The 122,570-nt window shown below is 35.4% G+C and overlaps 9 protein-coding genes, 1 long non-coding RNA gene and 2 pseudogenes across 12 annotated transcripts; 4 read left to right on the forward strand and 8 right to left on the reverse strand.

The window, feature by feature from the left end:
* The first annotated feature begins 23,173 nt into the window (after positions 1 to 23,173).
* LOC112093161 lies at positions 23,174 to 23,764 on the forward strand. Its single transcript, XM_024171076.1, has one exon. It carries the CDS (start codon positions 23,174 to 23,176, stop codon positions 23,762 to 23,764), a length of 591 nt encoding a protein of 196 aa, XP_024026844.1.
* Positions 23,765 to 32,719: 8,955 nt separating this feature from the next.
* Positions 32,720 to 34,786, reverse strand: LOC21401816. Its single transcript, XM_010106501.2, has 3 exons — positions 34,585 to 34,786; positions 33,812 to 33,996; positions 32,720 to 33,209 (listed from the first exon to the last, which is right to left on the reverse strand). The coding sequence occupies exons 2-3, from the start codon at positions 33,968 to 33,970 to the stop codon at positions 33,042 to 33,044; spliced, it is 327 nt and encodes a 108-aa protein (XP_010104803.1). The 5' UTR covers positions 33,971 to 33,996; positions 34,585 to 34,786; the 3' UTR covers positions 32,720 to 33,041.
* A 3,387-nt stretch (positions 34,787 to 38,173) lies between these two features.
* Positions 38,174 to 58,243, forward strand: LOC21401817 (TLD domain-containing protein 1). Its single transcript, XM_010106502.2, has 8 exons — positions 38,174 to 38,279; positions 38,372 to 38,474; positions 38,606 to 38,710; positions 38,853 to 38,938; positions 39,785 to 40,005; positions 55,889 to 56,078; positions 57,108 to 57,291; positions 57,415 to 58,243. Exons 1-8 carry the CDS (start codon positions 38,221 to 38,223, stop codon positions 57,718 to 57,720), a joined length of 1,254 nt encoding a protein of 417 aa, XP_010104804.2. The 5' UTR covers positions 38,174 to 38,220; the 3' UTR covers positions 57,721 to 58,243.
* Positions 58,244 to 62,490: 4,247 nt separating this feature from the next.
* LOC21401819 lies at positions 62,491 to 63,443 on the reverse strand (annotated as a pseudogene).
* A 4,234-nt stretch (positions 63,444 to 67,677) lies between these two features.
* Positions 67,678 to 69,288, forward strand: LOC21401820 (tropinone reductase-like 2). The gene is made up of 2 exons (XM_010106505.2): positions 67,678 to 67,790; positions 68,493 to 69,288. The coding sequence occupies exons 1-2, from the start codon at positions 67,756 to 67,758 to the stop codon at positions 69,286 to 69,288; spliced, it is 831 nt and encodes a 276-aa protein (XP_010104807.1). The 5' UTR covers positions 67,678 to 67,755.
* A 3,640-nt stretch (positions 69,289 to 72,928) lies between these two features.
* Positions 72,929 to 74,191, reverse strand: LOC21401821 (secoisolariciresinol dehydrogenase). Its single transcript, XM_024171065.1, has 2 exons — positions 73,980 to 74,191; positions 72,929 to 73,860 (listed from the first exon to the last, which is right to left on the reverse strand). The coding sequence occupies exons 1-2, from the start codon at positions 74,015 to 74,017 to the stop codon at positions 73,041 to 73,043; spliced, it is 858 nt and encodes a 285-aa protein (XP_024026833.1). The 5' UTR covers positions 74,018 to 74,191; the 3' UTR covers positions 72,929 to 73,040.
* A 9,827-nt stretch (positions 74,192 to 84,018) lies between these two features.
* LOC112093162 lies at positions 84,019 to 86,892 on the reverse strand (annotated as a pseudogene).
* Positions 86,893 to 94,547: 7,655 nt separating this feature from the next.
* LOC21401822 (secoisolariciresinol dehydrogenase) lies at positions 94,548 to 95,744 on the reverse strand. The gene is made up of 2 exons (XM_010106507.2): positions 95,663 to 95,744; positions 94,548 to 95,512 (listed from the first exon to the last, which is right to left on the reverse strand). The coding sequence occupies exons 1-2, from the start codon at positions 95,698 to 95,700 to the stop codon at positions 94,717 to 94,719; spliced, it is 834 nt and encodes a 277-aa protein (XP_010104809.1). The 5' UTR covers positions 95,701 to 95,744; the 3' UTR covers positions 94,548 to 94,716.
* Positions 95,745 to 98,797: 3,053 nt separating this feature from the next.
* LOC21401823 (secoisolariciresinol dehydrogenase) lies at positions 98,798 to 101,013 on the reverse strand. Its single transcript, XM_010106508.2, has 2 exons — positions 100,965 to 101,013; positions 98,798 to 99,602 (listed from the first exon to the last, which is right to left on the reverse strand). The coding sequence occupies exons 1-2, from the start codon at positions 101,000 to 101,002 to the stop codon at positions 98,813 to 98,815; spliced, it is 828 nt and encodes a 275-aa protein (XP_010104810.1). The 5' UTR covers positions 101,003 to 101,013; the 3' UTR covers positions 98,798 to 98,812.
* A 923-nt stretch (positions 101,014 to 101,936) lies between these two features.
* LOC21401824 (secoisolariciresinol dehydrogenase) lies at positions 101,937 to 103,741 on the reverse strand. Its single transcript, XM_010106509.2, has 2 exons — positions 103,639 to 103,741; positions 101,937 to 103,013 (listed from the first exon to the last, which is right to left on the reverse strand). Exons 1-2 carry the CDS (start codon positions 103,674 to 103,676, stop codon positions 102,233 to 102,235), a joined length of 819 nt encoding a protein of 272 aa, XP_010104811.1. The 5' UTR covers positions 103,677 to 103,741; the 3' UTR covers positions 101,937 to 102,232.
* A 3,163-nt stretch (positions 103,742 to 106,904) lies between these two features.
* On the forward strand, positions 106,905 to 108,652 carry LOC112093156. The gene is made up of 3 exons (XR_002902931.1): positions 106,905 to 107,057; positions 107,812 to 107,872; positions 108,463 to 108,652. It is a non-coding gene; the product is annotated as an uncharacterized LOC112093156 (long non-coding RNA).
* Positions 108,653 to 110,087: 1,435 nt separating this feature from the next.
* On the reverse strand, positions 110,088 to 116,018 carry LOC112093152 (secoisolariciresinol dehydrogenase-like). 3 transcript variants are annotated; one of them, XM_024171064.1, is made up of 3 exons: positions 115,966 to 116,018; positions 111,546 to 111,610; positions 110,088 to 110,945 (listed from the first exon to the last, which is right to left on the reverse strand). In XM_024171064.1, the coding sequence occupies exons 2-3, from the start codon at positions 111,581 to 111,583 to the stop codon at positions 110,153 to 110,155; spliced, it is 831 nt and encodes a 276-aa protein (XP_024026832.1). In that variant the 5' UTR covers positions 111,584 to 111,610; positions 115,966 to 116,018; the 3' UTR covers positions 110,088 to 110,152. The 3 variants fall into 3 exon arrangements, with proteins under 3 accessions (XP_024026832.1, XP_024026830.1, XP_024026831.1); XM_024171062.1 differs by lacking the exon at positions 115,966 to 116,018 and adding an exon at positions 112,378 to 112,719; XM_024171063.1 differs by lacking the exon at positions 115,966 to 116,018 and adding an exon at positions 112,297 to 112,719.
* Positions 116,019 to 122,570: the final 6,552 nt, after the last annotated feature.

Genomic DNA, 122,570 nt, shown 5'->3' on the forward strand with positions numbered 1-122,570 from the left:
GTTTGTTACATTGTTTGAACTGAAGTCTTGGAAATTAAGCAAGTTATATGTGTTATTTATATATATAGCAGCCTTCGTTTTGGTGTCCAAAAGTAATAGATATATATATATATATATATCAGCCTTCGTTCTTTTGGCGTCCAAAAGTAATTAAATTAAAGAGAGAATGTTATTGCGATCAAACCACACAGGTAATGTTACAAAATACAGATAAAAAAAATGCCCTTTTTGAACGAAAAAGCCGAGTATTAATTCTAGTTTCTTTAGAGATTGACAGACATAGAGGGCTTCAAGTTTAGAAGTTGTTTTCATACAAAATCAGCCTTCAAAACCATTGTCAATGATCAAAATTAACTATATATCTGAAAGAAAAAAATGGTCAAATCATGACAAATTTAGTTGGAATAATATTAATATTTTATGTTACAGAAAGGGAATAAATCCCCCAACATTAAGAGAAGGGGTTGTAGGAATTCAAGTTGAAAATTAACAAAATAGTCCTATTTTTTATTTTTATTTTTTCAATCCAAGTCATAATATATAATTTCGTGTGAAACGTTAACTTCATAGTCTTGATACGAACCTGTCGACCTTAATTAATTTCAGTTACTCATCACCATGTGTGATGGTTTTCATTTTAAACTGTTCAAATAAAACTTAATTATTTGGTTTGATTTGAATTGATTTTTTGCCACAAAATTGTACTTTTGATATCATGCATTTGCGGTTTTTAGTTAATTATGTGTCAAACCGTGGAGACCAAATTAAATCAAACCGAACATATTTGTAATTGTAAAAGCTTAATTATATTTATGAATACTTCTGAAAATGTACCTCATAATTTATTTTTATTGGTTTGAGTGTAGAGGTTGTTATGCACCCCACCTCACCATTTATTACTCAATCAATTAGAAAAATTGTCGTGTTTTTAAGTGATCAGTCGGTTGTTTTTTCACCTCAATTCAACTTTGTATTAGGATTCAACTAGATGGTAATAACTTTATTATACTTTATTTCATTGGTTTTTTTATTGTCGTTTCATTTTAACTTTTTTTATTTCATGAAATAAACAAGAGCATTTAAAAAAAAAAAATTCCCAAATGCACAATGGTTTAGTTTTAAGGATCATTTTTTTTTTTTTTTTTTGAAAGGAGGATCATTTTAGTTTGACTTGGTTTACATAAATCATAAACCTCTCTCTCTTTTCTTTTTCTTTCTTTTTAGGTAAATTGCATTCAACTTTATTAAGGAACCTTTTAAATTAGTTCTTACAATAGGTCTAAAAGTCGGAATAAAAACATTCCAAATAGAATTAACAAAGCAGATAAAGCACAATTAGCGACGAAGTGTACTACAATATTCTTAGATCGTGGAGTGTAGCAAACATAGCCACTGTCCATACCAATCTCAAATTAATACCCCTGCTTATTTCTTTTGTTTTTCTTTTTTGTTTCCCCTTTTGCCCTTGAGATAATAATTTATGTAATTTACTATAAGTTAAACACTCCAAATAATATATGTCATGAAAAGACAAGTTAAAGGGCCATAAACCACACAAGAAATATGCAATGTAGAGAAGAACACATCCACATGGGCAGGTAAATGTTTTCCACTTATGGAGTCTTAGCATTATTGACTTGACAAAAATTCACTGACCATGTCATCAATTGGCCTCTTAATGACAGGTTTCCGCATACCATATTTGGGAAATACTATCTCTAAGAATATCACACCATTTTATTTTAAAGGGTTTCACCCGTAAGATCAGAAAAATGAAACGAACGGTAATTTTATTTTTTTTATCTATTTTTAATCGTTAAATATGTATAAAAAATTGTCTGTTTTGCATATTTTTTCAATCTCATTTGATTTTGACAAGATCTAACGGTCAGAAAACTGATCATACCGGTAGGACGGCCTTTATTTTAGTTACAAAGAAAAAAAAAAAAAAAGCCAACATCTCCTAATTGGGGAGTTTCTCCCGTAGGACTAGAAAAATAGAACTACTGGTAGTTCTATTTTTTTAGCTGCTTTCCGCCTGTCAGATCTGTATTAGAAACTGTCTGTTCTATATATTTTTTTAATCTCATTTGATTTTAACTAAATTTAACGGTTTAAAAACTGATCCTACCGATAGAATGACCTACTAGAAACAGTACCCTTCTAATTGTAAGAAATTGTAAGCTATACAAAGTTCATGAAAAAAAAGAAAAGAAAAGAGGAAGCTCATGAAGCTTTTTGTACGTAGACCTGAGTCATTAATTAACTTTCTATCCGCGATGCTAAGCAAATGAAGAAAATTGTATGTATATACGTATATATATAGATGTATATGTGTATATATATATATATGCTTATATAGTGTTATGTTTATATGTGCATAAATATTAGATTAGATGTCCTTTTCAACTTGTTTTGATACCTACCTGACCTTCTATTGAATCATCCCCTTGTGTTCTGTTAGATACAAGGTATTTCTGGAAAAGAAATCTAGTGTTAAGGTACTAGCCCTTGGCGTTAGATTTCCTAAACATATATATATATATATATATATTGGGTTTGGAATAATCAAATCATTTATGTCCGGTTTAAGATTGTTGTGATTCATGCCATATCATCTCCCATCATCTTTGTCACCTTAATTAGAAGTTTTAGGATCTACTAATTGAAACGAAAAGAACTTGATTAACTTAATTTTACTTTAAAGAACGAGTCCAATTTTCAGTCATAGTATCACATAGTTAATGCCGCATAAACAAATGCCGGAGTATGGATTATCGAACTTGGTGCAGAAAAAAACAACTTTACTGTTACGTAATTATTGTGCTTTTTTTACTTGTTTCATTTTTTTTTTCCTCTTATTCTTCTAATTTAAGCTTAAAGAAAAAAAAAACTTAATATATATAAGAATCACTTTTTTAGTCTTCCACATTAAAATGTATGTCCCCAATTATCTAATTTTTCCTTTTTTTTTAATGTAAAATCGTGTAAAGCGTGGAAATATCTAATAACTTTCTAATTTAGCTGGTTATAACCAAATAAAAAAAGACTGGCCCCGTTCATTTCGCTGATTCGAGTTTTTAATTCGAGTTGAGATGTGATTTTATGTGAGAGTTTTTTACTGTAGCAAAAAAGTTAGATGTGATTGTTTGTGAGAGCTTTTTACTGTAGCAAAACTCGAATCAGCGAAATGAACAAAGCCTTAATATACCTTCCTCACTATTCCCAATTACTATTCATCCATCGAAATTTTCTAGTTTTTATGTCATGTAAAATCGTGTACGTGTGCAGTAAATATGTAATAAGGTTCCACAATTAACCTCTATAAATGCTTAAACAAAAGTCAATTGCAATATTTACTGTTAGTGATGAGCAACATTAATACTCTATAATTTTCCCTCTTTAATGTATTAGGAGGCTAAACGGCCTTTAATTTTTTTTCCACTTTTCAGTCCAACTCAGTTCTATTGCATTAGTTTTGATATAAAGCACTTACGTGTTATAAAGGTGGTATTTTTTTTTCCCGGCATTGATATTAAATAATTACAAATGCAGAGTAATATGGTTGGTTACACTGTTGGGTGTATATAAGAAAAGATTTTTTATTAAAGGTTAGAGGCATATATCCACTCTTTAAGTGTTTCAGTCATATTTATCAGAGATTTTAATTTATTATCGGAATTGAGTCGCTAAATGCATGTTGTGTTCTGTCGTGTATGAATTAATGTTTGTTTTTTCTATTTGGAATGCGATTTTGTTTTTTGTTTTTTTAAAAGACATATATCCAATGCTTCAGAAATCTTTACCAGAATTCCTTTTCTATTGGGGGGAAAAAAATTTGTGACCATCCTCTAACAAGCAGTTGCCATGACAAGAAGGGCCTACTAACTAGCTACTAAAGCTAAACCCCACAAGTTTTCAATCCAATCATTTCCTCACCAAACACTACTGCTTTACATATGTAAAAGTCAGGTGCTAAACCCGGATACTTTTTTGTGTGTGTATGTATATATGTATGTATAGGTCTGATTATCTGGACCAAGGAAGGATTTTTTGTTCTGATCACATAAGAGAAAAAAAAAAAAATTAATCTTCATTGAGGAATTAAATTTTCCTACTTATAATAAAGCAAGTCCATCCAAGCTTAAACTGAATAGAGGGGGAGATTTTTTATTTTCTTTGGAAGGAAGTAAATTAAGAGGGATAATTATATGTATTGAATTAATGAAGAACTGACTATTTGGCTAATACAATAAATTAGAAGCTGAACCCAGTTAATGGATATTAAATTTAGGACTTTAATGAGAGCCACCAAATGCCAAAATTAGGTGGTTTAACTTCATTGTTGTTCTTCCCTCAACAAAAATAATAATAATAAAAAACCCATTATTGTTCTATTCTTTGAATTCTTGTTAACTAGTGCTTTAAGGCTGTTAGTTAAATAATATAGTTCCAATGCAGAAAATACATCACCAACCCAGTCCCATGCGTAACCAATGGCCCATCAACTAAGTAAATAAGTAAATTCTCATTGTTATCCTTCCTTCTTTTTCTTTTTTTTGAAAGGAATGTCCTTCCTTTTTCTTCAATAAAAATTCCTGAGCATTAATGTATATTTACACCAATATATATACCTTATGATATCATGAGACAGTCATGGATAAGAGCGTATTTATATCCACCATTCATATTATATATGCAACATGGATCACTTAAAGAATTCAATATTTTTTATTGCAATTTATGTTAAAGGAAGCGATTTCTTTTCTGGAATTATTTGATTTTTAATACAGCATTAATATTGGATCCGATAGTACGTACTAAGCATGAAAAAAGGTTTTCCTTCCATATTGTTCTTCCTCCAAAAATATTAAAAGCTTTTCTTTAAAAAGAAAGTTCAACTTATTGTAAAGGAATTTCTGAATGAGTGCACTAACTCATAATAATTACATGAGGTTGAGAAAAGTTCAAAATTGCAAACGTACATGTATATGCTTGAATAAATCACACACTCACTTTCACTATTCTTTTTTTTTTCTTTTTAAGTTTTTCTCTGGTAGGTCTTCTTATCGGTAGTGCTAGTTTTTGACAGTTAAATATTGCCAAAATTAAATCATATTAAAAAAATATACATAACAAATAATTTTTGATACAGATTTGATGACTAAAAAATAGAAAACTATCGATAGTTCATTTTTTTATCTTACCAGAGAATCTCTCTCTGTTTTTTTTTTGGGAACGATTTCTCTTTCTAGTAAAAAAACCACCGTGGTATATATAGTCGTGTAGAGAGTAAAAGATGTCTTGCAAAGAAAAGAATAAATTTTACCGCCTAGCAATAACACTCACAAGTACAAATATGGTTAAACTGTTTTTCTGTTTTAAAATTTTGTTTTGCGAATATGTTGAAATGTTATTTTTTTCTTTTTTTCCCCCGGTTGACTTGAGGTAGGGAATACGAGTTCTACATGTTAATATATAGAATAAGATGTAAATCAATGTCTACAACCACAGATGTTGAAACTGTTTAGAGCTTTGAAAAACCAACTCTGTTTATTCATGGACTTGCATTTACATACAAGAAATACATGTTCCTCAATTTTTCTTTGTTTTTTCTTTGGGTGTTTCTACTGAGCCGTTTCAGGAAAATTAACAAACATTAATGCTTTAGTCATTGAAAATTTTCTCACAAAAAGCTATTCAACATTCGAGAGGAGGATAAATTTTACGAATTCCCTCCCAATTACATCACTAGTGTTAGCGTGCCCCTTAAACTTTAAAATATACTTGTTACGTTTTCTGATCTAAAATACATCTATTTACCCTCAAACTTTGAAACACACAAATTTTTTATAGAAATGTTGAGTTTTCACTTAGTTTATTGTTTGATGCAAAATTTTGGGTCAATAAATGTCTTTTTATTCTAAATAAATTAGTTCGTCACTAAACCTCAGACATATTCTCTCCTTAAAGTAGTTGCTTGAAAGCAAGAAAATATGGGGAAAAGCAACTAACGAACCCGAATTCAATTAAGTTTTGGTTTATGATTTAAAGAAAAATGACAAATTTGACCAATTCATGCGTGTTGCACATTTGATAGTTTGTCCAAAAACTAACACGTCTTAAAGTTAGGAGGTGAATCTAGAGATGAGATATCACATGAAGGGAATCACAACATCATGTGTGTTTCAAAGTTCGGGGGTATATTGAGAAAAGTGACATAGTTTAGGAGAATTCGTAAGCTTTAATCATATTTCTTTAAAAAATTTAATCATATTTCTTTAAAAAATTTAATCATATTTCTTTAAAAAATTTATTGAACTTACTCTTAAGAGTGTATGAGTCTAGATTTTTACCCTATTACCCTTAATTTAATTAATACCTTTTAATTAATATAGTTTTTTTAATTAAAAAGTATTAATTAAGAGTGAAAGGTAAAAATCTAAGATCCTTAGACTCTAAAAAGTATGAGAGACTTACGTAGGCCTAACATTTGTAGATTGTGATATAAAGTTTTAAAATGCACATAATATATACCACGGATGCCCTCAATGCAATATTATATGTATAATATATATTTTATATATATGTATTTTTCTTGAAAAGTCCAGGGGGCTCTATATATGAGCATAGATGTTGGTCAATGCAAATTATAAAACCACAATAATTTCTTGCGGCGTTCATTTTCAAAAAGTTGAGTCTCTTCAGCCTTAATTTTCAATTGCTTGTTACAGCAGCATATATGCATGTTGTATTGTCCTGTATTGAGAAGCATACATATATATTTTCGCCCTCCAAAAAAAAAAAAAACCTTTGATATTTTTTTTTTTTTTTTTCTGGTTCTCTTCAATTTAAGAGTTGACCCTGCTTTTATGGATCTCAAAAATGGAATTAATTTCATCTTCTTTTATTTTCCTTATTTTTCCTAAGCTATTTCTGGTGAAATGCATGCATGCTTCTAGAGGGGTCACCAAAATATGTACAATGTTTCAAACGCAATATTCTTACACAAGGCATTTAAACCTATTTATATATAGCACGTCACACGTCATGATCATATAAATCATATAATTAAACAAGTCAAATATTGTATTTATTTTTTGCGTTTAGGAACCTGAACTTCTAGTCTTCATATACATGCATTTCAAGCTCAAATCTATTCAATCAAAAGTCAAATCAGTAATAAGTTTATGTTTATATATATATATATGTATGTTATGGAGATCTCATGTAATACTTATAGTATAAATGTATTGTCAATGCAACAAGAACACGGTTTCCATATCTTGAAGCATATAAATAAAATAGGAAAAAAAAAATTTCTCTCTTGGTTTTAATCATGAGACGCGTGGGACTAATAAAGATTTTGAGCAAGTTGTAGTAAATTAAAGGGTGGGATATATTTTTAATTATGTGGAGTCCAAATAATTATTTAAAGTCCTTGAAATGTAAAGTCAATGTTCGGACGTGAAGATATAATTCTGCATTATTTCTCAACTAATCCCTAGCTAGCCACGTCCCATGCATTACCCAATATATCGTTGCATTAGGAATATTAGTATCTTTCTCGAAATATTTATTGATTAGATATATATAAGTATTTGGCAGATCACATGCGAGAGAGTAATAGAGAGTCATGAGTTTTCAATGGCCAAGTCTCAAATTAGTTGCTCGGTTCTTAATATAAGTCCCGGTAGATTAGTGAAAATTAAGCTTCATAAATCTTTTCAACTGAATTAATTGGATTCGAATCACTTGTTCAACTTTTAATGTCTTAAATGATATCTAACTAATCATATCATGACAGATTATTTAAATATTATGGCATAATGTGATTGAGACATCATTTAAGATACTAACAATTAGAAAGATGTGAATATTAATTCGTTAAGGGTTTATGTGAGTGAGTACTTGTGAGGCAATTATAATTAGGGCCCTTGTGAGGGGGTATAAACTTTATTTTTTATATACTTTTTAATATGAAATATCAAAAAAAATATGCTTTTTAATATGAGTATATTAAATAACGCGTCGTGATTGGTTATAGACACTATTTCAAATAACAAAATTAGAATCCAAGCCCATATAATAACCTGTTTCACATATGTATTTTATATATCTGTAGATTAGAATTAATACTATAAAAATTTAAATATGTAGGAAACACAGATGACATTATAATACTTATATAATATTGCGCAGACACGTGATTGTTTCATAATTTACTCCTCTAGAGCATATATATTGTAACTTGTAAGTGTATAAAATGCAAGGGGATATACATATTCAAATCGATCCGACCTGTATGCATTTTAATATGCAATTTTCATGTTCAAGATCATTTAATGTCTCTAGAGCACCATAATTTGGATTTTCAATTCTCATTGATAACTCTATCAACGAGAATAAAGAGGTTATTATTTTGTCTTTATTATCTCTGACTTAAATTAATTTTGACATATTACAGTTTTGATTTCTAACACGAAAATTGATCAAATATTTTGAAAATTTAACATAGATGTGTCAATCGATGAAGGGTCAAAAAGACATAATACTTAATCCACGAGATTAACAGTGTTAATAATTAGAATAATTTACATGTGTAGAGTGCAATCTTCATTTGATTCATTTAGAAACCATATATATATATATATATTTGTGTGGTGTCATGATGAGAAGGGGAAGGGGAATGTGGAATGAAAAAAAAAAAAAAAAAAAGGAGGAGAAGGGGTATTAAGGTACCTGAACAAAAACTAGCAGCGATATCTTATAGAGCTATAAGTCTACAATATAGTTTACATTTTCGTCCATTTACGTGCATCGAGGGATCAAAAGGCAACATCTCTTTGAACATTTCGTTGTCATTATAAGCTAGTTATCTCTATGATAATTTTTGTAACACCTCAAACTTTAAATTTCAAAGATCTAAAGGATCGATAGGCCACACTTTCACAATTCGTGTTCGTACTGAAAATCGGAATCAAACGAATTTTTACTTTTCGTTAGAAACTAATTAATTAGTGTATTCGATTTTCATGAAGATTAATCTATAATAATTTGGCGCAAACAAGATAAATGTGTGCGTATACACAAATACACAAATAAGCTATATATATATATATATATATATATATATATTACAGATACAAGATAACATGTTGTGACGTACGTGTGATCTAATTGATCTGAATTTTCTCATGATATAAACGTCCAAAAACATTTATGGGCAAAAGTAAATTGGAGAGAGAAAAAAGAGGAGAAGAATTAAATCTCAATTTGTCTCTGAATTGACAAATCACAGCATTTAGTAGAGGATTTAATGAGTGAAAAGATCGATCTACAGGTACAAGATAACATGTTGTGACGTACGTGTGATCTAATTGATCTGAATTTTCTCATGATATAAACGTCCAAAAACATTTATGGGCAAAAGTAAATTGGAGAGAGAAAAAAGAGGAGAAGAATTAAATCTCAATTTGTCTCTGAATTGACAAATCACAGCATTTAGTAGAGGATTTAATGAGTGAAAAGATCGATCTGCGATTAGACCTACTAAATGGGGTAAAAATCTATCGTGAAGTTCTTAAGTTGCTGAACACGTTCACAGATATCACAATAATAGATTTTGGTACTCTCTTTGCTTCTGATCATTACTTAAATATTATTGGTACTTATATGCAGAAAAATTTTACAGATGGCACATCTTATCAATAATTGTAGATATAGGAAATCTTAAAAAATGAGCTTGAATGAATTACATTTATTAATTGGTATTAACTTTGAAAGAACCTAGCGACAGTTACAGCTGCCAACTTTTTGTATATAGTACATATATATGTATTTTTCCATCCCTGTTTACTTTTCCATTTTCTACATGATTATTAATTTTTCTTAATTGATAGTCTTAATCCACATTCATTCTCTAAAAACAAAGATATAATTGATAATAATGTGAATATACTTATTTTGGAATCGTAAGGTTACCCATTTTTTAAAACAAAATCTTGAATTCTAATTACCAATATTCCTATGGCCTACTCCACGGCTGGATATAAAGGTGGTTTACATTGTGAGGATCCATATCCCACAAATAAACATCATTTGTATTCAGTGGAGGAGTTATATGTAACAACATATTATGAAGTATGACGTCAAACATAAAATTTTAGAATTTCATGTGGGACAAATTACCAATTTCATCAAATTAATCCACATATAAAATCAAAAGAGAGAAAATTAAGATGGGGTATGTGGCTTTGTTTGTAGAAGTTGATCCTCTAAATTATACTTTGGTTCAAAAAAAAAAAAAAAATCCTGAAATTGATCTTGATCTATCTTAGTAATTTAATAAAGTTACTCTTTCTGTTACATCTGCGTTAAACATCTAGACGGAATAAACACCTTTGCGGTGAGAACAAGTTAGAGTTGGAAAACAGATTGTAGTAAACATATTCTGGAGATGATTATATATGACGATAGAGAGCGAATGTTATTAATTTTGTTTATGTAAAGTTAAGTTTGATCTGCTTTCAGCTACAAAAAATTAAGTTTTTGTGTCCGTACGTTTACAATTAATGTAGGGACACTTCGCTTTTCAGTTCTGAACCTACGGTGGTATCTACATAGGTAGATCTTTGCCATTTATTCCTCTATTAATTAGACAGATAAGGCCCTTTCAAATAGAAAATAAATAGATAAGGTTATATCATATGCGACCGATAATATTATAGAAAAATAAATACGAATGTTTATCTTTAGAAATAGTATATGCGTGTACATCTATGCATGCATATTATATAGACACGCGTAAGTATGTAGGTGAAGGACAAGATTATAGAGGGCTACAATTGGTATATATGAATATGGATCATTATATAGCTAGGTTGTTTACTTTTTATTTTTGTAAAAGTCATTTATCATTTTTTTTAGTGAATTAAAATCTAACTAAACGTATATAGTATACTAGTAAGAATAGGCACGTGCACGTGCTAGTTATAATAGGACATAAATTTGACTATCATATTTTTTTGAATAGAGAATTTCATTTAATAATCAAGTCAATACAAACTCTAACATAGTCACAAATGACTGCCAAATATAATGGTATTTGAACATGGACAGATACTAGATCCACCGGTAAAGACGAATGAAGCGCAAAGGTGAACATGAGTGTCGAGACCTTACATGGAAAGGCCCGCTCGACACATTAATAATAAAGCATGAGAAAAGCTCGTTTGACAAAACTACTACAATCAATGGATAAAATTAGTTGACCGAGACCAAAAGGGTCGCTCACAATACTGCATAGAATTAAACCTAACAGACTAGACCTACCACCATAAAAAGGTGAAGTGACACTTTTCGTTATTACACAACGAAAATATAAACTCTGAAATGACATAATTATTACATCAAAATAAAAAGAAAAAACAAGACAAAAGCCCCTATCCACACGGACAAGATTACCGATAATGAGATTACCACCAAGAATATAGAGGATAGATAAGTGAGGATCCACGAGATACCACCATCAGAAGACACCAATATAGCACTCGTGAAGACCGGCACAACAAAACCATCAGAGTAGAGCACCCATCCATGCATAACCCTCACCTCTATGACCACCGCGATGAGGAAAGAGAGATCCTGAGATTGTAGCAATGTCGAAGATTTGACACACACAATATGATCGGCCAAAAAGTTGACACCTCTCGTCCGTCCTCTCCGCCCACGAAGTCGCCACCACCACCATGATCATTGCCATGGGATTTAGAGCTCCTTCTCTAGGGCCAGGGGTTTAACTACCAGCCAAGGGGGTGGCGCCGGACTCTAGCCCTAAAGGAAAAAAGATAGTAGCACATAAGAAAATAAAGAAACCCTAGAGAGAGAGAAGGAGGGAGAGAGAGAGCGTCCCTCTGGTTTTTTTTACTATCATATGTTTTTTTATTAGAGAAATAATTTTATCATGCAGATAAATAAGTTCTTACTAATCGCCATACAATAGTAATAGCTTAAAAGATATAAAGAGTTGCAAAAAAGGAGTATAATAATTTTAACATGTTATAAATAATGATGAATATTCTATTTGTTATTTGAAGAATATATATAGTACAAAAAAAGGTAATTGATTTGCATGACAATGTTTTACATGAAATGCATCTACATTATTGGAAACGAGCTATGAAACAGAAACTCAATACAAACTAATTTTTAAATTTCCTGGTTAAGAGTGTTACTATACGAGTTTGTAGTCTAAATAAAATAATAAAATGATCATTTTTTTTCACATAATACAAACATTATTAATTAATTTGACTCTTTATTTTTAAGCCCAAAGTAAGAAAAAACAGTTGATGAAAATTTTCTTATCATATAGACTGCACTGCGTATTTTGATGAGGCGAGCCTTGTGGATTTAGAAGCCACCTTAAGCACATAATACAAAACCTTCAGCACATAATACAAACATTGTTTAATTTAACCATCTTTTCTTAAGGCCTAAGTAAGAGAAAATAGTAGATAATAAGTAAGTAAAAAATAATAAAAAAAGGGTATAAATAGAAATAAAAATGAAATAGCTTTTTCTTAAGCTCTAAATTAGATAAAATAGTAAATACCTAATCATATATGTTAGGAATCTCTTTCTTCACTTGACATAATTTCATCATTCTAATTTCTTCTTATTTCAGTATTTTAAGTTATCTATTGTTTAATGACTATATACCTAATGCATTATTCACGCATAACGAATTTCTTCTTCTAGTTGGTGTTATTAATGACTATATACGTGAATGCATTATTCTCGATAATCATTATTTTGTACACTATCAACTCGTTTTCAGTTTCTATTGAGTTCGTTTGATATATATATCTTAACATGTACATATTCTTGAAATTATTTAATTAAATTATATATGTGAATGCATTAATTTAACTAATCTCATCTTGTACATTTAATACTTGTTGTCAATTTCGGTAACTTTAATGAGTTTTGCAGTACCACGTAAATTCTTACTGCGGTCATTGAGTATATATTTAGGGAGAACGGAACAAACTGTTGCCTATCTCAAATTGTTAAGCGGGCTGCTATTTGGCACTTAAATATATGACGGCTCCGCAAAGTACTATCACTACCAAGTCCAACCATACTATTGAATATGGACCCAAGCCAAAAGAATTCCACAAGACTATAAAAGCTCTCGCTCAATTCAGATTTTGCTACTTCTTTCTCGCAATAGGTAATGAGAGTTAAAGCTGTTATAAGAGATTTCATTGGATTTATTATGACAGCTTTGCTTAAAAAGTTTGGATGGCGCTTTTGCTGCTCGTGAACGCTGAAGGTAAAGTTCTTACTTTAAGTTTGGTTTGGGTTAGGGACGTGAGACGGAGACGTTTGGTTCATAGATTAGAATCATGATATTATAACCATTTTCGATTTACGTGTATTTTTTTGTGAGAGGAAACACTGTAGCGAACCATGAATCATGATTCGAATCGGGGTACGAATCCCCCAACCAAACAACCCTGATGAAGTGGAGTCTGATGCATAGACAACGGTTCAAGCTCTGAAGACTAATAATTTTGGTTGTAATGAGTTTGATGTTTTATTGTAAGATGTATGTATTTAGCTTATTATTATTTTTTTTCCTGGAGTGAAGATAAGCCATATTTTTGGGAGGCAATTGTGCGACCCTTTTTTTTTTTTTTTGGCTTCTTTGGCTCTTAATATAGATGATGAGCTCATTTGGTTGGAGAAATCTACTCTGCCTATAGAAACTGTTATTGTACTTGATGATATTAATGATGAGGGTTTTTAATTTTCAAAATAAAAAAAGTACAAAAAATTAAAACAAAAATTAAATTGTTCTATCTTAAATTGTAAGTAAGAGAAAATAATATATAAAAAATAAATAAAAAATACGTAAGACCAATGACATAAATGGAAACACAAATTAAACCACTTTTTCTTAAGCTCTAAGCAAGAGAAAATAGTAGATAACAATTAAGTAAAAATTACAAAAGACGGAAGGACATAAATGAAAACACAAATTAAACCCCCTTTTCTTAAGCTCTAAGTAAGATAAAAGAGTAGATAATAAGTAAAAAAAAAAAAAATAAAGGATATAAACAATAAAAAAGAAATTGGTTGAGAGGTGCTTACTTCATCATATTTTTATTATATAGTAGATTCATAGTAAAGATAATAATTTTCGTTTCAAAATAATTCATAATTTTAATAATGAGGCAAATAAGGTTGTTGATTATACCTTTTATTTGATATTTAGATGAAAAATGCTAGCGTCACTTTTTCTGTCACTCTCTTAGTCATTCTTTATATTTATATTGTTTGACATGTGAACTCCATTAATATAATATATTATTATTTAAACAGAAAATGAGATAGTGGAGTCCACATATTAAACAGTAAATACAGACAGTAATAAAAAGAGTGATGCTAGTATTACTCATATCTAGACAATTAGATTCAACTAAAACGATATATTATTGTTATTAAGTTTTTGAACAGAAAACAATATGATAGGTTTTTTCTTTTCTCTTTTGCTTTTGTTTTTGTTTTGTTTTTTTTGTTTTTTTGTTTTGGGAACATTACCAGGGGTTGAATGCCAATATATCAAAATAACTGTATGCATAATCCTAATAAGCGTGTCACAATAAATTTTTATGCTCCATTGATAAAACTTTGTATTGAATTCTCAACCTCCTCTTCATTGAAATGCATGCAAAGCATTTAGTGTCATACCTACGGATTAGCCTCCAAAACTAGGAGAGGATATATATATATATATATAAATGTTTATAATTACTACTAATATTTGCAGATCACTGAAAAGCATTGAAACGACATTAACGGATCCATTTCATGTGCCAACCAAACTCCACCAAGAACCTCTAAGAAAATTCAAATGCATGTGGTGGCTATTAAGAACATTCAAGTTTCCTCTGCTTCAAAATAACCATTTCTTTATGTCGTAATTGAATGAAGTTTTCTTCTTGTAAGACGAAAGCAACTTTAATCTTGGGGGTGCTTTAAAGCAACCCATATTAAAGAAATCCAGTTGCATTTATAGTAAAAATTAAAAAGGAACTCATAATCTCGACTTTTTCTTTGAAAAAAAAAAAAAGCTTTAAGTTCTGCCGGTGTGATTTTGAAACAAAAATCTAAGCTAAAAAAAAATTAAATGGATTTGCCACATGACAAGCTTAATCTATCTCACGTGACATATATTGATCTTTCACGGGGTTCTTCACTTGTTCCATATACACGTGTAGCATATTATTTGCTCATTTATAACCATTCTTGGGTTTTTCTCATTTGCATGAAAAATATTCATGCAAGTTATGTTTGTATAGATGCAGAAGATTATGTTTGGTGGGTTGTATATAGCGTATTGCATAATGGATATTGTGTTGTGTTGTATTATGTCGAGTTTAGAACCGGTTCTTCTTTGAGGTCAATTAGGCAGGAGAAAATTGTTGAGCTTATTCTTACTCTTGATTAATATTCTTTTGATTAATATAGTTATTTGACTAAAAAAAATATTAATTAAAAATACGTGATAAAAATTTAGACCCATACACTCTAAAAGTATTTGTCTAATTTTTCCTATCACGAATAGAGAAGAAATCCTTAGGGTTATTACGGTCAATGTCCAGCTCAAGGTGGGTAGTCTTGATAAATACTCCTTAAAAGTGCATGAGTCATTATTTTTACTCTTTACTCTTGATTCATAACCTTTTTAGTCAAATAATTACACTAACAAAAGAGTATTTGTTAAGAGTAAGGGGTAAAGATCTAGACTCATACACTTTTAAGGGTAAATTCTCTATTTTTTTCTTGATCGGTTGTTTTGGGACTAAAGTTTGGGTTGAGGCCATGGTCGTGGTTGGGTGGGGGCTGGGGCTAGAAAATAAAAGGTAAGGTGAGTGAATGAGAGGAGAGATCTTTTTTTGTTTTTGTTTTTTGTTTGTTTGTTTATTTGTTTTTTTTAATGAATAGAGGAGGGAGAGGTTTAGAGAGAATGAGAAAAAAGAGAATGATGTTGGACAAAATTTAAGATAGATATTGAGGATAGGGCATTATGAAAGAGAAAGTGAATAATAACAAAGTCAAGAGAAATAATGACAGAGAAAAAGTAAAGAAAGATGGTAAGGGTTATTTCTCTATTCTCGATTAGAAAAATGAGTTAATTATTTTTTAAAGTGTATGGGTCTAAATTTTTACTTTTCATTTTTTATGAATATCCTTTTAGTTCAATAAACATATTAGTCAAAAGGGTATTAATTAAAAGGAAAAGGTAAAAATTTAAACTCATATACTTTAAAAGTAGGATTAATCTCACAAATAGTCCCTGACGTTTAGCATCAATCAAATTTTAGTCCATGACTTTTCAAACGTCGCACAGTTAGTCTCTGAAGTTTTATTCTGTTTAAGTTTCGTTTTTTCTATTAATTTGTTGTTAAATATTTGATGGAATTTGTATAAATTATTGACTAAATTAGAAACGTATTAACTTTATAGACTAAAATAATACAAAAAACTAAAAGTTAATTTCTACATATAGACTCAAAATTTTAGCTGTTTTTAAGTTTAGACTCTAATTTACACATATTCTATCAAATTTTAATGCTTAGTTGATGGATGGACCAACTGAAATAACATAAAACTTTAAAAACTATTTATGCAACGTTTAAAAAGTTAGTCTCTTAGAGACTAAAATGAGACGGAATATAAATCTCAAAAACTATTTGTAGAATTAAGCCTTGAAAATAAGTTCAGAGAAATTTTCTCATTCCTTCCCGATTGTTACATGTACAATCAACTTTGTGGACCCAAGCGAAAGAAGGAAAAAAAAAAAAAGAAATCAAGGATAAATAAGTAGATAATTTAGCACGCATAGAAAGCTTCATAAAATAACACTAAAACAGAAATATTCCTTCTGTGAAATTTTAAATTATTATGGGCCTGTTTAGCTCGTTGATTCGAATTGAGATATGATTTTATGTGAGAATTTTTTTTTTTACTGTAATAAAACTCAAATTTTAAACTTGAATCGGTAAAATGAACGAAGCCTTACTTTATAATCTTATTTTTAGATTGTGAGCCCAACCAACAAGCAGGTGAAGTTTGGTCGATTAAAATTTAAAATGTTTTAAGAAGGTTTATACCACAACCGTAACATTCAACAATTATTGCTTCAATTTTGTTGAGAATTTTTTCGCAGAAAATACCACGTAACATATTTGGAACACCAAAAATGCCGCCAACAGTGTCATATTAACAAAATGACAATATCCCACCACCACCAGTGACCGAGTGTATCCTACCGTTATATTGAAGGTAGTCCACTGTATACTAAACATTTTGGCCGCCATTATTAGCCTATCGCGCCACAGCCCCATGGAGAGGAGATCTCCATCGCAAAAGACTTGAAAGGCCACAACCAGGGGATGACGGCGGGAAAGGGACGGCAGGGGAGAGAATGCGATAGAAGATCGAGAAAGAAGAAGAAAAATATAAATAGATAATTGAAAAAACAAACAGAAATTTATGTCATGTAACATATTTTAGGATGGAAAAGTCAATCCAAAGGTTTGAAAGGTGGGATATAACCTAATTATCTCGTTCTTTTAATTTTTACCTTTGGGGGTGGGTGCCAATGCTTCTTAATTTTTGGCTGCAAAGACTCCAATGACATGTAATTAGATTGTAGTCTTCCTCTTTTAGCCGAAATGTAAATGCAAAGTTATGACGATCCATAAATGGTTTTCCATTACTGATGATGAAGACGGACAACAACAGATTAGCAAACAACACACGCACACACACACACACACATTCATCAATGTGATATTGGAGAGAGCAATTTCCCCTGCAAATTTGCATTTAATTTTGGAGCCAGGAGGGTGTGGAGCTTGGAATTGGAGCAACACTTAATAATCTTTGTAATGAGTAAGTAAATTTTTTGGAGAAAAACAGATAGGACCACTTATGAGAAATTTAATTGGCGTTTTTTTTTTTTCTTTTTTTGTAACTCATGAATTTTGGAGGCTCATTCATGGGGTTGGTAAAGTCACAATTATGACTTAAGTAACAAATCTACATGAGAATAGTTATAATTCTGAATAAGTTTGATGGGAGAGATTGATCAGTTAGTCTTAATCCAGAAGTCACAAGAATCTTTTCTTTTTTTCTGTTTTTTTTTTTTCTATAAGCAGGGACAATTATTTATTTATTTATGTCAGTGGATATGTCCTCGGCTAATATAATTAGAGATTGAAGCAAGAGACTGCAGATTTCAATTGCATAAGGGAACACAATAAACAAAAGGTTTAGAATTTTATGCTCTCTCCCATTTGGATCTTTTAAGGCAAGGCTGCTTTGAGAAATAACCCTTTATTTTAAACTGATAAATCAAAAGCTCTCATTTTTCACCTAAAAAATACATTATCGGCTCAGGTTCATCCGATAAAGCTACTGCTTCCGCCTCTCTAGGCTCCACCGTCTCTCATAATTGGTATCTCTCTATGCAGTGGTCGGCCTTCTAAAAGCTTTGCCATAAACGACTAGTCACTATGCCTCTTTACTTTAGGGTCCGTTTGGTTCACGCGTTTGAACCTATGACTTTGATTCTACTACAATACTTTTCTTTCATAAAAAAGTAGAATAAAAAAAAATCCTGTTAATCGATTCTCTCACAAAATTTGAATTCAGAATCAAAATTACTGACTTAAACGTGTGAACCAAACGAGCTATTAATATAGTATGGTCTTTCTATTGCCTCCTAATTCCTTGCCATCAACGTACCCTCTATTTATTTTCAAGAAATAGTACACGATAAAATAATATGCTAATAAAAATACAATTTTTCACAAGTAGAAGGGTCTATTTTTCAGTTTGGTAGGGATGACATGAATGGTTCATCTGTCTTAAAATACCGTTAGAAGCAAGTCCAACTAACCTTATGACTGACCTGATTCCTCTAGAAGTTGATTAGTTATGTACTTCAGCTTTTATCATACATCATTGCAGATTAACAATACAAATTTCGGTCCCATAACCTGCAAGCAAAGCTGCAAACTATAATGGCCGTAAGTTTATTCGACAGAACCAACCCCATTAACTACGCCGTAAGTTTTTGTTTAAGACTCCTACCAGATTCAACTTCCAGTGACCCGCCATTAAAGACAAGATGACAATCAAGCAGAAACAGGAATCGTTTTCCTCGGCCGCCATATGTAGATTTCGGGTCAATGGTACTTCTAAACAAAGTTGCAGACAAACAGTAAGAGTAATAGAAAAGATGTCATTGCTACATAAAATTTTCTTTACCAACTTTGTGGGACCTTCCTCCTAGAACTGCTAATAATGAAGATTTGGTTGCAACGTTAAAATTGGCTCATTCAAACCAAAGCAGTTGGATGAATAAATCTACATCAATTGTAAAGTTCCTAGAGTAGATACAGCCTAAAGGCAGCATATTATAGTATCAACCGTACGAAGATATGTAAAGGAGGTGGAATAAAGTGGTACCAGAACAAACATGACAAAAAATAGTATAAGAACAATTACCAAAAATAGCATCAGAATAACTCTTTGCAATCAAATACTTCTGCGGCTCCGCCTGAAGTAGTACATAAAGCTCTTTTTTTTAATTATTTTTTATAAATACAAAGTTAGGTGTGAAAATGAAGTTCTTGAATTTTACTACAAACTAGAGAACATTATACTCGACCACTAGGGATACAAGTTAGGTGGTTGTAACCGTCTATTTATCATAAATATCGAATTTTAAAGAAAATTGATGAAAGAAGTTTGAAGGGCTTCAAAGTATTGTGCGTGGCTGCCATTGAATAATCTTATGTTCATTTTTTATATATCCCTCTTCTGATCACTTATTTTGGCAGACAGAATATGAGCAGCACGTGTATGTGAATTGTGAAACCAAACCAAGAGTTCAGCAAGACTTCTGATACTCAAATACCAAAGGAATTAGTGCAAATGAACCATAAACTTTATGCCTCTAAATTATACAGAACGTTTTGCCAATACTAAATCAGTAGTGATAACTAATGGAATCCAACACAAGCTCTTTAGTCCAGTTAAGTTCTTTTAGGTAGCGACTTTGTTAGATCATTCATTGAGAACCATAGTTACAACTGACAAGGGCTAAGAGTTATAAAAAGGCCTTATTTCAAATCAATTTCTAGAAATCCGTGCAAGTAAAAATTAAAATCACTTGCAACTTGCAAGTTCAAATCCAAAGTCTCATACGAGAATATTGAAACAATGACACTCTGTTCTTGTGGTATGCCATTAACTTTCCTAGCATATATCTGAGGACGTTGCTTGGAATAGGTAGTAATAAAACCTCATAACCAAATCAAGCCCTGGATTGCCCACCTGGCTAGAACGAGCATCTGTATGATTTTTGAGATTATCACTTACTATGCCACCATTGTCTGATTAGATCTATACTAGTAGATTCTTACTTACGGATCATTTCTCTGTTTGGTTAATCTTAATCTACACAGCTATCTAACTACAACGGATTCTCAAAGGAAACTTAAAAGGAAGACATGTTTTTTTACAAAGGATTTTTTTGATTGCTTGTTTTGTTCCAAATACAAAGAGTAACGAAGATCCTTATATAGGCACACTACAGACTTAAGGAAAGGAGAACCTCCTTTTATAGAGCTATTGCAAAAGTAAAATAGACAAAGGAGAAAGAATCTACTTTTACAAAGCTAAAGCAAAAGTAAAACGGACAAAGGAGAAGGAATCTCCTTTTACAAAGCTAAAGAAAAATGGAAAAAGGAGAAGGAATATCCTTTTTACTTGTGGATGGGCTCGTGACTTGCACTGTGGTTCATGCATTCATACTCGTATGCATCCAAAGTTGTGAGAAAGTTCACAGTAGTAGTGATTCTCCTTTGGAAAAGCAGATGATGTACTAGGTTTGGACCATTCCTTCTGCTACGTGTCATGCTTTTTTCTGAGATCTGGGAAATGGACAAGCTTAAAAATGCGAGTGCGTCTTGAGAATCTTGGACACTGGATTGTCCATGTAGATGTCACTTGCTTGAGTGGATGATGAGTCATCCAGTCTTTCTACAGTGTCTTGGTGCAGATGATAGTAGTCTAGTTCTTGTTGAAGCTTCCTTGAGTATGCAGGTAATTGTTCCCATGGTGCATCTTCTTTTGTGCTTGGCCAAATCTCTTGTGGAATTATTTGGTTTTTGAAGAAGAGTGCCTTTTGCAGTTTTCTATAATCTGGATTACTGATTGGGTGGATTAGAAACTCACTGGAACCATAGACTTCAACAATTGGGTTAATGGTGACTGAGGCAGTGAGTTTATCATCGGCTAGGAAATGGTTAAGAGATTCCCTCAATCACCATTAACCCAATTGTCGAAGTGTATGGTTCCAACGAGTTTCTAATCAACCCAATCAGTTATCCAGATTATAGAGAACTGCAAAAAGCACTCTTTCTCGAAAGCCAGATTATCCCAACAGAGATTTGGCCAAGCCCAAAAGAAGATGCACCATGGGAACAATTCCCTCCAGAATACTCAAGGCATCTTAAACAAGAAACGAACTACTATCATCTGCACTAAGACACTATGATAAGCCACCGATCCATTTTACTTATGCTCGAAGGCGTATACAAGGGAAGGAACCAACAAGTGCAGGGGAGCAGCATGGGATTGGATGCAGTGGAATGGATACTCAAATGAGTGGAGAAGGAGCTACGCTGGAAATGGGGCGGGATAGGGCTATAATTAGTTAGTTAGTTAGTTAGTCTTCGAGATTGGTGTCGAGATCCGGAAGAATAGGCATTGGTAAGTTTAGGGAGAATAAAAGGGAAGAGAGGAGCGAAGGAGAGGCACTTTTGAATTGTGGAGAGAATTTCTGTAGAGAGACTTAGAGTGCAAGGGTCACTCGAACACCCCCATATATGCCATTTTTCTTATAATTGTTTGCCGCCATTAATTCCAGTATTGAGGTTTTCCTTTCATTCCCAGTGTGAATTACGTAGAATTCATTTCCGAACGTATCATTTGGTATCAGAGCCCACGTTCCGGGAATGACGAAGCGAACCGATGAAAGTGAGAAGGTCAGGGGTGAAGCAGTGAGAGAAGACTTCCAGAGGGAGTTTGAGCTCGTACGAGAGGATTTGAAGAAAATTTCGAGGCTCGAGCAGGGGATGGAGTTTTTGCTCACAAGATTTGATGAATTGCTGAGGCATCGGACGACGATGGAGCAGGAACCAGTAGATCAGCCGGCGCCGATGTACGAAGATAGGAGGGATGGTGGACCTCGGGCGGAGTTTCGCACGCGCCGGGTGGAGATGCCGACGTTCGACGGTGAGAATCCCGACGGATGGATTTTCCGAGCCGAGAGGTTCTTTACCTTAAACAGGCTGACAGAAAATGAAAAGCTGGAGGCGTTGGTTGTGAGTTTTGAGGGTGAGGCGTTGGCCTGGCTCTAATGGGAGGATCGGCGGCGCGCTGTTCGTGACTGGCCGGATCTAAAGAGGTTGTTGCTTGAGCGCTTCCGATCGACGCAAGAGGGGAGTTTCTGCGAGAAGTTTTTGTCGTTGCGTCAGGACACAACGGTCTGGGAATTCCGTAAACAATTCGAGATTCTGGCGGCGCCATTAACAGAGGTCTCAGAACAGGTGCTGGAGAGCACTTTTGTGAACGGGCTATGACCAGAGATCCGCGCAGAAATCAAGATGATGAGGCCCGCGGGATTGGGCCGAATCATGGAGCTCACCCAACGGGTGGAAGACCGTAACCTACAGGTTCGTGGCCCAAGGGCCCAATATGTGCAGGGTGGGTTGGGGGGTAGACAAACAGCCAGCAGCTCATGTGGGCCATCTGGAGGGTCAGGAACATCTGGGCTAGGGCTGGGCGTATCAAATACGCCTATGGGAAGGACAAACACCCTCGCCGAGAAGGATTTGGGAACGAGAGCACCCACAGCACAATTTAGGCGGCTGACCGACGCTAAGATTCAGATGAAGCGGGAAAGAAGGTTGTGCTACCGGTGTGACGGAAAGTATTCTGGGGCCACCGTTGCCCAAACCGGGAATTATAGGTGTTGATTGTCCAGGAGGAGGAAGAACGGGGGGAATGCCCGGAGGAAGGCATGTTCGCGGATGTGGAAGAAGAATTGGTTGAGCTTTCCCTCAATTCGGTGGTGGGTCTTACGGCACCTAAAACCATGAAACTCCAAGGGCAAGTCGGGGGATGTGAGGTAATTATTCTGATCGATAGTGGGGCGACCCACAATTTTATTGCATGTGACCTAGTTAAGGGGTTGGGGTTGGCGGTGGACCGGACCGGGGGATATGGCGTGGTTATAGGAACAGGGTTATCGGTTAAGGGAGAAGGAATATGTCGGTGGGTGGCTGTGTCGATGCAGGGAATTGAGGTTATAGAAGATTTTTTACCCTTGGAACTAGGGAGCTCTGATTTGATTTTGGGAGTCCAATGGTTAGAGACCCTGGGCGTAATGATGGTGAATTGGAAGACTCTGCTTATGAAATTTAGTTTAGGTGGATGTTCGGTGTCGTTGAAGGGGGACCCTGGATTGAATAAGGTTTCGGTCACCCTTAAAGCACCCATGAGGGCTCTCAAACATGATGGTCAGGGAATTTGGGTGGAACTGAATAATGTGGGAATGAGCACGCAGGAGGAGGTGCGCGGAGTGCCGGAAGGGCTACAGAGGGTGTTGTAGAAACACGCCGCGGTCTTTGAAATGCCGGTGGGATTATCGCCAGAGAGAACGAGGGACCATGCGATTGTGCTAAAGGCTGGAACTTCCCCAATCCGTGTGAGGCCTTATCGTTACCCTCGGGTATAGAAAGCAGAGATTGAAAAATTGGTAGGGGAAATGCTGGCAGCCGGCATCATCCAAGATAGTGTTAGTCCCTACTCTAGTCCAGTTTTGTTAGTTAAAAAAAAGATAGGAGTTGGCGATTCTGCGTGGACTACCGCGCATTGAACAAAGAAACGGTGCCGGATCGATTTCTGATTCCGGTGATAGATGAACTACTAGATGAGCTTCACGGTGCTACGATATTCTCCAAGATAGACCTTAAGTCTGGCTACCATCAAATCCGCGTGAGGCCGAAAGATGTGCCGAAGACAGCATTCCGCACCCACGACGGGCATTACGAGTTCCTCGTTATGCCCTTCGGGCTTACCAACGCACCGGCCACCTTCCAGTCCCTGATGAACGACGTGTTGCGAGCCTACCTCTGCAAATTCGTCTTGGTTTGTTTTTGACGACATACTCATCTACAGCCGGTCGAAAGAGGAGCACGCACATCACTTAGATCAAGTGTTGGCGGTGTTGCGGCAGCACTAACTCTTTGCTAATGCCAAGAAATGTAGCTTTGGATAGCGTTCACTGGAATACCTCGGCCACATTGTGTCTGGAGAAGGGGATAGCGGCCATGACCAGTTGGCCCACGCCAGAGAGCGTATGGGAGTTACGGGGTTTTCTGGGACTGACCGGATACTACCGGAAATTTGTGGCAGGATATGGCCGCATTGCAAGGCCGTTGACTGACTTGCTACAGAAGGACAGTTTCAGATGGTCTGAGGACGCCGGACGGGCTTTTGGTGCCTTACAGCATGCAATGACGAGTGTGCCCGTCCTCGCCCTGCCGGATTTCACCAAACCTTTTGTGCTGGAGGCGGACGCTTCCGGGTTTGGTGTGGGCGCGGTTTTGATGCAGGAGCACCGCCTGATTGCCTATTACAGCCAGGTGTTGTCGATGCAAGCACAAAGCAAGTCGGTGTACGAACAGGAGCTCATGGCCATTGTGCTAGCAGTACAGAAATAGCGCCCGTACCTGTTGGGACGTCGTTTTGTGATCCGGACTGATCAACGAAGTCTCAAGTACCTGCTGGAGCAGCGATTAGTAAGTCCTAAGTACCAAAAGTGGTTAACTAAGTTAATGGGGTATGATTTTGAGATCCAGTACTGCCCTGGGGCATACAACCGTGCTGCCAACGCCCTGTCTAGACTGCCCGCTAGTCCAGTTTTGCAAGCTTTAGCCGCTTCCTCCATTGTCAATACCGACGAAATACACCAGCAAGTGTTGCAAGACGAAAAATTAGCTAAAATTTGGTCGGATGTACAGCGTGATGCAACGACTCATCCGGGATTCTCGGTGGGCCAAGGTAGGTTGCTGCACAAGGGACGAATGGTGGTGCCGCGCGACTCCCTTGTGGTGCCAAGGCTTTTGCATGCTTACCATAATGGAGTGATTGGAGGACATTCTAGAGCTTTGAGAACATACCGCCGCTTGGCAGCAGATTGGTATTGGGTGGGCATGAAACGGGACGTCGCTGTACACGTCGCGGAGTGTGAAGTGTGCCAGCGTTGTAAGTCCTCCACACTTGCCCCTGGTGGACTGTTACAGCCCCTGCCCATTCCCGAACAGGTATGGGATGATGTGACTGGATTTTATTGAAGGCTTGCCACGGTCGGACGGGTTTGATACTATATTTGTTGTGGTGGACCGCCTCAGCAAATACGGCCACTTTGTTGCTCTTAAACACCCATTCTCGGCAGAGACGGTAGCCTCACATTTCATTCATGAGGTGGTCCGTTTACACGGTGTTCCGCGTACTATCGTTTCGGATAGGGATCGCATTTTCCTTAGCCGTTTTTTGTCAGAGTTGCATTTGTGAGGTGGCACCATTTTGTCACGTAGCACGGCATACCATCCCCAATCCGACGAGCAGTCCGAAGTGGTCAACTGCTGCATCGAAACTTATCTGCGCTGCTTTATCTACGATAAGCCGCGGCAGTGGCATAAGTGGCTGGCATAGTCGGAGTATTGGTACAACACATCTTTTCACTCAGCCATTCGCACTACCCCGTTCCAGGCATTTTATGGTCGCCCTCCCCCACCTTTGCTGCGTTATGGGGTGGGCGCTTCTTCGGTGGAATCGGTGGAACGCCAGTTAATGGACCGTGACGCCATGTTAGATTTGCTCAAGAGTCACCTTCTGCGCGCGCAGCAGCAAATGAAGGCGGTGGCAGATGGGAAACGGTGTGATGTACATTTCTCGGTGGGGGACTCCGTGTACCTTAAACTCCGGCCGTATCGCCAAGTCTCCTTAGCTCGACGCTGGAATGAGAAGTTGAGTCCCCACTTTTATGGACCTTATATAATGCTGGCGCGCGTCGAGCCCATGGCTTATCGCCTGGACCTGCCGCCCTGCTTCGGCCATACATCTTGTGTTCCATGTTTCCCAATTGCGCCGCGTGGTTGGGAAGGAGCATACTGTGTCCCCTCTTCCACCCCAACTCACGGATAATCTGGAGTTGCAGGTGGAGCTTGCAGCCTTGCTGAGGGTGCGACAAAGGGTGCAAGGGGGGCAGTTGATTCCCGAGGTCTTGATTCGTTGGGCTCATCTGCCGGACCATGACGCTACTTGGGAATCTTATGCAGCCATTGCTGCGCAGTACCCATCTTTTCACCTTGAGAACAAGGTGAGTCTTTGGGGCGGGGGTAATGATAAGCCACCGATCTGTTTTTACTTATGCTCAAAGGCGTATCCAAGGGAAGGAACCAGCAAGTGCAGGGGAGCAGCATGGGATTGGATGCAGTGGAATGGATACTCAAAAGAGTGGAGAAGTTGCTGCGCTGGAAATGGGGCGGGATAGGGCTATAATTAGTTAGTTAGTTAGTTAGTCTTCGGGATTGGTGTCGAGATCCGGAAGAATAGGCATTGGTAAGTTTAGGGAGAATAAAAGGGAAGAGAGGAGCGAAGGAGAGGCATTTTTGAATTGTGGAGAGAATTTCTGTAGAGAGACTTGGAGTGCAAGGGGTCACTCGAACACCCCCATATTTGCCATTTTTCTTATAATTGTTTGCCGCCATTAATTCCAGTATTGAGATTTCCCTTTCATTCCCAGTGTGAATTACGTAGAATTCGTTTCTGAACGTATCACACTACAAAAGGACTGGCTCACTCATCATCCACTCAAGCAAGTGGCATCTACACGGACAATCCACTGTCCTAAGATTCTCAAGACCCGTTCGCATTTTCAAGCTTATCTATCTCCTAGATCGAAAAACAAAAGCATGACACATGAAAGAAGGAATAGTCTAGACCTCGTACATCATCTGCTTCTCCAAAAGAGAATTACTACTACTATGCTGACTTTCTCACAACTTTGGATGAGTATGAGTATTAATGCATGAACGTCAATCCAAGCCACGAGCCCATCCACAAGTAAAAAAGAGATTCCTTCTCCTTTGTTCGTTTTATTTTTGCTTTAGCTTTATAAAAAGAGATTCCTTCTCCTTTGTCTATTTTATTTTTACTTTTACTTTGGCTTTGTAAAAGGAGATTCTCCTCTCCTTAGGTATGTGGTGTGCCTATATAAGGAAGTTTGCTACTCTTTGTATCTAGAACAAAACAAGCAATAAAATTATCCTTTGTAGAAAACATGTCTTCCTTTTAAGTTCCCTTTGAGAATCTTTACTGGTTAGTGTGGAAATTCGGTGTAAATAAGCTAAGTTTGTACAGCTGTTAGTTTCCTTATTTATAGGGGATTTAATTAGTTTCCTAATTTTTCTGACTACTAGATAAGTAGCTTCCTGATTTTGTTATCTAGTCTGCTAGAATAAAGGGATTCAACCGACTGTGGTTATCCCCTAAAGTGTATATATATATTTGGATGTATAGTGCATTTTTAATAAGAATAAGAATTAAATTCTTCCTCAAAACCCTATTCCGGTTCTCTGAAAATCTTCATGGTATTAAAGAAAGGTTGCTAATCCAATTTTAGGGTTTTCTTTTATTCAAGCCACAATCTTCTCTTAGTTATCGTCATGACTGCAAACCCTAAATCCACCTCATGGCATTAGAAACAAGCAATACCCTAGGAACCTCGGCTGTCAGGATTGCTTGAATGGAGGCAGATCAGAGGGCTTAATTCTTCTCATCACCCAACACAAGTTGAATGGTCAGAATTATCTTCAATAGGCCAAGTCTGTCATGATGTTCATCTTAGGCAAAGGGAAAGATGATTATCTCACGGGAGTGGCTGTTTCACCAAAACCGAATGACCCCAAGTACAAAATATGGAAAGCAGAAAATAATATGGTTATGCCTTGGCTAGTCAATACCATGGACACAAAAATTGGACATAATTTTTTGTTCTATGACACTGCACATGAAATATGGATGGCGGCTCAAGAGACCTACTCAGACAACGAGAACACTGCAGAATTATAGGGAGCACTTCACGACCTAAGACAAGGTAAGTTAAATGTGACTCAATACTATAATTGTCTACCACGTTTTTGGCGACAATTGGATATGTTTGATAGTCCGGCTTGGGAATGTCTTGGAGATGCAAACCTGCATAAGAAAATTATAGAAAAGGAGAGAGTTTTCAAGTTTCTGCTAGGGCTTAACAAATCCCTTGATGAAGTAAGGGGGAGAATTCTTGGAACCAAGACATTTCCATCCATTCGAGAGGCATTCTCGGAAGTCAAGAGAGAGGAAAGTAGGAAGAAACTTATGCTAGGAAGTCCACTACCTACAAGAACAGAAGGCTCAGCCCTTGCAGCAAGGGGAACTTATGCAGCTCATGACACAAAGCAGAAGAAGACTCGGCCCTGGTGTGATCACTGCCGGAAAACATGACACACTAAAGAAACCTACTGGAAAATCCATGGTAAGCCCGTTGATTGGAAGCCGAATCGAGAAGAGAAGCTCAAAGTTTTGTTGCTGCCCCTGAAGCCAAGGAAAGTCTATCAAACTCGGAACCTAGTCTCTTCAGCAATGAGCAACTTGAATGGCTACAGAAGATGTTCAACCAAAACTCAAACCTTGCCCCAACTATCTCCATGGGATCCACTGCAAAGAAAGGTATTTTTGCAGCCACTCATCATGTCAAAATCGAGGATTCCACAAACTGGATTGTTGATTCAGGAGCCTCAGACCACATGACTGGTGATGCTTCATTATTCCAAGAATGTTATCCTTGTCTTAAGGATTATAAAGTCTGGATTGCTGATGGATAAATTTCCTTAGTAACAGGAATTGGAAAAGTTGTCATATCTATTCTTTTGGTTCTGAAATTAACTTGCAATTTGCTGTCAGTAAATAAACTCACTACAGATTCTAAATGTGTTGCTCAGTTTTCTCCCACTTCATGTTTATTTCAGAATTTGGATTCGGGAAAGATGATTGGCAATGCTAAGCAAGACCGGGAACTCTACTAGATTAGGGACAAAGCCTATCCTTACTCTCGGGCTCATCACTCCACTGCCTCAACAGTTAAAGATTCGGACCATCGTATTTTGATTCCAATAAAGACAGTTCCATTAGGTTACTGCACTTTCGTTTAGGACATCCAAATTTCTTGTATTTGGCAAAGATGTTTCCTTCATTATTTATCAATAAAAATCTAAAATTTTTCCAATGTGAAGTTTGTCAATTTTTGAAACACTATCGTAGTATTTATCCTCTTCAAGGTTACAAACCCTCTCATCCTTTTTCAGTTATACACAGTGATATTTTGGGACCCTTTCGGATTCCAAATATAACTGGTGCAAGATGGTTTGTATCCTTTATCGATGATCACACTCGCGTTGCCTGGGTATTCCTTATGAAAGAAAAATCAGAGGTTGGATCCTTATTTAGAACATTTCTTTGTATGATTAAAAACCAGTTTCAAGCTTCAGTTCAGGTGTTTAGAACCGACAATGCTATGGAATATTTCAACTCAATCCTAGGACCCTATCTACTCGAGAATGGCATTATCCATCAGAGTTCTTGTACAGATACTCCCCAACAAAATGGAATAGCAGAAAGGAAAAACCGATACCTTCTTGAGGTAGCCCGTTCTATCCTATTTGCTAGCAATGTGCCAAAACACTTTTGAGAGGAAGCAGTTTTAATTGCCACCTATCTGATTAATAGGATGTCATCTCGAATCTTGGGATTTAATACACCATGCCAAATTCTTCTTAAACTCTTCCCACAAAGCAGGGTGGTGAATACTATACCTCTTAAAGTGTTTGGATGGTCAGCCTACGTCCATATTCCTTCTCATCAACGAAGCAAACTTGATCCCAAGTCTGTCAAGTGTTTGTTCCTAGGGTACTCACCTCATAAAAAAGGTTACAAGTGCTATTGCCCATCTACTAGGAAAACATATAACACTATGGATGTTACTTTCATGGAGAATATCCCATATTATTCCAAAACCTCTATTCAGGGGGAGAAACTACAAGAGGAATATCAGTTTTGGGATAGTATGATGTTAGAAGAGCCTGAGAAAGAACCCGTGAGTGATCTCCCTCCTGAACCCGTGGCTGAGAAGGAACTCCTAGTCTACACCAGACGTAAGAAGACCCCTGAACTAGTAGAGCATCTTAGACTCCTACGCCTTGCCAAGCAGACAACCTGAGTTCAACTCCAAATGAAGTGATACAAGGTAATACTGAACCCTATTCCTCTTCTAATGATGCATGCTTGCCTGATGATCTTAGCAAGCCAATTGCTCAAAAGAAAGGGATTAGATCGTGCACTCAACATCCTATCTCATACTTTGTGTCATATGAGAAGCTATCTCCGAGTTACAGGGCCTTCACCACAAATCTGGACAGTATCCAAATTCCAAGAGACACTACTACATCTAGAATGGAGAAAAGTAGTAAATGAAGAGCTAAGAGCCTTGCATAAGAATGACACGTGGGAACTCACTCAACTCCCTCAGGGAAAACATGCTGTAGGATGTTTGTGGGTTTTCAATGTTAAATACAAAGCAAATGGGAGCATTGACAGGTACAAGGCAAGACTTGTGGCAAAGCGCTTAACACAAACCTATGGGATTGACTGTCAGGAAACCTTTGCTCCGGTTGTAAAGATGAATACCATCCAAGTTCTACTTTCTTTAGCCATCAACCTTGACTGGAAGTTGCACCAATTTGATGTTAAAAATGCATTCCTCAATGGAAATCTGGAAGATGAAGTATATATGGAGATCCTACCCGGCCTCAAGAAGCCAAGTGATTGCAAGCAAGTTTGCAGGCTTCGGAAGTCACTGTATGGTCTCAAGCAATCTCCAAGAGCTTGGTTTGATTAGTTCAAAAGCAGGGTTATTTGCAGGGACAATCTGATCACACATTGTTCATCAAGAGAACTCCAAATTGTAAGATCCCAATCTTTATTGTCTATGTTGATGACATAATTGTCACAGTAGATAATGAGGTAGAGATTACTCGGCTAAAAGGGGTTATAAGTCGAGAATTTAAAATTAAAAATCTTTAAGTCCTAAGGTACTTTCTTGGAATGGAGGTAGCACGGTCTAGTAAAGGAATTTCAGTCTCGCAGAGGAAATATACACTGGACTTACTAAAGAAAACAGGCATGCTTGGCTGCAAACCTTCAGATACTCCCATGGATCCATTCAACAAAATTGGAACTAAAGGAGACTCAGGTCAAGTAAATAAAGGAAGATATCAAAGATTAGTGAGCAAATTGATCTACTTGTCTCACACAAGACCAAACATCAATTTTGCAGTCAGTAGAGTTAGTCAATTCATAAATAGTCCGAATGAAGAGCATCAAGAAGCAGTGTATAGAATTCTGAGGTACTTAAAGATGTTTCCCGGCAAAGGTATACTCTTCAAGAAAGGAATCAACAGGGGCGTAGAGATTCTGTCAGATGCAGATTGGGCAGGGTCTTTGACTGATAGATGATCAACTTCCGGATATTGTTCCTTTGTGTGGGGAAATTTGGTCAGCTGAAGGAGTAAAAAGCAATCAGTAGTTGCACGGAGTAGTGCTGAGTTGAGTTCAGGGCCCTAGCACATGGAATTTGTGAAGGGATGTGGCTAAAAAGACTCCTAGAGGAACTACAACTTCCAATTAAGACTCCTATGAAACTGTTGTGTGATAATCAGGCAACCATCATCATTTCGAAAAATCCAGTCCTTCATGATCGTACCAAGCATGTGGAAATAGACCGTCATTTTATCAAGGAAAAGATATATGATGGGATCGTTGAAGTTGTCTACATGCCCACGTGACAGCAAACGGCAGACATATTAACCAAAGCCATTGCAAGAACTCAATTTGACATTCTTCTATCCAAGCTGGGAATGATTGATATACATTCTCCAGCTTGAGGGGGAGTGTGAAAATCCAGTGTAAACAAGCTAAGTTTGTACAACTGTTAGTTTCCTTATTTATAGGGGATTTAATTAGTTTCCTGATTTTTCTAATTACTAGATAAGTAGCTTCTTGATTTTGTTATCTAGTCTGCTAGAATTAAGGGATTCAACCGGCTGTGGTTATCCCCTAAAGTATGTATATATATATTTGGCTGTATAGTGCGTTTTTGATAAGAATAAGAATTAAATTCTTCCTCAAAACCCTATTCCGGTTCTCTGAAAATCTTCAGTTAGATAACTGTGTAGATTCAAATCAACCAAACATAAAAATGATCCGTGAGGAAGAATCTACTAGTATAGATATGATCAGACAATGCTGGCATAGTAAGTGATAATCTCAAAAACCTTACAGATGCCGGTTCTAACCAAGTGGCAATCCAGGGCTTGATTTAGTTATGAGGTCATTACTTCCTACTCCAGACAGCATCCTCATGGTTATGCTAGGGTCCCTCATTAGTATCCCACAACACATATTTAATATTGCTCTTGCTATCATTCACCAATTGTAACAAAATATGAACAGATACATCAATTTGAGTTTGATACAACATTAGGAAAGAAAAGAAAAAAGAAAAGGAAAGAAGAGAAAAGAAAGGGGAAAAAACTGGGGTTCTCTCTTCGGTCATCCATAAATACATACAAATAGTACAATAGAGTAAATCTAATATTGTTTTCTCTTCAATTCGACTACAATTCGGATATAATCCAATGATGAAGCTAGATTCTTCTAAGGATGAGTAAGTTTTCCTACTTACAAGTTTAGAAATGCTGATGTTTAACATGTATAAGCCAGGACTAGTCCTCCAAGAGAGGCGGTTTCTCAAGCTCAGTTAGAAGTTCTGTCAAAGGGGTAGTAGTGCCATTGTCAACCTCATTCTCACCCCGGCACTGTAGTAACTGTTCTCTAAGACTACGTACAAGCTCGTTAAGTTTCTGTATGTTTGTCTCTTGGGAGAGGATAATCTGCAGCAGAAGTTAGAGCCAACAACATATGAACCAGGTCACAACCTTGGTTGAAATTCTGTTATATTAAGAAAAAGTGAGAAGAAAGGTTTAGACGCAAAAGAGTGTTCTACACAAGGCTGGATCGAACTCTCAACCTCCTCCAAAGCCTAACTCAATCCAAACCCCCCATGCCACTAGACAAAACAGTCTTAGGCAATGAAGTCATTTTTTCCGATATTCCATCTATGCCTAGCTTAATGCTTCGGTATATTAGCGAACAAAAAGAAAAGAGTGAAACAAGAAACCAGGTTCATTAAATCAGCATTTCTTTTCCATTCTCCTTCTTCAAAATTGTAGGATTCCGAGACTTCAGTTTTGTCCCTATGTTTCTTAATGAACCAAATGGAAACTGACATAATACCTTACCCAAAGCATAGAATACCAAGAAGGTATCAGATTCCAAAATGCATGTTATTTTTTTTCAACTAATACCCTTGACGTTTCAATCTCACTATTCTACCCCAAGAAACAGAAATACTGGGTTTAATATACGTTCACTAGAGAATACTAGTAAGTTAAACAGAAACAAAAAGACGGAAGATAATAATAATAAAGCTCACTTTTTCTTTCACAGATTCTTCTCTTTCGGATTGGTATTGCTGCCTCTTGGACGTATTGGGACTTGCTTCAATTTCATTTCCGTACTGTTGCTTCCATTCAAACTGTGATGTAAACACAATTAACAAGAGCAAACAAACGAGCACCCAAGGCCTTGACATCCCTCACAGACTCCTCTGAACTTAGCCTGTTTTACAATTATCCAAATAAATAAATAAATAAATGTCCATTTACTCATTTTTCATGAAAAATTGATGCTTTTCACAACCAAGAGCGATAATTTACTAAACTATTATGGTTGCTTTTGTATTTTACCTTTGGAAACGCTTAAACCAAACTAGATTATGCTTACAATAACAAAGTAAAAAAAGAAAAGAAAAAACAAAACAAAACTAAACTAAACCCTAGAAATTCAAACCTTGAGAATGTGAAAGGAGCAAAAAAAAAAAAATCCTTTGCTTTCTCAAATTCTCCTAATGTAATTATCAATTTCTCCTCTGTTTATTGCTGAGGATATAACAGGAAAAAATGGAGCACAAACAAATTGTTCAAATTCATTTCTTTCATGACCATTAACTCAATTTTCTCTGAGGTACTAAGAAAGTGAAAGTCTTTGAACAAAGAACGCCGAAATTCTAGGTTCTTTTACGTTTTCTCCATTTATTCCTCAACCAAAACAAGGTTTGACGGAGAAAGCGAAGAAGTATCGATAATGGAAAGGGAAAAAATCTAAAAAAAAATGGAAAGTAAGCGAAAATTAGAGAAGAAAACTTACAGATCGGAGCCGGAGAAGAAGAGGTAACTCAGCTCCGGCGGAATTTGATCGGAGAAGTTAGTTAAATTGTGATCTGAGACTTCTGAAAATGCCTTTTTCTTTTTTCTGAAAATTGCGAAGAAGTTGGTGAAAGCTTATTTTGATCTTCAAGGCTGAGGCAGAGGAGAGGTGTTTCTTCCCTCACAAATCCCAACGCCAAGTCCCATATTCTCAATTTACAGTTTCATTTTTCTTTTCTTTATTTTTTCCAACTTTCGATTTTTTTTAATTATTGTTTTTTTTATTTTTTTTTATGTTTTTTTATGAAAGCTTGTGAGTTGTTTGTAGTAATTAAAACCTAAAACCTTATTAAAAAAAACAGTAGTCAAAAGACTCAAAAGAGTCAAAACATAAAGGACAACAACGTCAAAAACGACAAGCAAATGAAAAAACGTGAACAGTTATAAAAACGATACGAAACATGAAAACAAGAACAACCCGAAAATATTGACGTACAACTTGAAAACGACAATAAATGATGCAAGGCCATTATAGATAAAACGACATGCTATTTTAATAGCAATGACTAGCTGAAACGACGTTGTTCCTTTAAACGACAATCAAAATGGAGAAACCATAAGAACCTGAAAAACGACAGCCACTCGAAAAATGAGAGCCATTAGAAAACGACTTAGGACCTTAAAAACGACGTAAAACATTAAAAAAACGAAATAAGGAAAAGTACGATTAAGTATTTGAAGCTTTCAAAAATAATAATTAAAAAAAAGAATTAAGGAGTAGGAATGATGTCTTCTCAAGAAACAAAGCAAAATTAAGATAATAAACGACATATCGAGTCTTCTAGTGAAGTAGTAAATGAGGATAGAGTTTCCCCACATAAAACTAGTCCTTTTAACTTCCTTACATAACAACACCCTAATCTGTCAACTTATTTGAAAATCTAAAAATAAGAAGCGACTTGTAATTTCCGTGTTAAAAAATAAAAAACTTTTATTCAACCAAGTTAAGAAAACGACATGTTAATTTTCAGTTAAAGGACCAACTATTTTAGATAAATATTTAATAGGCGAATTAACCTCTTTCATTTCACTTATTTAAGTTTTCAATTTCAGTTTTATTATAGTTAAAAACTCTCATAAAAAGTTACAACTAATTTTTTATGCTACAGTTAAAAACTCTTACATAAAGTCACATTTCAATTCAAATTAAAAACTTAAATGAGTAAACTAAACAAGAAATAAAACGTTTTGTAGTTCCTTATGGCATCCTCTGTTTCTACTTTCCACTGGGTCCTTTGCTGTTGAATAAAGTTCTTGGTTTTGCTGTTGAATAAAGTTTTCTCATTGGCAAAAGAAAATACGCAACACACCCTCCTCAAAATATCACTTTTGCCTTTTTTTTATTATGTAAATACTTAAAATATTCCCTATATTTATAGATACAGACCCAAAATAGCTCCAAAAAAAACTATTTTTTAAAATACCAATATTACTCTTCCTAATCTTTATTAAACTATTTAAAACATTATTAAACCAAAATGTTAAATAACATCAATCTTAAAAAATGAAAAACTCTCAAATTAATTGAAGTATTCTTTGATTAAAATATTTATTTGAGCCTTTTTTATTTTTTATTTAACTTTTTAGGCAAATCATATCTAAAATAACATTTAATATAGTTTGAGAAGAGTAATGATATTTTCAAAAATTTAATTACTCCAAGAGGAGTTTTGGATATGTTTTTATAACACATAAGATGTTTTGAGCATTTACATAAAAAAAGAGAAAAACTGCTATTTTAACCAAATACAATAGTGTTTTGGGTATTTTCTTTGGCAAATAAGTAAATAAATAAAATGACATGTAGCTTTTTCTACTTAACTGACAAAGATATTTTAGTCGCAACACAAATAGCATGTCTATCGAAATGCGGCATAAACAACATGAAAATGTGACTTTAAGAAGAAAACAATGAGCCCGTTTAGTAATGTTTTCAAAATAGTTTTATTTTTGGTACAAAAATGAAAATGAGTTTGTTTTGAAAATTATTTTAGAACTGATTCTGAAATTACGTTTGGTGGTCTATCAAGAGATTGATTTGAGTATGATAAAAAAGTAAAATCGTGTTTGGTTAAATTTATATTTGTTTTGAGTACATGTAATTAATAATCTTAAATTAATATATTAAGTAATTTATAATTGATAATTATTTAGCAAATAAAAATTAATATATTAATAATATAATAAAAATGGATAAATTATCGTTAATGAATACATTAGTAATTAAATTATAAGTAATTACTAACTTAGTAATGTACTCATGTTTATTAGATTATAAGTAATTAATTAGTCTATACATAATTTATGAATATTCCGTTTACTACTTAAATTATTAACTTTTAGTTATATAATTAAATAACTAGTTAATTAATTACTAATGTTTATTTAATAATCTATTATTTGATGTATCACATGACCAACTTTTAGTAATTATTCTTTTTATAATGATTAATTACTAATTATCAATTATTAAGTATTATTGATTAGTATATTACATATTGATAATTATAATTTAATATTAATTATTAATTAAGTAATTACTATTTATTTTTTATTTACAAACTATTTACTAATTAATAAATTATAATATGATTGATATATTAATTATTAATTAATCATTTAATAATCAATTATTACTTGTTTTATTGTTAATATGTTATATAATTAAAATTTTGACAATATATCTTTAACTAAATAATTAATTACTATATTATTTATTATTTTATTAATAATTAATTAATTATTAATTATTTAATATAATTTTATTGATAAATACTAGAAAATAAAAAAAAGGAGAAAATAACTTTCAATCGTTTTCTACTTTTTTCATAAAAATTATTCTCATTTGTTTTCATTTCCGTTTTCAAAATTTTTATTAAACAAACGCAATTTGAAAACTGTTTTCGTTTTTATGCCTCAAAAAACATTCATAAGCGTTTTTAAAAATAATTTAAAAGGCATCAATTATTTTTTATTTTCTTTTCCGTTTTTAAAAATTTTATTAAACAAAGACGATTTATAAATTATTTTTATTTTCGTATTTTAAATACGTACAAAAATATTTTTAAAAAGAATTAAAAAATAATTTCGAACGCACTACGTTGTATCATAACGATCAACAAGTTTTATCCACTGAAAATGAGGACTTTGTAAAAATAACTCAATAGAAAAGTTTTATTAGTAAAATAACTTTTTAAAAATTTTTATTTGTAAAATGATCATTTTTTATAAAAAATGATTAAGTGATGATTTTTTATAAAAAATGAAGAAAGTTATTTTATTAATTTTACTTTGTTAGTCATCCTAACGTATTGCCCATTGAAAATGCAGGTACTATTATTCTAGACCGGTATTATAACCGTTTGGTAAAGGGATTCGTTCCTTGATTTGAATCATGATTCATGGTTCGCTATAGTATTTTTTCTTATAAAAAATTCACGTAAATAAAAAATGATTCAAATCACATGATTTGAATCTTCCAACGTGATGTTTCCACATGTTTCTATTAATCATTTCAGTTTGGAGACGAAAGCTCAAATCAATGCATAACTGATCCAGGAAAGGGAAAATTAAGGAGATGGGCAATTCTCACTCACCTCGCACTTCCACCGATCCTCGCTTCACTACTGCTTCTAGGTCTCTCTCTCTATCTCTCTATCTCTCTCTATATATATGTATGTATTTATGGAATGTATAAGATAGTGATTGACTGATTAATCTTATTCAAGAGCTTTTACTCAAAAGGAACTGGAAGACCTCAAGTCCCTTTTCCAATCTCTATCTGCGCAATCGCAGAGCAATGGCAAAATCATATCTCCGTCGGTTTTCCAGGTCGGTTTCTTCCTCTCTCTTCGCTTTTTGTTATCAATTTTAATTTTTTTAAAATCTTTTTGTAATAATTCTCAACTCAATTATATTGAGCAAACGCACATTTTTATTTTATTATTGGTGGCCGCTTACAGGCGTATTTCGAAATTCATGGTCCTCTCGGAGAAAGGCTTTTCGATTTAGTTACCCAGCAACGCAAGGATCATCAACTCACCTTTGAAGACCTTGTTATTGCTAAGGTATTAGTCTGGCTTCAATAGGAAACCGGGGCTTTTTTTTTTTAATTTTTTTTTATTTTGACAAAGTTCTCGAAATGGGCATTTTTATTACAGAATAATATTTCAAATTTTGTTCTTTGTTCTTGGCTTTTCTTTATTGTAGGGGACTTATGAGAAGGGAACCAAAGATGAGATTGAAGAATTTATCTATCTGTTATTAGACGTAAATGGGGATGGCATTTTGGGAAGGTATTATACTGTTGTCTTCCTTGTAACTACAACTTTGGCCTATTACAACTACAGCTAATCTCTGTTGTTCTTATACCTGGTTGTATATATATTCCCTATATTTTGCTTGAGCACTTGAAATATTTTATGTGCGTTCAAGATTGTTCCTTTAAATTTTAAATTCATATGAATTTGTACCTTTGATGGGTTAGCAATTGAATTTGATCCATGAATTGATGAATATACTATTGGTAGCTTATGGATAAACCTGCAACTGAGCACTAATTGTTTGTTGCTGCTCTGTTGGTTTCAAATAGTGGAAAATATAGTAGAATTAGTCCATGGTGGTGGACTTATCCTGGTAATTTCTTTTGGGGTTAATCCCAAAAATGATCCTTAAACTTTAAACAAATTTTCACTTTGGTCCCTGACTCTTGAAAGTCTCAAAACTGACCTAAATCTATCTTCTTGTGGCAAAATTAGTCCTTTCCGGTGGCTTTCAGGGCAGGATTAACTGAATGTTCAGATTTCGTTCTTAATATAGAACATCCTGTAAATGTGTGTTATGATGTCTGATTGGGCTCCTAGGGCATTTACAACTCACTTTAGTAATCCAACTACCCTCCACACGTGACTCAGGTGTTCGTTTCCATCACTTTTTAACAGTTGGCTGACAAACGGACTAATTTTGTCATATTAAGTCAGATTAGTTTTAGGACATGGAGCAACGTGGATTTGGTTTAAAGTTCGGGGACCATGTATGAGAAACCTTTTCCTTTATTGTTTGTTGTTTGCTTAAACGATAGAGTACGCGGCTAATTTCTACTCTCTTTTTATGATTTATGTGCACTGGCTTTGGAATTTCAGGTCAGACCTGGAAGCTGTTTTGGTTGCAATCTTTGACCATATATTCAAAGGGGATAATTCATCCAAGGATAGTGTTGGCATATTTCTTGATTCTGCAGTTTTCACAAAGCATGATGAAGGTACCGAAGAATGTATGTCTTTTCAAGAGTTTAGAAGTTGGTGCACTATCCTCCCTTCAGTTAGGAAGTTCCTTGGAAGCTTATTGGTGCCACCGGATCCAGGTACTCTACTCTGCTCCATAGATTTTTGCTTCTGAGTCCTGACTTGCTGTTTGTTTTTCTTGTATGGTATACATGTTTGTCTTGTAAATATGTATTGAGGAAAGCCAAAGATAAGCAAATAATTCGTTGTGATATAATCAAGCAGCATAGAAGTTAGAACAAGTCAGTGTGGTGGGCTTTTTATCTCCTTAAGCCTCGTTCATTCTACCGATTCGAGTTTTCAGTTTTAGGTTTCTACAGTAAAAAGCTCTCAGAAAATGTCACATTAAAATTTTCTGCTATAGTAAAAAGCTCTCAGAAAGTATCACATCTCAACTCGAATTGAAAACTCGAATCCGCAAAGTGAACGAGGCCTTAATTATTAATTGAAGTGGTCCACATGTACAAACAAGCACATAACAGACTCTCTGAGCTCTCAAAGTTGTACTAATCTAAATGTAATTGCCGTAGGAAGTCTTAACAAGAAGTAGCCAAATCGATGGTCGATCAAAGAAAAATTCCCGAGATACCAAAACAGGACTACAATTCTATATTCAAATTCCCGAGATCCCAAAACAGGACTACAATTCTATATTCAATTTTCCAAAACTGCCTATTACAGATAGGTCACTTAGCTTATAAAGCTACCTAAAATGACACTAATCTTAGAACAAAATGTTGGGATTGTTTAAATATAATATATAAGAATTTGTTAAGTTTTATCACATATTAAAGCGCCTTGCATTCTGTGCATTTAAGAGATAGCAATTTCCAGCAAGCAGGGCGCCGCGGCACTGAGTTTGGACGCCGCGGCTTTGGAATGGGCGTATACAATTTCCAGCAAGTAGGGTGCCGCGGCGTTGAGTTTGGGCGCCGCGACACTAGAATGGGCGCTGCAGCTCCAGTGATGGGCACTGCAGCGTTCGGGCTTACGCGGACAGTTTCTGGGCGCTGCAGTGCCAGAAACTGCCGCTGCAGTGCCGTAACGATCAGACGCGTTTTTTGAAACTTGAATTGACACCAATTCAAATGGAAAAGGTGTCTTTTCAAGTTTGGTTGTGCCTGTACGTATTGGTATGATAAAAAACAATAAAAAGAACAAGAATTGCTGATAAATTATGAGAAATAATTTTCTACAATTCTTCTCTCTTCTTATTCAAAATTTCCAGAAATTCTAAGAGTTCTTGTGTTCTTAGTGTTGTCATTTTGCTTATGATTAACAACTTGAAGGCTTGTCATATCCTGCGAGTGATTTGACGAGAACCCGAAGCAATCTCTAACAAGAGGGGGCAAATTACGCTTTAAGGAAAGCATACGTTCTACGTGTTTCAAGTCTCCTTTCCCTCAAGATTTCTAACAATCTTAAAGCGTAATTTTTCTGTAATGGAGACCGAAACTACCGTTGTCACTATCAAATTGATGAACCAGGACTTGGTTAAATTGGATCGTTTTGATGGGACTAACTTTACAAGGTGGTAGGACAAATTGAAGTTTCTCTTGACTGCATTGAATATCTTCTACGTATTGAGTCCGGATTTGGAGCCTATTTCCAAACCAACCGATGATGACACTGAAACGTTGAAGGCGGAACGAAAGAAACGGGAGGAGGATGAGTTGATATGCCGTGGCCACATTCTCAATGCTCTCTCCGATCGTCTCTATGATCTCTGCACCAATACATCTTCTGCAAAAGAGATATGGAACGCATTGGAGTTCAAATACAAAGCGGAAGAGGAAGGTACCAAGAAATTCTTACTTTCAAAGTATTTTGATTTTAAATTTTTTGATGATAAACCAATTTTACTACAAGTGCATGAATTGCAAGTAATTGTCAATAAGTTGATGGCTGTGAAAATCGAACTTCCTGAATCATTTCAAATAGGAGCAATTATTGCTAAATTGTCTTCTACTTGGAAAGGATATATAAAGAAGATTTTGCATAGTTCCGAAGATTTTTCATTGGAGCACATACAAAAACATTTTCAGATCGAAGAGGAGTCAAGGGCAAGAGATAAGAATGAAAATTCTTATGAGGGTATTTCCAAAGCCAATGCCGTGACTAAGCCCTCACAAACCAACAAGAACAAGAATTTGAGTCCTAAAAAGAATCAAGACAAATTCAAAAAGACACAAGCCAACAAGAAACCCAAGGGAGCATGCTTTGTGTGTGACAAAGCGAGACACTATGCAAGAGATTGCCGCTACAAAAAGAAGCCTAGCGATTAAATCAATGCGATACAAGGCAAGGTTCCCGGATGGTAGTATGACGCTTGTGCTACCGTTCATGTTAACTATGATAGATCTATATTCAAAACTTTCCAAGAGGTGAGTGTCGGACGAGATTCAAATGGGGAATGAAGTCCGTTCCAAAGTGCTTGGCAAAGGGAGTGTGGAACTTGCATTTACTTCTAAGAAGAAAATCACTCTAGCCAATGTACTTTATGTACCCGATATGAATAGAAATCTAACTAGTGGGGATCTTTTGGGTAAACCTGGGATTAAGGCTGTGTATGAGTTGGGCAAGTTAATCTTGTCCCAAAATGGTTCTTTTGTTGAAAAATGCTATTCTAGTGAGGGAATGGTCAAATTATGTACTATTGACAATTCTATTAATAAAAATGTTGATTTCGCTTATATGGTTGATTCTGTTTCTTTGTGGCATGGTAGATTAGCACATATTGGTATATCAACTATGAAAAAGAATGATCAAGTGTGGATTATTCAATTGTGATGTTGATAATTTTAAAAAATGTGAAATATGTGTTAAATCTAAAATGATAAATAAACCGTTTCATAGTGTTGAAAGAAATTCACAATTATTAGAATTAATACATTCTGATATTTGTGAATAAATGGAATGATTACAAGAGGTGGTAATCGTTATTTCATTGAAACATAAAGATGAAGTTTTTAATGTATTTAAGGAAAATTAAAGCGGAAGTGGAAAATCAATTGAGAAGGAAAATTAAAATTCTTAGGAGTTATAGAAGATGTGAGTACTTTCCAAATGATTTTAATACATTTTGTGAAGAAAATGGCATTATACATGAATGTTCTGCACCTAGAACACCTGAACAAACTGGTTTAACTGAGAGGAAAAATCGAATTTTTCTTGAGATGATTAATGCTATGTTATTGCATTTTGAGTTGTCATTTAATTTGTGGGGTGAAGCCCTTCTTAGTGCATGTCATATTCTTAATAAAATTCATTTTAAGAAAAATAAAACATCTCCATATGAGTTATGGAGAGGAAGAAAACCCAATATATGGTATTTCAAAGTGTAGGGTGTCTTACTTATTACAAGAACACCGATTAGTGCTGAAATTTTGGACGGGCCACCCGCAACCAACGAAAATTCTGAATTTTTACCCATGACCGAGCCCACCCTGCCCGAATTTTCGGACTGCCCGACCCGACCTGACCTGAATAACTACTTGGATGGGCTTCGGGCAGCCTTTGGCTGCTCGTGTCCGGTCGGGCTGCCCAAGCCCGACCAAGTTGTCTGAATTTTTAAATAGTTTTTATATTATATATATATATATTACAATTTGAAATTCGAAATGAACACGAACTATATAAAAAATTTATTTATTTATTAATTTTTAAATTTATAATTCATGATTGTCTCGTTAAAAACTTTACCAAGAAAAATTCAGTTGGGATAAAATCTTGATAAGGAAAAAAGAGTAATCATTGTGGGACGAATTACAAATTTGACGAACTTATAAAATCTATATAAGATTACAATAATACTGTACAAAGTAAATAAATATTTACAAATTACAATAATAGAATTTAATTTGAAGCAGATGGATCGTTTTGAAAATTAAAAGTTAATCTATTAAAATCATCGATCCATTCTTGGTTTGCCGGTGAAATTGTATCGTGTAAGCATTGGTCGGAACGATCCCAATTCTTGATTCACACCAAAGCTTCAACAATATCTTGTTGCAATGTGTTTTTCCGTTCTTCAAGTATTCGGCAAGTTGTACTGAATGCTTGTTCGGCTGCAACAGTAGAGACTGAGATCGAAAAAATATCTATTGCCAATCGAGTTAGGATCGGCCAAGTTAATGCTCGTGCCCTCCACCACTAAACCAAATCAAACATTTCACTATTATCTATAATTAAGCCCTCACTCAGGTACGCCATTAACTCGTTGAAGCCGTCGCTGTTGCTGCCACCTCTTGATGAAGATCCACTCCCAGATTCTTCTTGACATTAAGTCATCATCGTCGTCTTCTTCTTTTTAGATAACTTGAAAATATTCAAGAATGAATGCAGATTGTCGTCTCGTTGTTGCGGTTGTTCTAGACGAGCTGTGTTTCTAAACCTACTTTCATAAGAGCTATAGAGAGATAATATTTTTTATTTTATAATAGGAAATTGGTCAATAGTGTCGATATCTAAAAAGTCACATAAATTATCTAATCCATTTTCTAAACTATCTAATTTTAATCTAAGATCGAAAATAACACTGAAACCATACAACATTGGTAATTTAGACCAATATTTTTTAAACTTATTTTTCATAGAAGCGATAGGAACTCTTAAAACCTCGTGTGTCCTAAATTCACTAAATAAAATAGACATTATTAAAAGTTCTCCTAACGCTAATGGTGACGTTAGGTAATGTTAGGATCCTGAAAATCTATGCTTTATTAACAATACTAGAAATGAAAAATTACAAGATAGATGGGCGGTTTCGAGGACCCCCGACCTCCAAAATAGTACACAGCACTAACACACTCTACAAATCTGATTATCCCCTCCCTAGCTACTATACCCCCTATTTATACTCTCCTTAAAGACTATTGAAAAAGACTTCTAAATATTAGGTTCCTAACAGGTAATAAGTTTCACTAAGCTTTAAAGTAATTTCGTGAAATCTACCTAAAAAGTTAAACAAGAGTTCGGCAATTTGTCAATCAGTTTCATCTATAAATCTTGGTCTTAATTTTCCACTAACATAGTTTGTTATAGCATCTTTGTAGGGGATGCATTGTTTAAGTATTATATATGTGGAGTTCCATCTTACGGGCATATCTAAGGCTAATGCTCTAGGATTTTGATTACATGCTTGTATAAACCTAAACCAATCTTGTATTCTTTAATTATTATCTTGAATTCAAGTAATGTTATTTATAATTCTTTTAATATGATCTGACATTGATTTTAAACCGGATTTTACTATTAAATTAATTATATGACATACACAACGTTGGTGAAATATATCATTATTACCGAATAAACTTAAATTATTTTCAAAAAGTTCTATTGTTTTAGTATTTGTAGTAGTATTATCAGCCATTACTCTATCTCTTAAATTATATTTATCAATGACAGATAAAATTGTATTATATATTAAATTGGCGATATGTGATCCTATAACACGTTTAAAATTTAATATTCTCTTATTTAAATCAAAACTTTTATAATAATATCCGGTTACAGTTAAATAATCTTTGTTGACAACGGCGGACCAAATATCCGCCGTTAACGCAACGCAACCATTAGTAGAGTATAAAAGATTGATTAATGATTCATTTTCTTGTTTATATAATTTTATTACATCTTTTCTAAGAGTAATTCTTGAAAAAAATTGTGCATTATGATTATGTACAATTTTAATATAATACTGTCAATTCCTTTGTTCGATAAAACTAAGTGGTTGATTTAATGTGACTACTAATCGTGTCATTTCTATACGATCGACTTGCGGATCGTATTTTCAAGTGGTTAGACCGCCGGTGTGGCAGTCAAACGATAATTGTGTTTGGCGGAGATCGGGTCCGCCTCCTTGCTTTCAAAAACACTTTTCAGAGTGTCTTCTCAAGTGTGTAGTGCCGTGAATAGTGTTACCTTGTAATTTATCACCACAATATTTACATTGAGCTATATATTTAATATTACTGTTATTGTTGACCTACTCGAATTTGTTGAAGTGCTCCCAAACTGTTGAGGTGTGCTTACATTTCTTCTTAGAACTTGCAACACTTGCACTAGCACTTCCGCTTGCCTCGTCTCCACGGCCACCACCATTACGTCCACGACCTCTAGTACGTCAACCAGGGTTCGGATTTGCAGTGTTCTCAGCAACTCTTTCTATAGTTTGCGATTTCTGCGTTTGAAAAACATTAAGAAATTGCCATTCTTCGATGTTGAATTAGGTATCACTAGGAATATCACCACGATAACTAGAAGAAGTCATTATGAAAAATAAGAGAGATTGAGAGCGATTTGAGAGAGATTAAGAGAGATCGAGAGAGATTTAAGCGAGATTAAAAGAGATTTGAGAGAGATTATGAGAGATTGAGAGAAATTAAGAAAGGATGAGAGTTTTTAGATGAGGAAAATGGTTGGGGGAATGGTATTTATAGGAAATTTTTTGGCTTGAAAATTTTTTTTTTCCCTCAAATTCGATTCCAACGGTAACACACTTTCGGGCGGTCGGGTCGGGTTCGGGCAACGGTCGGGTTCGGGCAACAGTAAGAAAAAGAGCCGTTGGGGTCGGGCGCCGGTCGGGTCGGGCAATAAAGAGCCGTTGTGTTTAAAATTCGGGCAAAATCGGATTACGTGGGAAAATTAAAAAAAATCGGCGGACGGCGGTCTCGACTTCTCCACCGGCGGTGGGCTGCCGGGAATGGTTTTTTCTCGGGCTGTCCGAGCCCGAGCCCGGATAAAATGGTCAGATGCGCGGCAAATGGTGCCTGCCCGCCGTGCCTAAAAATTTTCAAGCTTCGGGCATGCCCGCCGCCCGAAGTTTCAACACTAACACCGATCCTAAAAGGATGAAGCTAGGTACTAGAGGGATTAGATGTGCCTTTGTAGGTTATGCGGTAAATAGCAAGACACATAGACTCTTGAACTTAGAGTCTAATGTGATAATTGAATCAAGAGATGTAGAATTCTTTGAAGATTTGTTGGCGAATAAGGACAATTCTCAAAGTTCTACATACGAAGAATCTCGTGAGGAGACGTCTTCAAAGATCATTGAACATCAAATTGAGCCAAGAAGAAGCAAGAGAATCCGTAAAGAGAAAAGTTTGGGATCGGATGAGCTTGATTCTCAATTTATTTCCTTTTACTTAGTAGAAGGAAGTAGGTGTAATGTCACTAGGAAAATTCCTATGATTTTACAAGTGAAGGATGATCTCAAAACTTTTAAAAAAGCGATGGCTTCTAGAGATTCAATTTTTTGGAAGGATACTATCAATGATGAGATGAATTCAATAATGACAAACCACATTTGGGAGTTTGTCGATTTGCTACCAAGTTCCAAACCTATTGGTTGTAAATGGGTGTTTAGGAGAAAGCATCTTACCGATAGTACTTTAAACACTTTTAAGGATAGATTGGTAACCAAAGGGTATCGACCAAAAAAGGAATTGACTATTTTAATACATATGCACCTGTGGCAAGAATAACAACTATTAGGATATTGTTTGCATTGGCGTCAATCCATAGTCTTTATGTTCATCAAATGGATGTCAAGACGACATTCTTAAATTGTGATCTCGATAAGGAGGTTTATATGGAACAACCGGAAGGTTTTGTTCTACCAGGAAATGAACATAAAGTGTGTAAACTTATAAAATCATTGTATGGATTGAAACAAGCACTAAAATAATGGCATGAAAAGTTTGATTCAGCTATACTTTCAAATGGTTTTGTTCATAATACTTCGGATAAATACTTATATATAAAAGTGTGTGATAAATGTATTATCTTTGTATGTCTTTATGTTGATGACATGCTAATTGTGAGCAATGATATGAAAGGCATAGAAGAAATAAAGAGGTTTCTATCATCCACATTCATGATGAAAGATCTTGGTCAAGTGGATACAATACTGGGTATCAAAGTTAGACTGAATTGTGAGGGTTACACTCTAACCCAATCACACTATATTGAGAAAGTGTTGAAAAAGTTCAGTCACTTAAAGATAAATGAAGCCAGTACTCCATTTGATTCTAGTGTAAAACTTTTTAAGAATAATGGAAGAGCAGTGGCTCAACTTGAGTATGCAAGTGCTATTAGTTGTCTTATGTATGCAGTGCAGTGCACAAGACTTGATATAACATTTGCTGTTTAGTAAATTGAGTAGATTTACTAGCAATCCAAATGTTAAACATTGGAAGGCCATTGGTAGAGTTTTAAGTTATTTAATGAAAACTAAAAACTTAGGTCTCCAATATTTAAAATTCCATGTTGTTCTAAAAGGATATACAGATGCAACCTAGATATCAAGTATTGGAGATAACAAAATCAACGACTGGTTGGGTGTTCACTTTGGGAGGAGGTGTTATTTCTTAGAAATCCAAGAAATAGACATGTATAGCACACTCAACTATGGAGTCAGAATTTGTTGCATTAGCAGCAGCTGTGAATGAAGCAGAGTAGTTAAGGGACCTATTGTTGGAGATTCCATTGACTATGAAGGATGTATCAGCAATATTAATACATTGTGATAGTCAAGCCACTTTAGCTCGAGCATATAGTGAAATACACAATAGAAAGTCAAGACATATGAGTCTTAGACATGATTATGTAAGGAAATTAATCAAAGATGGAATAATTTCTCTTACATATGTGAAGTCCATTGAAAATTTGGCAGATCTTTTTACTAAAGCTCTTTCAAGAGATTTAGTAAGAACGACATCCAATTGGATGGGGTTAAAACTCCTGGATTAAAATCCATCAATGATGGCAACCCAATCCAACATTACGAAATGAGTAATTTTAGATTTAATGGGTAATAACAAATCATTGATAACTGGAGAGTTTCAACACTAACTAACAAGCCCAAAGAGAATTTTAGTGCTGGTTGTTACTGTATGAGGGATGAGTTAAGATTAACTCTTAATGAAGTTCAATTTTAAGAATAAGTATCTTAAGAGTAACAAAGATACTGGAAGAACTTCACCTATGTAAACTTAGAGGTCGTGCGGTCTCAAAGAAGAGTTGGAGTTTCTCTTTGAAAAGTTTATGAATCAGGATGATAATAACAGAGTATTGTTTCCCACAGAAATGAATCAAGAAGAATGAAAATGTAATCTTTATTGATTAACAGAACGAATTACAAACTATTCTACCAATACTCTAACACACCCTTGCTCAGCCTTAGCCAAAACTTCCCAAACAGACTCCAGTAATTTCTTAACTCTCTAATCCCACCTCTTGCCTATTTAATTCCCTTCTCATCCTTCCTCACGACAATCCCCTGTACCTCCCCGCAATATACACTTCTCAGCTAACTAACTACTAACGACACACCCCTAACTCCCCGTCATTCCCTCTTCCCTTTCCTAACATAAACCTGTCTAAGCAATGGTTTATTAGCCTTATCAACTACTCCGCCCCCCAAAAAAGTCACCTTGTCCTCAAGGTGAAATTCAGGAAACTGTTGTTGAATGACATCGAAAAGTTCCCAAGAAGCCTCAAAATCCGGCAAGTGACGCCACTGAAGCAAAACCTCCAACTGCCCAGTCACCGGGGAAAAACGAATGGCCAGCAACCTCTCCGGTTCGACGCGTAACTCCATGTCAGCGGTTAGACTGAGCGAAACCTCCTGAGTCGGCACAGACAGGCCAATGGCTTTCTTTAGCTGGGAAACATGGAAAACCAGGTGAATTTTAGCAGTCGCGGGCAGTTGCAAACGATACGCCACCGAGCCCACACGCGCAACCACCTTATAGGGACCATAGAACCGAGGAGAGAGCTTCTTATTGGAGAACTTGGCTAAAGAACGATGGCGATATGGCCTGAGTTTCAGAAACACCAAGTCTCCCACCTCGAAAGACACATCCCTACGCTTAAGATCCGCTTGCCATTTCATAGATTGCTGTGCCTGTAACAAATGTGCCTGAAGCTCATCCAAAATAGCATCCCTTGATTGCATTTGCTGCTCCAACAAAGAATTAGCTGTAGAGCCTAACTCAAAGCGTAACAATTTGGGAGGATCACGACCATACAAAGCCCGGAAATGAGTCATTCCCGCAGACACATGGAAGCTCGTATTATACCAATATTCGGCCCAAGCAAGATGAGAAAACTAGTGGGTAGGTTTTCCTGAGACAAAACAACGTAAATAAGCTTCCAAGCATCCATTAACCACCTCCGTTTGGCCGTCCGATTGAGGATGGTAAGCCGTACTGTGATGTAAGGAAGTTCCCTGTAGTTTAAAAAGCTCTTTCCAGAATTGACTGAGGAAAACTTTGTCGCGGTTGGAGACAATAGTCCGAGGGAACCCATGGAGCCGAACCACCTCTTTAACAAACAGAGCAGCCACCGACTTCGCAGAAAAAGGATGGCAGAGAGCCAAAAAGTGAGCATACTTACTCAGCCGGCCAACAATCACTAAAATAGAGTCATTCCCTGCCGACTTTGGAAAGCCTTCCACAAAATCCATAGAGATATCATCCCACACCTGATTCGGAAGAGGCAAAGGCTGCAATAACCCCCCTGCAGACAAGGTGGAAGCCTTGTTCTGTTGACAAACTTGACAAGCGGCCACCAGGGAGACCACATCCCATTTCATGCCATACCAAAAAAACTCTGAAGACAACCTTTTAAACGTCTTTAGGACTCCAGAATGTCCCCCAATCTTGCTGCTGTGAAACTCTGTCAAGAGGACCGGTATGAGAGGAGATTGCCGAGGCAGGACAACACGACCCTTGTACAGCAACATGCCATTGCACAAGGAAAACCCTTTCACCGTTGCGGATTTAGCACAGAGAGCAGCCCGAATCGAAGCCAACCGGGGATCCTGTTGAATTTGTTAACAAATCTCAGCCCCATCATAAATTGCCGAAGTGGCGAGGTGCACCAACTCCAACCTAGAAGACTGCCTAGACAGTGCATCAGCCACCTGATTTTCAGATCTAGACTTGTACTGAATCTCAAAATCGTAGCCCAACAATTTGCACAACCATTTCTGGTGGTCCTCATTGACCAGTCTCTACTCTAGCAAAAACTTAAGGCTCCTTTGGTCCGTACGCACAATGAAATGGCGCCCCAGTAAATAATGGTGCCATTTCTTGATGGCGAGGACCACTACCATGAGCTCACGCTCATAAACAGATTTTGTACGCGCGCGAGATGACAACACTTGACTGAAATAGGCAATGGGTCGCTGATGTTGCATCAAGACCGCGCCAATCCCAAACCCCGAAGCATCTGATTCCACTACGAATGGCTGGGAAAAATCCGGCAGTGCCAAAACTAGAACTGTAGTCATGGCCAACTTTAATTCCCGAAAGGCGTCTTCAGCTTCCCTAGTCCAATTAAAATTATCCTTCTTTAGTTGCTGCGTCAGCGGCCAAGCAAGGTGCCCATATCCCGACACAAAGCGCCGATAATACCCGGTCAACCCCAGAAAGCCCTGCAGCTCCTTGATAGAATGTGGGGTGGGCCAATCTAGCATTGTTTGAATCTTACTAGCATCAGCCGAAACCCCTTTTCCAGACACAATGTGGCCCAAATATTCCAATTGACTACTAGCAAAAGTGCACTTCTTTTGGTTCACATATAAGTGGTTGTCCTCTAAGGCAGACAAAACTACATCCAAATGGTTGACATGGTCCTCAAGAGATCTACTATAAACCAAAATGTCATCACAAAATACCAACACAAATTTCCGCAAAAAAGGTTTCAATACCTTATTCATGAGAGATTGGAAGGTGGCCGGGGCGTTGGTTAACCCAAAGGGCATAACCAAAAATTCGTAGTGACCCTCATGCGTTCGGAAGGCCGTTTTTAGAATATCCTCCTTGCACATCCGAATTTGGTGGTAACCGGATTTTAAATCCAATTTAGTAAAGATGGTGGCCCCACTCAATTCGTCCAAAAGCTCTTCTATAATTGGGATGGGAAACTTGTCGGGAACTGTAGCCTTGTTAAGTGCCCGGTAATCAACACAAAAACGCCAACTACCATCTTTTTTTTTAACTAGGAGAACTGGACTTGAAAATGGACTGCTACTCAGCTGTATGGTACCAGCCGAAAGCATCTCCCATACCAACTTTTCAATCTCATTCTTTTGGAAGTGAGGATACTTATAGGGCCGGACACTAATAGGAGCGGTCCCCTCTTGAAGGATAATGCGATGATCACGCATTCTTTGGGGAGGGAGTCCCTCAGGCATGTGTAAAACCCTCGAATGGCGCTGCAAGACTTCACTAATCTGCCCTTGAAATTGTTGATCCAGTTCCACCCTTGCGCCCAGATCCGGTTCCTTGTTGGCATCCAAAGCATTCAATTCTAAATAGATGCCATGGCCCTCATGCTTAATGGTCCTAACCATGGCCTTAAGGGAAACCATCGTGGTGGAAAGACTCATGTCTCCCCTCAAGGAAACCGCTTCTCCCCTCACTTTGAATTTCATTACCTGAGACTTCCAATTCACATGCACTCCACCCAATGTTTCTAACCATTGCATGCCCAAAATAACATCCACTCCTCCCAATTCCAGTGGCAAAAAATTTTCCACTATGGTCAAATGTGCTAAATTCAATGCTACCTCCCTACAAATTCCTTTTCCTTTAACCGATTCTCCCATTCCTAGTTGTACCCCAAAACCTGCAATGGGCGCAATCGGAATCGACAACCTCTCCACAAGACTCAAGGAAATGAAATTATGGGTTGCACCGGAATCAATTAGAACAATTACCTCTTGCCGAGCAATTGTGCCTCAAAGCTTCATAGTCTTTGGTGTCGAGAGTCCTACCACTGAATTTAAGGACAACTCAATGAGTTCCAGCTACCCCTCCTCCCATTCTGAACTTGGCAAAACTAGGTCGTCCTCTTCGCACTCGGCTGCGTCCTCATCGCTAACGAGCATTATCCGAAGCTCCTTCTTCTTACAACGATGACCAAAGGTGAACTTCTCATCGCACCTAAAACACAACCCCTTATCTCTCTTCTCCTGCAACTCAGAATCCAACAACTTACGAAATGGAAAATCCCGCCTTTGAGTTGCTATTTTCTCTACCGTAGCAGGAGCTCGCTGTGGTTGTTCTACCACCGGCATCGTCCGAACAAGAGTTGGTGAAGACTCAGCCCTTTGAGCACTAAGGAATTGTGGTCTGGAAAACCTTGTTTCCGCCGCCCCTTCTCGACGCGGCAAATCATTTTTTTCTTCAATTCTTTGAGCAATCTCCATGATTTCCCCTAACCCAACCCGTTTCAAGAGCCTCACTTCAGCCCGAACCTGTGCCTTTAGCCCATTCACGAAAATTCCTTCCAAAACCTCTTCCGGCACATCCCGTAGTGGGGTTGCTGAAACTTCAAATTGCCTGTGATATTCAGCCACCGTACCTACTTGCCGTATCGCCAAGAACCTCTCGCAAAGATTGCCCTCCTGCGAAGAACAAAAGCGCTGCAGCAACGCCACCCTAAACTCTGGCCATCTATGGAAAGGTCTACGGCCATTCTGCCATTGGAACCAAGACAGGGCATCTCCCTCCAAGGATATTCCCAAGGTACTAAGTTTTTCTCTTTCCGAGCAACGGTTGATGAGAAAAATTGCTCCATGCAGAATATCCAGCCATCGGGATCATCTCCGCCAAGGATGGGACACTCCACCTGCCGTCGACGAAGAGCCGCCCAATCCTCATTCACCGGCAACTCCTCCAAGACACCTCTGCCCTCCCAACCTTCTCTATACCGTTCTCCAACGTTAGGGTTTCTTCCCCTTTCCACTCCTCGGTGAACAGGGCCGCTTGACCCATCCCGCCGTTTGTCCCCTTCCATGAAAAACCCATGCCCCTCACCTCGATGTCCATTCCAATTCTTCCCTTGGGTACCCAACGGAGCCCCCCTAGCAAACCCGCGCCAATCCTCCCTCCCATCGCGACCAGGATTCTGTGGAATCCTTAAATCTGCCGCCCGATCTACGCCTTGCTCGCGCCACCCAGTGTCCCCCACTGGACACAGCATGTTCTGCAAAACCCTAGGGTTAACCGACCGTTCCTCTCCGGCGCGTATCTCCACGCGATCTCCGGCGCGATTCGTCTCATGAACTTCCCCGGCGCGAATCGCTAAACGATCTCCGTCGCGATTCGCCTCGCGGTCTTATCCGGCGCTATTCGGCTCGCGATCTCCAGCGCGATTCACCTCGCGGCCTTCTCCGGCGCAATTCACCCCGCGATCCACCTCGGTCGTGGTCGTTTGGGCGACCATCTTCTCCGGCGCCGAAGCTGATGCCGACAGAAGTTTCACCTGTTCCTCCATAAGCCGGCGAATCTTGGACAGATCCGACCTATTTTGTGATAATTCCACCCTAACCTCCCCGAGCCCTTTCTCCATCTCGCCAATCCCCTTTTCCATGGAAACCCTAACTTCCTTGATCTCCTTCTCCACCAATTTGAACCTTTCATCAGTTTTCCTAGCCGCCACTATAGCCCAGAATCAATGCTCTGATGCCAAAATGATAAGAACAGAGTATTGTTTCCCACAGAAATGAATCAAGAATAATGAAAATGTAAATCTTTATTGATTAATATAACGAATTACAAACTATTCTACCAATACTCTCAGACACCCTTGCTCAGCCTTAGCCAAGACTTCCCAAACAGACTCCAGTAATTTCCTAACTCTCTAATCCCACCTCTTGCCTATTTATTCCCTTCTCTTCCTTCCTCACGACAATCCCCTGTACCTCCCCGCAATATACACTTCTCAGCTAACTAACTACTAATGACACACCCCTAACTCCCCGTCATTCCCTCTTCTCTTTCCTAACATAAACCTGTCTAAGCAACGGTTTATCAGCCTTATCACCGGATTGCACAAGGCCATGAAGAGTGCAAAGCAAGTGTTGTGTAGAATACTTGAACACTAATATATTTATGTGTGTGGATTCACCAGTATTATCATAAGGAATAATTGGTTCAAAGCCTTAGGCTACTTGGAATTCCGATATACATTTGTGAAACTTACACTAAGGTAAAATTCAAATCGAAAGATATTTTATTTTATGCATAGATACAGTTTCTAGATAGAATTCTTCAATATTATGTTTAAACAAGTGGGGGATATATTGTTAGAAATCTTGAGGGAAAGGAGACTTGAAACACGTAGAAAGTACGCTTTCCTTAAAGCGTAATTTGCCCTCTCTTGTTAGAGATTGCTTCAGTTTCTTGGCAAATCGCTCGCAGAATATGACAAGCCTTCAAGTTGTTAATTACAAGCAAAATGACAACAACACTAAGAACACAAGAACTCTTAGAATTTCTAGAAATTTTTAATAAGAAGAGAGAATAATTGTAGAGAATTATTTCTCATAATTTATCAGCAATTCTTGTTCTTTTATAGTTTTTTATCACACTAATACGTACAGGCACAACCAAACTTGAAAAGACACTTTTTCCATTTGAATTGGTGTCAGTTCAAGATTCAAAAAACGTGTCTGATCGTTACAGCGCTGCAGTGCCAGTTTCTGGCAAACCAGAAACTGTCCGCGCAAGCCCGAGCGCTGCAGCGCCCATCACTGGCGCTGCAGCGCCCATTCCAGCGCCGCGGTGCCCAAACTCAGCGCTGCAGCGCCCTGCTTGCTAGAAATTGTATACACCCATTCCAACGCCGCAGCGTCCAAACTCAGTGCCACGGCGCCCTGCTTGCTGGAAATTGCTATCTCTTAAATGCACAAAATGCAAGGCGCTTTTATATGTGATAAAACTTAACAAATTATTATATATTATATTTAAACAATCCCAACACAAAAAACGACATGGAATGAACTTAAAGAAGCGACAAAATGAAGGAATACTTCACAAAACCTCATGCATCACTAAGATAGCAACATTATCTCAATTTTTGCTTGCTACTATAATAGTGTTTAACTGTTAACCGATTAGAAATTAGCAGGTAGCTTCAGCTTTTGTGTTGGATATTTTTGTGCAGGGAGACCACATTGTCAAGTTCCTCGTCTACTACATTGGGACAATATAGATTCTACTATGATGCTATTGAGAAAGGAATTTGCTTGGCATATAGGAGGAGCACTTGCACAGCATGAGCTGGAGGAATGGAAACTTTTGTATCATAGTTCATTTAATGGTCTGAGTTTCAACACATTTTTGGGCAACATATCGTGAGTAACATGCTTTATTTTATATCTATGCATTTGGAGTTTATACTTTTTCCCGTTTGCTTATACGAGATATTTCAATAGCTTACGGTAATTGCGTACCAATGTAGACTGTTGAGTAGGCCATATAACAAATACGAGGAGGGAGAGAGAACTCACATTCTTGCTAAGAGCAGTAATTCCATTAGGCCTCTCGCTGGAACCCCAAGAATTAGTCCTAAATCATATTTCCTTTCCTATTCATTATTCATTGCCTTTCCTTCCCCCCAGTTGGTTTCGCTCTCCTGGAATGTTCATTCCTTGTAAGAATAATCCTACATAAACCTTGTTCCTGCTACTTAGGGACTATAACTCCTCGAAGTCGAACTCGCTCGCGAGAGAATTGGTTCCCATTCATTCCCATCTAACCAATAGAGATATGCATGTCTTGTGGAATGTGATAGATATGCATGTCCTGTGGGTGATTAATCTACATTAGGCGATATAAAATGTATTAGTGAAGCTTTTCTTCACAATGCTAACTTCTGGTTGGCTACAGCCATTATGATGCGTCCAATAATATTTCATCTGAAACCTGTTTCTGTTGTGTTATCATTTTCTTACCCACAACCATGAACGGAGTCAACAAATATTTTGGGGCCTGTTTGTTTCTTGCGTTTAAACTCATGGTTTTGATTTTGCTACAGTGTTTTCCTCTCACAAAATATTAGAATTTCAAATGCTAGAATCAAGAATCACTGGTTTGAATGCATGAACCAAACGGGCCCTTGATATATGCTGATTCTTGAATTAAGTGCTCTAGGCTTATGTTTTCCCTGCTATGCTTTGATTATCGTAAATTTTGTTGGACTTTTTTTGCTGATCAATATACGGTCAATACCGAGAATTAAGACCATCATCTTATTCTAGTTTGTGCACCATTGAGGATATCATAAATGCTAAAGGTTACTTTTGTTTATACTACAAATTTCTAGTTGCTGCAACTAATTTTCAAGTAGGAGCCAAATGGGTAATTGTTCAATTGAACTGCAGAAATGATGAAGGGCCAACAGTACTGATTATAAAGGATAAAGAAGGCTATTTATACGGAGGTTACGCCTCTCAGCCTTGGGAGAGACATGGCGATTTCTATGGAGACATGAAATGTTTCCTCTTCCAACTCTATCCGCAAGTGGCTTTATTCAGGCCTACTGGGGCAAACACTAATCTACAATGGGTAAGCTCGCATTTTCTACTCTTCTCAGCCAATAAAGAAGAATCGATTACATTTCGTTGTATCATGAGTTGAAAAAATTCGAGACTTGGTTGTGTTTGATATCATTCTTCTGCGAATTGGCAGTGTGCCGTGAATTTCAGTTCGGACAACATCCCGAATGGGATCGGCTTTGGCGGACAAGCAAATCACTTTGGTCTTTTCCTCTCGGCGAGTTTTGACCAGGGCCACACATTCTCGTGCACCACATTTGGCAGCCCTTGCCTCTCAAAGACCAACAGAATACACCCAGAAGTAATAGAATGCTGGGGAGTTGTCTCACATCGAGCAGAGCAAGACAAACATGAAGCTCTTAAAGGCAGTGTGTTGGAGAGATTCAAAGAGGATCGCCACATGCTAAACTTGGTTGGCCTTGCGAATTCAAGCGAGTGACATGGAGATTTAGCAATGTTTGGTAAGAGGGAAAGAAAATAGGTGTATGACTTGGGTAACGAAAATGAAGAGAAATGACGAAAACCTTACTCTTATTGTGTTTGGCAATTCTCTCTCTTTCTCTCTCTCTATCTAATGGATTATAAATTTCTCATCCAATTCACTCTCTCTTTTCTTTTCTACCAAACAACGATGAAACCAAATCCTTACACCAATCTCCTCACTTCTCTCTTCCTACAAAACATGCTCTAAATGTTGGCTTGAATGGGTGTTCTTTTAACAGATTTGAGTGGAAAATACGATCTCAAATTCAAATTTTTAGGTTGTGACTCGAACCTATGACGGGACGTAGGATGCCTAGTTGCATCCTTGTGTGAGCCTGCCCACTTTGTTGCCAATATTGTGTGAATTCGAAGAAGTGTTGTACATTTTAGTCAAACTTGGCATGAATTTGCTTACGCTTAGTCACTCGTATTGTTGGTATATTTGGAATATTAATAAAGAATTATTTTCATAATTACCTCCGAACTATGTATATGTATCAAAGTGTTTCTTGATTTTTTAAAACAGTTTAAAACACCTCTTGATATATAAAGGTCTTCAGTTTGATTCGAGGTTTTAATTTCAATTGAAATGTGATTTTATGTGATAGTTTTTAATTATAGCAGGAAAAAATTAGATGCGACTCTTTGTGAGAACTTTTAACTGTAGCAAAATTTAAATTGAAAACTCGAATTAGTGAAATGAACAAAACTAAAATGGTTCAAAGCGTCCTTTCGTCTAAGTCTGTGTATATCTCTAACAGATATGTTGACATGACATTTCATTAAGGGGGTGTTTGGTATGCAGGAATCAGTAGGAATCATATTCCCGGGAAAGTGATGGAGGGTAATATGATTCCTAGGAATAATACATTATTGTGTTTGGTTTCATACATGAATCTTTCTCAAATTCCTAGGAATATTACATTACTGTATTTGGTTGTGCATGGGAATGTTGTGAATTAAAAAAAATATTTTTTAAATGAATAATAATAATAATAATAATTATTATTATTATTATTATTACTATAAAAAATATTTTTTTTAATTCACAACATTCTGGGTTTAGAATTACCCCAAAATGTGGTAATGTGAAACTCATGGGCTTCACTTTTCTGAGTTTTAAAAAAGTCTAATAAATATACCAAATATGGAAATCTGAAAGATTTCCATTCCCACCCCTATAATTACCCCATACCAAACGCCCCCTAAAGGTTAATTAAATGTATTAAAATTCAAATTAAATTTGTAAAACTGATTAAACATTAAAAACAATTAAAAATATAAAAAAATCTTTATTTCAAAAATAAAAATAAAAAACTCAGGTCGTCTTCCTCTTGGTCCTTAGTTGCAAACCTAGAAACAAACCAAGACCCTAATATGTTACCCACCCTTACTCATGACCCTGCCGCCCATCACCAGCTGCGACTCTGTTTCACTGTCTGGACCCACCGCACCGTAGAACCAAGCCCTGTTAGAGAATTTGTGTGTAGAGGATGAAAAGAATACAGAAAATAAGAGAGTGTTTGAGTCGTATAGGAATATTTTCTTTTAAGATTTTATTTGCCCTTACTTTTCAAAGTTTGCTAATAAGTTTTAATGGTAAATTACTCCCAAGATACAGCAAACCCTTGAACACAATATCTAGCAATAATATTGAGTTTCAAAACATTAATTAAGTATGTAAATTTTTTGGATAATTAATAAAGATAAAGGTATCATTTCATGAATGAATGCAACTTTTTAATCATCACAACCATTCACATAGAGAGGTACCATTTCAAGAATGAATACAACATTTTCAATCATCACAACCATTCACATAGAGGTAATTTTCTCAATGTAAATGTATCTTTTCATGGATTAATATATCTATTACAATAGTTATATCTATTGTTAGTAGGTGTTCAGATATGTGTGAAAACATATCACAAATGGTTGCAACGATTTGAAGAGACCTATTACAATCTCTCTAACAATCCCCCACTAGATTGTAATATTTCTCCAAAATTATCAACGATAAACACATACATACTTGTAGTTATCTTTTGATTTTAACCTCCAATTAGTGACTATACTTCAAAGTATTTACTAGACAACAGTGTGCTTTGCATTAAACTTTGTCTCTTAAGCAAATACCGAAAATATATCACATATGTGTTATCCTAGACTTAAAAATCTGTCCCAATCGTTTAGCACTATTCCAGCCTTGTGCTCTATTTTGGATTCATGAACATTTATAAGACTAAACCACGGTCTTATTAGGAACGACACCATTTCTTATGTTCACTTAGGTGAAGTTTCAAATTATGTCTTTAGCTACTATAAGACTCGAACTTCATTAAGAGTATAAACTCAACCTCAACCACGTAGTTAATTTTACACCGACATCCTGAAATGAACAAATTAAATTTTGGTACCAACCCGATCACAAAATAATGACTTATTTTTACCCATTTAATTTTGGAATAGTGGTTGTATCACTTTTATATGTAAATTAGGCTTAAAAAAAAAGTAAAATACACATAAACTAGAGGCGCTTCTTACGGATACCAATAGTGTATGTTCTTTAACACTTCATTTGAATTAAATTCATTGGAGAAATGAAATATGTATGCAAAAAGGATGGAGAAAGTTTAAAACAAGATCCTATAAGTAGGTTTTAATACCCTACTATAAAATTCTCATAAATTAGGATCATGTGTACAACCCTATGATTTGTTCAGGGGAAAGAGAAATAGAAAACAACCATTTCTTGCATTCGTGTTGTACAACTCGATTATCTTTGTTTCCTTTTTCTCCAATGTTTCACAAATCTCGTTAGTTTTACTAGTTTAACTCATCCGAACTCAGTTTAAACACTAAGTACATTTTAGACTCATGTTTAATAAACACATAATCTAAATTATATTTTGCGTTTAAACTGACTTAAATTGTCCAATTTAGAGTTTCATTGCTTCCTTAAGTTTAAATATTCAAACTATATTTAAATAGTAAAAAAGTGTTCACTCTCTTTGCTTTTCACATCTAGCGAACACAAATTCAAATTTTATTTCTTATTTAGATTAACATTTTAACTGCATATCCAAACACTAATTCAAATTACAATTTAAACTACACATCAAACAAAAAAGTTCAAATCAACAGACTTTAAACCAGCGAAACGAGAGCAAAAGTATTGACCCAGTTTGGTCCTATTGTCAAGAAGTTTCACACGGTTCCCAATAAAAGTGTTTTTAGAAATAGTTTTGATATAGTGTTTGTTTGGGTATTTTACATATTTGTCCTTTGAACTTGTATGATTTTAACAATTGGCCCCCTTAAACTTTTAATTTTCACAAGTTGGCCCCTCAACTTGTAAAATTATCACAATATGCCTCATTTTGACGATGATTGTGTTAAATTAGTGTCGAAAAAGCACATTCGACGAAAGATTTCAACATCCTAATTCAAATGTAACACAAATCATTTAATTCCTCAACTTTTTTAAACTCTTAAATCTAATAAAAAGATTTGAACAAATTTAGTAAAATGAGCACATTGCAATAATTTTTATAAATTTAGGAGGTTGATTGTCAAAATCAAAATTTTAAGAGGTAATACGCTAATCCAACGATAGGTTCAAGGCGCAATTGTGCTAAAATTATCGTTCAAGGCGCAATTGTGCTAAAATCTCTGTTTGTTTTGTAATTAATGATGAAACAAAAACAAATTGAAAAATTGTTTTCATACCCTACTTTATAAATATATATTTATATATAGAAACAATTAAAAGTTATTTTTTTTTCTTTATGTTTTTTTATAACTTATATACTCAACATGTATTTTCAAAAGTATAACCAAACATAGTTTACTTTTTCCTATACTTAATATAATTTCTTTACAAGAACACATATAATCTCAAAGACAGTTTCAACACGACACTCAAAATTTCTCATTTCTATTTTCATACCCAAAATAAAATATTATATAGTGTCTTGTCATGGAATACACAATGTCGTAGAAATCAAATACATTGATACCTACATCTTCGTAATGCCAGCTGGAGGTTGGTGAATGATGATATTATAAAAATCTATAAACATGGTCAATGCACAAGTATAGTATTTCAATTTGTTGCATTCCAAATTAAATATAACATGATAACATCCGTACCTACCAACCAATATGTCTCAAATTTGATCCCCTTTGAAATAATTAGGTAATGTCAATTTAACGTGTTGAAATGTATGCTTGTGAAATTCCGTGAGACACCAAACGATGACTATGTTCAATCCCATAAAAGACAAAACACAATAAAAAAGAAAAATCATATTGCACATATATATATATATCATATATGTAATGTATCAAGTTATCAACTTTATATGAGTCAAAATTTAAGTAAAATCTACGATATATTACGCAAAAAATCCCTACAAACAAGCAAAACATTAAAATATATGGCAGTTTAACAAAATTTGGTTAAAATTGATTAAAAAATTTACCAATTTAGGGGATTTTTTTTACCCCTACGTACTACTGAATTCTTCAATTTTTAATACTCTTTAACGTCTAATTTTTAATATGAAAAGAAAAGAAAAGAAAAAAAAATGTCATATTGAATTACACATTCACTTTACCTTTTGTTTCAAATTTGAGACAAAAAAAAAAAAAACAAACAAATGAAAAAACTAAAGAGGAAGTAAATAGAGATAAATAAGTCCTGAAATGCTCGTTATAACCTCAATTAATTACCAAAATACTTTGTCATGTTTTCTCTAAGAACAGGATTGGTAACACTATAACCCCCATCTATAACTATATTCATCCCACTCACATACTTGCTCTCATCACTCCCCAAGAACACCGCTGCCTCCGCCACATCCTCCGCCATCACCGTCGCCTCCTTCAAATTCACCGTGGCGGAAACCACCTCCTCCACTGCCTCCTTCTCCATCCCCATTGCCTTACACAACATAGGGGTCACCACCCCAAAAGGCGAAATACGATTATCCCTAATCCCGTACTGACCTAATTCCACACAAAGATTCTTGGTCAGCCCCACCAGCGCGTGTGTTTCGATGCCTTGTAAGCGTACGGCGCGTCTCCATGGACCACCGAGGCGCAGCTCGACGAGAACAGGATGCTGCCCTTCCCCGCCGGGATCATAATCCTAACCGCATGCTTGGCACCCAAGAAAGAGCCGTAAACGTAAGTTTACGTCGAACACCTTGTTGAAGTCCGCTCGATTGACGTCGAGAATGGTCGGGGTTAGGGTTCCGGTGGTGCCTGCGTTGTTGAACGTTACGTTGAGCTTGCCGTGCTTTTCGACCGCAAAGTCGACGGCGTTTTGGACCTCAGATTCCTCAGTGACATCACAATGGACGAAGGAAACGGCATCATTGTGAGAGAGATTATTGATGCTGTCACGGACAGTGCTGCCGAGGTCGTCTTGGCTGTCGGCGATGACAACCTTGGCCCCGTACCTTGCGTAGAGCCGTGCCGTTCCTGCTAACCTGTTTGAGTAAATGAAAGGAAAGTCATAATAAACACAAAATTAACTACGTAATTTGGAGGAAAAAAGTTACTACATGTCATATTTTTGTTTGTTAATAATAAGGATGAATATTGTTTGATTAATGTGAATATTTTTTCTTGCCTCTTGGCAATGGGGTCTGAGATTAACGAAGAAGCGGTCATTTTTCAGCTTAATCTTCTTTGTTTACCCTTATGGTAAACTGGGAATTTTGCCCCGGGCGATTGGGATTATATGATTGATTTTGTAGGCCAGTACTGGCTTTATGAAAATAATCGTGTCCCAAAAGTTGTATTGGTAGAAAGTATAAAACAAAATGGCGTTCCAGAAGTAAAAAAGAAAAAGAAAAGGAGTTCTGGAATATTGTATAAAGTTTCAGCATTATTATTTTACTTGAAAGCGCACATGAAAATGGAGAATAATTATTATGGTTGCTTGGTGAGTAGATGGCGAGATGCATTATATATAATAAACTCGAGGGAATTAAAGAAAGAAATATTATGTCCTGCGGCCCTTGCTGATTTTTTTGTGTTAGTTACAAAAGATGATCTCTTGCGTCAAATAACTTTATTTTTTTAATGTTAAATCTCGGTGATTATTGTAATTGCTTTTTCGTATATTATTGGTTTGTGTTGAAAATCGAGACTGGTCTGATTTTTTATTATTATTATTTTTTTTTAAGATACCTGATCTGGGAACTAACATACGAGTTTATAACTGACTAAATACTAGTAGTGATTGTAAAGGTCTAATAGCTGCTTCTGGTCGTCAATTGGGAATTGGCAGACCGATTTGGTCTCGAGTCAATCGAAAGCTAAAACCCTAGAACGGAAAAATAAAGTGCAGAAGAATAAATGAATATACAGATTTATAGTAGTTCATCTGTAATATGAATGACTAAAAAATACAATTACAAAGGACAATTAGATAAGAGGATGAAGATGTTTCGGATAGAGAATTTAGAGAAATTAGACTGGATGAATGATCTCCAATTCGCTGTTCAATCTCATATTTATTGGAGATGATTTGAGCCTCCTACGTTGGTCATTTTTTTGAGCTGATGTCGGTTGACTAGTTGAATGGGGAGTTTCTTTTTTGGTTTCTAGTTGACTTTAATTGTTACTTGTTTCCTTAAATGATTTTAGGTACCTTATTTTCCAACCTCGATCTCATTCTTACCTTAGTTTCTTGATATAGCGGATTTGGTTTTCACAGAATTTTAGGGCGCTTTCTTCCTAATTTATCCATGGCGGTCTCTGTTAGTTTCCAGCCGTCATGCTTCTCTAGTCGACACTATTTTTCAAGTCGATCTTTGGCGAGTCATTTCCTCCAACCATCTCCAAGAATTGTTGGAATGTGCAAGTGGTGATCCAGGTATAAATTTACTATTTAAAGTGATAAATTTCAAAATTTTTTATTTTTTTTAAAATCTCTCATGCTAAGAACTGCTATATTACCCCAGTAATAGGAACTACTGCACCTTTTAATTGTTGGATTAGTTTTAAAAACTAATTCAATAACTAAAACAGTTTCTTTCGATAGAATAAAATAGTATTTTTAACATAAATTTTTTTTTCCCCACCAAGCTATCTTGTGCCCACACCTTTCTTCTGTTCATCTCTGTTTTGGGTATAAAGTTGTCAGGTTTGACTAGAGACTTGTACTTTTAAGATGAACAGTTATTCGAGAAAAGGTATCAACATTTCAAGACAAGACTTTCACCGTGGAAAAAAACGTATGGGCGGCCGAAAACTGAAGGGACTTTCTTCGGTAGAATTTCTCTATAATGAAGTTAGTTTTAGATAATTAAGTCTTATTAAAATCACGTTAAGTTAGAAAAAAAAAATAAAAAATAAACAATTTTTAATATAGATATAATAGTTCAAATTATATAATTATTAATATTTCATTTTTTCTAAAGTCCTTAATATATACACATATAATAGCACCAAGACAAGATAATTACACAGAAACAAATTAATAGGAGCAAACATGTGTCCTAGAAGTCACATAAACTAAAGGCACAAAATAAGAGATGATACAAAATTGATTAATTATGAAAACAGATAATTATCACCAGGTAGGTTGACCATTTTGATAATGTATTAGAAAAGGTAGCTTGTAATTTATATTACTTTCCCCACACTTTATGCCTTTGATTTTTCATGAGTAATACTACATTAGTACCATGGGAAATTGTACGTTTTTTTTCCCCCTTTTTTATGATAAGCAAACGTATATCTGAAACATAAATTTTTATATAAGCATTAGATTAATGAGTCTTAATTTTAATAGTAGCATCATTAAAACGAATATTTCACCACTTTTGATTACTTTTCGTTTTCTATTACTGTGGCGTTAGATGCTTCTTTTGAGCTGAAATTGAATTGGCCTTCATACTCGTTAGTTTAATTCAATATTTAAAACCATTTATTTTTGGCACTTAGCGTCTATTCAATTAATTTCTCTATTTTCATAATTTGTACTCCCTCCTTTCTTTCTCTCTTTATTGAACTCCTACTAGATGACTCAATATCCTTATAAATTAGTGTTTATTTTTACATTTGAACGATGTGAGACTCAAAATTATTTAAATCCTTTACAAATAAAATCAAGTTTTAATTAAGTTGTCATCAATAGCAACATTGCAAGAATTAGCAATACTTTTGCCGACAAAGCTGCCAAATTGCTTATCGTCAATGCCTCTGGCTTTCAAGTCTCTTAGAATTCTATATTCTCCTCCAGCATATCTTCTATATTTTTGACTGATTAAATTTAAGTGCCTTAGAGAGCTAGACTATGTTTTATTTTTACTTAATTTGTTTCTTTTGTTCCTTGGTCTTCTTCGTAGGGTTTTTCTTTTTTCTATTTTTTTTTGGAAGGTTTTCTTCATAGTTAGTGTGATGTATTTGTTTTCTTTTTGAGAAAATTATTGAACTTACCCTTAAAAAGAGAACATGTTTAGAGCATCCAAATTCGCAAAATTTATTGGTTAACAAATAGATCATTTTATCAATGCTTTTGGTTTACAATTTTTTTAGCAACCCTAACATTTTTTTATTAATACTCTTTTGACTAATAATTAATTAATTTATTGAAAATGTATTAATAAAAAATAAAAGGGTAAAAATCTAAACTCATGCACTTTAAAGGGTATTTGATTTTGCCCTCCTTTCCCTTTCTTTTTCCATGTTTAAAGTCTTGTTGTAATCTGTTTGTCTCATTGGTTTGTTGCAACGAAATTCCTACTTAAAAATTATCAAGAATAAGCAGCAAATAAAATAAAATAACATGCTCAAAATATCACGTAATTGTTTAATAGGGTCTCGTATATGTGTCGTATTGATGGAGAGCTAATTAATTGCTTTGGAAATATTTCAAAGTCTACTTCTAGCGAGCGGCAAGAAGTGAAGACAAATTCTAGTGAGTAATTGATTAATGCATGATTAACGAATAATTTAGTTCAACAATATATTATTAAGAAAATTGTTTAATAGACTAATATATATTTTGGCTCATTATAGTTCAGGAGTATTATAATTTAGTAGGTGCAAACGCGGATTAACGGAACTTTCAAGTCTAAGAATTAAGTTATACTATTATCTCAAGTTTGACTAATTATTTACGAGACCTTAATTAATTAATCTACATTTTTGAATCTTTATGTATGTTATCTTAATTATTTGTTGACTTGCATATTATTGTTTGTTTAATTATAAAGATAGGTACCGTAATTTGATTCCGATGGAGTATAAATCTATGACTTAAACACATTTACCTTTTTCGTTGAAAATTTTAGAATTATTGTGCATAAAAAGTAACGAAAGAAATATCAGACGACTTAAGATTTGCGTGGGAGATGAGAAATCTTATGAAAAGAAAATTAATTAGAAACTTGGAATTAGTATTTGAATTTTGAGAATACCAAATACAGATGTCGTAGGCACCAACATCCACGCAAAAAATATATATGAAGTCACCACGCAATTTCTATAAATCTTTCATTTCATAGACACAATTGTCAACTTCTTTGATGATATCAATGTAAATTATGGATTTATTTTTGGCACCAGAAGAAGCTAAAAATATACTTAATTAGCTACATCATAGTTTGAATGAGGAAAAAAAAAGTACTAAACACATCACGCTTTCATATGGAAATTTTCTTCATCCGCAGTTTAATTATATAATTTTTCTCGAAATCTAGATTCAATTACTTGTTAAAATACAAATTGATTCGGTCCATTTCATATTATTGATTTTTTAAACTCGTGACGGCGAGTTCTAAAATCATATATTTCTGTAATTAAAGTTTTTTTTTAGTTACGTTCACTATCAAAATTGCTATAAAGTCGGTGGTGATTGTTATATATAAGCAAACTCTATTAAATGAAAGAGCAAAAGCTTAAGAAAAGTACCCCCAAATACTTTTTTCCTTCTTACCTGCTGAATTTTAGTCGTTTTAGGTCCTAAAACATGGGGAGTCTTGCTTCTGCAACACCAAACAGAAGGTAACATTTTTTCTTGTAAATTTTCTTTTTAGCTACACAAACTAAGATTGCTGTTAATTTTGGAGACTAGTTAATAATAATATCGTCTTGCATGCAATATTTATGTTAAATTCTAGTTCTAGATTTGTTTAGTGTGATGTACATGCATGAGCCGAGTAATATAAATAGTAGTTAAGAATAAAAAAAATGCACCAACTATTTATTAATTTAAAGAAAATAATTCTGGATTAATTTGAAAATTCAAAAATAGAACTATATATTCCTGATATGTTTGCAGGAACTTAGTTAGTTTTTGTTTAGCTCATGGTTAATTACTACGATTGACGAATGATAATTTTTTTTCCAAGTATCCAATATATAAAATATTACGTTTATAATTTGATCTTTCTAGAGAAAATGTTCTTTTTCTTCATAATCCTTTCTTACAACCAGTTGGGATGAAACGAAGACGGCAATAACATTTTTTGGTACGCGACTAAGAGATTTTTATTATTGAATATCATATTTATAAATATTTGTATAAATGATACAGAACTTCCTTTTTTTTTTTTTATAGACAAAGTCATTCAACTAAACAATAATTAATTTGTTTATATTTATTCATCTTTTCCGATCTTAACCTTTTCCATAGGATTTACATACGCAATTGTTAACCTGTTAATCTCCACTTGTTTCACTCCATATATCATAATTCATGATCAGGTTACAAGGAAAGGTGGCAATCATAACCGGTGGGGCAAGAGGAATAGGAGCAAGCGCAGTGAAAGTATTCCACGAAAACGGAGCAAAAATCGTAATCGCAGATATCCAAGATGCTGAAGGCCAAGCTCTTGCTAAGAAGCTCGGATCAGAAGACGTTTACTACATCCACTGCGACGTGTCAAATGAGGATGACATCCAAAATCTCATAGACACCACCGTCGCTAAATATGGAAAGCTTGACATAATGTACAACAATGCCGGCGTCCTAGACAAGCCCTTCGGGAGCATCTTGGATGCCACAAAGTCTGACCTTGACCTAGTTATCAGAGTCAACTTGGTTGGGGCTTTTCTCGGAGCCAAACACGCCTCTAGGGTTATGATACCACAGGGCAATGGGTGCATTCTTTTCACCTCTAGTGCATGTACTTCTATTGCTGGGCTCGGGACTCACACTTATACTGCGTCGAAATACGCCGTGTTAGGGTTGGCAAAGAACTTAGCGGGTGAAGTAGGGCAGTATGGGATTAGAGTGAATTGCGTGTCGCCTTTTGGAGTGGTGACACACATGGCGACGGGTGGTAATGAGGGTGTCAAAGTGGAGGAATTAGAGCAGCAAATTAGTGCATTGGGAAATCTCAAAGGGCATGTCCTAAAGGCTGAGGATGTGGCCAAGGCTGCGCTTTTTTTGGCTAGTGATGAGGCGCATTATGTGAGTGGTTTGAATCTTATGGTGGATGGTGGGTTTAGTATTGTCAATCCTACGCTCATGATCAGGGCTTCTAATCAAATTCAGTGAAGATATATATATATATATATATATATATATTTTTTTTTTGCGTGTTTGTGTTTATTAATTGGTAATGTGTTTTAATTCATATTAAGAGGACGTTGTATTAATTTTCCCTATGTGGAACAATACTATCATTTTATAATGGCCAAACAAGAGTACTACTTATGTAATTTGCACATCCTAATTACTTGAAAATGCAAATTCAAAGAAATAGAAATGTAAAATAAATAAATTATGAGAAACAAAACAATAAAAGGGCCATTTTGTCTTTTAAACAATTGTCCTCCAAATCCAATTTCAACTTGAAAGTCAATTAGCTAATTAATCAAGTTTCCCAATCCCGTATTATATAGGACTAATTAGAAGATCCATTTGAAGAAGATTTCACCAATTAATTAAGCTTCTCTGCCCCTGACGACGATTTAATTCTGCTGTATATATAAATTATTAATGTGCCTAGATTCATTCTTCTTCTTCTTTCTGGTTAATTTGGAGTGTACTTTGCTCTTAGCGTTCTCAATAGATCATTTATTACTGGGTTTGAGTCATTTTTCAAGCTCCAGATCAATTCCCAGCAAAAATAAATAAATAAATACTCTGGATCAATTGGTTTGCTGTAGTACACTACTCATGATTTTTTGGATGTACAAAAATCTGAAGCATTCATTTTTTTTGTTTACGTTCAAAAGTATGAATGTGGTTATGTTTCTTAATTAATTATATATATATATGTATATACGTAAAAATGAAGACCCTTTAAATCTGAGCCGGTATTTGTCCATCATTTTGTACGAAGATTGAAACAGCTAAAATTGGATTATTATAAACTGGAGTTATTTTGTCTTTTCATACTAAGAAACCTGAAAAAGATAAAATTGAATGTGGCTTAAATTTATCATTTCACCTTTTGTCGTCTAGACAAAACGCCATTATTTTTTCTTTTTCTCTCTATGCATAGAATAAAGTTAGGGATTCTTTTATTGGTGGGTAAGCAAAAGATTACAAGTCAAAGTTACAGTTAGTACAAAAAATCGAGATTAAAAGTGATGTCTTTAGAACTACTCTCTAGAATAAATGAAATGATCTAAGAGACACGATAAATCGTTTGCCGTTCACTAAGAAAACGACATGAGTTTTTTTTTTTTTTTTTTTTTTTTTTTTTTTTTTTGTTTAAATAAAAAATCGTTTACCGTTTAGCAAGAAATACGACATGACTTATTTTCTCAGGAAAAAAATGACAAGCCGTTATATCTAAGGATATGGATGGAAAAGTTGTTGTTTTAGCATGTTCATTTCTCCAGAAAAAAAAAAAAGAGAGAAAAGAAAATGCAATGAATATAGAAACGACAAGATTCACAAAAAACTACAACATCTTTACGCAGCGATAAATTTTTTTTTTCCCCAAGTACAACGAACTCACGACCAATTTATGGTTAATTCCCAAGTTCTCTTCCTGTTATTGTCACTAAACATGCACGAAAGGAGGCAATAACAGAAAATGAAGGTTTTCTCGCCGGTGATCGTCTAATGATCATGTACCTAATGAAGGCCTCCTTAAAAACCTCACAGGTAAAAACCCATTGGGAAAAGCTAGGAAAGAGAGAGAAAAAAAAAGTGCATGATCAATATGATAACCTAAGAATTCCGTCCAAAACAATCCATCTATGAAGAAAAACGTCAAAAAGGCAAGCCTTCAATATGATAGGCAAAAAGGTCCATACACAAGAGAAGAGCATTGAACCACAAAACTTTTTTTTTTAGATTAATTCCATTGAAAGCCAATGTGTTAGCCACTATGTTTATCTCCATAAAGACGCGCGAAACAAAATAGTCCATTTGTCCCAAAAAAATAACATGCTAACAACCAACGAGATTTGTATCTCTAAGAAATTGCATGATCTAAACCGCAGGATTTAATAAAATCAACCAAAATAGAATCATTCTCAATCCAAATCTTCTTTCCATCCTTATCAGTGAGCAAAAAAATGCAGCATTGATACTTCTGACGGTGAAATTTCGTCAACTGGATTAATTCAGGTTTAGAGGCGATTAATGTGATTGGAACGGCTTAATTATACTTTGAGAAGTTTTTTTTTCTTAAAGTTAAATAAGAGGAAAGAACACCAGAATTTATAGTGGTTCTTTTGTTCAAGAGTTACGTTTACTGTGAGGAGAGAAAAAATATTTATCTTATGAGAATACAATCTTCTTACAGATTGAGAGCCCCCTGGCTCGCTATTTTTTCATGTATATATTTACTCTATCCTCCCTCAACTTTTGTCATTTCCATCATTACACTTTATCACATTGTCTCATATTTTTAGATGTGGTCCTCGGTGGGTGGAGTTTCTGTCAGTCAACAATGGTCTTTCACCTGCTCCCCTACCAACTTTGCTTGCTTACAAATCACATAAGATACCTACAGGTTCAATTTTTCCTCGGACTGCGTGCAATTGGTTCCTCAGGCACTTATCAGGCCATCTCTGCTTACGTCTACTTGGAGCGGTCGACTTCTCACTTGTCTTAATGCCTCTGTATGGTCGACCTCTTGTCTATCTTGACTCTTCTGTACGGTCGATCTCCCGCTTATCTTGCAGTCGACTTTTACCGAGTTTCATTTTGTGAATTCCTTGATGTTGAACTGACATGATTATTAATCTTCCAACTGTGTCACGCGGTGCTCATCTAGTACCTGACATGGAGTGTGAGATTGTTCCCTACAACAAAATCTATGTAGTTATTCTTTAAGTCCGAATAGTTCATGTTTTTAAACATTTAAGGCTATCATAATTATATCAATAATATGAATAATAGAACTTATTGCAAATTTAATAGTTTAAAACAGAACTGTATCGAGCATTGATCCTACCCTATCGTAGTTGTTTGTTTGTTTTGTTTTGTTTTTGTTTTTTTTTTCTTTTGGTGGGTAAGAAAACGGCATGTACCCATGCTTATGATGTCATGGACCATCTCTATTGTGGAGATTTCAAATAATGACGATGACAGTGATGGCCATGAGCCTCCAATACAAATAAAGAGGTACATAAAAAAAAAAAAAAAATAATAAAAATAAAAAATAAAGAGATACATCTGAGTCAAACGCCTTTGGATTGAAACTTATCTCCTTTGCAATAAAATATCATCGCAACCCATCGACCCGTCTTTTCCCATGATTTTTTTTTTGGCAAAAATATTTTATGACCTGATCTTGGCCCACTGTCCACCACACACACAACCTTATTCATTGCCTCAGTAGTTCAAATTTCATATCTTGATGATAATATTCACTTCAATAAAAAGAAAAAAATTTCTGATCACTCCTGGTCTGTGGTCCCTACTATATATATATATATCAATCCATTAATTGACATATTCTTAGCATTTTTTATGTGAAAATTAACTTTGGATTCTTCTTTATATGCATTATTTTTCTTAATACATAACCATATGTTAATGATATTATGCACAGGGATATTTTTGGGGAATAAAGTGATACGCAAAGCACAAACATACACAACAACTAGAGAGTTCGGAAATTGGCCTTCAAAAAAAAAAAAAAGGCCTAGCTAGTCAATCACAAATTAAATAGAAGGGTATATATAATTAATTGCAATCAAACAAATTCAAACTAAATACCAGACAACAATAATATTACTAGCTAGATTTCTCATCAAATTAAAAGGTCCCCAATATTATAAAAAGTAATTCCATGAATAATTAAATCAACCTACCCCTATTAATTGCTTCCAATTAGTAAACTAGCTAGAATTAAGAAACATATTTTGAGGCATCAAACTTCTCAAAGCCATACCGAAGGAGGGATTAGTAGTACTATAACCCCCATCAACCATGAGATTCACTCCATTCACATACTTGGCCTCGTCGCTGGCCAAGTACACAGCGGCCTCGGCGACGTCCTCGGGCCCCGGTGGCGGGCCTTTGAGGACCGCCGAGGTGCAAATTAACCCGTCCACGACGCTCTTCTCTATCCCGATCGCATTACTCAGCAGTGGCGTCGCCACGGCGGACGGCGAGATTGAATTAACCCTAATTCCGTGCTGTCCAAGCTCCACGCACAGGTTCTTCATCAGCCCCACCACCGCGTGCTTCGACACCGTGTAGGCGTGCGGCGACTCCCCGCAGCTCTCCGACGCCACGCTCGACGTGAAGAGGATCACGCCCTTCCTCGCCGGGATCATAACCCTGGCGGCATGCTTGGCGCCCAAGAAACCCCCGAAAACGTTGACCTCGAACACGCGCTTGAAGTTATCGTTGTCGGAGCCCAGGATTGTCGGATCCAAGTCGCCGGTTATGCCGGCGTTGTTGTACATGATGTCGAGCTTGCCGTGCTTCGACACCGCAAAGTCGACGAGGCTTTTCACGTCGGAATCGCTCGTGACGTCGCAGTGGACGTAGGAAACGACGTCGCTCGGGCCGAGTTCTTGGCTGAGTGAGAGGCCGAGCTCGTCTTGGATGTCGGCGATCACGACTTTCGCGCCGTGGCGGACGAATAGCCTCGCGGTACCCTCACCGAGTCCGCTGGCGCCGCCGGTGATGATCGCCACTTTACCTTCTAACCTGCAATAGTTAATCAAGTAATCAATTAGTTTACATGATATATATTGATGAAGTTAAAGAACTTGTAGTTAAATTAATTCGTTAGATAAAGGAATGAAAAGAAATTAAAAATGGCTTACCTTTTGGCAGTGGGAGATTCTGAGGATGTTAGGTTCATCTTTCAGGAATTGGTCTGTTCAAAATCAAGCTGATGAAATCGTGTAGATCAGAAGCCTTGGTTATTACACAAGTGGTGTTCAGTTACTTTATAGAAGGTGAAAGTTAATGAAAGTACTTCCACCGAAAAAGAAAAAAAGAAAAAAGTTGATCAAAGTACTGACATTATAGTGACAGGCTGGTTACCCATTGGATGAATTAGAATATATGACATGACATATAGGAACGTAGCCAAGTTATCACTTGAGCCCCCCTCAATTTTTTTCTTTTTTTTCCCCCATATTTACATAAAAATATCTTTGAAAAATTATACAAAGCCCTGAAAAATTAAAACTATAATTTTATACTCTTTAAATTTTTACTGTAATTATTAGCCTCTTCTCAAAAAATTTCTGACTACGTTACTGATGATATATATAACATCTTTAAAGTAAAAGTGGTATTCATCTCATCACACATAATGGCAAGTTTTGCTTGGTTGTGTCTTATCTACTCACTTAACAAGATTCATTTTATGTGAGTAACGGAGTTTTAGCACCATAATATTGATGAATAGAAGTGCTTTTTTTAAAGATTTAAATTATTGTGTCATGGTCAATAATAGTATGTATAGTATTAGTCCTATGGTAGTTTGCGTACGAAACTGAATAATTGGATTGAAGCGATCCTCTCATTATATTAGTGGCTCATGAAATTTTTATGAGTGCAGGGTGAGATGACACTGGTGATTTTTTATTTATTTATTATTTTGAATCAAGTTCTTGTGTCGTAGAGTTGATTTACCTTTTATTAATTATATGATATTGAATAGTACTAGTCCTAGCATATTTGTTCTTTAAATTTCGTGTCATGTAATTTTTTTCTTTAAAAAAAAAAAAAGAAATTAGGCAGCTTTTGACCGTAAGTGTAACATGACTTTGAGCAGTAGTGCCATGTACAAAAAGAAACAATCAACATGGAATAAACGCTCGCAAGAAGGCTCCAACTACTACCGAATACATGAAAGATATTATAATGTCCCATCCTCTAAAAAATCCAAGCAACTAACCACGTGTTTGATGCGAAGAAAAGCAGGACTTGCCGTGGCACAGAATGACAAAGGAATTGAAAATTAATTACAAGCTTTATTTTTTAATTGCCGCACTTTGTTTCCCACTTGGACTTATATGTGGACATTGTAGCTGATTTTTACATTTGGATAAAATAAAATAGATAGGATACATTGCATGAAGAGTAATATGCGTACTTAAAAAGATCCAAACATTTCAAGGATTTCAAAAAATTTGGTTCGTGGAATCCAAAGGCGCATTTATGATAGAGAATGTTATTTTGCTCATTTAATAGGAACTGTATTGTAATCTTTTCAATAGTTTTATCTGCAATAATAAGTGCATAAATTTTTAATGCAGATGTACACAGTTTTAAACTAATTTAATGATTAAACAACATTTCTTACGGGTGAGCAAAATAGTAAAGATTCCCAATTTGCTCGGAAAAGGCATAGGAAATGCATGCGGGGATTAAATTAAAGATGCACATTAATCGAAGTTGAGTGTCATTAAGTAATACGCAACAAAACTGTGAGCTTGGTTATTAATGAGCATGCATGCATACGGACTTGATCTCCTTAACTAATTATTAAAACTTTTTCCCTTAAAAAAATTAAATAAATTATTAAAACATAAAAGTTGAGCAGATTGTCGGCTGTTGCTTCATTAGGAAAATGATCAAATCAGATCATATAGGCAGCATGATCGAGGCCCTAAGCATGCAAATTATAAACTTGTCCTCATATTTAAGAACCAAACTAATGTTGTCAACATATTAAGCACCACATGAAGTTTTCCCGAAATAAACGCATATTCAAGACAATTTGGGCATTTTTGTTTCGGTACTTAATATATTACCAGTTGAGTGTATTACATGATCAAGTGTATAAGCATATTTAATATTAACATTTCTTTGGTTTTTTTTTTTTGTTTTTTTGTTTTTTAAGGTTGATAGCCAGCCTCCAGTTTCTTAAATTTTTAAGAGGTTTTTTTTTTTTTTTTTTTTTTTTTTTTTTTTTTTTTTTTTTTGTTGTTGTTGAGAAAATGCATCATATAGCATATTTTAGACTTATTTTTAAAGTAAATAGCTTATTTTTTAAATGATAAAAAATTAAATCATATTCTTATTTTACTTTTCATGTAGATATTTTTATTTTCAATTATACCTTTTTTTCATATCTAAACCTCAAATACCAAACCCTAATTTAACACTCTCTCTCTCTCTCTTCAGCAACCTACAGCACTCTTTCTGTTTCATCTCGACGAGATTGCTGAATCTCCAGTTCGCAGTTCGAGGATGACGGCGACAGAGATCACCATGATCTCCGGTGATGCACGACCTCCTCACTGCTAGAGTTGTCGCGACTTCGAGCAGCGACAACGACAGAGATCACTGTGATCTCCGTGATCCCGGACGGAGTTCGTAGATCGGGGTCTTCATCTCGGAGATCCAAGCTTTGCTCCGCCATTGCAAAGCTCGGATCTACTTCGTCTCTATCGGAACCAGACCGGAGCTTCGCCGGGATCGGATATGCTCTCCTCTCCCCTCGCGAAGCCTGTAGTATCCTCCGCCGTCCAAAGCTCGGAGGTCACAAATGGAGGATGACGCCGATCTGGTTAAGCCACTTTGGTCACCATCCTCCAAGGTGACCAGAGGTCACAAACGGAGGACGCCGCCGAAATCCTCACCAGCGGATCCGCCCTTTCCGATCTTTGATGGCGGCAATGCTCTTGAATTTTTTCGGTGATTTTGGTTTTGTCTGGGTTTGTGAAATTTGAACATCATTTTTATTGAGTTTTGTTGAGTGTTTTGCTGATTTGGTGTTTGATTGTTCATTATAAATGTTGTATTTATCAGTATATACTTTTTCAAATCCATTTTTTGATCTAGTAATATTGTATTTATTAGTAAATACTTTATTGAATAAGTTTAAATCTATAACTACAATATGGCAAATATAGTATTTACCATTTAATTTGATAAATACAATATAGTAAATATGGGATTCACCAGTAAATACGGTATTTACCAGTCGCCGGAGCCGATCACCAAATTTTTAGATAAATATAGAAAATATAGTATTTACTAGTAAATATGATATTTATAGATAAATACGGTGTTTACCAGTCACCAGAGCTGGTCGCATAATTTTTGTATAAATATGATATTTATTAATAAATACAATATTTACCAGTAGCCGGAACCGGCCGTCGGAAAATGGGACTGTCGCTGGCAACGATCCTCCAATGGTTAGAGGCGGTCATGGTGGATTTGACTATAGAGAGAAGAAGAAAGGGGTGGAAAGAAAGCTAAAGGGTATTTTTGGATTTTTAATAATTTTTAAAACTTAAAATATCAAATTATGCTATAATTTGCTTTCTTAAAAAATGCTATGATTTACTAAATACTATACTAAGGAGATGTTTGGTGTACCATATTATATTGTATTGCATTGTATAATTTTTATACAATACGGTGTTTGGTTAATAGTATTATTAAACATTATACTATTTTTGCCATTGTATTCTATTTATGTATTAATTTGTAATAACATAAAATTTAAGCACATTCATAACCTAATTCAACTCTAATTTCGACCTGAACCTAATATTTAGAAGAAGCAAGGGAGGAAGTAGAGTTACTACATAGGGGTCTTTTTGTAAAAAAAAAAAAAAAAAAAAAAAAAAAAATCCTTTGAAAAATGGGGTCAAAATTACAAAGTTAATGAATTTGAACCCATTTTTCAAAGTTTGTTTTTTTTTTTGGTTTTTTTGTTTTTTTGCAAAAAGACATAGGGGTCCCCAAATCTAATTTCCTACACAAATATGTCCTAGAACTATTTTTTTTTTTTTGTCATGCTGGGGGAGGTTGTAGGGTTGCGGCGGGTATGCGAGCAGGATCACGGAAGGGCGACATCAGTGGCTCGTGTGGTGGATGGCGTGGGTGACCTTTTTAGTTGGGTAGCAGCTCTGCTAAGAAATAGTCTCTGGAAGAAAAATCAAATCAAGATTAAAATATCAATTAGATTAATTAAGGCTGTTATTGTTGTGAGCATTTTGATCATTTTTTTTAATCTAATTTATGACAGATTTTGTGTGATGCACCTGACATAACGAAAATTATGTAGTAGACTATACCACGCTATTACAAAATTTAGGGATATTTTTGCTTTAAAAAATCAAATAGGGGACTAAATTAGGATTATTCACTAAAAATTTAAAGACGTCATACCTTTGCAGCGTCATTGTGAATTTCCACTTATTATAAATGCGTAGAACTTCTTTAATTTTGAAGTCCACTTATTATGAATGCGCAGGCCAAATTTGAAAAGCGAGAAAAAGTGACAGACAATTTATGTTATATGATGAAGTAGGGCCTTCGGAGCCTTAATTAGCTTCCAACTGTCCTTATCCTTATCCTTACCCTTACCATTAATCTCTGCTTTGACATTTTGTAAGTAATAAATATATATTTTTTTCCCTTGTGGGGAAGATCATGATGTATAGATCAACTCAATTATTATCACCCTCTTTTATGGCGATGCTCGGCGGTTTTATTTTGTTTTTCTGTGTATTTTAGTTTGTAATAAGGGTCGTTTTCACCTTTTTTTTTCCTAGTCTATTAAATTTGTATCTTAGAGTTGTTTTTTATGTGGCTAATTTAGTGCTATACGGGTCTTTCAATTTCGATTGATTGGAATTTATCTATTGATTGCAGAGAATTTATAAAAGAGTCTGCTCAATTTTTAGTGTAGCTTAATGAGATCTGCTTTTGAAACCACATGTTTCTTTTCCTTAAATGTTTCATTTAAATTTGCTAGTGGATTTGGTTATTTATCATGATCTTGATTCTTCTGTAGGGTGTGGTCATTCGAGTCGAAATTGATATTTGTATTTACTTACTGGCAATTTATGGTATGTAGGGCTTTTTTACTCATACATTGTGTTTTAGATCTGCGACCGGAAGTAATTTTGCGTCGTGTGCTTTAAATTTTTAACATGCTCACTCACAAATCTAATTGTTAAAAAGTTAATCCAACAATTAAAGTAACAATATTTACTGGTAGGTAAAAAAATCTTCCCCACTATAAAAGTGTACTATCCCATTTGAAAACGTGTATATATAATAGCTATCCCTCTTTTCAGTGGGTTAAAAAATAAAAAGAATGTCAATGAAAGCGCTCAAAAAAGCTGGAAAGTAGTACTTGATAAGCATGCATTACATTTATATGATAGTCTCCTTTTTTCCAACACATTGATCACTACATGAAACAACTCACTTTGCAAAGGCAAAAGTTCTCATTTCTATAAGAGTTCAAGTTTCATTCCCTGAGCTCTTTCTCCATCTTGATTTGAGGAACTTGATCATCCGTTCAAGAGCAATTTTATCAACTCCATTGTTATATATTGCATCGGAACTGAAGTTATTTGACTGTGGAAAAGAGAAAACAACTTTCGGATGCTTTTTCATTTTCTTATTAGCAAAATATGAAAACAATTTTTTTTTCGTTGAATAAGGCAAGATGTATTCCAAAATCAGAGAATTAATATACAATCTTATTTCAATTCGAATGACCTCAATTCATAGAGAAACTTTAATCTCAAAAATAGACCGGTTCCATCAGTAAATTCTTATGAAACACAATGGGTGATAACACGTACATCTTGTTCCAATAAAAGAAAATTGTGAGGACAGACTAACAATCAAGCACATACAAAACTCTTTAAATAACACCTCTACAATAGATGGAAGACTCTGATCGATCGATCAAGACCAAAAGATCTATGTATATAAGGTCACCAACAATACCACAATGAAACGCCACAAGCGACACAAAAACTAAATTAGAAAGTGGAAGAACCACCTATGCTATTAATAGAAAAAAAATCCGAGAGAAACACCTACTCAGCAGCAAAAAGCATTGTTATTATTAAATTAAAAAACCTAAAGACCCGGATAATACGAAAAAACCATTGGTGATAAGTCCACTGATGAGTGAGTTTTATACTCACGAATTTGGTGTTTAATCTTAGGATATGATTTACATTTGTTTTTGTGTTTGTTTTGTAGGTTAGGAACGTAGGAGGTTGCACTTTGGATCGAATTGGACTAAATTTGAGCATAACGAGTCTCAAACGGTCACTTTTGAGGAATTGTGAGCGCTGCGGGACCAAACCATTGGTGATAAGGCTGACGCTAGCAGGGCATTTCAGGAGGTTGGTGGGAGTTTTTGTAAGGCTGGGGTGCTGAAACACTGGCCAGCCACCAGTGAAGGCCATGGCGCCCATGCGTGGGAAATGGAGAAAAAATGCTTTTTTTTTTTTTCCAAATGTACTCTTACGAACTGAAGTGTTTAAATAGAACATTTTAGAGTTTAATTACGGACTTTTGGATGTCTAAAAAGAGGAAAGGAGTCTCGTACGATGAGAAGAAGACGAATCAACCGGAAACGGGTTTTGTCTTCGATCCTAAAAACAGATTTCTCATATGTTGATTTCATTTGTTAGGATGTTTTCTTTGCAATTATGTTTTATATTTCATTTATAGGGCTACGATGTAGCCGAACTATGATGTCTTCAATTTTCTTATTATTATCAATCAAAGAGTTATTTTTCCTAGTTGAGTATACTACACTGTTCTTAATGCTTCTAATTAATTGGCCACTAATTAGATGATCAGTTAATCATAATAGATATGGAAGGAGAATTATGAGTCGAGTTTATTGTGTTGAATACCATGTATTGTATGTAAGATAGGATATACTTGCATGGTTTGTGTGGTTGGTACATGAAAATCATGAAACAATAATGACTCTTTGATTGTTGTAATTCACATAGGAATATAGGAATATAGTGGATTAGCAATTAAGGAGATTTTTGGTGTAACTCGGAAGAGAGCATTGAATGATTTAGGAATTTTCGATTGTCAACTAGGGAATAACTTGAGATTGATAAGAATAGGTGATATGAGACAAATCGGAAACCCTATATCCTTAACATATTGATTTTCATCCTTTTCAATTTGCAGTTTGTTTACATTAGTATTGTTATTTTATTTTTCAATAATATACTCTTTATTTTGATTTCGTCAAATAGAGTTAGAGTTGACACAATTCCGATAATTGATATCAATCAGTCTTCGTAGGACGATACTCGTATTCACGATTTTATTACTTGACAACAATAACATGCACTTACATTCGCGATTTTTCATATCATAGAGAATAGATTGCGTTTTATTAGAATCCCACATTGGCTGGAGATATTGGCATGATCCACTTAATAAGGTGAGGGCAATCCTCCCCTAACAAGCTGGTTTTGTTAGGTTGAGTTAGGCCTAATATCCTTTCATTTTTGTAAAATGGTATTAGAGCAGGCCCAACTTTGCAATGTTGGGTCTCCTAATATCGACTTATTCGCAGAGGTTTGACATGGTCCACGCTGTGCGTAAGGGGGCGTATAAGAATCCCACATTGGCTGGAGATATTGGCATGATCCACTTAATAAGGTAAGGGAAATCCTCCCCTAACAAGCCGGCTTTGTTAGGTTGAATTAGGCCTAATATCCTTCATACCTTAGAGACTATCATTGTTCCAATGTCTCTCACCTTCCATCACCAACGGTTCACCCTCTCTCTCATGTGTTGAGCTATGACAAGTTATCCCATGACCATAAAGCCCTTGTCCATGCCATCTACACACACTTCAAACCATCCAATTTTTCACAGGCTGTTGCAGACATGAAGAAAGGCAATGACTACCGAGCTTGAAGCTCTAAAACAAAATGGCACATGGTCTGTGACCACCCTTCCACATGGGAAACACCCAATTGGCTGTAAATGGGTGTACAAACTCAAGTACTGGGCTAATGGGACTCTAGAGCGTTACAAAGCTCGTCTCGTTGCCAAAGGATATACGCAACAAGAAGGTATAGACTACCTTGATACTTTTGCTCCTGTTGCTAAAATGGTGGCAGTTAAGGTTCTTCTTGCCCTTGCTGCCATACATGGCTGGTCTCTTACCCAACTTGATGTCAATAATGCTTTTCTTCACGGTGATCTCCAAGAGGAAGTCTATATGTCTTTACCCTATGGTTATCACCGTGAGGGGGAGTCTTTACCACCCAATCCTGTCTTCCGGTTGCATAAGTCACTTTATGGGCTTAAACAAGCCTCTCGCCAATGGTTCTCCAAGTTCTCAAGTGCATTACTTGAGCAAGGCTTCAAGCAAGCTGCTGCGGACAATTCTCTGTTTATTAAGAGGAATGAAGCCTCTTTTATTGCCTTGCTAGTCTATGTAGATGATATTGTTATTGCCACTAACAATGAGAAACTAGTACAGGATTTCAAGCTTTTTCTTGATAGCCATTTCAAGCTCAAGGACTTAGGAAGATTGAAATACTTCCTGGGGATACAAGTGGCAAGATCAAATACAGGTATCTCCTTAAGCCAGAGACATTATGCCTTACAGCTTCTCTCAGATATCAGGTATCTCGGATGTAAAACGAGGAAGACACCTATGGATCCCAATGTGAAACTTTCCCAAGATAAGGGAGAATTGCTTGATGATCCGGCTGAATACATAAGAATTATTGGGAAGCTGTTATACCTTACAATAACTAGACTAGACCTATCATACTCTATCAACAAATTGAGCCAATTTCTTGCCAAACCGAGGGCTCCTCACTTGAAGGCTGCGCAGCGGGTTCTTCAATATGTCAAAGCAACAGTTGGACAAGGGATTCTCTTTCCTTCTACCTCCTCAGTTCACTTGAGAGGTTTTGCTGATTTGGATTAGGCTTCTTGCCCAGATAGTAGAAGATCCATTAGTGGATTCTATATTTTTCTTGGAGACTCACGGGTTTCTTGGAAATCCAAGAAGCAACATACTGTTGCTAGGTCTACGGCTGAGGCGGAGTACAGATCGATGGCCAACGCAACATGCGAGCTTATGTGGATGCTTTCCTTGCTGAAGGACCTTGAAGTCGACTACTCAAGGCCTGCAATTTTGTATTGTGATAATGAGGCTACTCTCCATATAGTAGCTAATCTGGTTTTCATGAAAGAACCAAGCATATAGAGATTGACTGTCATCTTGTTCGAGAGAGGATTCTAAACGGAAGCTTGAAGACTCTGCATGTAGCTTCACAACATCAAGTTGCAGAGGCATAATGACGAAGCCTCTCTTTCCATCACAGTTCGCTTCTCTTCTGACCAAGATGGGAATTCAGAACATTCATTCTCCATCTTGAGGAGGAGTATTAAGAGTTTGGGGTTAAGATTATAAATAAGGGTATTAGATGATAGTTTGTAAATAAGGCTAAATAGTTAGCAGTTTTTCTTATTTTGTTTTTCTGCTGAGCTGGAGGTTTGTTGCAACAAACCTCTGCCCTCCCGTTTCCAGTGTGTATAAGGACCACCTCTCTGGTTTTTCTTTTCAAGCAATTCTGAATGCTTCACTCAAGTTTTCCTCTCCAGCCATTTTCGTTTCTTTTGTAATACGTTTGCGAGGATCGACATTACTCCACCATCTGCAAGCACCACTACAGCGCCAATGAAGACCCATGCGACTCCACCATATTTTAGAAGCACCACCATGGTGCCAACAGAGAACCACGCGACTCCACCACAGGCGCTGAAGCTCATCCACAACCGAAAAGCCACCTCTCCCCGCCTTCAACCACGAAGCCAACACTAACGGCGTCGTTCTTCGGCTCCAAAGGAAAGAGGCAAGTGGTGCAATAAGAAAATGAAGAAACCCTACTCGCTCGCTCGTTCGTTTGTTCGTTCGTGAGAGAGAGAGAGATTATTGACTAACTGCAAAGAAAATACTATTTTCAAAACACTTCCATCAACAAGAAAATCAACGATACGTGGCAACTGTGACGGATTTGGAATAGTAGAATAAATCTCACAAATGTAATTGAACAACTTTTTGTTGGGAACATATGGAAATCAGCGATGATGATCATCTGTGTACTGAAACAAATTGAAGGAAGGATTAACAATGGTGAAACCACCATCAACGAGAAGGTTATAACCACTCACATACCTTCCCTCATGACTAGCCAAATACAAAGTTGCATTTGCAACATCCTCCGTCTTAAGCGTCACGTGCTTAAGATTCGCCGTAGAATTAATCACCTTCTCAACCCCCTCATCGTCAGCCCCAATCAACTTCCTGGACGTGGGAGTTGATACCAAATATATGGCGACAAGCAATTCACTCGGATCCTGAATTGTTAGCCCTACCACGGCGTGCTTTGCGCATGTATCTGCGTGGTGGCATGCACTGCGTATAGCCGAACATGAACTCGCGGTTGAGATAATGCTACCGCTTCTCGCTGGGATCATGGCCTCAGTAGCATGCTTTATGGCAAGGAAGACTCCGATCACGGTCACGCTTAGCACGCGCTCGAAATCAGCCTTCTTGTTGTCGATGATTCGCGCGTTACTTGGGCCAATTATGCTGGCATTGTTGAGCATTATGTCAAGTTTTCTGTAGGTCTTAACAGCTTCATCCACGGCATTTTTCACATGGGATTCGTCTGTTGCATCGCAATGGACATATTTTCAGCTTGTTTGGCCTATGGATTCCGTGACCGAATGGCCGAGATCGTCTTGGATATCAGCTATGACTAGTTTAGCTCCATGATGGGCAAACAATTTTGCAGAGCGTTCTCCAATTCCGCTTGCTCCTCCAGTTATCAAAGCCACCTTAATTACATTCTAGCCTACATGATTACATATAAAGTAGTTTCTATAATTAAGTTATATGGTTATAACAAAATAAGCGTGGTTAGCGGTAATTCCACAACCGACACTACTTGTAGAGTTTAAATTCTCCACACTCAAGTCCAAATTTTTTATTTTTCTTTTAAAAAGTAATTGCTAAACTGGAGCAACTTTACACCACTCATGCAATCAATCTTTTACCATTTGATAGTATCTTTGGTTGAGTTCTACAAATATTTGATATTTTGACGTACGGTAGCAACAATGAAAAATAAATGACTTGAACTAACCCTAATTTACGGTATTTTACACATTTGTCTCCAAACTTTTTACACTTTAGCAACTTACCTCTTTAATTTTTATTTTGATAATTTACTCCCCAACTTGTTAAATTGTTGCATAGGACCCATTTTGTTGCTAATTGTGCTAAATTAGTGATAAAAAGCTTGCCCAACTAGAAACTCTACCTCGTTTATTTCACCGATTCGAGTTTTTAGTTTTAGGTTTCTTCAGTAAAAAGCTCTCAGAAAATGTCATATCTAACTTTTTCTGTTACAGTGAAAAGCTCTTAGAAAATATCACATCTCAGCTCGAATTGAAAATTCGAATCTGCGAAGTGAACGATAAAGATTAATTCAAAGTCTGATGCAAATCTCTCGATTCCCTAATTCCCAGTCCGTCAAATCTGAACAAAATTTGGAACGAAACTACTGATACGGACCACATTGTAAAAATTTAACAAATTGGGGAATGAACATTGCTAAAAAAAATAAAAAAAGCCTTTCATTTATTTTTAGCAAGTCTATAACCAAGCTAACCTTGCGCTCTTGCTATGAGTGTAGAACTAAAAGAAATCGTATATATATATTTGCTTAAAAATAAAAATAGAACTTAATTCAGTTATGTCGTTTTTGAACTAACCTTCTTAACAGTACTGCTGACAATGAATAGATGCCTGTCATTTCTCGAAGAAAGTCGATCTAGTTCTTGCTCTCGGAAAATTTTGTAGTACGTTTATATCAAATACAGTTTCAAGCTTATGGCATCTTGAAATTAATTTTTTTTTTCTTTTGGACAACTGATGGAGCAGGACAAGTTTCGTACTGGTACTAATTGTCAAGTTGATGTCACATATCTTGTGAAATCTTATCTTCAACGCATTAGTTGCAGGAAAAAAACGAAAGAGTTCATTAATTACGTGGGAATTCCTAGGGTAAGAAGTGTTCTTTTTCACCGTGGGTAGGTATAACTGTTTTAACTATTAGATTAATTTTTTAAAGATATAATTTTGTGAATGGAAAGAATTTTTTTTGAAGGAGAAAATTTCATTTCACGAAAATGAAGTTACATACTCAAACAACTCAAAAGTGAGCACCACTTACAAGAAAATTCGGCCTTAAATATTTACTAAATCCACCAATAAAGACGGATTAAGCACAAAGACAAAACACAAGTATTGAGACCCAACATAAAAAGACCCACTTGGCACATAAAGATTGAGCGCAATCATAGCTCTTTAGATAAAATCACTACAGTTGATGGATTAAACCAGTCGACCGAGACTAAACCCTAAATAATAGGGATACGAGTGACACGACATAAAATCAAATCTTATCGACTACTATACCAATACTATTGATTAATGGGTGAGACACACTGACAAGGTTGGAAGGTGGAGAAACCACATCTATTATTACAGACCTAACACAATAACAAAACAACATAAACCAATACGAACAAGGCACAAGTATACACACCTTTATTACAAAACAATAAACACAATTAAAAAATAAATAGCCACAGCCAACAAGGAGGACTCAACAATAATAAGTCAACCATTGTGCCACAAAATAGGCAATTAAATCTGAGAAAAGTCACAACGAAAGGAGCATAACTGCCGACTATGAAACCAAATACGGGGATCCCCAAAAGAAGTACTGCAATATTGGGATCGAGATCCCCAAGCCACAGGCCCACTGTAAGCATCCCACATCTCGCGTCGTTGAAAGGCCAAAAGTAACAACATCAAATCACCGCTAGAGGACTAAAAATGTTGTTCCAATAACTCGCCGGTACCACAACCACTCCACCCATTAGCCGCAAAACACGAGACCCAAGCTACCATCGTGAGGGCAGGGAGTCTAACGACCAGCTAGAGACGGTGTTAAGACTTCGGCCCTAAGAAAAAAACCAAAATGCAAAACTTAGCCGCCTCTACGGACGAGAGAGAGTGTGAATGTTTTATTTCTACTTAAATGGGAGCAATTTTATAGCGCACATTACAAATTATTAACTTGGACCCTCGTATTGAAAATTAACTAAACGGTTAAAATAAAAGTTTCTACTAATAGTAAAAAGAATAAAAGAACAGTTAATTCCTATAGTAAAAATTCCCTAATTACAAAGCAAACAAAGAAAGAACATCCCTTCCATCTTCCCCACATTAATTACAGAAACAAAGTGAACAAAAAATCTATTCCAGTACTCAATAGAGTGAGAGCTGAGATTGTTAATATTGGTGTTAGTACTTTGAAATTATTCTTTATCCATGCCCACCAAATTAAAACGTCCTCGTCAAATAAGAACGTTTGGTAGTTTTCTTTTTCGTTTTTTTTTTTTCCCCTTGTTCTGATTGAATGTTTTGGAGAGTGGAGGACAATTCACAGGCTTTCTTATATTGAAGTTGCAAATTCAAATAGGTGAGGCGTGAAAGGAGACAGGGTCAGTGGAACAGCATCAAATACATTCGGTATGGTATACTCCATTTCTAATGGGTCTTGAAAAAATAAACGACATGTCGTTTTACATGAACAAGAGCAGAACTTTAGGAAAAATAACGTCGTAATGATTACCGACAGCAAAATTTATTAAATATGAACACCGCGTTGTTTTTCAGTATAAGCACACAGCAACCGCATGTACACGATAAGAGTTGTTGACAAAGGCAAACAACTTCGTGCTTTAAACTACAAACGACATGTCGTGTTCATTAAATTAAGCCTTAACGACATGTCGTTTTTACATATGAAACGGAGGCACAGGTACACTACCATAATATTGACGTATGTCGTTTTTTCAATAAACTTCAAAAGAAGTATACGTCGTGTCTTTTCTTTGTTTTTCATCACCGTCATCTAATCACTCTCAAAATTGACTTCACAAGACACAAATTTAGGCCTAGTTGCTTTCTTAGGTTTGAATTGTGTGATTTTCAACCTTTAAATTTGAATTAAAAGCTTTAAACTTATATGTGAATTTTCTGTAATTTAAACTAACAATGAGTAGTATAAGGTTTAAATATGAAAAATTTTAACCAATATTTAATTACATAATTAGAACTATGAGTTTTTAAAAAATGTGAGTGAAAAAGTTGGTGGGAAACTTCATGGTAGGTTATTACTGTGCTAAAGGGGTTAGAACCCATCAAAAGTTTTGGGGGTAGTCAAGTTGGGTTAAACCTTCAATTTTGGGTTTAAAAGGCTTGGGAACTCAAGTGTTGGTTCAAACTTTAATGCAACCAAATAAGAGTTCAAACTTCAAAACATATTTTGGGATCAAACCCTACACAACCCTCTAACCAAACAACTCATTATAGAAAATTTTCAAATTGAATACGTAACTTTCTTGTTTGATAAAAAAATAAATAAAATTAAAGTACAATTTTATTTGCGGCACAAAGCACATCAATAAAATTGTTTGGCATCAGTGCACAAAGAGACTGAGATAGAGACAAAGAAAAGTGTTGAGAAAAGTGTATGTATGTGTTGTTCCACATAGAAAGTGGATGAAAATGTAAAGTAGTTTATACACATGTGAAGGACCCAAGACCTAATAGGTTAGCCTTTTGAGTTAAGTTGGGCTCTTGACGTGTGTTAGGTTAGTTTCAAATGTGGTGTCTCCCTAACAAGTGGTATCAAAGTGAATGGTTCGTATGGGCTAAGCGATCACAGCTAGTCATAGTTCCTGTTGGTGATCCCGCAATTGGTGCTGTAGTGGGTGCAAATGGTGGAGCATTTAGTGGACTCACATGGTTTCGGTTCTGTAATGACTGAGAAAACCATAGAATTAAATAATATAATTTACATTTTTAAATCAAGGATTTTCTTAGAAAATATCATGTTTGATTTCATAAATAAAGGATTTACGGAATTAATATTTGTGACAACCATCAATCCCTTGAGGTACAAGGCCAAGAAATGGTAAATTGTACAGTCCAACATTGTCTGGGGATGAAGATATGTCCTGGTTTATAAGGAATGACGTCACTTCTAAATGGAATGAGGCCTTTTAGGGTGAAACTCAAAAGTAAAACTATGAGGCTCAGGCCCAAAGCGGACAATATCATACCAGGTGAGGGTCAGGTCGTTACATATGGTATCAGAGCCTCTACCCAGCGAAAATGTGGCCAACGAGGACGTTGGGCCCCCATGAGGAGGGGGGATTGTGACAACCATCAATCCCTTGAGGCACAAGGCTAAGAAAGGGTAAGTTGTACAGTCCCACATCACCTGGGGATGAAGATAGGTCCTGGTTTATAAGGAATGACACCACCTCTTAATGGTATGCGGCCTTTTGGGGTGAAACTCAAAAGTAAAACCGTGAGGCTCAGGCCCAAAGCGGACAATATCATACTAGGTGGGAGTGCAGGTCGTTACAATATTAATATTCTAAAATTCTATCGCAAGTTTTAAGTTAAATTCACTTTTCGTGATCAAATAGTTCGGTTAATAATTCTTACCATGATTTAAGGTGGAAAGAATTTTAATATGAAAATAACTTGAGAATTTTAATTCGAAGAATTTCTAAGCTATCCAAGCTCGGGAATTAACATTGCTAGTAATTATGTCATTTTCGAGGTAAAAGTAGAAAAGTCAAGTTAAGGATTTTCCCGTAAATTATCATGCCTTATGATTTAAGGATTTACGGAATTATTAATATTACAAAAAAAAAAAGAAAAACTTATATGAAATTCTAAGTTAAAGTTAATTTATTTCATGATCGAAATGATTTAATTGATACCTCTTACCGCGATTTAAGGCAGAAGAAATATCAATACATCAAAGACTTGAGAATTTTCATTATAAGAAATTTTAAGATCAGTTTGGTGCTAGTAGTGTTGAGAGACACTCTAACACTTAAAAAGTCCTTAATTGCTAAATAGTGAAATCAGAGTTACGCGGGTGGTGTTTTTTGATAAAAACGCTAACCGAACATGAGAATCGACACTGTCGACTATTATATTAATTTTGAGAAACTTATACCGATTAAATCCCATTTAAATTTTTTTTATTAATTTTAAATTAATTTTAAGATTTAAAATTAATACGATTCTATTAGGCAATGAAGAATTACATTGTTGCAAAATTGTTCAGAGTACAATACTAGATTGCTAAGGAAGAAATTTTGTAGATAGTTGAATAAGGACATGAAAAGAAGTGTGAGAAGTATAATAAAAGCTAATTTTTAACTGTTTTCAGCCAAAATCATTCATGACCAAAAACTCAATTTGAGATCGAGACCTCCATTTTTGATACAGTTGGTGTCAATAGATAGATCTTGACAAGCTGAGTTCAACGATATGTGGTACGACCTCTAATTACGCCGGAATCAGCCGCAATCGTCGGCAGAAGTTCTGAAAATACTCATTTCTTCCCGTCGTGATATCTTCGTCATCTGACCTCCGATTGAGGTGATTTCAGTTCTTACAGATTTAGAATGAAGAAACCGAAAGAAAACCCATCCATTTTCACAGCTCAATTTTGGCCGGAACGCCGCCGTCTGTGGTGGCCGGAATTGCTGCCGCACTGCCGTTGTTTCTCTCTCTCCAGGCCACCGTGGATGTCACCGCTCCCACTAATTGACTCAGAAGCTGACGCCCAGTAGATCCCGACCAGCAGCCACCGTCGTCGTCGCATTTTGGCCTGAAAACAGAGCCACTGCCGTCGTCCGTGGAGGTAAGAGGTGGTTCTGACGATCTAACCGTTGGATTGTCATTATGTTGGTATCAAAACACTCAAAAGGAAGTGGGTAACAAAAGCCCTTAACTAATTTTAAGGTTATCTAGCCGGAGAATCAAGATCTGAGTTGTTAGATTTTGTTGACGTTGACAATCCCGATCTGCACTGTTAGAGGCCGAATTGTGTGAACTTGACGGCACCAATGGACTCAGAAGGGTCAATTTAGAGGGGTAGCACCCAAGTCCACCACGGAAAAATCCTCCGATTACCGCCACCGCCGTACGCTGCCGCTGCCGCCTTGCCAGGGGCTAAATTTCGGCGAGGTGTCATTTTTCAGGCTACCGGCATCCGTTTGATGATCTGGGATCATATCCTAACTCGTTTTGACGTACTGAACGTAACAGTGACCTCCGTTTGGTCAAATTCAACTCTGATAAAAATAGTCCGGTATTGGTTATACGCGGATCGAGGTGAATCAGACTGAACAAGTGAAGATCAGAATTAAGTGTTTAACGCTTCGATGTTCCTCAAGGATCATTCATAGTGCTTGTGGTTCTTCCCAGAATTAGTTTCGAGGAATACTCAGGAGGACATGACAAGCGAGATACTACTGGGGTCGCTTAACTCGGAATCCAGGCAAGTACAAACCTTGCTTACAGTTTAATTAAGACAGCCACTTAAGGCGTATAATTTTCACGAAATAGGTTAATTATGAGATTCGTGAATTATGTTTATGTTTATGTTAAACGTCGTATATAATTTTCTAATAAAACTTAACGGTTTTCAAATAAGCGTGTTAGAGAAAATCGTAAAAATCGATACGGTAAACCCTTACTTATTACAATCTTAAATACGGACCTCAACACTATTATGAGCTCATCAAGTGCGGTAAAGTAAAATTTATTACAAGTGTATTATGGATGATAATTTAATTAATTATTAAACTAATTAATTAAATTATCTAAGACTTAGAATATGATTAAGAAAATTAATTAATTACTAAAATTAATTAACTAAATTATGTAGACTTAGTATATGAATAAGAGAGTTAATTAATTACTAAAATTAGTTGACTAAATTATTAGACTTATTATATGGATAAGATAATTAATTAATTATCAATTTAGCACGAATTTGTAATGGCAATTAAGGAAGACAGAATTATGAGGATTTAATTAATCCTTATAATAGAAATCATAAATTTTTTTGATTCTTAGTAAAAAGGAAAAATACATTCTAAGGAAAGATTTAATTACTTTATGACTGTGCGAAATAAAAATAGCATACTAAAAGTTAATCTTACACTCTGAATAGGCGTTCCTTTACAAAACTTAACAGTAGAGGGATAGAAGGTGTGGGTGAGTTGAGAATTCTGCTTTAACTGGAAACCAGGTAAGTAAGAATCTCGCCTATAGCATGAAAACTACGGTTTTCAAACAAAGATGTTTTTACCCGTTTAGCAAATATTATGGAAATACATGATCAATATTATGCCTTGTTATGTCACGATATGCTATGTCACGGTATGCTATGTTATGACACGATATGCCATGTTATTTCATGATATGTTATGTTGAGAAATGTCAGTCTATGACTTATGATGTTATATGTTATATGAGATATGCAATATTAAATTATATTTGCGTACTCACCTTATGATAAGGATGATTACGTTTATGAATGTGATGTTATGTAGTGGCATGTCATACTGCATACTCACAATAAGACAAGTGAAACGAAAAAGTTAAGAGTGTTGCACCAACCTCTCGACCTACGGAAAGGATTTATTGCCTGAGGAGGCAATCATTTATGTCCTGAAGAGGCAATTATTTATGGCCTCAGGAGGTAAATCAGGGTCACGGTGTAGTTGGGGACCTTGTAAACCCTCTCTACCCGTTGATTGTGTGCACATCTCGGTACGAACACTCAAGCTCACCATGTTAAGTAAGACAAGATTAGTAAATTCTTAGGGCATGTTCATAATGAAGCATAATTGGCTCATGCATATTTTATTAAATGTTTTTAAAGTTATGTGTTGCGAGAATGATTTCTTACTTCCTGAGCGAAAGCTCAATCAAATATGTTCATGTTGTAGGTAAGAATCCTATCTGCAATTCTTAAAGGGCAATGGTGAGTGGCGGACGAATGGTGGAGATGAGAATGGATACCGTTTACGCTTAAATCTTCAGCAGTAAGTTTAAATAAAATCATGTACATGTATATATGATTCAAAGGTTTCAAGTATGTATGTTTGAAAAATATATGTACATATGTATGTTAAAGAAAACCGAGGTTGTAGCTAATTACCCTAGTCATGAGTATTTAAGTTTTAAAATGTTGCAACAATCCGTGCAACAAATATACGAATTTCTAAATATGGTGATTTAAATGATTGATTTTGAAAAGACTTTAAGAAGTATTTGAATTTAAGATTTCCCATAAATTTCGGTTTTAAAGTCATATTAGATGGTTTGATTAAACTGGCTAGATTTAGAAAGACTTTTAAGGAGTATTTGAAACAAGAGTTCAAACGCTACTCAATTTGAAAGATTATAAGGTCTTATTTTAGTTGAAATTAAGAAAACTTTAAGAAATTTAATATTTCATTTTAGGAAATTATTATTACGATTTATGAAATTTTTCCTTCTTATGTTTCAAGTAGTTATTATTTAAAAAAAAAAATTATTCTGCCATAGGAGGGTCGTCACAGGTTCTCTTTCCCATGCTCGAGTTTGGCTCCAATTTAGGGTGTGATGTTTGGATATGCCGGTTACTAGAAATTTTGGTTCGATAACGAGCTCAATAAACACACACATGGGGAGGAGATTGTTGAGAAAAGTGCATGTGTATGTTGTCTTACATAAAAAGTGGATGAGAATGTGAAGTGGTTTATAGAAATAGAAAGACCCAATACCTAATAAGTTAACTTTTTGGGTCAAGTTGGACTCTTAAAATGTGTTAGTCTAATTTTATCTGTAGTGTCTTCCCAACATAAAGACTATCTAGTTCTTATTCTTGGAAACTTGGTATAAAAGATAAATTTGACTAACCCTGACAAGTCCAATATCCTAAATTAAAAGTAAAGATTAGCAATATTATGCATATATTGGACCAGTTGCCAATTTTCCTAGTGATGTGAAGTTTCTTGGAAAAATTCTTCAGGCTAGTTGATAACGTTATAGGTCATACCTTTCCAAATATCCTTGACACTTTGGTGTTTATTGAAATTTCAAAGACGTATTTGAAGGCAATATACTATAATGTTCCCTCTACGCATCAGTCAAGACAAAAAGAATCGAACTGAAGAAAATAAGAAAAAGCGAAATCATTAAAATTAGAAAAAGTGCTTATAAAACCATTTATGGCGATTTTACCATTGGTTTCTTAACTAAGAGAAAAATATTAATTTAAGTTTTTGAGCAATAATTTGTAGTTCTTAAAGTCATTGCATGTGAATAAACTGTTGACAATAATGATAATCTCTACTAATAGCGATATATAACATTAGCCTCTCAACATTGAAAAGAAAAAGTAAAAGTAAATGAAATTAAGAGAAGAAACTCTTAGTCCACCACACAGGTGGTGGCAGAATATCGGTGAAAGGCAATCTGTTCTCTCTCACCTATCATTACTTAAAAATCAATGTAGTAGAGTTGTTTCTCTCCCATTGGGGATTTTTCCCTTTAGCTGCTTTTCTTTACGTACAAACAGTACTCTTTCAAATAGATAAAATAAGAAATTAATACTATAGATTTCTTTTAACATGGAAATTAAGCGGCCATATGCTAAAAAAAAAAAAACGAAATTAAGCAGCCACAAAATAGTACATTGTAGAGATACAAGCATAACAGATAATACAAGTACTTTTAAATATTATTTAGATAAAGCACCTAAGAATACATTATTGGAAATAAACTGATCAAACTTTAAACCATGAAAACTTTTTGCCTCCGGTACATAATCAATTCTCATTTGGGTATTGAAACAAGTTGAGGGAAGGATTAACGATGCTAAAACCACCATCAATGAGAAGACTATGCCCACTTATATAATTTGCCTCATCACTAGCCAAATATAGAGCCGCATTTGCAACATCTTCTGCCTTAAGCGTCACATGTTTTAGATTTCCCCATGACTTGAATGTATTCTCAAGGACCTCCTGGTTGGTCGACCCAAAATATTTTGAAGTCATTGGCGTCAATAGGGGAAAAGGTGACAAGCAATTCACTCGGATCCCGAATTGTCCCAACTCAACGGCCGCGTTTCTCGCTAGGCCTAACACGGCATGCTTCGACGCGGTATAGGCATGTGAGGATCCACCACCAATATGAGAACACATACTGGCGGTTGTTATGATGCTGCCTCTTCTCGCGGGGATCATAACCCTAGCAGCGTGCTTTATGCCGAGGAAGACTCCAGTCACGTTCACGCTCATCACGCGCTCGAAATCAGCCTTCTCGTTGTCAATAATTCGTGCCTTGTTCTCGTCAGCTATGCCTGCGTTGTTGAGCATTATGTCAAGCTTACCGTAAGTCTTAACGGCCTCGTCTACGGCGTTTTTCACATGGGATTCGTCTGTGACATCGCAATGGACATATTTGCAGCTTGTTTGGCCGATTGATTCGACGACTGAATAGCCGAGATCGTCTTGGATGTCTGCTATGACTAGTTTGGCTCCATGATGGGCAAACACTTTAGCTGTGCATTCGCCAATTCCGCTTGCTCCTCCAGTTATCAAAGCCACCTTCCCTTCAAGCCTATTGTACAATTTAATTTGTTCTTAAATAATAATAATAATAATAATAATAATAATAATAATGAAACGCTAATCACAAATAACAATATTACTTGTGTGGAACCTTTTTTTTTTGGGGTTAAAAAACTATAGGATTTAATTTTTAACTGACCTTCTAGGCACTGCAGATAATGATGGAATGGTTGCCATTGTTTAGAGACTAGAGAGAGAAAGAGTCGATCTTGTTAATTGGGTTAATTGAGATAAGCACTACTAGCTAACTAATGCTTAATTTTATAGTCTTCAGAATTCAGATTATTACCAAGTTTGTGACGTACCAAGTTGTTTGTTTTTTCCGGTGGATGTAGGTCAGCATAGGAAAAGAGAGCAAAGTTAGGCGATTGATGGCGTTACTCATGCTTTTGTCGCTTTGATGTATGGATTTTTCTACGATTCGATACATGCATTTTCGCATATCATCTTCAATCGGTGTCAATAGAAGAAAAGGGGATTTGTATGATCGGAATTGTCCGTTTTCATTATCGGTAGAAACTGTTATTTTAATTATTGAATTAATTTTTTAATAGTCCGACGTGTATGGTCATTTTTAAAATTTGGTGATGTAAAAGTGCTGCTGTTAAAAATTAATCTAAGAGTTAAAACAACTGTACGTAGTGAAAAAGAACAGTTTCTTAAAATTTTCAAAAAAGCCGAAAGAAAAAACGGACTAAGGTTGTTGACTGTATTTCCTACGTGAAAAAGTAAATATAGTAAAAGAAGTAAACAAGTGGAAGAACTAGAAACACAGGGGGCGTTTGGTAGAGGGATTCGTTCCCTGATTCGAATCATGATTCGTGGTTCGCTACAGTATTTTCTCTCACAAAAAATACACGTAAATCGAAAATGGTTCGAATCACATAGTTTGAATCCTCCAACCAAACGAAAAATAAAAAGAACATTAATTATAAGTGAGAACAAAGTAGAAATAAGAACTCTCTAAAACAACTAGAATCCACAGATAATGAAAAAGCGATAATTTTTTTTTTCTTTTTTCTCTTTCTCCTGAAAAGGTTGAAACGACATAAAATAAAAGTATTTTTTTTTTAAATCTCTTTCTCCTGAAAAGGTTGAAACGACATAAAATAAAAGTGACAAGAAAATAAGAAATTTACATTGAAGCATGAAACGACACGAACTACTTAAATACAAAACGACCTCAAGGAAAGAAAGATGCAACAACCACATATTTACAGCAGCCCCAAAAGAGAGAGACAAACAAGGAAACAGCAATATTTGAACAAACGACTTAAATACAGAAACGACAAGAAACTCTAGTGGATTTGAACCAAGTCATATAAAAGGTCTAGTTCTAGTTATTCATTCGTACAATTTTTGTACATAAATTATTCTCAAATCTTTTCAACGAAGTGTTATATAACACCAATTCTCTAAAAGCGGCATTCTTCTAAATCACCCTGGTAAAAGTTGTTTTAGCGTTCTTATTTGCTTAGTTCACCGAATATTCCAAATTTCTAAATTAATCTATTGTGCGCATTTCCTGTAAAATCCCTAAAATTTTAACACAAATTTGTTGAACGCGCAAAAAACATAAAAGTAGAGAGGTAAGAACGGGCCGGGCCGGGCCCATTTTCCTTAGGCCCACGCGGGATTGGGACGGACTGGTTTAGCCCACGAATTTTGTGGGCCGGGCCGGGCCGGCCCGTATAAAAATTACCTCAATCTATCCAACTCCACAGGCTAATTTTACGTAAGCCGGGTTAGGCCGTGCCGTGGGTCAGGATGGGCCGTGCCGTGGGTCTTGAATGGGCTGGCTCATTCAAGGCTCATCTTGGCCCATCATGGGTTTAGATGGGTCAGCCCATCTAAGTATGTAATTTTTAATTTTTATTTTTAAATTTTTAAACAAGTTAACAAATATAAAAGTTTGAATATTAAATGAAAATATGAAAAGTGATATTTTATTTACGATTGTCTCATTAAATAAAAACATTTCTAAGAAAAACCGAGTGGGACAAAACCTTAGTAAAGAAAAAATAGTACAATCAAGATAATTATACATAAGATGCTTACAAAATTACTAAAAAAAGAAAAAAAAAACATATAAATATTATGGGCCTAGATGGGCCGGGCTGGCCCAATATGGGCCTAGATAGGCCGGGCTGTCCAGCCCGTCTCAAGCCCGACCTGGCCCATGATTTTTCATGGGCCGTGCCGGGCCGGCCCATAGGTCGATATATGTTGGCCTAGCCCAGCCCACCAATATTTATGAGTTTGGTCATGCCTTGAGCAGTGACGGGTCGTGCCGGCCAGGCCCATCACTGTGTCAGGATGGGCCTGGGCCGGCCCATGGGTCCCGGCCCATTGTTGCATCTCTACATAAACGACAAAGTTTTCTTTGTTGGGATCAAGTGCTTGAGTATGTTAGACCATCTCCATCGGAAATGTTAATATCAATTATGTATTTAATATTAAAAAGTGTGATATGTTATGTTATTTCATTAAGCTTTGAAAGTCGTAAAAGTAAACTTTTATTTTTAAAATAATTAGAAAATGTAAAAGTTGTAATGATTACATGAAAAAGAAAACATTTCAAGCAATAGTAATTAAATGTCAAATCTCTTATATACTATACTTGGTGAGAAATATATTTGTCACAAAATATAGCATATGTGAAATTTAACACAACAAATAACATTACATTAGAGATTATTTTTTGCACTTAAATGTTAAATTTGTAATCAGCACCTTAATTATAACATTATATTTGACATGCTACAATATTTAAGGGGATATTTTTATTTTTATCTCATGTGTTTAAGTTTATTCAAAATGTATACCTTCGGTCTTTAATCTAATCAAATGTATACCTTCAAATTAAATTTAATATACGAATCTATACCTTATTTCAGTCAATGATTGATTTTAACCTTTAAAATAACAAAACTGTCCCAAAAAAAAAGAGAAAAGAAACTAAAACTTTCCAGCATCACAAACAATAAAAATTTAAAACATAAAAAAAAAAATCCATTTCAATGGTATTTTGTTTATTTTTTTGAGGTCAAAACTGTAAGTTTAAGGTTTTTTTAGTTTTTTTTTTCCTTTTTTATTTTTTTATTCAGGGGTCTTTTAGGTATTTTAAATGTTAAAATTAAGGATTGACTGTGAAAAGGTAATGAGATCAAAATCGAAAGTATAGTTTTTGAATAAATTCAAAACACAAAATATAAAAAGATAAATATCCCGTATTTAAGTGAACTCAAAATACTCATTAAAGTTTTTTGTTTGGTCAATGAGATCATAATCAATTCTCAGGGTACTGAAACATGTTGAAAGAAGGATTAGCGATGGCGAAACCCCCATCTATGAGAAGGTTATGCCCACTTATGTACCTTCCCTCGTCACTAGATATAAAGAGAGCTGCATTTGCAACATCCTCTGCTTTGAGCGTCACATTCTTTAGATTGGCCAGAAAACTCATCCCATTCTCGAGGTCTTCCGCGCTACTTCCGGCATATTTTATCGCCATAGGTGTCGCTACTCCGAACGGCGACACGCAATTCACTCTGATTCCGAATTGTCCCAACTCAACGGCTGCGTTTTTCGTAAGGCCTAACACCGCGTGCTTTGCGCAGGTATAGGCGTGTGAGGCTGTGCCGCCAATGCAAGAGCTCAGGCTGGCGGTTGAAATGATGCAGCCACTTCTCGCCGGGATCATCACCCGAGCGGCGTGTTTTATGCCTAGGAAGACCCCGGTCACGTTTACGCTCAGCACGTGCTCGAAAACGGCCTTCTCGTTTTCGGTGATTCTAGGGCTGCTCTTGTCAATTATGCCTGCGTTGTTGAACATTATGTCTAGCTTTCCATAGGTCTTAATAGCTTCGTCCACGGCATTTTTCACTTGGGATTCATCTGTGACATCGCAATGGACGTATTTGGAGTTTGTTTGGCCGATGGATTCGCAGACCGAATGGCCGAGATTGTCTTGGATGTCTGCTATGACTACTTTGGCTCCATGATGAGCAAACAATTTGGCTGCGGATTCTCCAATTCCACTGGCTCCTCCAGTTATCAAAACCACTTTTCCATCAAGCCTACATTCACCATGGACTTAAGTGAGTATGCAATGTAGTATAAAATTAGTCTGCTAATACTAAGACCCCGTTCATTTCACTGATTAGAGTTTAGAATTTGAGTTTTATTATAGTAAAAAACTCTTAAAAATAGTCACATCTCAACTCGAATTAAAAACTCTAATCAACGAACTAAACATGCGTTAAATTTTAGCATTCGAGTCAGACACTCGAACTCCAATGAAATGTGTTATTCTTTAGTAAATTTTAGTATTTAATTGCTATTGATGTTATTTAACTTTTTATTTAGCCATTGAAAAATTGGTATTTTTTAATATATATTATTAATCTGTGCAACAATACGTGAATGGGTTTTTTTGGGAGGTTCCCTTATCCCTGTTTTGCGTTTTTTTATTTCCCCATTTTTATTTCTTTTCTAAACTTTATTTATTTCTTTCTTTTCATTTTTAAACTATCCTTCTTTTTCCCCTCTTTTTTTTTTTCATTTTTTTTTGTCTACCCTTTTTAAATTTTTATCTTTTTTGCCCTGTTATACATTTTCCTTTTTTTTTTCATTTTTATTGACCCTCATAAATATACTTCTTTTTAATTTTCCATTTAAATAATTTATATTCATACATATCCCTGCCTTTTTTTTTTCTAAATTGTGTTCCCCTGATGAAACGTTTTGTTTTTTTTTTACTCTTTTTTTTTTTCTTTTCTTCCCCTATTCTTTTCATTCTTATCATTTTTGTCATATTTTACATGTTTTATTTCTTTAAATGAAACCCTAATAATTATATGTTTTTCAACGAGTATTAATTAAAAGTTTACAATATAACGATTACGACAAAAGTAAATATAATGTTTGAAATAACGTCATAAATTGAAGCACAAAATTAAATAGCACATCAAATATGTTAATTTTGCACTTTTTAGTGACAGATATAACATTGATGTTGGCATATTCTAGATCATCTTATCACTTTGTGTGCAAAACAAACTACACGAATTTTGCAAAAATTAATTAAAAAAAAAAAAGAGCAAACAACACCACACCCCCTTTTGTACATAAATGCCTAAAGCAAAAGTTTAATCGATGGGTAAGAAATGAAATTGTTTGTGCTTCTTTAATATTTTTAAGGCTTAATTCTTATAGAATGTTGAATCTATAATAAGAAACCTCAATGAATTGAAAAGAAAAGTATATACCTAACTATAAACACAACTGAAAAAAAAAAGGACTAATGTGTATATTAAAGTTTAATTTCTTTTTATTTAAAGGGAATATATGTGTATATTAAAGTTTAACTTCGTTATATGAACGTACACAAATTACTGATAAAGTAAATAGTTAATTTGCAATGTTTTACAACAACTTACCTTCTTGACACAGCGGAGAGTAGTGAAGTAGTCGCCATTTGCTCAGAGAAAAGAGAGATTTGATCTTGTTAAGCCTCAGTCTTTTCCATAAAAAAAAAAAAGTAAAAATAGAAATAAAATTCTTCGTCTTTTGAGAGAACAGTTAACGGGAACCAAAGATTGAGAATGGCATTTTAACAAGATATAGACGAGGAAATCTAGCTAATCTCTCGATAAATTCAAGTTATATGGCATCTTAGGCAAGTTGACTATTTGTCACATTATATGTAAGTTCCTATTGAAAAAACAAATGTTAGTTCACTTTCAAGAAAATAAGTTATATATATGCTGTCACAGAAGTTGTCTATTTGTCACGAAAGTTATATATATTCTTTTTCTTGAAAATGAACTAACTTTTGTTTTGTTTTTTTTTTTTTTTCTTTTAATAAGAACTTAAAATAATGTGACAAATATAGAGACAACTTGTTGGTGGCTACTCCAATGTCAGGATCAGATTAATTTGAGTTTTATTTGTTTGTTTTAGCCGGCTGCTTGGGCACCAGATAACGTAAAACAAAACCTTTCTAATGTTGAATTTATTTCTTTTTTTTTTTTTATAATTGTTAAGCTTTGAAAAATAAAGTTATAAAAATAAAAAAATTTTGAAATGGTAAAAATAAGATTTTAATTGTAAAATAATTTTAAAACACCAATCTTGCAATATGATTAAATGAAAATATAAATACATAAAATTACCACTAATATAATCAAATGCCAAAAATTTAACAATGTGCTATACGTGGTGTTAAATATACTATCAAGTATAACATATACTAAATTTAACATCGAAAATAGTACTGTATGAGAGAATAATTTTTGTACTCGCATGCTAAAAATGTGTTATTCAGATCATCATATCAATCAATGTTCTCATCATGGGTGTCATGGACCAAGACATAAATTTGGAAATCAGATAATTAATTGGAACATGTATAACACAAAACACAATTAAGTAAATAGCATTCTCAACCACCACGCAGCAAAAAGAAGATCAATTTTAACAACTGAAGCTATCAGCGACTTAGGATTAAAAACATAGAGGTATAAAAATCCTTATTTTTATAAATATAAAGGTGTTTATTTTTCGATTCCACTCAAATAAGGTATTTTTTTCCCCCATAAAACTACCCTCCACTTTCAAAACTATAATATAATTAGTGAGATACAAAAATATGTTCTCACACAAAGTATTCATCTTTCGTTTGTGGTGGACACATTATTAAGCGTGATCAAGGCTGAAACATGTTGAAGGAAGGATTAGCAATGCTATAACCTCCATCAACAAAAAGGTTATGCCCACTTATATACCTTGCCTCATCACTAGCCAAATACAGGGCTGCATTTGCCACATCCTCTGCCTCAAGCGTCACATTCTTCAAATTGGCTGCGGAACTAAACAAATTCTCAATGTCCCCTTTCTTTCGCCCCAAAAATTTCTCCACCAAAGGCGTCGCCACACCATACGGCGACAAGCAATTCACTCTTATTCCGTATTGCCCCAACTCGACCGCTGCACTTTTTGTTAGGCCTAACACGGCGTGCTTTGAGGCGGTATAGGCGTGTGAGGCTGCACCACCAATATAGGAACACACACTGGCAGTTGAGATGATGCTGCCGCTTCTGGCAGGGATCATAACCCGAGAAGCGTGCTTTATGCCTAGGAAAACTCCCGTTGCGTTCACGCTCATCACACGCTCGAAATCATTCTTCTGATCTTTGAGGATTCGCAGGTAGCTCTTGTCACTTGTGCCTGCGTTGTTGAAAATAATGTCAAGCTTTCCGTAGGCCTTCACAGCTTTGTCCACAGCATTTTTCACATGGGTTTCGTCTGTGACATCGCAATGGACGTATTTGCAATTTGTTTCGTCTATGGATTGACAGAGTGAGTGGCCGAGGGCATCTTGGATGTCAGCTATGATTAGCTTGGCTCCGTGATGAGCAAATACTTTCGCGGTGCATTCCCCAATCCCGCTTGCTCCTCCGGTTATCACGGCCACCTTCCCCTCTAGCCTGCACAATTACATAAATTAGTTGTTAAATTAGCTCTCAATTAATTATGTTTTCCTTTTACGGTTCGTTTAGTTCGCTAATTTAAGTTTTTTATTCGAGTTGAGATGTGACTTTATGTGATAACACACAACCACAAATTTTTGTGCCTTCTCAATCCCAAAGTGCTTTGAGACTATCCAATCTATACTAAAGAGAACGAAGTTCTAATAGTTACTCCACGGTTTTGAGGCAAAGATTAGTAAAGTTTTGATACGGGGCTGCAAAGAAAAAGAAAACTAGTACCAGCTTTAATTTATTTGTTATGAGTTAAGTACTTTATAATGAAGACATGTTGCTGTATGCATAGATCTACAAAAAGATGATCGTGTTAAAGAATAAGGTTTTTAGCGCGCGCTTGTAGTTTGTTTTTTGTTTTTTTTTTTTTATCTTTAAATATTCTTGCTAATTTAAAACTTTGATTTTCAAAATAGCAAAATTTTAACGAATTTTATATCTAATTCAGGACTAAATCATATATATAATAATGTTTTTCGCCTATTGAAAAAATAAATAAAAAGAATAAGAACAAAGAGAAAATCAGAAATATCACATTTTTTGTTTTTTTATTTTTTATTTTTTTGCTAACCTTCTTGAGACTGCCGATAATAGCGAAGTTGTAGCCATTGCAGACTGAGAGGGAGTGCCAACGTCTCAATTATTTGTTTCTCAATAATGCCAGTGAAAAGCCAGAGACTCAATTATATTTTATTCAGCGCTAGTACCGTACATTGTGTCCAATCTGGCATGTGAATTTCGTGTAACATGTTGCCACTCACTTTGATAGGATGCAGAAAAACTCAGCAACATGACAAAACTATAATGGAACCATTGAATGAGCATACAGCAGTGCATACCAACCACGAGTTTAAAAAATAAAAGTATTACTTACAAAAATTCTCTCTAAATTATACCCCGTAACATTTTATCGCTTTATTTTTAAAGTGTAATATATGTTTTTCCTGAATAATGAAATGTTAACAAAAAAAGTCACTTTTATTAGGTTTTGAACTGCAATTAACATTTAATTTACTATTTCAAAGCCATTTTGATAATTTTATGGTTTAAAATTTAATTTGAATCTAATCTAATTCAAATATTCAAATAAAAACTTTATAAATTTTTTTATTCTACAAAAAAAAAATTCATAAAATGTTTTACTTACATTAAATCTTATATGTATCATAATTAGAAGCTCAAATTTAAATTAGTTTTAAATTCAAATTAAATTTTAAATTATAAAACTACTAAAATACTCCAAAATAACAAATTACATGTCATTTTTTCTTAAAAGCTAATGGAATGGGCTTTTTTGTTAACATTTTATTGTTCAGTGAGAACGAATGTTACGTTTCAAAGATTGGAGAGCAAAGTGTTACAAAAGGTATATTCAAGGGGATTTTTTATAATTAATCTAAAATAAAATGTTAAAAAAAACGTGGAAAACGAAAGAAAAATTCTTGGGAGCATGTTATAAACATCATAATTAATAATTTGGTGGAAAACAAATATTCAAAACATCCCTTATATTTTGTCAAAATATCACTTTCGCCTATCTTATTATGCAAATGTCCAAAACATCGCTTTTATTTATAAAAATATATCGAAAACACCTTCTGAAGTAATTAATTTGGGAAAAGGAGATAAATGCCCTTTAAAAGTGCATGGGTTAAGATTTCTACCACTTATTCTTGATTAATAACCTTTTTAGTCAAATAACTATACTAGTAAAAGGGTATTATCCAAGATGAGGGGTAAAAATCTAGACTCATACAGTCTAGGATAAATTATGTAATTTTCTCATTAAATTTTTTTAAATGCCATAATTACTCTTCACAATATTTTTTAAATACTATTTAAAACATCATTAAACCAAAAGACTAAATAAAATCAATTTTAAAAAAAAGCAAAATTCTCAACGTAATTGAACTATTTCTTTGATTGGAATCTTTATTTGAACATTTAATATAGTTTGGGAAGAGTAACCATGGCATTTTTAAGAATTTAGTTACTTCAGGAGGTGTTTTGGTATGTTTTTAAAAACACTAGTTATGTTTTGAGCATTTTCGTAATAAGAGAGACGAAAATAATATTTTGACAAAATACATGAGATATTTTGAGTATTATTCTTCAAAGGTGTGTCTCATCAATTGACCGCATGAGACATACCTTATTTTATTTTGTGGTGCCAACATCATTGGTGTTCTTGAGCATTATTATGAAAAATAAAGGTCATTTGAATTTTGACCTCATAAATTAAATTATCTCACTTTGTAACCTACAATTCAAAATGACACAACACAAAACTCTCCCTTAAAATTATCATAAGTACTGGGAAACTTTGGTACTTTCATAAGCTTTCATGATCCACGACTTCATCTCAAATCTCATTTTAGTTTCTAACTTTTAAATGTTTCATTTTTTTACCCCAATCAATTATTTGTCCCAATTTTAATCCCTCTATTAGTTAGATGTAAAATATATGATGGAATATGTGGAAATTAGGGACCAAAATTGGGAAAATATTCTAAAGTTAAGGGACTTAGACAATACCAAATAAAAGTTATTTTTCAAAATTGTCCCTAAATTTTAGATTTTTTAGTTTTGGTTCTTATTTTCCACAAATTCCGTCATATATTTAACACTTAACTAATAGTGTAATGACCGAGAAAATCCTAGAATTAAATAGTGTAAATTTATTTATTTAAGTCAATGACTTTTCTCAGTAATATACTATCATATTTTGTGACTAAAGGATTTATGAAATTAATATCAATATTCTGAAATTTTGTAGCAAGTTTTATGATTAGTTCATATTTTAAGAACCAATTAATTTAGTTAATAAATTCTTACCGCAATTAAGGTGGAAGAATTCTCAGTACATAGAACAGTTTGAGAATCCTAATTCCAGGAATCTCTCAGTGCAGTATAATGTTAGCAGCATATAGAGAAACACTCTGACATTTAAAGAGAAAACCCTTAATTCCCAAACAGATAAGAGGGAATTAAAGGGGTAGTGTTTCAGTAAAGAAATTTAAATGCAATATGAGTTTAGAAGTCGACAAAGTCGGGAACTGAAATTTCCTGTCAACTAAGTAAGTTCTCAAAAGTTAGTATGAAGTAATAAGAATAGCTATAAGAATAGAGCATTAAGGGGTGATTACCAAGTGTTCACTAAACCTTGCTTATGTAAGCAAGATGACATCAAGTAAGTAATTAGAAATTTAAGTTATGTAAGATACCGTTACCGACTTTCAGTCGACAATAAGGAAAGATATGCAGAATACTGTGTTAAATCCACAAGTAGGCCAACACATGTATCTTAAGGTTAAGAAATGAAAAAGAATTGAAAAACATCAATTCTAGGGTTTTAGAAATAATCGGAACGAAAAATGGACGAAAAATGGGTCCGAAAGGCCAAATCGCGTAAATTAGGGTTTCGACTGTTTTAGGTGGACCAAGTCAAAATTTGTTGACCAAGAGTCGACCAAAACGTCACCCTCAAAAAGTTAGTGAAGAATGGTCAAAGTTGACTAAGTTGACCAACTGTCCGAAAAACGCGGATAAAACGCGTACTAGATAGGAAATTAAGCTGAACCAAAATAGAATAATTATTAAATAATCAATGGTTGAGATTTAAATTAACAAAAGGTTGGATGCATGAGATTTTGAAATGTGGACAAAACAAAGAAGGGCAGCCGGCCAACCTTTTGTGCGAGCAATAGATATTTGTGATTTTTTTGTTGCAAAAAGGTGCTTGAAAAGTCAAAATTTTACAAAAAGTTGTCCTTGCTTTGGGTGACTCGGTTCAAGTGAGGAAGCCAATACATAAATGGTCACTTTCACGTGGGAAAGAAACCAGGGAGTCCAGCCAAGAGAAAAAAGAAGAGGAAAAAAATTCCAAAGTGAGAGAAAGAGTGATTTAGACAAAAAAAAAAAAAAAAAAAAAAAAAATCGACAGAGTAACCGAGGCATCACGTCATCGGAGATTGACCTTCATTTCCTAAGGTGAGATTCGAAGATTTTCTCTTCTTTCTCTTTTTCTTTGCTGCCGTGGATGTGTAGAGAAGAGTAGGGAAAAATTTTCTAGAACTAGAGATTTGCTTGAAATGGTTTAATAACATGTAATCTAAGGATCTAAGGTTAAATTTTTGGTTATTTAACCTTGGTTTCTAGCAATTTTGATATAGAGAATTTTGTTGGAAAAGTTGAGAAACCCTAAAACCATGATTATGATTTATGGTGTATTTGAAAGAGAAAGGATTTAGTTTGTGTTTGAAGGTGAAAACAATGGATAAATCAAGCTAAAGTTAGCTCAGGAAACCTAGAAAAATAAGGCGAAACTCTGACAAAATTTAGTTTGAGAGTTTGGAGTTAAACCTAGTTTTAGTTCTAGAATTTGAGGCTAAACTTGGTTTTAGTTCTAAATAGAAGTTTTAAACTATTTTCTTAAAAAAAAAAAAAAAAAAAAAAACATTGCATAACTGTCAAAACAGTTTTGGAGTTAAACAGAAAAGTTCATTAAGAACTCGAAGTATAATCTCAAGAAGATATTTTGAGTTTGAACCTTGTTTAATGAAAAGTAAGGTTATGGGGATTTGATAAACCTAATCTTTAAATTAGAAATAATGTTTCATAATCCGTTAAGGTAGAAAAGAGAAAGAAAGCCATAAATAGAGAAGTTAGACTTTCTTACAAGCTTGCTAAAATAGAATAGCAAGTGATAGTTAATCTCACACTCTTAGTGGGTGTCTACTCTCAGAAACAAGAAAGAAAGAGAACAGACTCTTTAGCGAATAGAGGATTCCACTTCCTAAAAACAGGTAAGTAGGAATCACGCCTACAGTATAAATAGATTTTAAAATAAACAGTACACATGAATTATATATGTTTGAGTACATTTAAAGATATGTATGTTATGCTATGTCATATTGCATACACTTAAGCAGTGCTCATGAATTATATGTGTTTGAGTACATTCCATGTTATAATATGCTATGCTATGTCATATTGCATATGCCTTAATAAGTCAAGAAGAACCTATAAGAAGAAACTCAGTTGAGTGCCGTACCAGCCTCTGAGAGGGAGGTAACTCAGGCTCCGCAAGGGAGAAGAAAAAAAAAATAATGTCCTCTAAGAGGGAGGCATTCAGTTCAGTTTATAATCACAGTGTCCTTGGGGACCTTGTAAACCCTCACGTCCTGATGATTGCGCGCTAGTGGTACGAGCACTCGGGCCCATCAGTAAGTAAGATAAGTTCAGATAGTAAGTTCAAATAGTAAAACTATGATAAAACATCATAAGTCAGCATAATCAGTTCATGCATATATAGTCATGTGAACTTACAGTTATTTTGCGAGTAATAGTTCCTACTTGCTGAGCGAAAGCTCATTTTAAAGTATTTATAATGTAGGTAAGCAACATGCTCATAATGCTTGATAGACTGATGGCGAGGCAGTGGACGAGCGGAGTGGAGGTCGGGGAATGGATACCGAACGCAGTTATTTCCGCAATAGTTTAAAGTTTTTTAAAAAAAGATTTGTTAAATATGTCTATGAACTTGTATTTTGGAAGCTTGTAGTAAAATTGTTAAGTTGTGTAAACTAGCATGATTTTTGAGAAGCAAAATATACCTATATGTAAATTTATACTTTAGAAAAGGAAATTGGTTTTGAAGTATAAACCCTTTGCTATGTTCAAAAGTAGAAACTAGCATATATGTTGTTATAGTATTTTTAAAAAGAATGCTACAACATTTTATAAAGAAAATGTTGCAGCAATCATAAAGCATTTTATTTAAGCTATAAAATAAAATGCTACAGCATTCATACAGCATTTTACAGTAAGTAAAAAAAAACCTCAAATTTTAGGGAGTTTCAGAACGTACATATTAAAGTTAGTAACAGTGATGGCTAACTCAGCAAGGTCGTCACAAATAGAGTGGCCGAAACTAAAATAAAACAATAAATTAAGGATAATATGTGGAATATTTTAAAAGTTATGAACTAAAATGGAATTGAGAGTAAAATTTAAAGACCATTTATATGATTAACCTAAATAGTTAAATAGCCCGATTAAGCTGAAAATATTAACTTGGGTTGATGAAACTTGGAAACTTGAGAAAATAAATTATTACATAATGGTTTTAGATACCAGATGTAACAGAGAAAAAATCAACTGGGAGTAGAACCAATTAAGAAACATACCTCACACACACATACACACAAATGTGTGATATCAAAATACAGGGGATATTAAGAAACGTAACTCACACATAGACCAATTCAAAATTCAAGTATTTATATAAAAAAAAATTTATAATAGATTCAAGGGATATTTTATGACTAACTTTACGGGCACAGAGTACTCTAAGCATTTACATAATAAGAAAAGGAAGTGTTTTTTTAACTAAATAAATATATAAAGGGTGTTTTAGTTAAAGTGTTTTTTTAAAGAGTCAGGGTCACGGGTTAGCAGGACACCTGTAACCCATCCAGGTCGTGTTCAGGTTGAGGATTTTTCAACTCGTCAGGTCACGGATCGTGTTCATGTTGAGGGTTTTGTGAAATCAAATTGAAACAGGTAATGTTCAGGTTGAGGATTTTTCAACTCGTCAAGTCACGGACCGTGTTCATGTTGAGGGTTTTGTGAAATCAAATTGTTTCAACCCGACATAAAATGACACGAATTGCCAGCTCTTATATCAGCACATTAAACAAAGTACCTTTAAGAACGACATCTCTAGTGTCTTGTAAAGTCAAACGAAAACGTAAAAAGAGAGAAATCTCATAAACGTAAACGACGCCGACGGCCTCCACAAAGAAGCGGGCAATGACCTTGCAGAATGACATGAATTCCAAACGATTTCAATATAAACGCCAAAAAACGACAACCTTCAAAAACGACATTCACGTGTATAACATGATCAGATGATGAAGCACTAGTAACATTAAAACTTTCAATTTCCCTGTTTACGAGAAAAAAAAGGAAGAAAAACAAAACTCATTAATATGATCAGATGATTAAGCACTAGTCGTGACCTTAAAATCAACTGAGAAAATTTTTTTTAAAAAAAAAAAATTCCCCGTTTGTTGCAAAGATGATCAATTCTCCGGGTACTGAAACATGTGGAAGGAAGGATTAACAACGCTAAAACCACCATCAATAACAAGGTTATGCCCACTTATATATCTTCCCTCGTCGCTAGCCAAAAACAGAGCCGCATTTGCCACATCCTCCGCCTTAAGCGTGACATGTTTTAGGTTCGCCACCGAGCTCGCCAAATTCTCAACCCCCTCCTCATGATCAACCCCGAGAAACGTCATCGCCGGAGGTGTCGCCACCACAGAAGGCGACAGGGAATTCACTCTGATTCCGAACTGTCCCAGCTCGACTGCTACATTTTTCGTTAGTCCCACCACGGCGTGCTTTGCCGCGGTGAGAGCGTGCGTCGCCACACCGCCGACGCACGAACTCATGCTTGCAGTCACGATGATGCTGCCGCTCCTGGCAGGGATCATGGCCTGAGCGGCGTGCTTTATACCAAGGAAGACCCCGGTCACATCCACGCTCAACACGCGCTCAAAATCAGCCTTCTTGTTGTCGATTATACGGGGCTTGTATTCGTCGATTATGCCGGCGTTGTTGAACATTATGTCTAGCTTCCCGTAGGCCTTGACCGCTTTTTCCACGGCGGTTTTCACTTGGGATTCGTCTGTGACATCGCAATGGACATATTTGCAGCTTGTTTCGCCTATGGATTCACAGACCGAGCGGCCGAGATCGTCTTGGAGGTCTGCTATGAAAACATTGGCTCCATGATTGGCGAATACTTTTGCAGTGAATGCGCCTATTCCACTTGCTCCTCCTGTTATTATAGCCACCTTTCCCTCTAACCTATATAGATAGATTGATAGATACACACAAGGACAACATTTAGACTGAATTAAATTGGTTCATTACTAGTAATTAATCCTCACAAAGTTTCTTATTAGTGTTAGCATTTATTTTTTTTTTCATGATGATAAAACAATAAAACTTTCTTATACATAATGGTCCAATGCAAATTTTGGAATTGATTTTAAGGAGTCACTACAAGGAAAGAGTTTCAAACGACTGTTTTACGTTTGACCGACACGCAAAACTTCACCAACTTAAGCAGAATGTAAGTGCTAGTAATATTTTGCTGAGTTTAACAATTATTATCCTTTTGGTTTTTTTTTTTTTTCACATATAAACCACGTCAAATTATATTATATATTATATAGTTCGTGATAAATTCCTGGATCCATGATCATGATATGGCTTCAGGATCGTGATAAAGGGAATCAAATGGTAAAAATAGACAAAATAGTAATATTTAACTTGGATCGTTTTCTCGTGGAATTTAAAAAATAAAAAAAAATCCTTATATGCAGTAACAAAGTTAGAAGTTAAATTCTTCTTCGTTGTTAGGGTGCGAAAAGACTAATCGATTTGCAATATGTTGTGACTAACCTTCTTGAAACAGCCGAAAGTAGTGAGTAGTTTGCCATTGCTCAGAGAAAGATCAGAGACTCAATCTGTTTGAGAAACATTCTCAGTACTCTTGGATATCTTATTAGGAACCAAATTAAGATTTATATAGTAGCCTATCAAGATCACCAAGACCCTTTATTTTCTTCTACATTTATATTCATACTTTTTTACTTTAGTGTGCTTTCCTGATTTTTGAAAATGAAAAAATTGATTTCTAGAAAGTTGCAAACACATACAATTATGTGTCCATTCAATAAAATACTATCTTTAGCTAATTATTATTTTTCCTCAGTGTCTATTCGACTAGTTCAGTGTTTGTTGCCTTCAAGGGCATCAATGAAATTTCACTAAAATCAGTGGCTATAATAGAACAGGTCATGTGCCCCTGACTCAACTTTCGAAATTTCACTTTTTGTTCCCCATGTTTTTAAAAAATAGAGTTTTTTAGAGACTGAGTTGTCCCACTAAAGAATTTCTGACTCGCGACAATAGGAAAAAGTCTAAGCATTTAAATAAAGAACTTCTAAATACTCCTCGACATAAAAAAAACGACAACATAAAAGCTATAACCTCAAACCTACCAAAAAAATATTCGTATTTATTATATCAAGTGCATGATTGCATGTGATTACTTCATATTCATGGAATACATTGCATTATAATAATTCATTGCACTAAAAAAATTAAGCTAGTAGTTATTATAATGATTCCCCCTTGTAAGAAATTCTACCTGAGACTATGACTATACAAAAAAGTGTTGGGCTTTGAAGAAGAAATGGGCCTCAATTTGGGCCTATGGGAGAGAGAGAACCTGAATGGGACGAGCGTCCATGTGAGGGCGAACCAGGGCTGAGCGCCGCTCCCCACGGAAGCCCCCACGCCGGTCTTTACCACCGGCCACGTGTACTCGACGCCGAGCGAGTCGAGCTCCGATCTCACGAGTTGACTCGTCTTGAACTCCTCGAAGGCTAGCTTGGGTTCTCGTGGATTTTCCTGTGAACCCTTCTCAGCCAAGCCGAGAACTCGGGCTGACTCGCCCAGTCCAGGAACTCCCGAGTCAACTGACTCAGCTCCGACGACGACCCAGAGTAGTGATCTCCAGAGCCCATAGTGCTTCGCACGTGAGAGTTGATAACAGCAAACCAGTACTCCATTAGAGACATGTGGGATCGAAAATTATTTCAAAAAAAAAGTCGGTGGTTTTTACTTTTTCATGAATCATAATTCATATACACCGCATCTGTGCACTAACAATATCCATTTTTTTATTTTTTTATTTTAGTATGTGCACCTTTCTTATTAAGACGTTTGGTTCATAGATTAGAATCATGTAATTAAAATTATTTTTTATTTACGTGTATTTTTTATGAGAAAAAATACTATAATAAATCATAAATTATGATTCAAAATATGGTTTAAATCCTCCAACCAAACGTCTCCTAAATATAGATTTCGATTATCTTACGTTTCATTTTCAATTTACCTCAATTTATGAGGTGTTATTACTTAACTTTTTTATTATATTTTTTTACTTAAATTAAACAAAAAAAAAAGGAGATTAAGTATGATTATATGATTTTTATCTATTTTTTTAACAAAAATTCAAACAAAAAAATTATGTGACTACGCTATTTTCTTTTTTTCTATCTGTTTTTAACAGAAATTATAACAAAAATGATTAAGTAGAAATAATTCAAAATTTAAGGATAAAATATGAATTTTTAAAGTTCATGAGACAAACTAGAAATGACTCTAAGATTTAAGGAGCATCAATAAAAATAATCCTATAGATACTTTTTTTACTAGCAATAAAATGTAGGTTTATTAATATGTTAGGCCCTGAAGTTTGAAATATTGATGTTTTGGTCCTAAATTTTTAATTTTGACAGATTATTACTTCCTGAAGTTTTGTTTTTGTCTTTGATATCTTTTACAAGTCGAGCTAGATCGATGTTGGGTCCGAATGGTTTCCATGCGATTTTCTTTCAAAAGAATTGGGATTTAATTGGGCCTGATTTAGTTGTTGTTTGTCTCCGAGTGCTTAATGAACATTGTTCCATTCAGCCTCTAAATAATACTAAAGTGGTGTTGATTCCAAAGATGAAGGATCCTAAGTGAGTGTCTGATTTTCGGCCCATAAGTTTATGCAACATATCTTATAAGGTAATTTCAAAGACTTTGGCAAACAGATTAAAAAGAGTGCTTCCGATGATTATCTCGCAAGAACAAAGTGTGTTTGTCCCAGGCTGTCTTATTACGGACAACGTGCTTGTGGCTTTCGAAGTGCTCCACTCCATTCGTTCAGAGCTTGGAGGATGGGAAGGTCTCATGGGCCTCAAACTAGATATGAGCAAGGCCTATGACCATATTGAATGGTCGTTTCTTGAGAGCATGATGAGAAAAATGGAGTTTGGTCCCCAGCCCATTCGCCTGGTTATAGAATGTGTGACTTCGGTTAAGATGCCTTTTTATTGAAGGGGTCCGTCAAGGATGTGTCAAGCCAAAACGAGGGTCGTTAGTTTATCAATCTATCTTAAAAGCATAAGCTATTAAAAAATGAGTCAATAATAATTTTATACTTTAACACTCTCCTTCACGTGTGGGTTAGACAATGGGCAATTGTGTGGGTAAATTAATTGAAAAGTCCAATACATAAATATTTAAATCCGAGATATATTAAAGACCCAACACATGATGACAATTTTAAAGGGGAATAAAAGTGCAATTACGGGGATATGTTTGAACTCAGAACCTCCTACTTTGATATCATATTAATTTACTAATTCATCTCAAAAGTTTAAGCTATTAAGATGTGGGTCAACAATAATTTTATACTTTAACAAGAGGTTGACAAGGATGCCCTCTCTCACCTTACCTTTTCCTCACTTGTGCGTACGGCCTTAATTCGGAAGGCTGAGGATATGAGACAGATTTCTGGAATTTTAGTCGCCCGGCGAGCACCTAAGGTTAGTCATTTGCAATATCTGACGATTCTATTATTTTTGCAAAGCCAGTGTGAATGATGGATTGAATATTGCTAATGTGCTTGCGGATTATGCCCAACACTTTGGGGCAAGTGATTAATTTTTCCAAATCTAAGATTACTTTTAGCCCTAATGTGAAGATGATGTGAAGAGTGATACACAAGAATGTTTGGGATTAGCTGATGTGAATATTTCTCATGACAAATACTTTGGGCTCCCTTCATTTGTTGGGGATAATAAAATAGCAACAATAGCAACATTTAATGCAATTAAAGATTGCATTCTGCAGAAATTGCAATTGTGGCGTGGGAAACTTTTCAACCAATCACGGCTGCCACGGATATTGATTAATAATCTTTTGCTCCCAATTGATCAGGAAGTTATCAACCGCATTCCTTTGGGACAGGGCTTTTGTCAAGATCAGTTAGTGTGGCATTTTGACTCAAAAGGGCGGTATATGGTGAAATCGAGCTATCCGCTAGCTATGGAGATTAAAGAAGAACAGTGTCGATCGGGATGTCGAGGTGATCTAGGATGGTGGACTAAATTGTGGAGGCTTAATTTACCAAATGAGATTAAAAATTTTATGTGGAGAGCCACAAATCATATTCTCCTGTGTCTTGTGTCTCTTGGTAGAAGAGGGATAAATTGTGCTCCAACTTGTCAGCAATGCTTGGAAGCTATAGACACTTCATGGCATGCATTGTGGGAATGCTCTTATGCTCGTAGAGTTTGGGACTCTAGTGCACTATGGCGAAAATTAAAAGGTGTCAATGCTATGTGTTTGAAGGGATGTGTGTTTGGTGCAAGATTTCTATGCAGTGGCATGGGCTGTTTGGAAGGTCCGAAATCGATTTGTTCATCAACGGATGCAGTCCAAGCCGGAGGATACGCTAGGCATTGCTAGTAGAATGTTGGGTGATTACTAGCAATGTTAGGAATAGATTGAAAGGCCCATTTCAGAGCAGCCAAAACACGTCGAGAAATGGGAGCCTCCACCTAGTGGTTGTTTGAAATTAAACTCTAACGCAGTTGTTCGTGAAGGTGTGGATTCTATTAGAGTAGGGGTTGTTATTCGTGACAGTTCGGGGATTGTTTTGGCATGTATCGCAAAGAAGTTTCCAGGCTCTCTCACCTTTCCTAGCGGAATGTGTTGCTCTGCGTGAAGGATTGTTAGTCGCCCAACAATGTCGTCTACAAATTAATGAGGTTGAAGTTGATGCAACACGGGTTGCTCAGGCGGTCAATTGCGGATCCTCACTTGCTAAAGAAGGATTAATCATTGGAGATATTCTCAGGTTATATATTTGTCAGAAATTAATGGGTTCTCAATACAGATAAAAACATTTAACCCAAAAATACATTATCAAATTGGATTTTAAAGCATATAGAAAATCTAATAGTTTTAGGATTACCTCCTCCACTCCACTCGGTAGCGGAATAACGTCGTTTTGGTGGCCGGAATCCGTTCAAGGAGGCTGAGAAAATCAAGAGAGCTTAGAGGAGTTTTGAACTCTTCTCTCCTCTGCATCCACTCCCATGGGCACACACCACACACGGCAGGGGGGGCTCAAAAATTGCCCCTCTGGTTTTTGTTTTGCCACATTGCCTCAACCAAAAAAAGGTAGGAAGAGAGGAATTTAGCCTAATACGCTGATCAAATATTTAGAGAGAGTGTCACCACCGGCCCTATTTATTTTATTGGAGTTTAATTTATTTAACTTGAACTGTTTAACAAAATCACAAAAATAGATACATAAATATCAATATAGTTTACTCCGAAGATCTTTTTTCATAAATAATATTTAAAGGGAGAAATAAGGAAATAGGTCAAGACTTGAGATGAATTAAAATTAATAGGCCAATAGTTTACATAAGTTAATAAATAGGCCAAATTACTGTTTTCGTCCATAACTTGTCTGGTTATGAACTATAACTTGACAAGTTTGTCCATAATTTATCTGGTTATGAATCATAACTTGACAAGTTATGGCCTATTAATTTCTATAATTAAAAATTGGCCTATATACTTTCTTAAGCTTTTCATATTGGCCTATTTTTTACTATTTTCCATATTTAAAACAGTCCATAAAGTTCAAGAAAATAGTACAATTCTGGGACAATGTCGACCAATACAGTTTACATACAAAAATACAGTACATCTCAGAATTTAAAAATGTAAATCTGAAACAAACGTACTGCTTCAAATCTCACACCTTCAATCCATTGGCATCCACTTGTCACATTGTAAATCTAAACCGCTAACTCTGGAGGAGGGGTTTAAAACATTAAAAACATAATAAAAGTGAGTGGAAGGCCCAGTAGGATATAATTTATAAAACTGAATAAATAAATAAGTGAATAAAATGAGAGAGTCAGACCCGAAATAATCAATCGGAACCAAACAACCTTTTTCTGAAAGGTAAATAAACTGCAATTTCATATTTCAGGCACCAGCAAATAATTTAAGTAATTAAATTACTTACGACCAAAGCGAGGCCTTATCACCACCGTAGTGGTCCGTCCGGGTTTCGGGTTCTGCCCCCAAGGATACGATCTTCATATCCTATCTACGCCATCAACAGGCTTATCAATTCGCAAGATCTCTTGTCTTAAGAAATCATTCATTAAACTTTCTGAAATAGTTCATTATAATTCCAATAGCTAAAATCAAGCTATGGTATCAAAAGGTTTTTCTTTCGCAAACATGTCATTTCTTTAAAACATTTGCAATGCCAAAACTCTTTGAAAACAGGCTAACAAAGAAAGGGATCAGGGATATCCTACCTCTCGGATGTCAAACCTATAGCTAACTTCTCGTCACCCTAACCTCCTCTTTCTTTAAAGCTTTGATGCTCGATCTTCTCCACTAGCTTTATGACAAAAGCAATATCTTAGGAAGTATTCCTCATTCCTAAAATGAATTAAGCTCAATCATGTTTAATTGTTTCCTATTAGTGTGTCTTGACTCGAATCCCAATTTCACAAACGATTTTATAACCAGTTTGGGGGTTCTTTAAAGATTGAAATCCAATTCATGGGTTTGGTTTCCTATTTAATTTCAGCTTAAAAATAACTTTTTAAAGAAATTTCAGCAAGAGGCCGGCATAAATAGGAAAAATGTCAAACCTGCAATTCAAGTTCAATTTCAAAATAAATTCTCCAGAATCCATCAAAACTAGTTTCCAATCAATTAAACAAGTCCAATAACTGAAAACCCCCAAATTTCATTCAATTCTAACAAGAATTTTTCAAATCCAAACCCTAACTCAAAATTATTCAAATCTAACAAAAACCAAACGTCCTCAAGCTTAAAATTTGAATCAAAGAGTGGGTTTCAAGGGGTTTTACCTCAAATTAGTTGATGGAGTTTCATTTCTCTTGGTTTCTCTCATTTTCATTTTTTTTTGTCTCTCGGCCAAACTGTTGAGAGAGAGAGAAAGAAAGGCTGGTGGGAGAGAGAGAGGGCTCGAAAGAGGTGGCCTGCAGTGGAAGAAAAGAGAGAGAGGGAGGTGGCTGGCGGTGGGCGTGGGAGAACCAGAGGAAAGAAGAAAAGAAAAGAAAGAAAGAAGAGAGAGAGAGAGGGGTCTGGGGGCTACACGGGAAGGGAAAAAGGGAAAGGAAAAAAAAAAAGAAAAAAGAAAAAGAAAAAGGAAAAGAAAAGGGGGAAAAAAAGAAAATGTGGAAAAATGGGAAAAATGAAAATGCATTAAAATTTAAGTGTATTTCTAAAAACTTTTGGGGTGAAATTATAAGTACTGAAAATAATTTAAAGTCCCTTGATTAATTGTGAAAATCAAATTAGGCACACTAATAACTCACAATTTAGCATAATTAAACATATTTAATTCTGGAGGGCGTTACAGCTCTACCCTGCTTAAGAAATTTCGTCCTCGAAATTGAGCTTACCTCAGGACATGAATAGATGTGGATATCGTTCTTGCATCGTCGTTTCCAATTCCCACGTTACTTACTCAACGCCATGGTGTTGCCACAACACCTTCACTAACGGTATCTCGCGTTGACGTAGGCTTTTCATTTTCCGGTCAAGAATATGTATTAGTGCTTCCTCGTACGTCATGTCATGCTGGATCAGCACATCGTACAATTGTACAATAGCATCCGGATCGGGTTTACGCTCACGAAGCATAGAAAGATAGAACACATTGTGCTCGTGAGATAACTTATGGGGTAAGGTGAGGCGATAAGCAACAACACCGACATGTTGCATGATTTGAAATGGTCCAATGTATCTTGGCGCAAGTTTCCCTTTCATACCAAAACGAGTGATTCCTTTGCACGATGAAACTCTTAATAAGACAAAGTCATCTTCTATCAGCATAGCTCTTCATTTAATTAAACTTGGATTACCCAATAGGATTCCTTCAACTTGGCCAGTCCTTTAATCTCATACATGGGTTGATTTAACGTCCGTTACGGAAACACGTGCAAACTGTATTACATGTCACCAAAGGGTGTAAAACTGGTTTCTAATGAAAATAAACATCCAAGTCCTTCTAACAAGCTATCACATGTCCTATTTTAAATATTCTAAGCCTTTCAAACACCTCTTACAAGAAGTTGAAATTCTGAAGTTTTAGCTTTTCAATGCATTTTCAAAAGTTTCTAAACGACACTTCAACTACGTACATCTCGGCCTACAAAACTCTAAACATAGTGATTCTAAGTGCTACACCTCACTAATAATGCACACTAAATAGTAAGATTAGTGTCTTAAGTGCAGCAATCTTGGTTCTAGAAGTTGGGATCCAAGTTCACACTTTTTGCGTTATGCCAAGAACGCAATTTTGACTTTTCTGACAGAAATGATCATAAAACATTCCACATAGATTTGAAGGGTGTAATTCTAGTTTTTAGATAGAGTAGAAACCTAAAGCTTCGAAACAAGTTATCATATGCCAAAATTCGAGATCTCTAAGTACCTTAAAAACAGTTTCTAAGAAATCAAAATTCTATCATTTCCTAGTTTCGATAACTCTTGAGAAGTTTTTGGCATGAAACTTCCAATGCACACAACTCGGGTTACACAACTCCAAATGACGTGATTCTAACTCCCACACATCACTAATAACATATTCTAAATGGTGGTAATGGTGGCCTAGGTGCAGCAACCCTATTTCAAAAAGTAAGGGTCTCAGTTCTTTATTTTATCAGTTCTTAGAAAAGACAGCTTTGACGGCTGTTACAGAAATAATCATAAAATATTCTACATAGCCTCGAAAATTACAAAATTAGTGCCTCATCGAAGCAGACATCTAGAACTTTCTAAAAAGCTATTATAAGCTTAGTTTCGGATATGTTAAGGTCTCTAAAAATACGTTATACCAAATTAAAACGTGCCTATTTTTCTGCAGAATTCCTAGAAATCAAGCGTAACTTTAAGAATGCATAATTTGAGCTACTGTTATCCATTTGGGGTGGTTCTTATGGCTATACGAAGATTAGGATGTCTAGTTCCAATTATGTAACCCATTCATTCAAATTCATCTCTGAGGATTCCAAGAATTCAATAGTATCGAACCTGTCCAGGTTAGGTTCCTTAACACTTTTTTCAACAAATTGAAAAATTCATAACTTAAGCTACAAAACTCCTTTTTTGGTGATTTAGATCTCCTATCAAAGCTTGATAAGTCTATTTTAGGGTTCTAACATAACTAATATTAAAACTTATTGAGAATAATCAAGTCCTAAGCTTTTCTTTGGGCTGCTCCTAGAATCCTTCCCAAAATCATGTGGATCAAGTGGGGAAAGTATGATTAAAGTCCAAAACAATAACATTCAAGAGAGAAATTTCTAAGAAACTCATACTTAATGTTAAACAACCACAAAGTCTTCAAACTTCTAATCATTCAATCATAAATCAGTTTCTAATTCAAATCCATATTCTTCATAAATCCAATAAAATGGCAGATTCGTCGACCTTGACGGCAATAGACATAAATTATTATCTACGTCTCCAAAAATTCCAAAATGAACTCCATAAGAAAGTAGACACGTAGATCTTTGATTTGGTATATTACACATAAGGTTCAGAAACCAACAAGGCCCTCAAAAACAAATTACAGAAAATCAGAACGGCCTGTCTGGGGAAATTCTTATAGTTGCATGAAATCCATCACGTGGACTAAATGACTTCAAGGTTGATTTTAATGCAACACCCACGGTTTGACACCGATTTGAAAAACGTCCAAAGTGTTGTTCATACTTATCATTAGAACTACCAGTTCTAATTCCACATGAAATTGACAAGACATCTCCTCAGGAGGGTCAAACCTAACATCTTCAACCTGTGGGAACTCAACTTCAACTGCACATCTTCAGCCTGTGGGAACTCAACTTCAACTGCTAAAGAAGTTCTTCCATTTAAAACACCACTTGGAATATGAGTCAAAAGCAAGAATGTCACTCACATGGCGGAAAAGAGGCGAATACGACAATTCATCAAGATAGTCGTCTGGGAACCTATGAACTAAGACTTTCTATGCCTTTTCTGTGGATTCCTTGTTGGTTGCCGAATCGAATCCGGATGCGGAAACGTGGTGGTGCGGGGAAGAGGCGGATCGTGTATAACAAAAATTTTCATAAAACTTTTGAGATACTCTATAGATTATATTAATTTATGCACGAATAAATTAATCTCATTAACGTATATATATCAAGAACTCAATCAGGAAAAATACCTGGAAGCCGACTCGGATGATAACTTGGGTTCTTTGACCACGAACAGTCCTTGCTCCAATCTTTGTGTTTAGAAAACCAATGTCTTCCACATCAATTCCTAGAATCCACGAAGACGTGTGTGTGGGCACACATGAGACAAAACGGGTTACAATAAACACTCGAATTTCCACAAACACCAACGCATGCACGATGTGGAATTTTTGGAGAAAAAATGTTTTTCCTTCCTCTCTCTCTTGAGAATTTCGGCCAGCCTTAACTCTTAGGGCTGAAAAATTGTTTCCAAAATTTCTATAGAGAAATTTCGGCTACCTCTAAAATTAGGGCAAAAAAACATTCCGAAAATTGTCTCAAAAATAGTATTTATAGAGTAGAAGTCAAACTTCTAAAAGGAATCCAATCTCTATCTCTAAGATAAAGCTTGTTAATTATCTCCTATTTGAATTTTAAATAAAATCTCCTCTTTTCCTCTATCCTATATGGCCGGCCATTCTAAGGGGATTCTCATCCCTGTGTGTCGCCAATATCAGATAGGGAAGGAAGAGAAAATTATCATTTATCCTGTAGTCCAATTTTGACTCAAATTCAAATTCAAATTTAAGTCAAACTTAAATTAATTTGAATTCTAAATTAAACAACTTATCAAATAAGTTTAAATGGATAAATCTAGATGTGTTCAAATTCAAATTTAAATAATCACATTATTTAAATAATAATTAATTCTCAATTAATTATTTTCGAGTATTTAATTTATAGAATTCCTTAATTCTAAAATTTCCCATTTTACCCTCTGTGTCTGGTAGAATTACTAGGACGACGCGAGGACTAATGGACCTATAATCCCGAGCTCCAATAAAATTAATAATCAATTAAACACTTTAATTAATTAATTAATTCTATTAATTCCAATAGTTACTCCACTATAAACTTGGAATTGCACTCTCGAAATTATAGATATAAAACACATTCATGAATCGGAGCTTCTACTGGTCCAAGTACCGAATCAACCCTCAAGAGAATTATTTATCTACTTCTTTATTAAGAAGGAATGGATTCCATCTCGTGTAATAACATTCCCGGCTACCTACTTCATCATGTCTCCAAAATACAAGGAATAGGATTCAGGATCTCAGAATCCGTACCGAGTAAATCAAAAGACACGAATCCAAAAATAGGAGTCTGTTAAGAACTCAGGATTAAAATCATTCTATATATGACCATCGGTAGACTCAATTAGAATTTCTATACTTAACGGAATTATTAAAAATTCATATTGTGTCTGTGTCCTTGTTCCACATAATCTCATTATGCGAAAAACACT

This window comes from Morus notabilis, unplaced genomic scaffold (assembly GCF_000414095.1).
Source record: "Morus notabilis unplaced genomic scaffold, ASM41409v2 Scaffold406, whole genome shotgun sequence".
In the NCBI taxonomy this organism is placed as follows: Eukaryota; Viridiplantae; Streptophyta; class Magnoliopsida; order Rosales; family Moraceae; genus Morus; species Morus notabilis.

Excerpts from the sequence above, each read along its gene's own strand:
- LOC112093161 (XM_024171076.1), top strand. The coding sequence starts at position 23,174 with ATGTTCGCGGATGTGGAAGAAGAATTGGTTGAGCTTTCCCTCAATTCG.
- LOC21401816 (XM_010106501.2), bottom strand. The coding sequence starts at position 33,970 with ATGTCAAGGCCTTGGGTGCTCGTTTGTTTGCTCTTGTTAATTGTGTTT. Across the intron at positions 33,210-33,811 it reads AAGAATCTGTGAAAGAAAAA|ATTATCCTCTCCCAAGAGAC; the intron begins GTGAGCTTTATT and ends CTTCTGCTGCAG.
- LOC21401817 (XM_010106502.2), top strand. The coding sequence starts at position 38,221 with ATGGGCAATTCTCACTCACCTCGCACTTCCACCGATCCTCGCTTCACT. Across the intron at positions 38,711-38,852 it reads AAGACCTTGTTATTGCTAAG|GGGACTTATGAGAAGGGAAC; the intron begins GTATTAGTCTGG and ends TCTTTATTGTAG. Across the intron at positions 38,939-39,784 it reads GGGGATGGCATTTTGGGAAG|GTCAGACCTGGAAGCTGTTT; the intron begins GTATTATACTGT and ends TTGGAATTTCAG.
- LOC21401820 (XM_010106505.2), top strand. The coding sequence starts at position 67,756 with ATGGGGAGTCTTGCTTCTGCAACACCAAACAGAAG. Across the intron at positions 67,791-68,492 it reads TCTGCAACACCAAACAGAAG|GTTACAAGGAAAGGTGGCAA; the intron begins GTAACATTTTTT and ends ATTCATGATCAG.
- LOC21401821 (XM_024171065.1), bottom strand. The coding sequence starts at position 74,017 with ATGAACCTAACATCCTCAGAATCTCCCACTGCCAAAAG. Across the intron at positions 73,861-73,979 it reads GAATCTCCCACTGCCAAAAG|GTTAGAAGGTAAAGTGGCGA; the intron begins GTAAGCCATTTT and ends TAACTATTGCAG.
- LOC21401822 (XM_010106507.2), bottom strand. The coding sequence starts at position 95,700 with ATGGCAACCATTCCATCATTATCTGCAGTGCCTAGAAG. Across the intron at positions 95,513-95,662 it reads TTATCTGCAGTGCCTAGAAG|GCTTGAAGGGAAGGTGGCTT; the intron begins GTCAGTTAAAAA and ends ATTGTACAATAG.
- LOC21401823 (XM_010106508.2), bottom strand. The coding sequence starts at position 101,002 with ATGGCGACTACTTCACTACTCTCCGCTGTGTCAAGAAG. Across the intron at positions 99,603-100,964 it reads CTCTCCGCTGTGTCAAGAAG|GCTTGATGGAAAAGTGGTTT; the intron begins GTAAGTTGTTGT and ends TGGTGAATGTAG.
- LOC21401824 (XM_010106509.2), bottom strand. The coding sequence starts at position 103,676 with ATGGCTACAACTTCGCTATTATCGGCAGTCTCAAGAAG. Across the intron at positions 103,014-103,638 it reads TTATCGGCAGTCTCAAGAAG|GCTAGAGGGGAAGGTGGCCG; the intron begins GTTAGCAAAAAA and ends GTAATTGTGCAG.
- LOC112093152 (XM_024171064.1), bottom strand. The coding sequence starts at position 111,583 with ATGGCAAACTACTCACTACTTTCGGCTGTTTCAAGAAG. Across the intron at positions 110,946-111,545 it reads CTTTCGGCTGTTTCAAGAAG|GTTAGAGGGAAAGGTGGCTA; the intron begins GTTAGTCACAAC and ends CTATCTATATAG.